Raw genomic sequence first — 144,179 nt, 5'->3', positions numbered from 1 at the left:
TATCTTCTAATTGGGAACCTAAAGTCACAACTATAGAAGAAGCTAGAGACACATCTACGCTTACAATGCATGATCTATTAGGCTCACTATTAACTCATGAGATTAAGTTAAATAAAAAAGAATCTAACGAGCTAAAAATGAAATCCTTAGCATTTAAGGCCAAAGAAGAAGGTGAAAGTGAAACAAGTGAAGAAGATGAAGACTTTACTTTACTTTACTCACAAATGCTTTAACAAGCTCATAAGGAAAGGAAAGAAAATTCCCTAAGAGAAAAATATATGACAATAAGAAGTTCTCTAAAGATACTCCTTATGAAATAAAATATTTTGAGTGTAAGAAACCAAGACATATCAAGGTAGATTGCCCATAATACAAAAAGATGAAAACAACAACAAGAAGAAATCATTAGCCACATGGAATGAAGAAGAGTTCCTCTTCTCTGATTCGAGTCAACAAGAAGAAAAAGAGGTACGTTTGTGTTCATCTAGTAGTAATTCTCTTTCATTTAATTCTTTGCAAGATGAATACAATTTACTATTAGAAACATATAACAAGATTCTAGCTAAAAATAAAGTTCTTAAAAATCTCTTAACAATCAAAGAAAAAGAATGCAATGATTTTAAGATTGCCTATGATGACTTAGAGAAAATCATTGAATAAAAGGATAAAGAAAGTGAAAATCTGATGATCAGATTTTCAGAATTAAAAAAGAAAAACAGTGACTTATTAGACTCATTTGAAAAACTATTAGAAGGAAAGAAAAAGCCAGAAATGATTTTGGGAAATCAAAAACCATTTGGAGATAAAAGAAGGCTAGGATATACAAACGATGCACCATCTACCTTAACGACAAAGTTTGTTAAGGGAAAGATTTTGAACAAGCCACCATCATTTAAAAAACATATTGTCCAGCATAATCAAAGTTTCTATAGAAAAACAAGTTTAACTTGTCATTATTGTAACAAGAAGGGATACCATATCAAGTAGTGTTTTTATAGAAAAAATGCTCATAGATTAAATTTGACTTGGATTCCAAAAGCTAAAGATGATTTGATTTTAATATTGTTGGACCCAAGAAGGTTTGGGTACCAAAAGTGCCAATGTGATGTATTTTTTGTAGGTAAGCTTGGCATCCAAGGAAGGAAAGAAGAAGTGGTATCTTGATAGTGGATGCACCAAGCATATGACGGGAGACAAGGATCAATTTGTCTCTCTCACCTATAAAGAAGGAGGTAATGTTGTCTATGGAGACAACTCAAAAGGTAAAATCCTTGGCTATGGCACAGTTGGTTTAAGTAGAACAAAAGTTGAAAATGTATGCCTTGTTGAAGGTCTAAAACACAACTTGCTAAGCATAAGTCAATTATGTGATAAAGGATATAAAGTCATTTTTAAATCAAACAAATATAAAGTCTATGATTTGAAATCAAATGAAGTTATCTTTTTTTGAAATAGACATGTAAATGTATATGTTATTTGGCTTGATAATGTTGTGCTTAAACATGAAAATTGCCTAATTGCATCAAATTCAAATTTATCTTGGTTATGGCAAAAGAAACTAGGTCATGCAAGCATGAGCTTAATTGAAAAATTGGCTAGAAAACATCTAGTTAGAGGCTTGCCAAATATAAACTTTAAAAAGGATCATGTGTTGTGATATTTGTATGAAAGGAAAACAAACTAGATTTTCATTTAAACCCATAAATTCAGTTAGCACAGCTAGACCTCTAGAACTACTTCATCTAGATTTGTTTGGTCCTATGAAAACTCAAAGTTTAGGAGGAAAATCCTACACCTTAGTCATAGTAGATGATTTTTCAAGGTTTATGTAACATCCCGCCTCGCACGGGCGCGTCACTATAAGGCAATCTTCACATGCATAAAACATGCCCGACACATACGATGGCTGGCATCTGCGGTGATTTCAAGAACAATCGTCACATGCAGATAAGATCCCAAAAATTCCAATCTTGCTCAATTAACTACAAGATCAATAATCTTAAAACTAAACGAGGCATAGTACAACGCAGCGGATACATTAATATCAAAACACCGTGGTTCTTATATAGTATTTCCACAACAAGATAATAATACAGACTATCAAGTGATAACAACATTATCATACAACCGTTTATACATATATCAAAATATTACTGTCGCCTCAAAATGATACAACGACTATCATACTAAACACCATTGGCCCTAAACTGGCCATGTCCTCGCCCTCGCAATAGTCCCTGACTAGAACGTTGAATGTTCCAGGGACATAACTCAGATTAGATGATAAAACATCTAAGTGTTAGCATGAAACAGTTTACTGAATATATAAAAAACATACGAGCATGACATATACAGACAATGACAACATGCAAGAGGAACTTCAGTCTTATTAGAACGTACCGTACACCAATGTGACCTACAAAGAAGAAATAGAATATCACAATGGTTAAAAACTTGATTTTTTTTTATTATTATTTTTTTTTAGCACTCAAAAATGCAAATAAAAATGCAGTAAAGAAGAACACAAAGATGAAAACAAACAACTAAAAACAATTAATGTCAAAACTAATACTCAAGTTAATTAGTATTACTATTAATACCAATCCCCGGCAATGGCTCCAAAAACTTGTTAGGCTAATTCGCAAACGTACGAATCGCGCAAGTAATATAATGAATGAGTAGAGTGTCGATCCCACAAGAATTGGATTAAGTATCAAAATTAGATTAACTTTAATATTATTTAGACTATAAAAAGAGATGAATTCGAATAAATTAAACTAATGAGAACTGAAATTAAACGCAGATTTAAAAACAACTTAACTTGGATAAAATGAAGACAACTAGGGTGTTTCGAATCCATTTATTAATTCGTCTTAATTTTCAATCAATTGGGTTTATATCAATTCAATGGGGTGAATATCTAAATTGGTTAGCTTCTTTCCCAAGATTTACTAACCTAATTAAATCTCAATTTATTAACAATCAACATATTTCCCAATAGTTATAACAAATCGAAATTATCATTAAGTTCCAATTCATTATCTCTCATAAGATTTAAGTATTAAATCCCTTATCAACTATCTATCTTATGAAATTTATTACTTCAACATGTTATGAAAATCACCTCTTGGTCTCAAATCATAATACAAAATTAATTAAATGATGATTAAATCACTTAATCACATTAAGAACAAATAATAAATAACTGAAATCACGGGAACAAACTTAATTAATAAAAATCAAAAAGTCATAACAATCTCCATCTCAAACCCTAGTTAAATAAAATTAGTTCATGATGGAATTAATGAAAACCCAAAATTACAGTGCTTGAAAAGAAAATAAGAACTTCCTGTGCGCTGCTTTAATACAAAATGTGTATATGTTATGTGTGCATCGACTTTCTCCGATTTTCAAACCCCTATATGCGCCTCCAATTTCTTTCAATTCCCTCCGTTGTGCGTCGCTTCCCTTAATCTCGAATTTCTTGTGCGCCGCCCAGCCTCCTCTTCCAATTCCATCAATTAATCTCATTTCATATTATAATATATATACACGCATGGACTTACCCTTCCCTGCACATTCACGCCAATTCACTAATTAATATATATATATATATATATATATATCAATTCCACACAAAGCCCTCATACTCCATCTTCACGCCCTTTCATTTAATAAGATAATATATAATATATACATAATACAATATATAAAACATAATATATAATACATACATATATATAATATTACAATTTAATATATAATAATTAATATTCTATTAATTATAATAATTTTAATTATATTATAATATTAATTATTTATAATATTTATTTTATTATTTTTTAACCCAAATACAAAGTAATATTTCTGTAAAATAAAAAAAAATACTAAACATTAAATATATGTAAAATGAATTTAAAACACCAGACAATTTTAAGTAAAACACATATAAAATACTAAAAACACTACTCAATTATGACTAATAAATGTGAATAAATTTTCACATCACATGGCTATGCTTGAAGATGAGGTAATTTCTCAACCTTCAAATTCAAGTTTAGATTTTGCTCTTGATGAGCTCTATGATGCTTTTAATGATTTGTTAAGTGAATGTGAACAAATAAATTTGAAAAACAATGAATTAAGAAATAAAGCTAGTTTATTAGAAAATGAAATTAAGATGTTAAAATCTGAAAAAGAAGAATTGATGAATAAAAAGAATGCTTTGAATATAGAAAAAGAGAACTTGCTTAAAGAAAAAGAAGATATGATAAACTTCCAAGAAAAATTAGTTGAAGGGAAGAAGAAATTAAAAATGATCTTAGGAGCACAAAGAAATTAAAAATAATCTTAGGAGCACAAAGAAATTTTGTTGACAAAGAAGGAATAGGTTTTGATCCATGTCAAGCTAGTTCAAGTAAAATTGTTTTTATAAGAGCTTCTCATCAAAAATTTCATTCAAAAGAAATCATTTCAAAAACCAATTTTTTTAAGAAGAAAAGTCCCATGTCATTATTGTGGAAGGACTCAGCACTCAATTAATAAATGCTTCATAAGAAACAATTCTCACAAATTCAAACAAATTTGAGTTCCTAAAAATGAAGCATATGCTAACTTGAATGAACCCAAAAAGGTTTGGGTCCCAAAGGGAACAACTTGAGTCGGTTTTGTTGTAGGTAGCATTGGCTTCTCTTGGATCAAGAACCAAGTGGTTCCTTGATAGCGGGTGCTCAAAGCACATAACTAGAGATCAGGAGCTTCTCACCAATGTGGTCTTCAAGGAAGGAGGCAATGTGCACTATGGAGACAACTCCCAAGGTAAGATCATAGGTAAGGGTTTAATTCAATTTGAGAATATTACATTAGAAAATGTATTCCTAGTTGATGGTCTTAAGCATAATTTAATTAGTATTAGTTAACTTTGTGATATGAACTACGAAGTATGTTTTGATGCTAATTCTTGTGAAGTTGTTTGCTTAAAAACAAAAGATGTTAAACTAATAGGTAATGTATATCTTACATTTCAAGAATCATCCTTAAGTCAAGAAGATTGTTTAGTTACAAATATTTCCCAAAACTCTTGGATATGGCATAATAGGTTGGCACATGCTAGTATGTCAGGGCCCGCTTCCGGATATGCCCGCTAGCATAGGAACATCCGAAAGAAGGTCTTTCCAAATGGGATACAGAAACAAACATAACAAAAACTTCATATAACAAATGGGCTCACTTCTAATAGGAGCGATAATCATTCTTACATCATTTCTTAAAGCTTTAAAAGCCATACACTTCTCAAAATAAACAAAAGGCGCCAATAACATACAAAAAGAAATACCCTTTGACACCAGCCTTCCACACAAATCCCAAAATCTTTATGTTAGGGGAGATCTCTGTACACGCCTAAACTCAACTTCGAGCCCCACTAGACTCCCCTTCTGCTACAAATTTTCCCTTACCTAGAATGGCAAAAAGCAACAAGTGAGCCACAAGGCTCAACAAACATATGAATAACAAGATAAAATAATGATACGATCGCTATATGAAGGCATGGATAATATAAGAGTCAAGAGAAGAACCACTACCCGACATATAGAGTCACTTTAGATCATGCCTTTTTCATTAAACAATGCTTCAATATATCATGATTTCCTTACTTATTAACAATTCACATACTTCACCATGGAAGATAACATTCACACACTTGATACCATAGTGCAATGCACTTTATTAACATAACTTATAGCATAAGAAACTACATAATACACATGTTGTTGCCAAAATACAACAATTAAAATTTAATGATGTGGGGTCTACTCGAGCTCGGTGTCGGGTGAAGTTAGGTTGCCGTAAGAGATGTTGCTTCAAGGGAGATTGCCGTTAGGATGCTCGCCGCAAGGATTTGCCGCTAGTTCTCGCTACTAGCTTTCGCCACTAACTCTCGCCACTAGCTTTCGCCACTAACTCTCGCCACTAGCTCTCACCGCTAGCTTTTGCCACTAGCTCTCGCCGCTAGCTCCGCTACAAGGTTCGCCACAAGCTTCGCCACGAGCTTTGCAACAAGCTTCGCCGCTAGGTTCGCCACGAGCTTTGCCACAAGCTCTCGCCGCTAGCTCTTGCCACTCTCGCCGCTAGCTTTTACCACTAGCTTCGCCGCTAGCTTTTCCTTCGCCGCTAAGCTCGCCGCAAGGATCCGACCCTGTTAATGCTGAGAAAATAGGTTAGAAGGCTCGCGGGAATCTTCCCCGCGAAGGCCCTCCGATGCCAAAGTCAGTCCCGAATCCCGATGAATATTCACGAAAAAATAGTCAAAGTGTATTCAAAGTGATCAGACTTTTACCGAAGTTGGAGAGATCCCATTAATGTCCTGTAGTTGGGTATTTATAGGGCACGATTCTTAAGGGTGTCCGGTGTCGACACGTGGCGTTTTCTCAATGGGGACAACTTCAAGGAATAAGGGCGATCACCACGAACCTGTCACAAGTTGCACTTGCCGCAAGGCAACTTGCGGCAGGGTGCCACGAGGCTGGCCCTCGCGGCCAGCCAACAAATGGCCGCAAGGCTCAGCCTTGCGGCCAGCCATCGAGCGTTGCAAGGCTGGCAGCCTTGCAGCCAGCTTTTGGGCCGCAAGGCTGGCAGCCTTACGACCAGCTAATAAGCGGCCGCAAGGCTGGCAGCCTTGCGGCCATCCATTAAGCAGCTGCAAGGCTCAGCCTTGCGGCTAGCTTTTGTGGGGTAGCAAGGCTAAGCCTTACGGCCTGCTATAAAGCGGCTGCAAGGCATCAGCCTTGTGGCCAGCCCTCCGTGGGGCCACAAGGCTTCAGAGCTGAGCCTTGCGGCCAGCATTTATGGGGCTGCAAGGCTGATGCCTTGCAGCCATCCTTCTTCCTCTATTTTAATTCATTTGCAGAAAAAATCTCTCATTTTTTTCTACCAATTTTTCTTGGCACAACAATTTCCCCCTACTCTTTTGTTTTGTCTTTTAGACAAAATTGAAGAGTAAAAATATTTAGCCAAGGAGTCGGGTCTAGCACCTTGACTCAACCAAGGATTCTATGATGCCTAAAGATCTAACGCTAGCCAAGGGCTTTAGGTACTAGATTATCTCTAGGCAGCCATACCCTTGATAGGTATATTTCACTGCGAAATTCTTGCCGGGTGTCCGAGCTTGCTGAGAGTCTAGGCGTCGGATCAGCTAAGGAGTCGGGTCTAGCTCGGGAGCATAGCACTGGACTCAGTCAATGGATCTCGACGAGCTTACAGGCACAGTCTCTGGAGCATCCGGTGATCCCATGATGGACCGTAGCGCTTTGGCTATTGTGTTCTCCATGTCCGCCTTTTGGGGTTAGCCTATCTCAGGGAATCTGGGTTTGGCCAGTGATTCGTCACGGGATTTCTACCAGACATCTGAGTTTTCTGGGAGACTTAGGCACCGGATCAACAAAGGAGTCAGGTCTAACCAAAAAGGCATAGCACCAAACTCAAACGATGGATCCGGGTGAGTCTGCGGGCATAGCCATCGGATGTTCTGGTAATCCCGGGCCGACTCGTGGTCATAGGCACCAGATTGCGACTGGATGACTCGTGGTCAAAGTGATCAAACTTTTACCGAAGTTGGAGAGATCCCATTAATGTCCTGTAGCTGGGTATTTATAGGGCACGATTCTCAAGGGTGTCTGGCTGTCGACACGTGGCGTTTTCTCAATGGGGACAACTTCAAGGAAGAAGGGGGATCACCACGAACTTGCCGCAAGGCAACTTGCGGTAGGGTGCCGTGAGGCTAGCCCTCGTGGCCAGCCAACAAATGGCCGCAAGGCTCAGCCTTGCGGCCAACTTTTGGGCCGCAAGGCTGGTAGCCTTGCGACAAGCTAATAAGCGGCTACAAGGCTGGCAGCCTTGTGACCATCCATTAAGCGACCTGCTTTTGTGGGGCCTGCCATAAAGCGGTCGCAAGGCATCAGCCTTGCGGCTAGCCCTCCGTGGGGCCGCAAGGCTTCAGCCTTGCAGCCATCCAATAAGCGGCTGCAAGGCTGAGCCTTGCGGCCAGCATTTATGGGGCCGCAAGGCTGATGCCTTGTGGCCATCCTCATTCCTCTATTTTAATTCATTTGTAGAAAAAATCTCTCATTTTTTTCTACCAATTTTTCTTGGCACAACAACACGTACAACAAAAAAAAAAAATGTGGACGAGCTGCCTTGGTAAGATATTCTCCTTTCTTTCTTGCGGACGAACTGCCATTTTTGCATGGCATGCCTTGGGGATATCCACTTATTTTCTTCCACGCAAAATAATAGGTGCGTTAAGGCAATATATATATTCTAGCATATACTCGTGCGTAAAGGCACGATATAAATAATATTAAAATTAAAATACAATTATAATTTATATATATTATGTTAAAATTTGTGAAGAATTTATAACAATTTTGCTTGTATTAAATGCTCTTCAAAACTCAAATAACAAACAAACATATAAGATTTATAATGTTCACCAATATTACAAATCAAAATATAAGAGCAAGTAAAAAAAAGAAAATTGTAAACACTAAATAAAAAATAAAAATTAAATTTATTTTATACTTGTTAACTTTTTATAATAAAAAGAAAAAAATTACTAAATGTATATAATAAAGCACATCAATAAATGCTCTACAATCTGAACAAATTAAATTAAAAATTAAATATTAAATAATACATACTAGCCTGTATTCTATAATTCTAAACAAATCAAATAAAAAAAATTAAATATCAAATAATGCACAACAACTAGTACTTTACAATCTAAAAGAAATTAAAATTAAATTGCACACTAGTTAATGTTACTGACATTTGTAGTGGCAAAAAAAAAAAATTACTACAATAGAATTTGTAGAGAGGGAAAGCTGGATTCGAGGCAGAGCGAGGTTGACAGCTGGCAGGAGTCTATTGATGGAGATAGGCATTGGGTAGCTTTGGTCCTTGATGTACTGACCAAGGTCTTAGACAAACCTTTGAGGGTACCTTCGGTATTGCTCGAGATTGGCCTCTTGTGTGCTCGGGGCATATTTGAGCTCACAGACACAAGTTAGAAGGCACGTGGGGATTCCTCACCCTCGTATGGCCTTCGATGCTTAAGTTAGTACTGATAGGAAAGCAGTACAATAGACAAGTAAAGCATGATATAGAGCTTTTATACCTTTCCCGGCAAGGGAGGGTTGATCTTGGTACTGTTACACGGAACAGGGATGGACATGTACGTTAGTAGCATTCAGACGAGCTTAAGAGGAATCCCTCTTGGAGGGTCAGACTGCCTAGGGCGTTCTTCGGGAGAAGGTAGGCCTCATGGCGGGCTGCTGAAGCAGGGTCTTGATCCCTAAGAGACTCACTCGACAACGTCCGGGTTAATATAATGCTCACGAGTATGATTCCTCATGTAGTGTGCATGTGGCTGAGATACATGTCATGGTAATGCTTGTATAAGCTCTATGTACATCCATACATAATAAGGGAAAATATCCATTTAGCATACATATGTTTATATACACATTACTTTGCACACAAAGTGCCCCCGTGAATATACAGGCGATACATATACGCATTGTATATCGAAGCATCCCCCTGGCTAAAGACGCATGCCCCATATGCACACACACACACACACATATATATATACATATTGGTACACACACGCAGAGAAACAAGGAGAGAGAGAGAAAGCCTCTCGGGAAGAAGCCTTCCCGAGAGTAGCATGCCACCTCCGAGAGGCGACTTCCCCAAAGCTGGACCTGCCGAGAGAGGAAACATGGCCGATGGGGACTACGGAGAGGAGAAAAGTGGCCATAGACGAGAGGCTCGCGGAGGGGCTTGAAAGTTGCTGAGAGAGAAGGAGATCTCTCGGAGAGGCTGAAAGCAAAGCTTCTCTGAGAGAGACCACCGGGAGAAGGAGAGCTTTTTGCTGAAAGCTACTGCCGCGAGATTACCATGGCTGGGAGATCATACCAAGAGGAGAACGCTGAGGAGGAAGACTCTCCGAGGGGCACAGGTCCTCTCCGAGAGAACCACTTTGCTTCCGAGAGAGAGAGATCCTCTCCGAGAGAGAAAAATCTCTCTCGGAGAGAGATTGACACAGAGAAAACGAGAGAGCGAGTGCGGGAGAGAGAGAGGGAGCTGATGAACAGTCCCCTTCTCCCTTGTCTTCTTCCCCATTTATACTCCTTGGACTTCTCTCTTATTACATTTTCACCCTTCCCCTAAGTTTGGCCTTGTTACACTTGGGCCCTCATATTCTATATTATCCATTTGGTTTCCAATTTAAATAATTTCTTCGCCGTTCAACCATGATTTTCTAGGGATTGAAAGCTCGAACTTGGGACTACTTTTGGGATTCACTCGCCTAGGACAAATGACTAAAATACCCCTAGGCGCCCAATGACCAAAATACCCATAGGCGTCAAAATGACCGAAACACCCTTAGGTGGGCGTATAGGTGTCAAAAGGGTCGGCCCGGTCCGGCCCGAGTCGGCCCACGGGCTTTTTAAACGGGCCGGGCCGGCCCTTTTATTAAAAGGGCCGGGCCGGGCCCGAGCCCTTTTATCATTGATAGGGCCCGGCCTGGCCCACGGCCCCCCTACAAAGGGGTCGGGCCGGGCCAGCCCGTGGGCTAGAGGGCCGAGCTGGGCCCTTAGCCCACAGGGCCTAACGGGCCGGGGCCGGCCCTTTTTTTTTCTTTTTTTTTTAAATAATTTTTTTTAAAATAATACATATAATATATACATATATAAAAATTAATTTGTTTCTTTTTAAAATATTTTCTATCTTAATTCTTAAGTTTTAAATATTATTTCATTATTTTATATGCCTTATAATTTTTTTTGTGAATTGATATGAAAAGTAATGTACATATAAAAAGGAGAATGTTTATTTATAATTGAAATATATAAAAAATTTAACTTAAAAATTTTAAATAAATTAATTGATGGTTATTATTTATATATATTGTGAAATTAATTTTTTTAATATCCAATATCAATAATTACTAAATAATAACAAAATTAAAAAAAAAATGAGTAAGGGCCTTACTGTCCCATAAGGGCCTCATGGGCCGGGCCCATAAGGGCCCAACGAGCCACGGGCCGGGCCGGGCCGGGCCGTGGGCCCAATTTCTTTGGCCCAGCCCGTATGAACAGTAACGGGCCGGGCCAAAGCCCGGCCCTTTTGACACCTCTAGGTGGGCGTTCGAGAATTCTATGGCACAACAACATTAAAGAGGGAACCCCGGTTTGGGGTCAGAGAACCTTAGGTTCCCAACCGTGAGTGGTCGGGAACCCTTTGATTTTTATATTACTTTAATTAAAAAAGATTTTATTATAATAAAATAAAAAATAAAATTAATAAAATAAAAATAGATTTAAAAAAAATACGAATAAATGAATTATTTTTGAATATCTGTATCTTTAAGTCACTCAATTTCACAATTCTTTAACCAATTTCACGTTTCTTTAAGTATCAAAGATTCAACACCTAAAGATAAAAATATTAAATTTTGAATTAAACTTTCTACTTTGATATTATTATTAATATTAAATGCTATAGTGCCACATCCGAATGTTAGACACAAAGGGTGAGAAACCCATGTGAGTGACATCCGAATGTGTGACCTCTCCGTTCAAATGCTTCCCCAAACCATTTGAATGCATCATGCCTCATCCAAATGTGGCCAAGCTTCCAACACATCCGAATGGCTCAAGCCTCATTCAGATGTCTTAGTTTAAACACTACATTTTTATTCTTTATACACTCGATCACATCCACATCACTTACACATAACACTCAAACAAGTTACACCTAACATCAACATTCCAATTCATTAAATCCCATAACATTACATTTGCCTTATTTTTACAATCAGATTAACATCAAGGCATGCAAAATCATTTTCGAGTCCCAACATTTGCCTTATTTTAAAAAAATATATATTATTATGTAAAAAAATTTTGGATTGGGGAAATTTATCTATATTTTCTATATAATTTTTTTTTTTGATCTTGTGTTGTTGGAGATTTGAGCAGCCAAAGATGACTCATTGTCGGAGACTCGTGGGGAGGTAGTGACTTCATGAATGGTGGCCATGTCTCAAAAAAGATGACTAATTTAATCAATTATTTAAATAAAGTTTTACACTAAAAATAACAAATTATAAATGTCAATTTTTTAAAAATTAAAAAATAAAAAATTACACTATTGGTATTTTTTTATTTAAAAATTTTAAATAAAATGAAGTCTTGATATTTAGAAATTAAAAAATTGTATATTAATTTTTTTAAAAATTAAATTTTTAAAAAATAAAAATTTTAATTTTTTTTGAGATAAACGTTAAGTTGAATATAAAAATTTAAAAATTTCACATTAGGTTGAATATAAACGTTGTAATGAAATCTGATGAATGGAACTACACTATATTTGATTATTTACTTGATTTGGTATGAATTTTGAACCAAAAATATTTGTTGGAATATGGTTTGGGGAAGGGATATGTAATGAAATGGTTGAGGAATGATGGATGAAGCACAGGTGGAGTATGCGCTTCAAGTGCCATGGTATGCTAGCTTGCCTCATATAGAGACATGGTTCTATTTGGAGCAATACGGCGACGAAAATGATGTCTGGGAAAACCTTGTACAGGTAATTACCTTTTACTTTTGTTTTATATAGGATAATGATAATAATGTTACATAAATTCACTGATTAGTCAGCCGGTGGCTTAAATGAATGTTAAATATTAAAAATTTAAATAAAATCTTGGAATGAATTAGCTAATTCTCCATTCATGGCAGGATGTCGTACGTTAACAACGACGCCTATCTGGAGCTTGCGAAATTGGATTACGATAATTGACAGGGAATATACATACAATAAAAGGAAAGTTGAAACAAAAAATGCAGGAAATATATATAAATATATATATATACATGATATCGGACGGCGACATCAGTGTCAGCTTGCCCCATGTGACCGCTAAACCCGACCCAAGTAAAAGCACAAGAGGAGAGAGAGACACACGGTGGCACCCAAGGGGAAACACCCTTCTTTCCTTTCATGGCCTCTTTTTGGAGATGTAACTTTGTGATTTCAAAAGCAAAATATAACATTACTATATATATAATCACCATTACCTCCAGTTGAGTGATTGATAAAGAAGGAAGAGAGAACATGAAGATCATAATGCTTCCATGGCTAGCCCATAGCCATGTAAACCCTTGCCTAGAATTAGCCAAGAAACTCGTAGACAGAAGCTTCCACGTCTATTTCTGCTCAACAATCGTCAATCTAAGCTCCATCAATGGCAGAATGTTTGGCACCTACTCCAAATCCATCCAGCTAGTGGAGCTCGCCCTCCCATCATCGTCGGAGCTGCCGCCGCACTGCCACACCACCAACGGCCTCCTATCCCACCTCATGTCCACCCTCAAAACCGCCTTTGAGCAGGCCAAGCCTTCTCTTCCATCCTCTTGTCACTATTTCCTCCACACTCTATAACACCCGGTGTTACCCGTGTTAAAAGAATGAGAAAGGAAGTCAGAAACTTTCAAAAATGCCTTTGAGAAAGTAATGGATCCTTGAGAAGAAGGGTGCCCCGAGAGAGGGGCATTTTGGGTAATTTGGATAATGAAGTCCAATAAATGGGTAATTTGGTAAATTGAAAATAATTCGTAGGAGGAATTAAATTGTGAAGAATGGGAAAATAGTGGATATTAAATTATTTGAGAAAATAATTAATTTTTCCTAAAAATTGGTGAATAAATGTGGGGATGCCACATGGATGGTTGAGATGGAATCTTGGAAGCCAAGTATGGTGTCTTAGAGTGACACATGGCATTATGTGGTCCAAGATAAATGGAGAGATTTAAATAAATACAAAAGAAATTATATTAATCTTTCAAGCATTTAATGAGGGGCATGATGGTGGTGAATTAAAGAAAACCCCAAAAGAAAATGGGAAATTAGTCACCCATTAATGTTTGAAAAATATGGGATTTTTTTAAAGGGGAAAGGAAATGAATTATGTCATTCATTCTTTGAAAATTATCTCCATTTATTAAATGTTGAGAAATTAACAAATCCAATGGATGGGACTAATCCTTGAGTGGGATTTGTGATCCAATGGTGATTATTTATTCTTGGATCATGGCATGGATGGTCAATGTGTATATTTATGTAATTGTGGGAAGGCACATATCAATATATGTGTGTGTGCATATGTGTAGATATTTTGGAATAAATGAGAGATTAAAATGATTTAAAAATGAAATTATAATTGTCTCTCAAAGCATTTATGAAGGCCATTATGATGTTGGGGAAAAAGATAAATGGAAAAGAAAGAAAAATGGTCACCATTAATGCTTGAAAATATGGTGATTTATATAAATGAAAAAGGAGGGATTTATGTCTCTCAAAAGTGATGGGTGTGTTGTATCATATTTTTTGGTATATAAGAAAATGTGTGTGATGCAAACCTATCCTTGTGAAAATCATATTTTGAAATAAGCTTTCATATTTCGAAAACATGCATGAATATTTTTAGCGCAAATGCTTAAATGATAAAAAATCTAATCTCATGCAAGATGTTTCGAAACCAAGGTTTTATGTTTCGAAACATTGTTCTGTTATGTTTCTATACATATTCGAAATGCTCTTTGATATGTTTGAATAAATTTAATTTTTTATGCATCATGTTTCGAAACATTAGTCTGTCAGGTTTCTAAACATGTTTTGAAATGTATATTGATAAGGTCTCAAGTTTTGCTAAATCTATATGTTGTATTTCGAAACCTATATAGTATGTTTCGAAACCTCTGTCAATAGTGTATCCCTGTTCAACATGTTTTGAAACATGTTTCTGATGTATGTTTCGAAACCTTCTTTACATATTTCAAAACATCTGACTCTGTCAGAAGAATTTAAAAAAATTATGTCATGATTTTGCACTTTATTTCAAAAGCTATTTTTAAAAGCCTATTTTTAAAATTATCCCCATTCCCTGATGATTTAATTTCAAATATGCTTTAAGAGGAGAATAAAATAAAATCATTTTGTTTTTAAAGAGATGTTTTTCACTCATTTTGTCTCTTGGTGCATATCCAGCTGTAAAGGCTGTATGTTTCGAAACCTCTGTGTAAAAATGTGTTGTTTCGAAACCTAATAAGTATGTTTCAAAACCTACTTCTTTTATCTTGTCTCTAAAGGTTATAATTAGCCAAAAGTCTATCTTTTTGTTATATATATCAACTCTTTGAAGACAAGAAAACTCTCTCATAAGCATACACAAGTTTACACATCTATAATAGATTTTTGCCACGAGCATAAGCGAACGAAGCTCTTCTAACGAACTCTCAAGGAAGATCTTTTCAATCATTTCTTGGTGTGCATTGTGGTGCAAAAGGAGAAGCAAGCTAAAACTAAAGCTCTCATTCCTTTAATCTCTCCTTACTCCATACCAATAAGTTTATTATAACTATTTGGTAAGGTATTTTTAATTATATTCAAATTGTTAGGTTGTAAAAGATAAGTGTTATTTATCTTGTGGTAAGATTTGAGTTGAGCCCATAAAAACGCATTGTGTAAGGTTTTAGGGTGAACCGTAGTAAAATCCTTGGTGTCATTGATCGCTAGTGAAAGTGATTGTGGTTTGCAAATCCTTCAATTGAGTAAAAGCTTGAAGGTAGTGGAGTAGGCAAGTTGCCGAACCACTATAAATCTTGTGTGTACTTAATTTCTCATTCATACTTGTTGTTATCCTTGTTCATGTTTTTTTAAAAAATCATTTTTGAAAACCTAAAGGAGTTTCAAAATTCACAAATCAGTGAGTAAGGTTTTGAAACATACTTATCTATATTTCGAAACATACTTAGTAGAAAAGTTAATTTCGAAACATACTCTCTCAAGTTTCGAAACATAGTGTCCTGCAAGCCAAAGTTTTTTAACTTGATAAAAATTTACCCAAATCCCAATTCACCCCTTCTTGGGATATACTTGCCATTATATAGAACTAACAATTGGTATCAGAGCGAGGTCTCTAAGTGTTTTATAGGTTTAACCACCAAAGAGAAAATATTCAAATGGCATTCAACACCAACTTCAAGTTGGAAGGACAAAACACCTCAAGGCTACCCTATTTCGACGGTTCAAACTATACCTACTGGAAAACAAGAATGAGGTATTTCTTGATGCAAAATACTGAACTATATACATGTATATCTAGTACAGTTACACTTTCGGAACCTCCTACGGAAACTTGGAATGAACAACAAAAACAAACCAATGAGTTAAATGCTAGAGCTGTCAATATATTAAATTGTGCATTAAGTCCAGCTGAATTTAATAGAATAATTTCATGTACTACGGCAAAAGAAATTTGGGATCACTTAGAAGTAATACATGAAGGAACCAAGAAAGTGAAAAGCACTAAAATTGCGATTCTTACTAGTGAATATCAAAATTTCGTAATGAATACTAGTGAATCCATTAAGGAGATGTTCACAAGGTTTAATAACATTGTAACAAACTTGCAAACTTTAGGAAAAACAATAACAACAGAAGAAAAGGTTCATAAGATCTTAGAAAGCTTACCATCTAGTCGGGAGCCTAAAGTCACGGCCATAGAAGAAGCTAGAGACACATCTACACTTACAATGGATGATTTACCAGGCTCACTATTGACTCATGAGATTAAGCTAAATAGAAAAGAATCAAATGAGCTCAAAATGAAATCCATAGCATTCAAGGCCAAAGAAGAAGACGAAAGTGAAACAAGTGATGAAGATGAAGAACTTACTCTACTCACAAAACGTTTTAATAAGTTTATGAGAAAAGAAAAATTTCCCAAGAGAAAACCATATGAAAACAAGAAATTCTCTAAGGATACTCCTTATGAATTAAAATGTTTTGAGTGTAAGAAACCAAGACATATCAAGGCAGATTGTCCTCAATACAAAAAGCTGAAAAGGAACAGGAAGAAGAAGTCACTAGCTACATTAAATGAAGAAGATTCCCTCTCCTCCAATTCAAGTCAGCAAGAAGAAGCTGCAAATTTTTGTCTTATGGCATAAGAAGAAAATGAGGTAACTTCATGTTCATCTAGTAGCAACTCTCTTTCATTTAATTCCTCACAAGATGAATACAACTTACTTTTAGAAACATATAACAAAGTGTTGGCTAAAAACAAAGTTCTGAAAAATGTCTCAATAATCAAAGAAAAAGAATGTAATGATCTTAGGATTGCATATGATGACTTAGAGCAAATTATTGCACAAAAGAATAATGAAAATGAAAACTTAAAGATCAAACTTTCAAAATTAGAAAAGAAGAACAATGATCTATTAGACTCATTTGAAAAATTATTAGAAGGGAAGAAAAAGCCAGAAATAATTTTGGGAAATCAACAACCATTTGGGGATAAAAGAGGTATTGGATATATAGATGATATGCCATCTACCTCAACAACTAAGTTTGTTAAAGAAAAATCTTTGAACAAACTCCATTCATTTAGAAAACATGTTGTCCAACATAATCAAGATCTCTATAGAAGAACAAGTTTAACTTGTCATTATTGTAACAAGAAAGGACACCGTATCAAGTAATGTTTTTATAGAAAAAATGCTCATAGATTAAATTTGAAGTGGATTCCAAAAGTTAACAATGATGTGTTTACTAACATTGATGGACCCAAAAAGACTTGGGTACCAAAAGTACCAATATGATATGTTTCTTATAGGTAAGCTTGGCATCCAAAGAAGGAAAGAAGAAGTGGTATCTTGATAGTGGATGCACCAAGCACATAACGGGAGACAAGGATCAATTCGTCTCTCTTACCTATAAAGAAGGGGGTAATGTTGTCTATGGGGACAACTCTAAAGGTAAAATTCTTGGCTATGGCACAGTTAGTTTATGTAAAACAAAGATTGAAAATGTATGCCTAGTTGAAGGTTTAAAACACAACTTGCTAAATATAAGCCAATTATGTGATAAAAGACATAGTCACTTTTAAATCAAGCAAATACAAAGTCTATGATTTGAAATCAAATGAACTTATTTTTTCTAGAAATAGACATGGTAATGTATATGTTATTTGGCTTGATGATGTTGTGCTAAAACCTGAAAATTGCCTTATTGCATCAAATTAAAACTTGTCTTGGTTATGGCATAAGAAATTAGGACATGCAATTATGAGCTTAATTGACAAATTGGCTAGAAAACAACTAGTTAGAGGCTTACCCAACATCAACTTTAAAAAGGATCATGTATGTGATATGTGTATGAAAGGAAAACAAACTAGAGCTTCATTTAAACCTATAAATTCAGTTAGCGCAGCTAGACCTTTAGAATTGCTTCACCTAGATTTATTTGGTCCTATGAGAACTCAAAGTTTAGGAGGAAAATCCTATACCCTAGTTATAGTAGATGATTTCTCAAGGTTTACATTGGTGTTTTTTTTAGGAAATAAAAGTGATGCTTTTAAAGCATTCTCTAGATTGTGCAAAAGACTTCAAAATGAACAAGAAATAAAAATAAAACAAATAAGGAGTGTTCATGGTGGAGAATTTGAAAATCAAGAATTTCAATACTTTTGTGAAGAAAACAGAATTCATCATAACTTCTCAGTCTCTAGAACCCCTCAACAAAATGGTGTCGTTGAAAGAAAGAATATAACTCTTATAGAAATGTCTAGAACCATGTTGCTAGAAGGTAGCTTGCGAAAATATTTTTGGGCTGAAGCTGTAAATACAACATGCTATGTTCTAAATAAAGTATCAATAAGGCCTATCATTAAAAGAACCCCATATGAATTATTTAAGCACAATAAACCCAATATTTCATATTTTCATCCTTTTGGGTGCAAGTGTTTCATTCTAAACAACAGAAAAGATCAACTAGGAAAGTTTGATGCTAAAAGTGACGAACGCGTATTCATAGGTTATTCATCTCAAAGAAAAACCTATCGAGTCTTTAACAAAAGAACACTAGTTGTGGAAGAATCAATTCATATAGTGTTTGATGAAAATCTAAGAATAAACAATAATAATGATGATGATCTAGAAGTCATTTCAAATAAGGTAAATCAGATTCGAATCAATGAAAAAGGAGATCAATCTATTATCCAAAATCCTGAAAAACAAAAAGAAGTTTCATTTCCAAGAGAAAGAAACTATGTTAAAGAAAATGAAATTCTAGGAGATCCTAGTAAAGGAGTATCAACTAGATCTTCCCTTAGATTAAACATAGACCTAGTTCTAATCTCTCAAATAGAAACGAAAAATGTTCAAGAAGCTTTAAATGATGATGAATGGGTTAAAGCTATGCAAGATAAGCTAAATCAATTCAAAAAGAATGAACTTTGGTGTCTTGTACCTGAACCTTCAGATCATCCTATCTTGGAACAAAATGGGTCGTTAGAAACAAGCTTGATGAAAGTGGCAATATCATTAGAAATAAAGCTAGATTAGTTGCTCAAGGTTATAGTCAAGAAGAAGGCATAGATTATGATAAAACCTATGTTCTGGTAGCAAGATTGTAAGCTATAAGAATCCTATTATCTTTCTCATGCTACAAGAACTTCACTTTATATCAAATCGATGTTAAAAGTGCATTCTTAAATGGTTTCATTTCGGAGCAAGTGTTTGTAAAACAACCACCCGGCTTTGAAGATCCAAAATATCCAAATCATGTATATAAGCTTACTAAAGCCCTATATGTTAGTGTAGGTGCTCTAGACCTAATCAGATTGGGCATGTTGTACACTGACAATTGTAATCATGTTTATTATTTGAATAAGGAGTTATTCAAATTCACAAGAAGTCATTCTATTAGTTTCTTATTATTATTATGATAACCAAATGAAACTAGATAGAAGTCCATATGATGTATACTGTGATTAATCTATAAAGATGTGAGATGATGCATCACAGTTTCTAGACATCATTAAACGTCCCAAGTCGTGGCAATGTCAAGAATGGACATTGACAATTGCAGTAAGACTTGTATGTGCTATGTTTTTGCTATGTGATAGCAATGGAGGTCTCACACCCACAAGCATGGGGATGCCTAGACAAGTACATAGGTGACCAATGTTGGAGAACGTGTCATTGGACATGACTCGCCATGAGAATCCATTTTGGCTATATGTTGATGGAATTCTCATATGAGATGGGTGTAACTAATCCTTGGACCTGAGGTTGTCACGGTCATCTCATAAGAAGACCGGTATGCTTTGACATCATTTCAATGGGCTTAGACAAAGGCTGCATGTGGGCGATCGTTGGGTATATCGTGAGGCTTATAGAGATGGGTGCATAGCCAAGATGAGACTCGTCTATCCCTTGATAGAGGATGATGTATCTAAGGCACCTTCGGTGGATATTCACTTTAAATCCATGGGCATGGTGAAAGAAATCAATAAGGAGTTATTGATTCGCTTTCTATTAAGTGAAGATATCTGAAAGACCGAAGAAAACTCATGTGATCGTTATCAAGCAACACATCGCCATACTTGAGATCACATAAGATACATTGATGAGAGAATCGTATTACACGGTAACCATGCTCGTGAAAGGTTATTTGTGGATTATGAATCCTTCTGAATAATTGGGTAGGCATGACGCCTTGCTAGAGGCCAATCTTGTCTTATGTGTTCGTACCGACACATTGCCAACATATTCGAAAGCCTAATGAGTCATACGCAATAGGCACGGTCCCTGGCTTAAACTAGGAGAGTGGACGTATGGTTAAGTGAGACACTTCGGCAAGAAGTTGTGCCGTCGTAGGTTCTCACGAAAAAAGAACAAATAGACGTAAAGACGTCGATATGACGAGGAGTCGTCATAATGGAAAGAGTTTCCTAAAATGACAATTGATTAAATTAGGAAGGAGTTTCTAATTTAATAATTTTTTATTTGTTGGAGTGGCAAATGGAAAATAAAATATATTTGGGCTTAAGTTAATATTTGGACTAAATTTGATTTGGGCCAAATATTAAATTAAATATTATATTTGGACTAAATTGGATTTGGGCCAAATATTAAAATAAATATTATATTTGGACTAAATTAGATTTGGGCCAAATATTAAATATTATGTTTGGACTTGAATTAGATTTGGGCCAAAATATTATATAAAAGGATTGGGCCATTTAATTATAATCCTAGTTGGACTAGAATAAACCCATTTAATTTAAGTTCCTAATTGGACTAAATTAAATGGGCCGGCCCATATCCATTAGGGTTTAAGAAACCCTAGACCTCCTTATAAATACCCATTTATGGGTTGCTCAAACCACGAGAGTTTTTGGTGTCATTTTTCAAGAATTGAAAAAACGTATTGCTGTTTACTCTTCCCTGTTTCTTTTGGCATCACTACGAAATGAGGGCATTCTTTTTCCGTCCATACACAAGCCATGCAAAGGAGAAGGAGCTAGCACTCCTATTCCGCTCTCCTTGCCAACGGACGCATGCCGCGTATCACGAGTTAGAGGCCGGACGCTTGGACGTCTCGAATCAGTGAACGACTCGATAATCTAAAGGTTGGATTTATTTATTTTTTTGTGAATGATTTGATTTTGACGTTGATCCAATTGCTAGGATTGGGGTAAGATTCAAAATTTTTGAACTACGCTGCTTGCCCCGTAGAGATCTTGCTTTACTTTCACTATATGGTTTAAAACAAGCTCCTAAAGCTTGGTATGAAAGGCTAAGTAAGTTTCTTATTGAAAATGGATTTGAAAGAGGTAAGGTTGACACAACACTTTTCATTAAAAAGAAAAGAAATGATATGTTGCTTGCCCAAATTTATGTAGATGATATTATTTTTGGATCCTCAAATCTTAAGTTATGTGAAGAGTTTGCCTCAATAATGCAAAACGAGTTTGAAATGAGCATGATGGGAGAATTAACATACTTCCTAGGTCTTCAAATTAGGCAAACGCCTCAATGAACTTATTTAAGCCAAGCTAAGTATGTAAAAGAAATCCTAGCAAAATTTGGTATGAAAGATTGTAAACCTATATCAACCCCTATGAGTGCATCTAGTGTCATTGATAAAGATGAGAAAGGAAAAGCAATGGATCAAAAGCTATATAGAGGGATCATTGGCTCTTTACTATATTTAATGGCCTTTAGGCTTGATATTGTAGTTAGTGTTGGTATATATGCTAGATACTAAGCTGATCCAAAAGAGTCTCACTTGAAAGCCACTAAAAGAATTTTAAGATATATTAAAGGCTCTGAAAACCTAGGTCTATTCTATGCAAAATCAAAAGATTTCAAGCTAAAGGCTTATATCGATGCTGATTATGGTGGATGTAAGATTGATAGAAAGAGTACAAGTGGAATATGCCACTTTCTAGGAAACTCTTTAGTGTCTTGGGGTAGCAAGAAACAAAATACCGTTGCCCTATCCTCAACCAAAGCTGAATATGTAGCAACTAGCTTATGTTGCACACAAGTCCTTTGGATTAAGCATCAACTAGAAGATTATGACATCCACTTGGAAAAAATGCCAATCAAGTGTGATAACACAAGTGCAATAGCTTTATCAAAAAATCCAGTATTCCATGCAGGAACCAAGCATATTGAAATCAAACATCATTTATTAAGGGATCATGTTCAAAAAGAAGATATCACATTGGAATTCGTAGATACAAATAATCAAGTCGCCGATATCTTTACCAAACCATTGGATAACAAAAAGTTTGAACACTTTAGATCATCCCTCAATTTATTGGAAATCAAATTCTAGATTTGCTTTTATTAAAATTTAAATCTAAGTGTTTCTGCTTAAGGAAGTTTCAAAACATCTCTTTCATGTTTCGAAATATGTGCTGTATCGAGAATATAGTGTTTCGAAACATCATATCATCTTATTTTGAAACACAATTTCCAGAGAGTTGTATTTTGAAACATACTTGTTTCATGTTTCGAAACCTATTTTCCAGAGAGGTATGTTTTGAAACATGTTAATCATGTTTCGAAATCTAATGTCGGGATTATAAATACCCGAGCGATTTTAAAACTTCAACTCTTCTGAAACCTCCTCCTTATTGTGAAACCCTACCCTCTGAAACCTCTCTCCTTCTCTCACCCACTCGAAATCTCTCTCAATCTTTCTCTCCATTCTATCAAATCAATCATGGTAAGGTCAAAGAGATCCACCGGTAAGCGTTAACGAACTCAATTTTCGCCATCTCCGCCTCCTCAAGAATATCACTACGATTTTCCTACCATTCAATCCTTTCAAATCTTCAAATCCTTATTCAAGAAACGCGAGGTAAACCTCGGTTGCCTCTTTGATCTTGATGTCTTAGGAAAAGCTAATTTCTCGTTTCTCACTTCTCTTCGTAATCGAATCTGGTTACAACTTCTTGAACTATGAGTTCCGGTTCTTCAAGACTATGTTTGTATTTTCTACTCAAATGCTTAAACCTCATTTGATGGGCATGACTATACTGATCGTTTTAAAATCTTTCTCCAAAACACCGAAATTGAATTTAAGCCTACAAACCTCGTTATTTTTTTAGACGTTCCAGCCACTAGTGATATCTGTGTTCCCTATACTTTCAAATCTTTAGATGCTTGCAAGAAAATCTCATGAAATCCTAATCTTACAAAGCCTTTTAAAAACATTAACGCTTTATCTATTGACTGCCGTATCTTGCATCTTATCATTTTCCAAGTCTTGCATCCTAGGAAGGGAAATTTTGCTCAACTCTGTCTAGAAGACTTGTGGTTCATGGAAAAGTTTATCGATAATAAGCCAATAAATCTTCCCTCCATTACATGCAACAAAATGGTAAATGCATGTGCTCATTGTAAGCAATCACTTCCATACGGTTGCTTGCTTTCAGCGTTTATCAAATCCAAATTTCCTAACATTCAATCCTCATCCATTCTCCTTGTATCAAAACTCACTATTTTTAACCATTTATCGCTTACCAAAATGGGAGATCGATATGATGATGTAAATGAAAGATACACCAAAATGATACATCATCACCAAAGATTTAGTTTTGAGATGGATGCGTAAGATGAGGAAGAAGATGAGGAAGTAGAAGATGCACCAGTCGCCTTCGATGCTGGACCATTGACTCAAGTCACGCCTGATATGCTAGCATAACTTCAGTCCACTATAGCTGAAGGTTTTGCATCCATGACTCGGAAATTCGATGACGTTTTGGCTATCCAAGCTTTTTTAGGACTCAACTGCAATCCTTAAATGACAAGGTCAACGACAATCATTTCCAAACCAAAGAGTACCTTGATAGTCTTAGGGATCAGATAGGAAATTTAGAAGAGCTAGTAGTTAGCCATCCGAGGGATAGTTCTCCTCATTCCCCGTCCCCCTAGGTTTTAGATGTTTTTACATTGATGTATTTTTATTTTGGATATTTTGGCATGTATTACCTGTTGGATGTTTTGGTATTGAATTTCCATGATTTAGATGTTTTTAACTTGCCTACCATATTTTTTGCTTATGATAAAAAGGGGGAGAAAAATAGAAAAATGTAAAAATGTATGAAAATGTATGATGCATGTATTGTATGCCTAGTAAAAATTTGTATCAAAAACGTTTTCATATCCAAGTTAACAATTGGCATCCTATTTTGAAACACTAACTCTGGGTATCAAGAAAACTTTTGTGTTATGTAGTTTCAAACAAATACAAAAGTGAATGTGCCACTTCAAAGGTTTGTATTTCTATCTCCGATGTAAGTTTATGGGGGAGTTATGTGCATATTGTTTTTTCAAAAGGTTTTCATCATTTCCAAAAAATTAGGGGGAGAATTGTTGTATCATATTTTTTGGTATATGAGAAAATGTGTGTGATGCAAACCTATCCTTGTGAAAATCATATTTCAAAATAAGCTTTCATATTTCGAAAACATGCATGAATATTTTTGGCGCGAATGCTTAAATGATAAAAATTCCAATCTCATGCAAGATGTTTCGAAACCAAGGTTTTATGTTTCGAAACACTGTTCCATTATGTTTCTATACATATCCAAAATGCTCTTTGATATGTTTGAATAAATTCAATTTTTTATGCATCATATTTCAAAACAAAGTTTCCATGTTTTGAAACATCAGTTTTCCATGTTTCTAAACATGTTTCGAAATGTATATTGATAGGGTCTCAAGTTTTGGTAAATCTATATGTTGTATTTCGAAACCTATTTGAAAACTAAGCTTATGTTTCGAAACCTATATAGTATGTTTCGAAACCTCTGTCAGCAGTGTATCCTTGTTCAACATGTTTTGAAACATGTTTCTGATGTATGTTTCGAAACCTTCTTTTCATATTCCGAAACATTTGACTCTGTAAGAAGAATTTTAAAAAATTTTGTCATGCTTTTGCACTTTATTTCAAAAGCTATTTTTAAAAGCCTATTTTTAAAATTATCCCCATACCCTAATGATTTAATTTCAAATATGCTTTAAGTGGAGAATAAAACCAAATCATTTTGTTTTTAAAGAGATGCTTTCCACTCATTTTGTCTCTTGGTGTATATCCAACTGTAAAGGTTGTATGTTTCGAAACATGTTATGTATGTTTCGAAACCTCTGTGTAAAAATGTGTTGTTTTGAAACCTACTTCTTTTATCATGTCTCTAACGGTTATAATTAGCCAAAAGTGTATCTTTTTTTTATATATATCAACTCTTTGAAGATAAGAAAACTCTCTCTCATAAGCATACACAAGTTTACACATCTACAAGAGATTTTTGTCACAAGCACAAGCGAACGAAGCTCTTCTAATGAACTCTCAAGGAAGGTCCTTTCAATCATTCCTTGATGTGCATTGTGGTGAAAAAAGGAGAAGCAAGTCAAAACCAAAGCTCTCATTCCTTCAAGCTCTCCTTACTCCATACCAATAGGTTTGTTATAACTATTTGGTAAGGTGTTTTTAATTACATTCAAATTGTTGGGTTGTAAAAGATAAGTATTATTTATCTTGTTGTAAGGTTAGAGTTGAGCCCGTAAAAAGTCATTGTGTAAGGTTTTAGGGTGAAACCCTTGGTGTCATTGATCGCTAGTGAAAGTGATTGTGGTTTGCAAATCCTTCAAGTGAGTAAAAGCTTGAAGGTAGTGGAGTAGGCAAGTTGCCAAACCACTATACATTTTGTGTGTACTTAATTTCTCAATCCTACTTGTTGTATCCTTGTTCATGTTTTTTAAAAGAATCATTTTTGAAAATTTAAAGGAGTTTCAAAATTCGTAAATCAGTGAGTAAGGTTTCGAAAGATACCTGCCAGTAAGTGTGATTTCGAAACATACTTATCTATATTTCGAAATATACTTAGCAGAAAGGTTAATTTCGAAACATACTCCCTCAAGTTTCAAAACATAGTGTCCTGCAAGCTAAAGTTTTTTAAGTTGACAAAAATTTACCCAAATCCCAATTCACCCCCCTTCTTGGGATATACTTGCCATTATATAGAACTAACAGGGTGAAATTAGTCCAATTTAAATAATTGGAAATTGGAAAAAGAATTTAAGGTATGAGATTGGCTCTTAAAATTTGAAGAATGATCCAATGGTGGTGGATGGAAGCTTGTGGTTGGTATGGATTGCCACATGTATGTATATATATATGGTTGTAGCCAAGATGTGTTTCTAGCCAATGGTGGATATTAGATCTCCTCAAAATCAATGGTTGAGATTGAGATTCTCAAGAGCACATGGATTGTGCTTTATTTGTATGGCTAGGATTTCCTCTCCAAAAGAGAAAAGATTGGAGGGTTGAGATGAAGTCTTGCATTTAAAATATTAAGACTAGAAAATTAATCCAAAAATAAAGGAAAGGAAAAGGAAGGAAGAAGGAAGAAGTCTTCCATTGTTGAGAGAAAAAGAAAGAAAGAAAGAGAGTTAGGAAGAAGTCTCTCATGGAGGAAAGGATGAAGAAGAAGAAGATGAAGGGGTCAAGGTAAGTCCCATTTTTCTTCTCTTTATTTTTTATATGCTTTGTGTACAAAGTACGTTACTTGTTTGAAATGCCATCTTAGATGGGAGAAAATGATGATGGAAGCCCTCTTGAGATGAAGATTTGAAGATTTAAAGAATGAGGTAAGGGATAGCCCCATGGGATGGTGGCTTGCAAATTGTAAGTATGTGTTTAAACCTTTAAATGTGTGCATTGGCATGTTTTCTTTGTGTTCAAGGACCTATGGCCATGAGGTTGTGTGGGGTAGGGTAGTTTAAAGCCTCAAACCTAGGTGGTTGTGAGGATGTGGAAGCCTTAACCATGTTGCATACATGCATTTGGCATCACATGATATGTTTTTGTTCATACTTATTGTCATTGCGCCCTTATTGAGCTTTGTAGCTCATGAGGTTTTAACCCTCAACTTGTAGGTTGTTCATGTGCCAAGAGAAAAAGGGAGTGTTGCAAGTTTGAAGTTGGGAAGCTCATGGTGGGTTTGTTAATTTATGGCTTATAGAAGCCTTAGCATGTGTTTTATTTAATTTATGGGTTTATGGCTTAGGGAAGCCTATTTGTTGTATGTGCTACATGTGATGTAATTTAATGGTTGGTAATGGCTTGCGAAGGCCTAAGACCATGGATGTAATTTTATTTTGGAATAAAACATGGGTGTTGGAGAAAATGATTTTTGTTGGAAAAGTGAATATTTTAGTGTATATGTGAGGTGTGAGAAATCTGGAAAAATTTGGGAAAAAGGGGTTCAAGAAAAATGTTGAGACATGTAGGCATGTCTCGAGCAACAGGCGGGCGACAGGGGTGCAGCAGGTAGGCACGCGTGGGGGCTCGTTGGGGCGTGAGGGCACGCAGATGCGTGCTAGGGCTTGCGCAGGCGTGCAGCCGTGCATGGCCTGCATGACCAGCGCACCGTGGGGCCTCGCGCGGGCTAGTAACCCCCGCCAGCCAATTTTTTTTTGGAAATTTGGAAATTTGGGGATTTTGGGGCATTTCTTAATTGATTTTGGGCCCCAGAGGAATTTTCAAAATAAAAGGATTTTTCAGGCATTTTTTTGAGATAAATGCCAAATTTTTGAAAAATGAAAATTTTGAATTTTCCTTCGAAAATTGGTAAAAATCAATGGGTTGATGAAAATGGTGATTTTTATGGAGCCTGGTGGAATTCTTGAAAAGAAGAAGAATTAAAATAAATAAAAATGGCTATTGGGGTACTCTTGATGGAAATTGATCAAGCCAGGTGTGGTATGGTTAAAGTCCAAGTCTGCTAGTGGATCCTGGGGTTGATGGAAGGGAAGGACGAAGCTTAGTTCCTACCTAGGGTGTTTCGTGTTGAAACATAGTCCGCCCTTCACATATGGCTGGGCATGTGAGTAGTTCGGATGATTGTTCAAGAGTGGCACCCATAAGTGGGAACGGGGCGTCACACGCTCTCTCTCTATCAAACCCACCACTCTCTCTCTCTCTCTCTCAAACCCACCACTCTCTCTCTCAAACTGTGGCCCCACCTCGCCCCACCACCATCGTCGATGGCGCGGGTGGGTGGGTCTGTATGTATATGCATATGTGTGTGTGGGTACGTGAGAGAGAATGAGAGAGAGAGACAGAGGCAATGAGTGTTGAGCAGTAGGAGGATGGGATGGTTTTGTGGGAGAAAAATATGTAGATATTTGATCTCAGCCATTGATATACACTAAAAACTCATCTCAGCCATAGGATCAAAATGTATCTTTAGACATTTTCAAAAACCGTTATGTTTTATTATATATATATATATACATAAACATATGCATACACATTTAACCATCTTCACAACTTCAGAATAACATGCCTACACTCACCCAGTAGGATTCTAGGCCACATCACATCATGATCATGCGTATGACTTCATTCACATCTATATATGGCTTATTCAAGAATTTAACATCCTATTACAATAACCGAGACTTGTTGACAAGACACTAACAGGGTCAAAGCTTATCAAAATTTTTTCCATAACAAAAAAAAAATGTATCTCAATTTGGACTTCTATATCAAAAGTTATGGCTAAAACAGTGCCAAGTCGACTTGAGGAGAATCTAAGTCAACTTAGGTCAAGTCGACTTGCCAGAAACCAAGTTGACTTGACCTCATGGACAAGTTGACTCGGCTGAGAATAGAGAGAAATGACCAAAAAACTAGATTTGGCTGAGTCGACTTAACCCACAACAAGTCGACTCGATGCAACCAAAATGCACGAAATGGACACAAATCGCCCAAAATCACCCATAGCTAAACCCTAACCCCCAAGTTGTCATTCCTTGAAGAAAAGATGGGGAAAACAAGCCCTATAGAAACCAAAAAACAAGACTCAATGAAGCTATTGAAGGAGACCCACAATTTAAGGAAAACATGAAGAATAACTCATCTAACTCAAGCTTTCAAAAACACCATTGAAGGTATAGAAAATATGAATTTTGATTAAACATAAGGATATAACTTGTATTAAAAGATAGGAGAAATGAAGATGGATGCTTTCCTTTAAATGGAGAGACCAAGAAGATGAAGAACTTACCCAAGGTTGAAGATCCACCACTTGAAGCTTGATTCTTCACCAAGAGAAGAGGATAATGGATGAAGAAGAAGAAGATGACAGAAAAGAAGGAGAAGAAGGAAGAGGGCTGCCGAGAGAACCAAGGGAAACAGAGAGGAGAGAAGAATGAAAATTGGAGAAGGAGCAAAAGGGCATGCTCTGCCCCTCTCACCAGCCACCTAACCCGCCAACCTTACCCCCTTTTTTCACATTTGCCCCTTACACTCACACACACAACACTTACTTTTAATAAGCCCATTTTGGTCTTTTGGCTTCATTTTCATTTTCTTATCCTTTTTCTTTAATCAATAATTATGCACACAATATACATATATAATTCATTTTCCAAGACCCACTTTTACTTATGGCCCAAGCCCCTTTCATATTGGACCCATGGAATTATTTAACACACCACTTTCATTGGGCTTTAAACACTTGGCCTAAGCCTACTTTATAACACCATTTATGCCTTAAATATTACACACATACATTAATTTACTTTCAAGCAAATTTTCCCCAAAAGTATTATTTTTAATTAATTGCCTCTTAACCACAAGGAAATATTTTTCACCATTTAAACTCTTAATCACCCATAAATTATTCTTGGCATCTAACAATTAAAGCCCACATGAAATGCACTGCACCAAAAATATAATTATCATCTAAGACCCATTAAACGGGTTGTTACATAGTATGTCACTAATTCACAAACTTGTTAAGCATGATCTAGTAAATGGATTGCCTAAGCTAAAATATGAAAATGATAAAATATGTAGTGCTTGCATGAAAGAAAAACAAATTAGTGTATCATTTAAGCCTACAAATGAAATCTATACATCCAAGCCATTAATGCTCATTCATTTAGATTTATTTGGGCCTATGAGAACTCTAAGTTTAGGGGGGAAACAATATGTGTTAGTTATAGTAGATGACTATTCTGGGTTTACTTGGATGACTTTTCTAGCAACCAAAGATGAAAGATTTAGATCTTTAAAGTGTTTAGTAAAAAGGTTCAAAAGGAAAAAGGATTTTGTATTACAAAGATTAGGAGTAACCATGGTGGAGAATTTGAAAATGAGTTATTCAAAAGATTTTGTGAAGAAAATGGAATAGATCATACATTCTCATGTGCTAGGACTCCTCAATAAAATGGGGTAGTAGAAAGAAAGAATAGATCATTACAAGAAATGGCTAGAACAATGTTGTGTGACAAAAATTTACCTAAATATTTTTGGGCTGAAGTTGTTCACACCACATGCTATGTTTTAAATAGGGTTTCCATAAGACCTATTCTAAAGAAAACTCCTTATGAACTCTATAAAGGTAGGAAACCAAACATAGGATATTTTCATGTTTTTGGAAGTCCTTGTTACATTTTAAACAATAGCAAAAATTCCTTAGGAAAATTTGATGCCAAAAGTGATGAAGGTATATTCTTAGGAAACTCATCTCAAAGCAAAGGTTATAGGGTATTTAACAAAAGAACTTTAGTAGTAGAAGAAACAATTCAAGTTATAGTTGATGACATTGGATTAGAGATTCCTAGACCTAGAGAAGACTGTGAAAATGAGGTAAATCAAAACATGGAAAGGCTATCATTAGATCAAAAGAAATCAAATGAAATGGATCTATTGAATGAGGATAATGCTTTTCAACAAGAAAAATAACCATAATTCCCTAGAGAAAGAAAGTATGTAAAAGAAAATGAAATTATTAGAGATTCATCTAAAGGTATTAGAACTAGGTCATCTATTAGAAATGAATGTTAGTATGTAGCATTTTTGTCTCAAATTGAACCTAAAAATATAAAAGAAGCTCTCATGGATGAAAATTGGATTATTGCTATGCAAGAAGAGCTAAATCAATTCAAAAGAAATGGTCTTTGGGAATTGGTTCCAAGATCCATGAATAATCTAACCATTGAAACTAAGTGGGTATTTAGAAATAAGATGGATGAAAATGGTATTGTCACTAGAAACAAGGCTAGGCTAGTAGCTCAAGGATACATTCAAGAAGAATGAATAGACTATGATGAGACATATGCTCTAGTAGCTAGATTGGAAGTAATTAGGATACTATTAGCATTTGCATGCTATAAAAATTTCAAACTCTATCAAGTGGATGTCAAAAGTGCTTTTCTAAATGGATTTATAAATGGGGAAGTATATGTGAAGCAACCACCCGGCTTTGAGGATCTTAAATATCCAAATCATGTATATAAGTTCACTAAAGCCCTATATGGTTTAAAACAAGCTCCTAGAGCTTGGTATAAGAGGCTAAGTAAGTTTCTTACAGAAAATGGATTTCAAAGAGATAAGGTTGACACAACACTCTTCATAAAGAGAAAAAGGAATGATATGTTGATTGTTCAAATCTATGTTCATGACATCATATTTGGATCGTCAAATTCAATTTTATGTGAGGAGTTTGCATCAATCATGCAAAATGAATTTGAAATGAGCATGATGGATGAATTAACATACTTCTTAGGACTTCAAATTAAACAAACATCTCAGGGAATCTATTTAAGTCAAGTTAAGTATATAAAATAAATTTTGGCAAAATTTGGTATGAAAGAGTGTAAACCTAAATCAACTCCTATGTGTACATCAAGTGCTCTTGATAAAGATGAAAATGGAAAATCAATAGATCAAAAATTATATAGAGGAATGATCAGCTTGTTATTATATTTAACAGCATCATGACCCGACATTGTGTTTAGTATTGGTATGTGTGCTAGATATCAAGCCGACCCAAAAGAGTCTCACTTGAAAGCAATCAAGAGAATTTTGAGATATGTTAAAGGTTTTGAAAACTTAGGTTTATTCTATCCAAAATCAAAAGAATTCAATCTTACAGCCTATACCATGCTGATTACGGAGGCTACAAAATTGATCAAAAAAGCACAAGTGGGATATGTCATTTTCTAGGTAATTCTTTAGTAAGTTGGGGAAGTAAAAAGAAAAATACAATTGCATTATTGTCTACGGAAGATAAATATGTGGCAGCTAGTTTATATTGCACACAAGTGCTTTGGATCAAGCACTAACTAGAAGATTATGGCATTCATTTAGATAGAATTCCCATCAAGTGTGACAACACTAGTACAATAGCCCTATCTAAAAATCTTGTATTTCATGCAAGAACTAAGCATATAGAAATTAAATATCATTTCTTGAGAGACCATGTTCAAAAAGGAGAAATTATTTTGGAATTTTTGGACACAAATAATCAAGTAGTTGATATTTTCACTAAGCCCTTGGATAGTACAAAATTTGAGTACTTTAGATCGTGTTTAAATTTGTTGGAAATCAAGTTCTAGGTAAATCCAATGCACAATGTTGAGTTTGAATGCTTTTGCCTAGGATATTTCGAAACATCAGTCTCATCTTTTGAAACTTTCAATCCTAGAATAGTTTATTTCGAAACATGGAACTTTCCATTTTGAAACTTAAGTTATTTCATTTCGAAACAAGGGTTCCAGAAAGTTATGTTTCGAAACCTACTCATAGGTATTTCGAAACATGAGTTCCAAAATATTTCATTTTGAAACATCTTATTATATGTTTCAAAACCTTCAATTCCAAAGAGTTATATTTCAAAATATAAGGTTATTGTTTCGAAACATCATGTCAGGATTATAAATACCTGCGAGGGTCCGACCATCTAGTTTCTTCAAGTTCTTCTCCTTGTTTCGAAACCCTAGCCTGCGAATCTTCTCATCTCTTTGTTCCAATCCAAAATCTCTACAAAATCACCATGGTTAGCACCAAGAAATCAGTCGAAAAGCATCAACACACTGATCTCTCTCATTCTCCTCCTCGTGCCAATTTTCATGAAGATTTTCCATCCATTTATGCCTTCAATCTCTTCCAATCTGATTACTCCGAATGCAGGTACTTCCCGATTATCTTTTTTATTTAGAACTGCTAGGTGAAGCAAATTTTTCATTTCTTGCCACTCTACATAGAAAAAATTGGTTGCTCCTTCTAAAACTCAAAACATTTGATTGTCTGTCACTCCTAAAACCCTAGCTCAGTTTTTAGAAATTCTGGACAAGGGTGCCATTTATGTTCCTCATAAGTTTGACTTGTTAGAAGCTTGTAAAACTATATCCAAAAATCTCAATCTTGCAAAGCCCTTCACTGATTTGAATAACCTTTCAGTTGATCTTCGTATTCTACATTTGATTGTCTGTCAAGTGCTAAGTCCTCGAAAAGGAAATTTTGCTAAACTCTACCCTGAAGATCTTTGGTTTTTGGAAAAACTTGTCAAGAACGAGGATATCAATCTTCCTTCAATTATGTGCAACAAAATAGTGAGTGCACGTCATCGTCGGAACCAATCATTACCTTATGGATGTATCCTCTCATGTTTCATTCAAACCCATTTTCCTCACCTAAAATCCTTAGTTGCCTCATCCAACAAATCCTCATCCGTTTTTCCCGTCTCTTGACTTCATGTTTTCAATCACACATCTCTTCTGAAAATGGGGTGTGTCTTCGACCAAACCCATTCCAAATATATTAAAGTAGTCCATCATCAAAAACATTTCCATCATGACGTAGACTCTAAGGATGAAGATGAAGACAATGCCGAAGCCCCCAAGCATGCTGCCCCCACACCTCACGAAGCAGCTGGATCCTCCTCTCAAGTTACCTCAAATATGTTTGCATCCCTCAGTCCTCCATAACTGAAGGCCTTGCCAGCATGTCTAAAAGGTTTGAAGAGGCCATAGCGCTTCAACAGGCTTCTTTTTCATTTCAGTTGCAAGCCCTGAATGAGAAACTGGATGCCAAAACTGGATCCCAACCATCGCCACATGAAGGATCATTTGGATAGTCTGGGTGATCAAATAGGAAACCTAGAAAAGTTAGTCAACAACCTTCATAGGGATGACTCTTCTAGCTCTCTGTCTCATTAGACTTGTTTGTTGGTTTCCATGTATTTTTTTGTGTCTTGTTAAACTCAAGTGTAGTTATTTCAACTCTGTCATACATTCATTAGCTATGTTTATTCCATTGCTTGTTAATGATCTTTTGCTTATCTACGGTTCATATTTTCTGATCATGATAAAAGGGGGAGAAAAATATGGATCACGTGTTTTTTGGTATCACATGCCAAGAAAGGAAGACTCTACTCGTCAGGTTCATTTTATCACCCCGTGTGAGTTTAAGGGGGAGTCATTGTGTTTTTCAAAAGGTTTATCATTAAAAAATAAGGGGAGAATTGTTATGACATATTTTTTGATATATAAGAAAAAGTATTAATGAAAAACCAAATTAGAGCCTTCAATTTCAATGTGTTAAATTCATATTTCGAATCAACCATTTCTTGTTTCGAAATTTTCATGTATAGTTTTGGCTCAAAATTTCAAAAGTTTGAAAATTCTAAAGTTTGTGCATAATGTTTTGAAACATTGTTGCTCTTATTTCAAAATATATGTTTTTGTTAGTAATGTTTCAAAACTTGGTGAGTATATTTCGAAACCTTTGGAAAACATGTTTTTATGCTATGTTTTGAAACATCTTATAATGCATTTTTGTCTAAGTGTTCATGTTTCAAATCTTACATTACATGTTTTGAAACTTTTGTCATTTTTGATAGCAGATTAAAGAAAACTTGAAATGCATTTTTATAGAAATATTTCTTCTTGCATCTAAAAGCTTTTCAAGTTGTTAGAACCAGTTTTGTGAAAGTTATTTCAAATTTAGAAAAGGTAATCATAGCAAATCTTGGTAGGTAAGAGTTTTTGCTTTGCATTAAATGCTATCCTAGTTTGCAGGACTAGTTGTAAGGTCAGAGATTTCAAAACATGGGGTACATGTTTCGAAACCTTAGTGCAAATTGGGATGTTTCAAAACCTCATATGTCATGTTTCGAAACATGTCTTCAAACTTCGGGAAAACTTGTCTCTAACGGCTAGAAACAGCGAAAATTTTATGTCTTGATATAAATTGTAGGTGTTTGAAGATAGAGACAATATAGTAACAAGAACAAGAACATTTATTGAAGCATCAAGCTATATTCCTCAATCAATCTTGTGCATTGAATGTAAAAAGGGAGAGCAAGTGAATTCAAGTGGTGTATTTACTCTTAGGCTCTCCTTGTCTAAAAATTTGGTAAGCGGTTGGTACAGCCATTAGTAAGAAGTTATTATTATAAATTTCTTGGGCTATAAAATTTAAATTCATTATCTTTTATCAATTGTTGTTTGGTTTGAGTTTAGCCTTAAAAACTCAATGTATGTAAAGGTTTTATGGTGAACCTTGGTAAAATCCTTGTTTATCTTGATTGATAGTGTTAGGATTGAAAATCCTTCAAGTGGGAAAATTTGAAGGTAGTGGACTAGGACTCGGTGCCGAACCACTCTAAATTTCTTGTGTTCTCATTTCTATTTTCTTTATTTTCTCAATCATTTATTTTGACATTTGTTAAATGTTAAAAAGATTTTTTCTTTACCAAAGTAAGCTAGTAAAATTGATTATAAACATCGTCATCTATTATTTTTCAAGAAAGTCATTACTTTGATAAAATTGGGTTTTTGAATTATAAGCTTAAGATTTCAAAATATCCAAAATCAAAAAGCCTTATTTCGAAACATTGCATCTTCATTTCAAAACCTGCTCTAACAGAGACTTTTATTTCTAAACATTGATTCGTTATTTTGAAACCTGTCAAACAGAAAGTTTAGTTTTGAAACATATATTGTGTATTTCGAAACCTTCTCCCTTCTCTCTTCTTCCTCCATATAGCGTTGTTAAACTTTAAAATTTATAGATATCCCAATTCACCTTCCCTCTTGGGTTATTTTCACCATTGATCGAACTATCATATTGACCCAACATAGGGAAAATCTCAAATAACTTAAATCTTTTCGGATGGGTGGGGTCCATTAGGTCATTTGACATGTGAAATTTGGTCTTTCTCAACCCTATTTGTAATAAGATATACTATATCGGACTTGGTCTATGGTCCCACCCATGGACTGGACCAATGGGAAGGTGTCACATATTAATGTGGATGAAGATACCATTATCTCAAAATGTGGTAGAAGATACATTAATACCATTAATAAATACATACAACTGTATATGAGTCTCCTAGCACCCTCTTTCTTTGGTACTCTACGTCTCCCTCTCTCCCTTCTAATACATCTTTAATGCATCTCATCTATTTGTATGTTTCTTTATCCTCAACTCTGGCATCTCCTCAACTCCCTTTCTCTCTGATCATGTCTCTTTAACTTCATTCTCTCTTCAATTCCCCTCATCTCTCTCTCCAACTACATCTTCTCAACTTTAGTTACATTTCTTCAACTCTAGTCCTCTCTCTAGCTACATCTCCTCATCTCTGACTTCGTATTCTTAGCTCCATTTCTCTCTGGGCTACATCTTCCTATCTCCATTTCTCTCTTTGACTGTCTTTCACCATTCATCGATGGTTTTTCTCTCTTCGGCTATTTCTTACTATTAACTGGTGGTTTCACTCTCTCTAGCTATCTTCTTAATGCCTTCTCTCTCACTCCATTCTCAACCGCGTCCTTCCTTTCACTCAGTTCATCATTCTTTTACTCTCTCTACCAACTTTGTTGTCTATTACAAGGAAAACAGAATTTTAGATTAAGAGGTAATTTTCTTCACTGTTTATTACCTATATTAATATTCATTTTTAATAGGGATGCTGAGTTTAGAGTATCAAACTTCAAGTTGTGGAGATGCTATTTGAGTGACTCTCAAAGAGGTCACTTCGTTATAACTGAGTGACTTCTTGGTTAAGTTGTGGCCACATGTTTCTCACAGCACACTCGACCCTTGATTCTTTATAACCTCTTATACAACAAAGACCATTTGGTTATCTCACATACCCACTCGGTTATTACACACACCTACTCGGTTACTCGTGCCTTGTCTAACTTGATTTGGCTTTGTATCTTCGTAGGTTTACACAACCCCTTTGGCCGAGTGACCTCCAAAAATTGAGCAAGTCATAGTTCATCAAGTGAGCCTTATTTTGGCAATCTCATGTCATTTTTGCCTTGGCCATTTGTCCCACTTTTTCCTTCTTTAATTTTTAGACTATCTCTTACCTTCTTACATCGGTTTATGATCATAATTAGCAAAGGGATTACAAGCTTCAAGCCTTGAATTTCCATTCCTACTTGTCTTTGAATCTTTGTAATACCTGATATTACATGGTGATGGAAAAGATATAATTTTCAGTGATTTTCAAGGATCTTGGGTGGTCTAGAGAGCCCAAGAAGTGAATTTTGAGAAATTAATTAATAAAAATTATCGAATCGATGGCAGGGAATGCCCCGGGATTTGGATGTCCAGGGAGGAAGGCATGAGATTGGTGAGCGTCTTGAGGTGAAGCTAATGATGCTGGAGGCTATAAGCCCGAATGGGTGTTGGTACCGAATGGTAGTAGGGGACCTCCAAAAAATTGAGAGGACCCTAAGGGTGGTCCGATTTTACGAGTGAAGCAACCCTGAAGTATTTTCGGGTGGAATAAAGGTCTCATGTAGGCACAGATGAAATTAACATTTTCGAGTAAATGTCGGTTATTAATTTTTAGAAAATCAAGATTTGATGTGGTTTAATGATAATAATTTAAGCCTTGGAGGGTCCAAGTGCAATTATAAAAATCCCCAAGTGCCATTAATAAGTTCCTTAAGTGGAAATAAGGATTAATGGGGGATTAATATGTAATTATATATATATGGTTGTGCGTGAGCTTGGAGGCCAAGCTATCTAAAATGCCAAAATCAAATATTTTCTCTCATTAGAGAACTTAGTCAAGTGAAACAAAGAGAAAGAGGGAGAGGGAGAGAGAGAGAGAAAGCTCGGGAGAGCCATGGTCGAGAGAGCTTGAGAGAGGCAGAGAGCTTGGCTCGGGTTGAGATTGAAGGACAGATCGAGAGAGAGGATCGGTGTTAGCCGGATTTGCAACAGCTGGTGGTGGAGCAAGGAAGATTGGCCATGGCTACGGTGGCAGTGGCCTGAAGCACTGGTAATGGAGGCTGATGGAGCAAGAGTAGTGGCCGACGATGGGGCCTGGTGGAGCAGCTTGCGGTGTCAGCGGCTGGAAGTGGTTTCGGTGGGGCTGTAGCTAAGGGGCCTTGGTGACTGGCGATGGTGGCATGAAGCAATGGTAGCGGTCGCGACACTGTGTGCATGGCTGGTGGCAAGGGCAGTCCTGGTTGCAGCGGAGGCGACCAGCGGCGGTGGTGGCGCAGCTGTCGATGGCGGCTGTTGGAGGTGAGCTGTGGCATGGGAAGCGGCGGTGGCCAGCTGCTGTGCGTGCGCGGGAATGGTTACGAGAGGAAGGAAGAAGATGCAGAGGAGAAGAAGAAGAAGAAGAAGAAGAAGAAGAAGAAGAAGAAGCAGAAGGAGGAGGAGGAGGAGGAGGAGGAAAATAAAAAAGGAAAAAAATAAAGGAAATCTAGAAAATGGAGAAAAATATGGGAAAAATAGCCAAAAATTCTAGAAAAATTGAGGAAAATTATGGAAATTAAATTGGTGCTCGAGGAGTATGCTAGAGGCTCGAAAATGGGGTTTTGAGTGTAAGATGGCATCCCAGGAGGCGACACTAATGTGGGCGTTTGGCCAGATTTCTCCTCCAGATTGGTTGAGGTAAATTAATATTTTATTTTCAAGTTATTTGCATTAAACGAGTTAATGTAGAATAATTGTTTGTTGGATTAGACCCTCGGTTGGGGTCGGTTGGAAGTTGTTGATGGGTGATTTTTGTGGTGTGTGGCAAAAATATAAGCCCTGGTTTAATTTCTAAATTGGTTGGGTTTTTTGTGTGGTTGCATCTAGGTCCTATCGAGGAGGCGGTGGTCCTAGAAGAGTTCAAAGTTCAAACTGGAGTTCGTACTCATGGCAAGAGAAGATTGAGCCAGGTAAGGGACGACCCCAAGGGTGGCTGCCTTGCAATGTTTGGTAAACTTAATGAATATATGTTGTGTGTAGTTACGGGTTGTGCATGTTCTATAGGTGGTCTAGTGGAGTCTTATGGCCATGCGAGAGACTAGATGCATGCTAGGGGTAATTTGGGAGGTTATGCCTCGAACAGGTGGGTTCGGAGGGCCATGATGCCTCGTCATTCATGCATGCATACTTGTCATTGCATCGCATATATTATATTGTTTACATTCATTTACACCCTTACCGAGTCTTTATAACTCATGAGGTTTTACCTCGTGTTGTAGATGATGCATGTCCAGATGGAAGAAAGGATGATGCCGGGAGGATGACGTGGCGACTAGCGTTGTCGCTCGAGTTAGTATGTGGTATATATTCATATATGTATTTATGTGAATGAATGTAAATGTTGTTGAACACTAGATGTATCTAGTTGTTGCAATCATCATAGTGTGATAGGTGATTGTGAGATTACTTGATGTATATGGCTTTAGTTGGTGGAGCTGAGTTTCAGATTAGGTAAGGATAGAAAAGATATGTTCCCATAAATCCCCAGTACTTAGTAGATGTTTGATGTGCTAGTTTTGTGCCTGGGTCACCTTTGGCTTGTTGTGTGGCGAGTTGAAGAAAGGTGAAGCTCACTCGGGTTTCGTCTCCCATTCTACTGTGCTTCCTTGTTTGTTTGGGAAACCTATTCCTCGAGTGGAGCAAAGGGAAAGATGAAGCCTAGTGCCTACCTAGGGTGTTTCTTATGGAAACATAGTCTAACCCTTCAGTTATTAGCCTGGCGTGTGAGTAATCCGATCGATTATTCATTGGTAGCGCCCGTAGGTGGGAGCGGGTCGTCAAAATTTTCTTCACCCTTGAATCTCCAATGCTATCAGGTTTTTGATATAATTCTATTGGTGGTAGATTCACAAACTATAGTAGCTCACACATTTTAAATTTCCACAAACAACAATCTTTTGATCCTTCCCATTCAAAGTTGTAAAATATGAGTATAGTTAATTAGACATCATAAAAACAAAATAGACCACCTAAAATTGAGAAAATTTTGATGGTTCTCATTCTTACTAGTATGTCTTTAACTTGAACTTGAGTTGAAATATGCCTTTTTCCAGCTTGGATAATCCAAAATTTGCAACTTTTGCTGTTAGATTTTCATTGAACAAAATATTGGTGTACTTGACATCTCTACAAATGATTGGGAGATTTGAGAAGAGAAGATGAATGGAGAAAGAGGGAGCAATGATGAACAAGAGAGAGATCAATGATGAACAGAGAGGGAATTGAGGAGAAGTGATGAATGGGGAGGGATATAAGGAAATGGTGGCTAGAGAGAGAAGGAGAGGTGGTGAATGGAGAGGGAGACTAAGAGACACTCATCATCTAAGAGAGGGGGCGAGGAGAGAGAGAAGGAGTTGAGGAGACAGGAATAGGCTGTGAACAACTCAAGTGAATAGTGAGAGAAAGAGAGCTAAGGAGATGCGATGAACAGTGAGAGAGAATGAGCTAATGAGATGTAGGTGAATGGTGATAGATAGCTAGAGAGAGAGAGAGAGAGAGATGGAGCTAAGGAGATAGATCTGGAGAGAGAAAGGGAGCTAACGAGATGTAGTTGGAGAGAGAAGATGTAGACAGTTGAAGAGAGAGAGAGAGAGTGAGAGAGGGGGTCGAGGAGAGAGGGAGAGAGAGAGAAGTCACCGACGATATAAAGACAAAACAAAAGAGATATAGTAGAGGCGCAGTCGGAGGGAGAGAGGGAGATGTAAAGCATCGGAGAAAATGAGAGCTTAGGAGATGTATATACAGTCGTATATATTAATTAATGGTATTCATGTATCTTCTACTACATTAATACATGGCACCTTCCCATTGGCGTGGTCCACAGGTTGGCATAGAATTTCCCATTTGTAATGGGCACTTTATTCTTCCTTACATCGCTGCTATTCGAGTCCAAAATCAAAGGCAAAAATGAAAGCTGATTGACAATGGCCATCCACCCTCGACCTTATGGGGGGATGGGTGGTCAGAAAGATGTCTAGAAAAACATATTGTATAGCAAAAAAGAGCAAATGAAAGAAGAAAGCTACCTCCATTGCCATCGTCCATACACCCCCATCTCCTTCCATTTTTCTTCTTTTCTTTGCCTTCATGGTTGCAACCATTTCTCTCCCTCAATCTCAACTTTTTGCCTTTTTCACAATCTTGGTCTTAGATTACTGGCCACTCCTTCGATGCTCCAAAAAGGCCCTATTTCAACCCCTATTTATAGGCCTACATTAATGATTTCTTTTTTACATCTTGCTCGAGTTATCTCTTCTTCTTCCATAACTCTTTCAACTTGACACCCTCGTTCAATTTTTAGTTTTAATTTCCAAGTCTTGAATGCCTGACTATTGATATTTTTATTTTATTTATTTTTATTTTTGTTTCTCTAGTGTTAAAAGCTCTATACAAAAAGCTAAGGTTTGTGGTCAGTCATGTAGGGATCATTGAATTCGACCATTTAGTTATACCTATTGGATTTGCAGGGCAAAGATAGAGACGAAACACATACGAATTGAATTGTTCAGTCATGGTATTTGGGCCCTCAATTCAAAAGATAGAAACCTATGGCATACTAATGAATGCCAAAAGAAAGATGGATTGAAGGGATTGTCAAGGAGCTTCATAGGAAATTAATTATAGGATTCCTAGCTCGAAATACTATTGCTAACCAGGAAAAAATGGGGGCGTCTCCACTGTAACACCCCACTCCCACTTACAGGTGTTACGAGTGAATAATCAACCGGATTGTTCACACATCAACCAGATTCGGAAGGGTTGAACTATGTTTCAACAAGAAACGCCCTAGGTGGGCACTAGGGTTTGTCCTTCCCTTCGCTCCACTCGATGAGTCAATTATGAGATTTCGAAAAACATTGCAGCGGAAGAAACCCGAAACATCAAATGAGTGCCATCCTTCTTCCACTTGACTGACTTGAGCCAAGGATGACTACCCCAGGCTTGGGTGATATCTTAGGTTGTATTGCTTAGTTCGACTTTTACTCGTGAGCGAAATTTAATTTTTATTTTATTTGCTTAAAATTCCTCAGCTTGCACGCTTTTTGAGAAAACACATTTATTCATTTTCTCTTCAAAAAATATCCAAGATCTCCCCAATTTCCAAAATATTGGGCTATTTTCCCATGCCTAAGGGAAATTCCTCTCATATCTATATTTTTTCAACAAATCAAATCTTTTGCCAAAATTGCCCAAAAATTCCTTCAAGGCCAAAATATTAATTTAAAATGGCCCAAAAACCTCAAATTTCAGAATTTTTGAAAAAAATTGGCCGGTGGGGCTCGCTAGAACACTAGGGGCTTGGACTGCGATGTGCTGGCTGCAAGCCGTGAGCGCCGGCCATGCGGCCGCTCCAGTGCACCGAACCGCACCTATCGGAACCACCCGCGCGCTTGCTGCAGCCCCTCGCTAGCCCCGGTTACTGCTTGCTACCTTTCTTCACTTTTTTCCCCATTTTTTTTCCTTGGGCTTTTTAGCCCAATTTTTCCAGAATTAATGCAAAATAAATATACACAAAAAATCTCATTTTTTTTCACAAAATAAAGCTTACACAATCGTCTTGATGCTTATACAACATACATCAAAAATAAAAATACAAGTCCATACAAATGCTTCCCAAAACTTCAAGCTTCCACATCCCCTTTCTCTTTGCACATGAGTGACCTACAAGGTGAGGTAAAAAACTCATGAGATACAATGTTTAGTAAGGGTGCAATGCAAATGTAAACATTCCATAGATTAAAGATGTAATGTCAAGTACATGCAAGTGTGGCTAGGTTTCCTTACTCTCACAACCTTCCCTTGGTTTGAGGCATCAACTTACCTTTCCCTACCATGCCCCTAGCTACCCATATGATCATTGGTCTCATGTACATAATGGAGCATGTAATCTTGCAACACAATGAATAAATCTATCCTACATACTTAGAAAGCTTGCAAGGCCATCTCCCATGGGGTCATCCCTTACCTTTTAGAGCTCCTTGAACTTGAAGCGGTCCTTCTAGCCTCAAATCCCCTTACTTCCAACTTTCTTACTCAAAAAAAGCCTTAAGAAAAACAAAGTGGCTAAGCCACCAATCAAAGAGAAATCAAAGGAAAGAGAAACCATAACATGGAAGAATGCTTACCTTTTCTTGCTCCCTCTTTCTTCTTCTCTTTTCTTTCCTTCTTGAGATTATTTCATTTGTCTTAATATCTCAAAACTCAAGATCAAATCCTAGCCCTTTATTTTTTTCTTTGGGAGAGAAAATCCCAACCATTAAAACTAGCAGAATTCATGCCATTTGATCTTCTTAAATCACAACTCTTGGATCACTTTTTCCTTTTCCAGGACTCAATCTCCACCACATAGAGAAAACACAATCTATGTGCTTAAAGAAGATTCAATCCCATCCATGGATTTCTTTGGAGATTAAATCTCCACCATTCACCTCATTCTTTCTTTGGATTACTAAATCCATTTGGCAATCCATGCCTAATTGGAGACTCAAATCTCCACCATTGGATCAAGTCTCACTTTCCCATAAAATATCCAATTTCTCAATTAATTAATTCTCGAGTAATTTCAAGAATAACATTTGAAAGACCATTTTCAACATTTTCCAATTTAAATAAATCTCCACCTTTTCAAGAGACTAATTTTCATTTTCAATTGGATTTTCTTTAATCACCATAATCATTTGTTCAATAAATGCTAGAATGACTATTTCTTTTTTTTATTTAAATAAATCATTCCATTCTCTTGGACAAGAGCTTGCCAAGTGTCACTCTTAGACAAAAACTTGGCCTCCAAGCTTCAATCCAAGTCATCCATGTGTCACCACCACACTTATTAACCATTTTAGGAAAAAATAAATTACTTTCTCACATAAATGAATTATAATTATTTTTTTCCCTTCACTAATTTAATTCCCTCATGGAATTATACTCTAAATTTACCAAAATGCCCTTAGTGAATCCTTAATCCCATTTATCTCCACAAAAATGCACAAATGAGAATGATTCACAACTATACCCAATTCGGAGAGAAATTATTTTCCAAGCCACCCAATTACCCTTTATTGGGTCTCACTATCCAAATTTATCAAAATGCCCCTCTCCTAAAGCACCACTATTCCCATATATTCACTTCTTCCTCAAAGACACTTTTGAAAATTTTAAACATTATTCCTTATTTTATAACACCAATAACACAGGGTGTTACATCCCACCACCCTTAAAAAGAATTTCGTCCTCGAAATTCATTTTTCATTATTCTTCTTCTTGAGACTTTCTCATTCTCAAGTCCATTCCTAATTTTGACACTAAGGAATTTCACAGCCTAGCCATTGCTCATCATTTTCTCGAGTTACCATTACTCGAGCCTCTTCTTAGGCTATCTATCCTCTCACTCTCGAGGACACTCATTCCCTAGAACACTTTAGCATTCTGCCAAATTCCACAACTGTTAGCTAGTCATAACACCTGACTACCACATCAAGAGGCTCCCATGGTTTCAATTTAAACCTATGTTGCCCTTCCTCTTGATAGGTTTCCATCTACTTCTCAACATCATTCCATAGATAACCTTTTGTTATCCACATCAAACCAAACCAATCCTGAAACACGGCAATGCCGATCCATCTACACAACGACATTGCAACATTGATCAGTCGACAACGATTTTACACCGTTCACACACAACAACGTTTCTCCTACTAATCACATCCCTTGAGGAATGCTTTGCAAATTTGGATGTGGAAGAGGATGTCCAAGTATACACCATGGTTGTAATTATAATACTGGGAAGAGATAAGAGCTACCGTATGAATTCATGCGCACGTGTAGACTATGGTTGTGGTATTGGCTTGTGATTATGGCGCGTAAGACTGTGGGTTTGAGTCCCACAACAGCCATATCTTATGACACGTAAGACTGTGTGTTTGAGTCTCATAGAAGCCATATCTTTTTATGTGTAACCACAACAACTTTATTTTGTGAGACTGTGGGTTCAAGTTCCACAACAATTTATGACCCTTGATGTGTGATATCATACGAGTGTGTTAGTGCCGCAAAGTTGAGAGCAGACAGAGGGTGGGGCAATTGCATACTTGATGTGTGGTATCATAAACGTGTGTTAGTTTCGCAGAGTTAAGAGCGAACTGAGGGCATTGTTCTGATGGGACCACTACATACTTGGTGTGTGGTATCACAAGCGGGTGCTAGTGCCGCAAAGTGGAATGGATTTATTGGCCTAGAGTGGATTGCCTTGTGAATGTATGATATCACAAGATAATGAGTGTTGTGCTTAGAGCACTAGATGGATTCCAGAGACTATATAGCAGCAAGGCTATTGCAGTTTGCCTTATCCATGATATGGTAGGAGTTTGTTACTTGCGTAGATTGTACTGATCTCGATTATGATTCTGTCCATGATGTTTCATGTTACAATTCTACTTGTGTTACTCTATGCTACAATCCTACCATATATTGCTTGTTATTTCTTATTGAGTCTCTATTATAATATATCTCATGCTCTATTTCATTATATTATGTTTGCTGGGTCTTACGACTCATTCTATCCCTTTAGATCATTCCAGGTGCAGGTAAAGCGAAGGAATAGAGGGTCCTAATAGAGCGTGATTTGTTGGGTTAGATGCGTACAAAACTCACCCGAATAAAAGGTTCTGAGAGTGTTTGTTAATTGTTGTTTTGTGCCATACTAATGGTTGTATTTTATTATTTGGGGTTTGTTGTATTTCTTTTTTTGGATAGCCTAATGGAATATAAATGATGATAATTATTTGATTTTATATAAAAAAATGATAAAATCATTGCTAATTGTTGTTGACGGTATGTTTTACTCTGTTTCCATTTTGAGAGGACTTTCCCTTGGAATTCCTAAGCTAGTGAGACTTTTGAAGGCGGGCCCTCACAATTTAGTAACAAAGCCTTTGTATTGGACTGTCAGGTCATTACAAGAGAAATTATTTTGTATCTCCTAGCCACCACATTTACTAATAAAATTGGTACCCCAACCAAACACACACAGTCGCTTGGGATAATGTTAAACCCGTGACGATATGTAATTTGTTTAGAATACCAATTTTATTTGCTGATACGGTGACTCGAAAACACTGTAATTTCTCCCAAGAATAGGGAGACTTTACAACAGGCAGAGGGCATCTTCACCATGGCCAAGGAAAACTGTATACAACCATTTTCATGAACATTCTGTTTCAATATCAAAATCCCATTATTGCTCGTCACTGATGTATGTTTCAAGGTGATAGCTCTAACAGTGTTCCAACAGTTTGCCAAAACCGAGTGTTGTGTGTGTAATCACTCTAACAATCATTCAGTAGTAGGTTATGCACGCATAGACCAACATGAAAGCCCAAAGAAACCAATATAAAGGAGCTAAGAGAATCCAAATATTTCTGCTTCAGTTTTGTGTTGCCTGAAAGATAAATTATAGACTTCCAAGTGCAGCCAAATTAACATATTTCTTCTCCTTACTCCACCAGCTACAGTTGCGAAGATCCATGCACATTGAAGCAAAGTACTGGTGCTAATATTCTTGCTTCAAGTATTTTCCTTGTTATGATCATTTCGCCGTTCCACCAAATTCTTCCAAGAGCCTCTCAATGGCCTTCCTTGATGAAACCTTATCGATCTCGAATGCTCTCATCTGGTCTCTTAGGCCTGCATCACCACCAAACAAATGGAAATTGTATTTTCACTCTAATTTACCTGAAGAAATACCGCAAAGACGCTGATAGAATCTGCGAGTCAACAGATGTGCCTTCTTTTATGTATATTTAACTAACTCAAGAGAATGTAACAATAAATATTGTACAACATTCCCAGAAAATGTATCTCCATGTTAAACCATAACCCAAGAAAAATAAAGGTTGGTTAGCTCGTGGTCAAGAAAATAGAAGAGAATGATCAACTACGTGGCAGGCCTCATTTACTGAAAACCAAACAATGTACGTAGCATGACATGTGATTCAACAGTGGCTTAATCAAGGAAATGATTCCTTTAGTTCTTGAATAACTTAACTTTGATTAATTTTGCATGTGCATTAGAAAGAAAGTATGGGTAACAAATCTGGCATATCTTACAACGGATTTGTTGAATGCATCTGGATTATAAAGCGAAACAGAAAACTGACCTGGTATGTTTTGAGCCTTAAGCGGCAATTGTGAAGAATTTGAATTGAAGAAGCTTAGCAGATTTTTCAGAAGCTCAGCAGATTCAGTAGAAACTAAGAGCTCTCTCTAAATCACAATAGAAAATGAAAGTGATCAGAATTTGATCCAAGATATAATAGGAAAAATATGCACAAAATCTTTGAATGAATAGCATTCTTTGCTGGTAATAAAGTAGATGGGAGCCAAGACATAGTGACATAGACAATCAAACTATAGTACAAATGAATTATCTTGAAAATCTTATTAGTGGGGTGAGTTAAGGCCACCTAGAATTGAATTTTTATTTTTTCATTTCTCCTCCAAGTGGGAGAATGGAATAGGAGATTTGCTCGTATTTCTCACCCTTCTAGTAGTAGAAATCACAATAATTCTTACTGTGAAATTTGTGAACATGGGTGAAAGAATCAATAATAATAGACCATTTTGGCCATGACACTATCTTCACATATGAAAGATCTGCAACTCATTAAAGTTCAGGTGGACAAGCTCTTAGGAAAAAAAAGATTCAGATATTGAATTTCCTCATGTAGACAGTAATGAACAAGGAAATATTAATTGGCCAGTCATTATTTAGTACATTTGATATTGTTTTTCCTACTGTAAAACAATTCCATGAGTAGATGTTGGCTAAAACCAAATGCTAATGCTGCAGAATAGGTAATGCGAAGAGACCAAATCAACTATTCATACTCAAACAAGAGTCTCTCCAAACCTTGAAGTTCTTCTGAAGATCGTAATAACCAGCAACAACCATAAGCAGCCGGAGTTTCTCAAGTTCTGGATTTCCAAAAGAAAAAGCATCAAGGAAGGAGAACCTCTTCTCTAGAACAATAAACTGAATTCACATTGAATAAGAACACAAGACACAACACCACAAAAGCAGAGGCTCAAATATTTTAACCGCAACTCTTGACACAGTTAAAATCATATTAAAATTCTAAATGGCGCAACACATTATTGATGATCAAGATTCGTTGACCAGTGTATGATTATGATAACTAAAAGGGCTAAATAGTGAAGAACAAGGATAGTGTACGTGGGAGCATGGAAAGAAGCAAAGAACACATTTGGAGGTCTCCCTTGACAATAAAGATTGGAAGAAAGCGCAAACATAAAGTTGCCCATTTGTTTTCTGCATACCAGTTGGGGAATTTTTGATATTGCCAATGAGAATGTACCATGGATGAGGTGGAACAGCAGAAAGTATTAGATAATGGTTTTGAAGGAAAATGAATGTAACCCAACACCACAAAAGCACTAAGAAAGGAGAACGTCATCTCTAGAACAATAAACTGAATTTGCATTGAATAAGAACAGAAGACACAACACCAAAAAAGCAGAGGCTCAAATATTTTAACCCCAACTATTGATACTGTTAAAATCATATTAAAAATCTGAATGGCATGACACATTATTAATGATCAAGATTCGTTTAACAGTGTATGATGATGATAACTAAAAGGGCTAAATAGTGAAGAACAAGAATAGTGTACGTCAGTACATGGAAAGCAGCAAAGAACACACTTGGAGGCCTCAATTGACAATACAGATTGGAAGAAAATGCAAACATAAAGTTGCCCATTTGTTTTCTGCGTACCAATTGGGAATTTTTGATTGTTCCAATGAGAATGTACCATGGATAAGGTGGAACATGATAAAGGAGAATCTGAATGTGGCGTGTGCATAACAGCCAGGCTACAGAGGCCAAAAAAGTGTTATTGGAAGGTGTAACTGAATTGTCTATTGGAAGAAAAAGGATAAGGAAGGGATTCATACAGAACCATATTATTTAGGACAAGGCTTTGACAATGGTAAACCACATCGATATTAAAATAACATTAAAGTAAAATCCATCTTTCATTGACTATAGGTCATATCTCAAATCTAGCAGAGAACATGATCAGAATTCACTCACGCTGGAAATGGATGATTTCCCGTACTGAGGTATCTTCATGAGCCAAAAGTTGTGAAATTGAAATGCCAATAGAACTCATTCCCATATGTGCCACCATCAATCTTGAACCACTACCATCTGCTTTACCTAAATTGACAAATCTTTATATCAATGGGATGCATAAAAGTGCAAGCTGCTGATAAGGTATGTATATCCAGCCAGACTGGCATGTGACCAGAAATGCATGATATAAGTGGCAACAAGAAGTAATCATTACCCATGATGAGTATTTTTATTTAAAATTTGAAAAAACCAAGTCATGAGCCCCACAGAGGATAGTGGCTTATAAACCTTGATATCAGGATTCTAGCTAAATTGTGCTAGCGAAAATAAAACAAGCAAGAAAAGGGTTAATTAAAGAAAAGGAAGTCATATATATGCTGCAATTAATGTGCAATGGTGTGGTGAAGTATTTACTGGTTACCATTTTGACTAAAGAACAGCTTATATGAAAGCCAGTTGGACCAAAATGATAATCTTGTTTTATTGGAGGCAGGCCATTTCAACCAAAACACTTTGGCGTAGGCAATTCTCTATTTCTTGAAAACAAAGTTATTTTCATCTGTGTTCCTAAAGTAACATGAACTTACTGTAAATCTAACAAAATCAAGCACAAATATGGGTATCCAACCTCTTAAATGGAAAACAGGTTTTATATGATCCATTTTCAAATAAAGCTTGGTTTTTTATTAAATACTTTGTTTTACCATGTAGTACTCAATCATTTCTATGTAAACAAAAGAGAAAGGAACAAGAGCATGAAACAAAGATGTGATACAAGGCACATTTATCGAGGACTTAGGGGAGGAAATGACTGTGGATGAAATATAACAGCAAAACACATTAATGCAGTTGACCTGGGATATGAATTGAGGGTTGTTAAGAGCCAAACTCATAAGAAAAGACAAGAGGGTTTTTACTAACTTTATTTAAATAATAAATGAAAGATAAAATTTACATGTAGATATAATGGGTTTGAAATGAACAAATTTGATATAATTTATTCATCAGAATGGGTCAATTTTAGAGTTTGCTAGTTTAGATATGTTCCACTGATCTACAACAAAAAATGTAGAAGTAGCTATTTGAAATCCTTTTTGGTAAAGATTCTATTATTACAAGGATGCAAACAAAAGAATAAATTTCAATTTATTTTGGCCTTCTCCTTTGAATTTTAAATCTATTTGGCAGGTCGGCTGCATATAAATAAACACCCCCCCCCCCCCCCCCCCCCAAACACGCACAAACAAACTAAAAGTGCATTCCTTGATGAAGACCACAAAGAACAAATTTGTATGCAACTTTTTCTGGGTGTGCTAAGCTCTTCTTATAACGTGTTTCATGGGAAAAGTCACTGTATAGGTTGAAAGAAGCACATGGGGCATGGTTTGAAAAGTTTAGACATGCTTCCCCAGTTGAGCTTTGAGAAAAGTTAGCATGATTCTTCTTCATTAATTACCAAGACATCTAAGAGTGCACTTCTCCTTGTTTATGTGGATGATATCATTATAACTGGCTCTGATGTTGCTTTGATTTGCCACAGAGGTCTCTCCATGTTTCTTTTCATCTGAACAATTTGAGTCCTCATGAGACATGATTTTCAGTCAAAAACTGTGTACTTAAAATAATGAACTAAAGAACACAATATTGATTGATACCTCTGTTATTCCAAGTTTTTATATTGCCCAATTAGTTGTGAAGACACTTCAGGTTCATGTATCTAGCTGTATGACATTAACTTTATAGGCTCACTGTGGAATGTTGGGGTATTATTTACTGTCAAAATGATGGGAAATCCAATCTCAATTTCATTGAAAGGTTACAAGAAATATATATACAACCTATTCTCCCATATAGGCAGTTTTCTAATTAGACAGTTTCCTAATCCAAATTAGGAAATATTTACAATCTAGGATACAATAAAAAATACAGTAAAAAATATAATCTCCTAGAAAGAAATATAGAAAGAGAAATCAACTGAAATGAAATCCTCATATCAATCAAATATGGACTGTAATCTCTTGGGTATTTCTAACACTCCCCCTCAGATGGTGAGTATATGTCATGCATTCCCATCTTGCTCAATAACCTTTAACGCACATGGCCGGGCAAACCTTTTGCCTATAGGTACAAAGGGAGTGCATATCAATCCACTATCAAATTTCTCTTTGATGAAATGCTTATCCATTTCAACATGTTTTGTCCTATCATGCTGAACTGGATTATAGGCTATGCTAATGACTGACTTCTTCTCACAATAGAGTCTCATAGGAGCTGTCCACTTGATCCTTAAGTCATCCAATAGAATCTTAAGCCACAGTAATTCACATATTACTAGGGCCATTGACCTAAATTCCGCTTCAACACTAGACCGAGCCACAACATTTTACTTTTTACTTCTCCAAGTCACGATATTTCCTCCTAGGAATGTGCAATAACCTAAAGTAGACCTTCTATCAACAAGTGACCCTGCATAATTTGCATCGATATATGCTTCAAGAAACAACTCTTCCCTTTTTCTGAATAATATACCTGTTATAAATGTTTCCTGCACCACTCCTTATGGGCTAGACTTAGTCCAATAGGCTGGCCCAATCAACTAAAGCCCAATAGGCCTAGCCGAGCTTGTCAGGGCAAGCTCGATGACAATGATATCATCCACATACACTACTAATGCAATTACTCCTCCTGTGGCTGAATGATGTACAAACAAAGTATGATCACCTTGACTTTTTTTGTACCCCATACCAAGCATAACTTTTGTGAAACGCCCAAACTAGGCTCTTGGTGACTATTTTAATCCATAGAGAGCCTTTTTCAATCTGCATACCACATTCTCCTTTGTTTTTAAACCAAACCCAAGTGGCACTTCCATATAAATCTCCTCCTCTAAATCCCAGTGTAGAAAAACATTTTTTACATCAAATTGTTGTAGTTGCCAGCCAAGATTAGTAGCTAAGGACAGTAACACCCTGACTGTATTCATCTTTGCTACGGGAGGAGCAAAAGTCTCTAGACAATCAACCCTATATGTTTGGGTATCTGTTTTAGCAACCAGCCTCGCTTTGTATCTCTTTAAAGATCCATCAGATCTATATTTCACCGTGAACACCCACTTACACCGTACTAGTTGCTTTCACTTTGGCAATCTAACCAATTCCCAGGTTTAGTTCTTCTCCAATGTTGCCATCTCTACCTCCATGGCACTCTTCTAGTTTTCATTACATAATGCTTCAAAAAAAGTCTTTGGGAATGGAATGGTGTTTAGGTTGGTAAGGAAAGCTTTTTGTCTAGGAGACAAATTTGAGTAGGATATGAACAAGTGGAGAGGATGTTTAGTACATGTCCTTGTCCTCTTTTTGATGGAAATAGGGAGATCAAGATCACTGAAATCAGGTGTAGGTGTAGGTGTAGGTGTAGGTTTGATGGAGGATGGATTAGGTTCAGAAATTGGAATGCAAGATTCAGGGCACAATTCAAATAATGTAGCCTGCATAAGTGGAGGAGCTAGTACCTTTCTCCTTGAATACACCTGTAGTGGACCAGAAAAAGGCTATAGATTTCCCCTTTGTATCATGCTTTGTGAATCCAGTGAGGTAGAGACTAGAGGAGACAAGGAAGAAGAAGGAAAATCAGGGAGGAACAAGTCTCTGTCTCTATCTTCCAAGAATGTAGTCTCCCCTGAGAGTAAGGATGATTAAAATAGGAACTCTTCTCCACAGAACTTACATTAGCTGAAACAAAAAACTAGAGGATGGAAGCATTTATACCCTTTTTGAGTGGAGGAATATCCAAGAAAGATACATTTGAAAGCCCTAAGGTCAAGTTTGCCTCTATTAGGGGTGTGGATATGAACAAAACTTAGACAGCCAAAGACCTTGGGAGAGAGACCATTAGAAGTATTGAACCCGATAAAGGCCTTGGTGAGGAGATGAATTGGACTATGAGAATCAAGACTTCTAGAAGGTAGGCGGTTAATAAGATATGTGGCTATTAAGGCTGCTTCTCCCTAATATTGTTTAGGAACTATTAGAATTATTAGTATAATTAGATATATTGCATATTGTTGTATGTGTTTTTATTTATTTATTTGTTATAACTATGTGTAATTAGGCTAAGCCCATAAACTAAGCCCGTAAGTTATTAGGCCCGTTGTGCCTATTATAAATAACACACTAAGAGACTAATCTTTTAGCTTTTTCTCTCATAATTGTTTTCTCACATGGTATCACAGCCACCGGTGAGAAAAACCCTAGCCACCGCTGTATATCTTTTTCCAGCGGCCTAAAAACCCTAATTTTCTTTCTTCACCATCACTGTTCACGGCCGAAAAACCCTAGTTTTATTTCTATTCGTCACTGTTCACGCCGGAACATCACTGTCTGACCGTCTTTTGCTAGAACCAACCCCACCCTAGGGTTGCCGCTGGAAAATCGCAGCCACAGGAGCTCCCACGTGCCGCCACGCACAGCCGTCCGCCCCCACACACAGGCGCGTGAAGGCGTGTTTGCCCGCCGTTTTCTCCCGGCTTCTCCAGATCAGCTCGCCTCCCTGCCCTAGGCCTATTCCCGATGTCAAATCCTCGCTATGTCTAATCTCAGTGATGCAATTTCTGTTGGTGCTACTCCCGCAACCGCACCTGTTGCCCCTGCTACCTCTCAGTCCTTTACTATCTCCAATCTACCGGAGCTCCCACGTGCCGCCACGCACAGCCATCCGGCCCCACACACAAGCACGTGAAGGCGCGTCCGCCAGCCGTTTTCTCCCGGCTTCTCCAGATCAGCTCGCCTCCCTGCCCTAGGCCTATTCTCGATGTCAAATCCTCGCTATGTCTAATCTCAGTGATGCAATTTCTGTTGGTGCTACTCCCGCAACCGCACCTGTTGCCCCTGCTACCTCTCAGTCCTTTACTATCACCAATCTACCGAAGCTCCCACGTACCGCCACGCACAGCCATCCGGCCCCACACACAAGCACGTGAAGGCGCGTCCGCCCGCCGTTTTCTCCCGGCTTCTCCAGATCAGCTCGCCTCCCTGCCTTAGGCCTATTCTCGATGTCAAATCCTCGCTATGTCTAATCTCAGTGATGCAATTTCTGTTGGTGCTACTCCCGCAACCACACTTGTTGCCCCTGCTGCCTCTCAGTCCTTTATTGTCTCCAATCTCAGAACAACCAATATCACCATTGTCAAGTTGATAGGGTTTGCCAATTATCTCTCATGGGCAGCCTCTGTCAAAATGTGGTTCAAAGGGCAAGGTCAAGCTGATCATCTTACCACAAAGGCTGAAAGTGTGCCGGAAGCCAATCGAGCTAGATGGGAACAAGTTGATGCCTAATTATGCAATCTCCTATGGCTAATGCAACTTGTGAGCTCATTTGGCTTAAGCAACTCTTGGAGGAACTCAAGTTTTGTGAAGTGTCCCCTATGAAGCTTGTTTGTGATAATCAAGCTGCCTTGCACATTGCTTCCAATCCAATGTTCCATGAGCAAACTAAGCATATTGAAATTAACTGTCACTTTATTAGAGAAAAACTGGTTGAAGGTGTTATTGTTACAGAATTTGTTAACTCCAGTGATCAACTTGCCGATGTCTTCACCAAGTCTCTAAACGGTCCTCGGATAGAATATATCTGTAACAAGCTTGGTGCATATGATATCTATGCTCCAGCTTGAGGGGGAGTATTAGAATTATTAGTATAATTAAATATATTGCATATTGTTGTATGTGTTTTTATTTATTTATTTGTTATAACTATGTGTAATTAGGCTAAGCCCATAAACTAAGGCTGTAGGTTATTAGGCCCATTATGCTTATTATAAATAACACACTGAGAGACTAATCTCTTAGTTTTTCTCTCATAATTGTTTTCTCACAGGAACATTATTGTGGAAGAGAAGAGCTCTTGTAACAGCTAATAGGTGACCATTTTTCCTCTCAACCACTCCATTTTACTGAGGAGTATAAACACAAGAAGACTCATGAATTATACCCCTTTTTTGGAAGAAAACAAACAAAGACTGGTTAAAATAGTCCCTAGCATTGTCTGACCAAACTTTCTTTATTTCAACCCCAAACTGAGTTTTAATCATGTTATAGAAAATTGTGCACACTTCGGATTTAGCCTTTAATAAGTATAACCAAACCACCCGTGTGCAATCATCCACGAATGAGACAAACCATAGAGCCCTTGAGATAATAGGAATAAGAGAAGGGCCCCATATATCACTATGAATCAGTATAAATGGGAGAGAACTTCTGTTATTATTAAGAGGAAATGAGACTCTTCTATGTTTAGCAAGCTCACACACATCACAATGAAATTCCCTAACATCTAATCCCTTGAATAATGAAGGAAACAACAATTTGAGAACCCTAAATGATAGAGCCTCAACTAAGAATAATATAGGGGAAACTCTCCTTTTATCAGTCTGTCCACTAAGGTCTCGAAGGTAGTAAAGTCCATTTTCCCTAGCATGCCCAATCATCCTCCTTGGGTCCTATGCTTGAAATTCACAAAATGAGGGATAAAAGATGACACAGCAGTTAGCATTAGTGGTTAGTTTTTGAATGGAAACAAGATTGGTGAAAAGTTTAGGGAAATTGAGAACATTCTTTAGGACTAGGTTGTTGTTTATAAAGACGTCTCCTTGGCTAGCTACAGTTGTAAAAGATCCATCAGCCATAGTTATTTTCCTTGAGCTAGAACATGGTGTATAGGATAGAAACCGGTGTGAAGAAAAAGTCATATGGTCTATGGACAGGTACTTGCACTCTAGCCAAAATATAGTCCTAAAGAATGTATTGCACAGAGGTATCTTAGAAAGATAAAATACAGTCCTAAAGAAAAGTTTAGGGACGTATTTTTTATTGTATCTTAGATTATAAATATTTCCTAAAACAGTCCTAAAGAATGTATTTCAGTTGAGCTAGAACATGATGTATTTTTTATTGTATCTTAGATTATAAATATTCTTAAGAGTGCAAGTACTTGTCCGGGGTTTCTTTTCTAGCGTCCCCAACAAATTCCTTGGCTTCTCAATCTCCTCCCGGTTTAGCTCCATTGTATCTGCTTGATCTGGAGCTTTTCCTTCAGGAGACTGCTGGCAACTGGCCACATATACTTGCCCTTGTCCTTTTTGTTTCCCACCCTTTGGTTGGCTTACCATAAAGTTTCCAACACTTCTCTATGATATGCCTAGGCTTCTTGCAATATGTGCACCACATGTTGTCCCTATTCACTATTTTGGATGAATCAGAAACCTTCTTGTCATAAGTCCTCTCTTTTTCAACAAATCTTTTCTGTATAGCAGCATCTTCACTACACTTCATCTGGATGCATTAGTAGTGGTCCAATTCTTGCCACAAAGTTTGCAAGAGATTTGCATACTCGGTGATAGACCGAGATCCTTGCTTGGTGGCTTGCTCAGTGATTTCATAGATTTGAGCAACATGTACCTTAGAGTAAGTGAGTTTCACAACCTCCCAAATCTCCTTAGCAGTCTTTAGGAACATGATAGTGTCACTGATCTCTGGCAGCATAGAGTTTCAGAGCCAGGACATAACCAAGGAGTCCTCTTCATCCTAGGTTGCAAACATAAGATCGTCCTCCTTAGGCCCGATTCCAAGTAAGTGCCTCATCTTCCCTTTTCCCTTTAGGAATGTCCTAATTAATTGGGACCACTTCAAGTAGTTTTTTCCATTCAACCTATAGGCTATATAACCTATTCTTCCATATAGGCAGTTTTCTAATTAGACAGTTTCCTAATCTAGATTGGGAAATATTTACAATCTAAGATACAATAAAAAATATAGTAAAAAATATAATCTCCTAGGAAGAATTATAGAAAGATAAATCAACTGAAATCAAATCCTCATATCAATCAAATATGAACAATAATCTCTTGAGTATTTCTAACATTTACTTGAGGTACACTATAAAACAGCTGAAAGTTCCTCCTGGCACATGCACAGTACAGTAGAGAAAACTAAATTTGTACGATTATCTATCTTATGGTGTAGACTCTTCTTCATATATAGTCTCTAATTAAAGACTCACAAAAACTTCGTATTTGAGTCCATCTAGACCACATTAGAGTCCAATCATGCTAATATATTAGCTATAGTAATAGGAGCAAGATTTACCCAATCAATTGTGTAATCTAATGAAGTTGGATCATCCATGTACCACACATATCATAATCCTACTAAAGACATTCTCCTCAAGACAATCATTCTGCAGCTACCTATTAGATTCCTTATCTGACAAGAGAATTCTCAATTGCTTGAGAATGGTTGATGGAGGTAATTGGGGAATTTAGGGGGAGAATAGAGAAGTATATATATAAAGAAAATGAGAATTGAGAGGGAAATTAATTTCCAATTTATCCAGCTAGGTGTGGATCAATAGTATTTATACTGATCTAGAGCTGAGTTTAGGTGCCAAAACAGTTGCCCACTTGCGCTTACAACAATTCCCACGGCATGCTGGAACATTCCTCTAATTATGCCAAACACAATTTTATTTTACAAGGTATAGCAGGCTCACTACAATGACTACTTAGCTAGCTAACATGACAATCCCCGCCCCTTAAAGCATTTCTTGTCCTCACGAAATGTGTAGCAAGCTTGCTGCGTTAGGAGATTGTTGGAGAAGGCCTGGCAAATACTCCCATGTGTTGTTGTTTGAGTGGAGGGATAACCACTAGACTAGTACCTAGATGAGATGAGCCCTATTTCAGTGAATCACCCTTTTGTCCACTACAGCTGTAGGTATTGCCTCTGTTGGGGTGTCTCCCACCATAGGCGGTAGTGTCGGAGTGGACCTCTATGTTCCAATAGCTTTCTTGAGAAGAGAAACGTGGAAGATGGGGTGAATACATGCATCTTCCGATAGTTGTAACTTGTAAGCCACGGTACCTATCTTCTCTATAATGGAAAATGGCCCATAATACTTGGGGCTCAGCTTGGAGATGGATTGCCGGGTTAGTGTCTTGAGGTGCTGCTGGCTAAGCTTCAAATAAACTTCTTCTCCCACTGAGAACTCCCTCTCACTCCTCTTTTTGTCAGCCAATTGCTTCATTCTGTTCTTGGCCTTAGTCAATTCTGCTTTAAATAGCCTCATAATGTCTTATATTTGCTGCAAGTAAGCCCCAACTGTCGCCACTGTAGTGTGTCCTATAGTTGGAAGTAAGTCCGGTTTGTAGCCATAAAGAGCTTTAAAGGGGGTCATTTTGATTGACCTATGGTAGCTCAAGTTATACCACCACTGAGCTACTGCTAGCAACTTATGCCACCCATTGGATTGTAAGAAGCTCAGGCACCTTAAATATGCTTCCATACATTGATTTACTCGTTCTGTTTGACCATCCGTTTTAGGATGGCATGCAGTAGACATTAAGAGCTTAGTGCCCAAAGACCTCATGAGTTCTTTTCAAAAGAGGCTAGTAAATACTTTGTCCCGGTCTGATACGATGGACTGAGGAATCCCATGTAGCTTCACCACATTCTCCATGAATGCTCTAGCCACTTCTTGTGCTGTGAATGGGTGGGATAACCCATTGAAGAGGCTAAACTTAGTAAACTTGTCCAGGGGCTGTAGTTGTCCGGGGTGAGCCACTGTCTCATGTTTGCATCGTCTACACACATCACATCTTAAAACATAATCCCACACGTATTTCTTTAATTGGGGACAAAAGAATACTTGTTTAACCTTGCGGTAGGTATTTTGTATGCCCAAGTGACCACCAATTGGAGACCCATGCAGTGTATTAACTATCCTATCCTTCAACTCCTCATAGTCCCCTATAATCATCCGGCCTTTGTACCTTATCACTCCATTGATCAATGTGTAGTCTGGCCTACCGTACGCATTAATGCTTAGTTGCTCCAGTAGCTCCTTTGTCCATTCCCCCTTTTGATAGCTATCCATGACCTCTTGGACCTAATCTGGCACCACTGTGGTGATAGCTGTAGACATCCATTCCTCATGGCAATGAGATAGAGCATTTGCTACCACATTTTCCTTCCCTTTCCTAAAGTGAATCACATAATCTAATCCCATGAGTTTGGTCATGCCTTTCTTCTGCAACTGAGTATGCAGTCTCTGCTACAACAAGAATTTCAAACTTACGTAATCTGTTTTAATCACGAACCTTCCTCCTTCAAAATAGTGCCACCACTTCTCTATTGCCATTAGCACAATCATCAGCTCCATTTCATAAATGTTGAGGCCTTGGTGCCTAGGTGCTAGGGCTTGACTGAGGAATGCCCAAGGGCCTACCATCTTGATATAGGACTGCACCAATCCCATAATTGCTAGCATCCGTTTCCAATGTGAATGGCTTGCTAAAGTCAGGCAAGCCTAGTATGGGGACCTCACTTAAAGCCCTTTTCAGCTGCTCAAAAGCTTTTTCCGCCTTGGGGTTCCATTTAAATCCTTCATCCTTCAATAGCTCAGTCAATGGTTTGCTGAGCATACCATAAATTTTCACAAATCTCTTGTAGTAGCCGATGAGCCCTAGGAATCCCCTCAAGGTCCTGATATTGGTGGGTTTAGGCCAAGTCACAATAGCCTCTATTTTCTTGGGATTTGTACCCACTCCAACTCTTGAAATAATGTGCCCAAGATATTCCACATGTTTTTGTGCAAAAGCACACTTTGACGACTTGATCCACAACCAATTAAATCTTAAAATCTCAAATGTAGCCCTATTGTGGTTTAGGTGTTGACCAAAGGAAGGGCTATAGACTAGGATGTCATCAAAGAAGACCAATACGGATTTTTTGAGGTATGGCTCAAAAATTTGGTTCTTAAGGGCTTGAAATGTGGCAGGGGCATTTGTGAGGCCAAAAGGCATCATTGTGAATTCAAAATGCCTATGGTGTGTCTTGAATGTTGTTTTAGGTATATCATTAGGATCCATCCTAATCTGATGGTATCCTGAACGTAGGTTTAGTTTAGAGAATATTGAGGCATGCTTAAACTCACCTAGTAGGTCTTAAATGATTGCGATAGGAAATTTGTCCTTAATGGTGATGGCATTGAGCTATCTGTAATCAACACAGAAGCGCCAAGTGCTATCTTTTTCTATACCAATAGGACAAGGGAAGCAAAAGGGTTGTGGCTATAATAGATTGGCTTAGCATTTCTTTAACCAGTTTCTCAATTTCGAATTTGAGTTTGGTGGGCATCGGTAAGACCTAATGTTTACTGGTTCCACATTGAGTTAAGAGGGGTATGGTGTGGTCTAATGATCGTTTGGGTGGTAATGACTTAGGTTCTACAAAAAGATCTTGATATTCAGCCAGTAATGAATCAAGGAGGGCCAATTCATGTACCTGCTAGGTGGGTTTAGAGCCTCCTTCCACATCTGTCTCTTGTTGCTCAATGGCTTCAATTGAGAACAATTATCCCACTTGTGCTATTTTCTTCTTGAATAGTTGTTGCAGCTTTTTTCCTTAAATCAGTTTGCATATTCCCACCTCCATATTTCCCAGCAACACCACCCTTCGCCCCTCCTTCTCTAGGGTTACCTCCATGTTGTTAAAATCAAAGTTGATTGGACTCAAACCTCCCGTATCCAATCAACCCCAAGCACAATAAGACACCCCCTAATTTGAGTAACCTTAAATCAGCATGGAAATCTTGCCCTTGCATTTCCAGCAGAATCCTAAGCATGCAGATTTGTTGATCACTTTATCCTCGTTAGCCACTGTGACAGACAGGGGTTGAGTGCTAGCCAATTGGCATATCATCTTCTTGGTTGTTCCCTCATCAATAAAATTGTGGGTGCTCCCACTATCTATTAGGACCATGAGGGTACTGTCCTGCACTTTTCCCTCAACCTTAATGATCTTGCTATTGGCTACTCCCTTGATTGCATGCAAGGAAATAGCCCCACTGCCTTCCTTCTCCTCATCTCCCATCACAGCCAATTCTTCCTCTTCTTTTTCCTCTCCTTCTAGCAGGAGCAATTGCTTCTTACATAGATGTCCTAGGGTGTACCTATCCCCACACCAAAGAGATAACCCTACTGCTCTCCTCTGTTGTAAATTCGTGCTAGGGGGTATAGATGTCAACTACTTCACCCCAGTACCCCCTCTTGTGGTTTCTTTTCCTTGCATCCTTTCTCCAGACAGCACCATCCCTTGACCAACCCCTCTGTTCTTATTCCTTTGTTTTCTCATTAAAGCCTCCACTATCAACTCCTGCAATGAGGCTCCTTTATTTGCTCCACGTAAGTTCGTGCACAACCTTCCCGCCATCATCTCCAATTTTTAGTCTACCACCATCTCCATCCTTCCTTCCATTGAGTCCACTCGGCTCTGCATCCCCGTCATTGACATAAGTTCGTGCACAACCTTCCCGCCATCATCTCCAATTTTTAGTCTACCACCATCTCCATCCTTCCTTCCATTGAGTCCACTCGGCTCTGCATCCCCGTCATTGACATGGACAACTACTATAGCTGAGTCTCCATGTGCTTCATTCAGGTACCGTCGGCCATGTCCAATCGCTCTTCCAATTCAATGGCCAGAACCTTGCTTTGATACCAATTTGTCAAATTCCTGATTTGACAAGAGAATTCTCAATTGCTAGAGAATGGTTGATGCGAGGGAATTGGGGAATTTAGGGGGAGAATAGAGAAGTATAGAGAGAGAATGAGAATTGAGAGGGAAACTAATTTCTAATTTCATTCATCATATCCAGCTAGGTGCGGATTAGTAGTATTTATACTGATTTGGGGCTGAGTTTAGGCGCCAAAACGGTTTCCCAACTTGCCCACTTGCGCTTATAACAATTCCCACGGCATGCTGGAACATTCCTCCAATTATGCCAAACAGGGTTTTATTTTACAAGGTATAGCAGCCTTACTACAATGACTACTTAGCTAGCTAACGTGACACTACCAAATAGAAAAATCAATAGGTAAATACATTATCATGGCCAGCCAGCCCCAATACTGAAAGAATCCCGTGTTTATGTGTCATGTCAGGATTATTTTCATCATAGTCAAATTACATACAATAAAACAGCAAATAATTCTGGTGGTCTTTCAATAATAATAAAAAGGAAAAAGAAAAACAAAGAAGTGTCAATGTCTGCCACAAGTCTGGCATGGTATTCACTCAGAAAATCAATTCAACATAGGAAGAACTAAGACTAGTCATCTGATGCACACAAAGAGAGGGGAAAATTCCTAGCTGATCAAGTGAGAGTTTTTCCAGTAGGGTCATAAGAAATCTTCGGAACTGAGACATCAAGAGACCTTGGGGATTTATAACAAAGATGAAAATGGAAAATGTCCATACCTACTCTTGTCCACTTCTTGAAATCCTTCCGCAAAATATCTCCAACTTTAAGGTGGGATACATCATACATTTTGTGCCGCACTGTGAACATGATATTTATAACTGAGCCTTATACTCTGAAGCAGAATCAATATTTGGAATTAAGAGCAATAAGTAACTTTCAAACACGTACGAATCTGGTATAGACCATTCAATCCAAATCGACCAGCCCCATTAATCAGCAATGTAGCCATGTACTTATCTTTGGAGGTACACTGAGTGCTAGTTAAATTTCCAGTATCCAACAGGATGCCAGCTAACTACATGTCATGGAAAGAGAAGTAAACAATCAAATTGCCAAAATAATTCAGTATATAAAGAAAAAAGTTGACAAGGAAAAAGTTTCAAAATATATATTACAGGACAAAAAGTATGAACTGATTCTGGAGGAGCATTATGCTAGGAGAATATTAGCCACACAACATAACTAATCATGAACGTAGAGATGTAGGACAAGGCACAGAATACTCATAGCAGTGTGGCCAAACGGAATATAAGGGAGCATAAAAAAGGCTGTTCAGAGAAAAAGACATCTAGTTTTGTAGCAAAAGCTTGGTTAAGTTCTAGAATCATATGATCTGTTTGAAGTTCCTGTAGGCGCAGAAGACTTGTGAAATTTTTTTTTTTTTTATTTCAGTTTTTGTTCCAACCAAATTATTAGGAGGCTGACACAAAACACTAGAGGAAAACCAAAATTCAAATGTTCTGTTAAAATAGAATGCAATTAACCAAAACACTAGTAATTCTTTTCTTTTTGAATTCCTAGCTATTACTTGAACCTGTAACTTTAAGCTAAACTTGTATGGGCATATTATTCAACACTGTAGTTATTGTGCACCCATATATTTCACTTGTGTTCCAAAATGAACAGGAAGCATTTTCTTCTCCTAGCTAACCAAAACAATGCATAGAAAAGTAATTCTAATCCTTGAGTTGAAGAGGAACTTGGACTGCTTCAAAAGTGGGTGCTACTCAACAAAAGGTTTTACCCTAGAAGAATGAAGCATAATCATTGGAAATGTACTGAATTACATCTGGTTCTGTGGTTTGAAAGCCTGCTGATTGCAGAAGCTCCAAAAAAGAAGTGAACTAGACATGGAATCTAAGTTCTCAAAATCATCATTACAAAGATAAAGATTCATATATTTCTTGAAAACATGTTTTCATTAGATATTATATGAGATTTACAGAAGATAAGTCATAGATGGAAATGAATGGAAAGCTAGAATTCATGTGGTTAACACCAAATAGTGGGATAAAGGATTAGTATGTTGTTGTATGTTTTCATCATATAAGAAGCACTACATGACCTTGCATAGCACTACGAGGACCCTGGATCTGTAACGGGATCAAGACGTAACAAAGAAGCAAAGGAATTTTGAAACCTCTAACTATACTCCATCCTACTAAAATCATAGATTAAGATCCCTAAGATGATATGTGCCACGAGTGGGCAGTACAAGCTGAGCTTTGTGTTCATTGATGGACCGAGAAGAATATATACATATTAACATACCCTTGAGATAAATTTGATACATATAAAAAGGCGAACTAAACCATATTAACCACAAGCATTACACAATGTGCATTTTAAGCATGTTGGATAATTACACAATGTTTCCAAGATGCATGGGGGCAACCTTGCCATCTCCATTGGCATGGCTCGTTTTGTGGAATTTTTGTCTCGTTCATCCCTTGGAATAACAAACATTTTGGGATGGATTGTATATATCGTAAGCTTGATAGGATCCTCGTCAATGATGGTTGGTTGGCTCACTTTGGTGATAGTCGTGCTCTCTTTTTCCCTCGTGGTATTTCTGTCCATAGCCCTATGGTTGTTGATCTTCAAGGAAACCATAATAGGTCTGGTGGTTGTTTTCATTTTAATAATCACCTCGGTAAGCATCCTCTTTTCCTCCATACTGCCAAGTCCTGTTGGGAGTAGGATTGTCATGGTTGGCCTATGTATAGTCTCGTTCAGAAGCTTAAGAGTGTTAAGAGAGGTCTAAAATCTATGAATAATAGCTATGGCCATGTCACCTCTAAGGTTATTCTCTTTTGTGATCAGCTTCAGGAAGTGCAACGCCTCCTTTAGGACTCCCCTGATGATGTCTCTCTGAGATAGAGGGAAATGTCTTTAACCCATCTCTATTCTGATGCTTTTAGTCCACAAGAGAGAGTTCTTTAGGCTTCGTGCTCATATTAGATGGGTTGGGCAGGGAGACCGCTACTCTCGGTTCTTCTTCCAACAAATATTATCTAATCGAAACTATCACCATATTCATAGTATTACTCGTGAGGATGGCTCTCACACTTCATTAGATGACAAAGTGTCTCAGGTGCTTCTCTCCCATTTCCATGCTCTCTTAGGCCCACGCTCTCATGCTTCTTCCTTATCTTTGGAGGAGGTCTATAGGTATGTGGAGCATTCTCTTTCGCTTGATTGTTAGCCTGAGCTTATTAAGGATGTCACTTCTGAGGAAGTTCGCCTTGCTCTGTTCTCTATGGGTGATGATAAAACCCATAGCCCTAATGGTTTCGCTGTTAAATTTTTTCATCAGGCCTAGGAAGTGGTCAGTCCTGACTTTACAGCGGGCATTTGTAATTTCTTCCAATAAGGTCAATTGCTTGGCGAAGAAAATGCTACTATTATTAGTCTTATCCCTAAGGTCCCTCATCCTAAATATCCTAGTCAATTCAGGCCCATATCTTGCTCTAATGTGATCTCTAAGGTCATTTCTAAGATTCTTGCTAACCCTGGCTCAAACCCTTTCTGTCTCATCTAGTGGATGGCTCTTAGACAGTGTCCGTGCTTGGTTGCTTCATTGGGGATAATATTTTGTTAGCCCAGGAGCTCCTCTATTGTTACCATCTCTTGTGTGGTTCCCCCCGTTGTGCCTTGAAAGTTAACTTAAGCAAGGCCTATGACTCTATGAATTGGGAGTTCTTGTTTTTGATTCTTCGGCTTATGAATTTTCCCCTGTGTTTCTGTTCTTGGATTAGAGCTTGTGTCACCTCCCCTAAGTATTCGGTCAAGATTTACGGGTATCTTCATAGTTTTTTTCATGGAGGGCGTGGTCTTCGCCAAGGGGACCCCTTATCACCTTATTTGTTTGTTCTTGTCACGCAAATCCTCCATGGTATCCTGAAGTATCACTCCCATGTGGATGACTTTCCAATATTATTGGAAGTGTGATCCGTTAGGCTTGGCCATGCTCAAGTTTGCCGATGATCTCTCACTCTTCTCTCATGGGGATAGAGAGTTTGTCAAAGTTCTGAAACGTTGCTTAGACTGCTTCGTTGACTTCTTTGGTTTGCATGTTAACCCTTCAAAAAGCAATTGTTTTGTTTGTTGTTCCTCCTCGGATCTACGTGCGAAACTAGTTATGGAATTCAGCTTTTGTCTGGGTTCCTTGCCTATTTGCTAGTTAGGCGTCCCTCTGATTTCTACAAAGCTCTCATATAGTGATTGCCGTTCGATTCTTGATTGAGTGCGCTCCAAGGTGGGTTCTTGGTGTGGTCACCTTTTATCCTTTGCTAGTAGACTCCAACTTGTTCAATCAATGCTCTCCACTATTCAAGTCTATTGGGCCTCTATCTTCATTCTCCCAAAAAAGGTCCTTAAAGAGCTTGAGCAGATGGTCTGTGCTTTCCTATGGAGTGGCTCGAACTTATCCCCTCGAGTTGCATGGAACTATCTCCCAAATGTCTTTAATCGTAGGTAAAAACATGTAATTTTTACTCAACTCGAGTTGCATGGAACTCCATAGCCATGACATCAACATAGAATCCTCTATGTCCCAAGCAACAAACATGGGATCCAAGGCCTTAGGGATTGGTCTAGTGAGATGAAAAATCTTCCCCCTTTCCTTCAAAAACGTCCTCACCAGTTGACACCATTAGAGGTAGTTACCACCATCCAATCGGTATGAATGGTGCATACCAAGGAAATCACTCGAAGAAGCACCTCTGGTTGATGGCTCAGTCGATATTGCTTCCCTCGTTGACATGGGAGAAATTGTTTCTGAAACCACGGACATTATATGGGATGACTACTAGAAGAGAAGGACTGGGAACTATCAGGCAATGAAGGTCGGGAAAAAGAACGAGTCTTCCTTAGGTAGGCTTTGATACCATGCAAATATTGGTATAGAATGAACAAGAAGAACAAAGGAATTGTTCTATTATGTTACAGACACTGAATACATTCCCTATTAATAGGGAAGAAGATTACACTAGGAAAGTTATAGAAAAGGATAACAAATCTGCTGTACACTATACAAGGAAACAAAAAGATACAATTACAGAATTAGGAAACATCTTAAATCAGGATCACATTCCTAATCTTGGAGAGGATATCTGTCTTGATTTTAGGAAAGTTAGCTCACGATCCTTTCTTCTAATCTCCTCCAATCTTTGTGAATCATTCAACAATGATATATATAATCAGATCCAAATCTAGGATTGGGTAATTGGATCCATGTTTAATACCAAATCCAAGTAAATGGATTGGATTTAGGGAAAAGGGGCTAATTTGGTACCCACCGTAGTCAATTTTTAGTTTGGCTAAAGACAAATAATAGTTGATTGACAATAGGTAGGAAGTTGACGTGATTTTGAATGTTCAAGTACTCAACTAAAAAAAAAAAGAAAAAAAGGAATCAATACTAAACTGGACATTAGCATATAGTACAAGAACAAAAAAGACTAATAGAAGCACCTAAACTGGACATTAGCATATAGTACAAGAACAAAAAAGACTAATAGAAGCACCTAAGAGGAAAGTAGATGGAGTACAAGATATTTGCAGCAAAAAAGTAAAAAAAAGAAAAAGAAAAAGGATTATAAAAAAAACTTGATGAGAAACTCTTAGACAGGACATGGGATTTAATAGCCTTACAAATGATGGTCATGAATAGAGAGGATGGGCAAGATATAATTTAGATAGACCCCATCTAATGAGACTAAAGTTGTTCGAATTGCGTTGTATGTTGAAGTTCATGTTCAACAAAGGATTTAGATGCTTTCGATGTAATTCACATTGGAATAAGTATAAATAATAGACCAAACCCATGTATGAATAGGCATAAATGGATGTATATATATCCATAGGGAGAAGGAGGGGAACAAAGAGAGAGAGCGGAGAAGGGGGAAGGAATCATTGGCGACTATTGATTCAACCAAGTTTTTGAGAAGCTCATAATCCTAGTTTAGTGTGAATATGTAAGGTTAGGCACATGCAGTGTGAGCAAACAATTTATATTGTGACATTGTTTTTATATTATTTCTATTGATCCTTGCAGATTAATAAAAGTAAATCTTTTTTTATACAATTACATAGGTTGGAATTTTCATCACTTGTGAAAAAATAAATATACTTTTCAAATCTTTTTAACTCTTCATACTCATAATTGGTTATGTCCTTGAACTGAAACAAGAGCTTAGGAAATTAGGCAAGCCCTTTGCCATTCATTTTGCTATATTTTTTTAACTCTTAATTTTTTTTTTTTTTTTTTATGACCCAAGTGTTCGAGTTTCGCCAGACTAATCTTGGGGAGAGTGGCCTTCTCCCCTAGTTCTCCCCCCAAGTAAATCCAAATGCAGTCACAGCCTATACACACTCGGAGTGAACTTTCAAGAAACAGTTACCCTCCCCATGGACTCCACCTTTACGTCGTGCGGACAGGACCCCCAAAGGGGCGACAGGGCGCACCACGTGGGCGACTTGCCTTCCAGCTTTACTACTATCTTCCAGCTAATGTTGCCTTCTAACAATAATTTTGTCTTCCAAGATACCACAAGGATTCAAACATTCGATGCTCTTGTTATCCTCCTTGTGCTTTACTGCTACACCATGCTTGTGGGGGCTAATATTCTTATGTGTTGACTGCATGGTACATGGTATTTATTGGTCTTAATCGGATTATTAGTGTTATGGATCAATAATTGGATTTTGCATTAGATGAATGTTTTGCGAGAACCTTTTTCACATTGCTACCAGCAGCAGACGCTAGCCTTGGTGAACCTTGATTTGATCCCAGTTAGCAGGGATGTTTCTAAACCCAATTTCACATTGGCGAGGAAGTTCACAACTCCCCTTTAGTATGCAAACTTCTTGGCTGAATACTCTTAGAGAATTCTATCATTCTATTTATTTTAGATGATCTAGATGGAAAGAATGCAAACTGATAGTTGCATTCAAAATGGACTTGGAATATTCTTTAAATTTAGGTCTTATCTTGACTCAATAAAATCTTTTACCAACAACTTGGATTGGCTAAGCAAATCATTTTTCCCATCTTACTAGATGAGACAAAAAATAATAAACTGCTGAACAGAAAAGATTACATGCATAGGTAGGCAAAGGGGAAAATTCATTTTTGTGGTTTAGAGGGACTAAGTACCAGAAGTCGGCTAAATCCTTTCCCTGCCAATATCTCTGGTGAAGTCAGAGCAAACTTTTCAGCAATAGGTGTACAGCATGAGCAGTCCTGTAATTCAAAAAGTAAAACAAAAAATACATTTGTTTGACTGAATCTAGACACAAAAATTATGGTAGGAGTATACATAAATAAATTGAGTCAGATGCTGGCAATTATGCATTTAAATGTTTAAAAGAGATGCTCTGTGAAAGAAACATTTGATTAAAAGAATACTAAAGTCTTTTTAATTTTCACCTCATCCTGTGGCAGGAGTTGAGTTTTAATCATTGTAGATATGGATTTTGAAATGAAAATTTCATCTCAGTTTTTACCAACCACTGCTACTTTCTTAAAAAAAATAAAAAAATAAAAACACTGAGCTACAAGATCAAAAGGACAAGTCAGGCCAGAGACTACTTCAACTATCAAAATATACAGATATTCACAGGGAAGCATGTTGAGTTCGTGAGGCATTGGCAAAATTTTCAATAGTCCTTGCATGATTGCTCCCTAACATCAATCTAACATCTCTACATTTTAAAAAATTTCACCATTTAAACAGATAGTAAGTACCCTAAAGAGAAGCATATTTCAATATCCAACATAGTTGTCAAAGGCTCAAGGCACATTGAGGCACGAGGTTTGAGGCATAGGCATGAGCCTTTTGGATGCAAGGTGCACATTTATTTGATAGCTAATCAAGTGTTTGAATTGTTTTCTCAAATTTCTTTTAATTTGTTTCCTAGTTATTATTAGTTAGATTTTAACGAGTCCATAAAAAATTAAAAACAAAAAAATAATGACATAGGCATGAAAGAAGTGCACCTTGGTGCTCAAGGAAAGGTGTGCGCCTCATTAGAGTGAGGCACACCCTCAGCTAAGCCTTGAGCCTAGGCACACCTAGGTCTGCCTCAGGCAACCTTTTGACAACAATGATATTATATGTTATTTTCACTTTCGATAAATCCTATCTGTGCATTTTATTTTTTCTTTATTTACTATTCCTATTAGAGGTTTTTTGAAAAGATAATGTTGGGTTGTTTTTTAATTAAATGTTGTGGTATCTGTTAGATAGAGTTACAAGCCTGGCCTCTTGTCTACTACTTTCTTCCATTCTAGTTGAAATTAATAGAGCTTACATTTTACCTTGGTTTAATCAGCTTACTTGATTACAACTTAGTACAGATCTGTGAGTTACTACTCATAAGATTGTAACTTGATTCTATTTATATCGGCTATTGAATTGCAAATTAAAAATAGCCTCATGGGATATTAATTCAGTGATTTGAGCCCTGAATGTGTTTTAATACATTATTATGCTTGGGCATTTTTTTTTAGCCTTATCTAAATGCTTCACTCTTGTAATATCTCTAGCTCGGAATTCAACTTGTTTATGATACAAAAAAGACCCTTTATTTCAGTTTAAATGGTAGATATGAACCTTGTTCATTATCAAATATTTGTGCTCTTATGGATTTTCTCCATAGTACTACAGGATAGGTTTCAACATCAATGATTTATTTGAAGCCTTGCTCTACTACTTATTTATCTGGAAACCATTGCTGAACTCAAAATGTGTATTTCAAAGAGTTTATCAATTGTTAGATTTGATTTGCTATAATCTAAAAGCTGCCCTTCAATTTGAATACTCTAGGTATTGTGGAATGTCACTTTTGATGAAGAAGATACACAAAGCATCCTGATTCTAGCCACTAATGAGCTAATATTTTGCGCCCGTCACTAAAACCTGACAAGAGTCTGTTAACCTCTATTCTAGTAGCTGTATACCACTTGCTAAGATTACTTCTTTAGAGCGATCAGTTATGTGATCCTTGGCAATTAGTGGGTGCCCTCACTCCTAGCCAAAGAGTTCTCATTACAAGTACTAAAGGATTTATTTATTGTGTCTCTGGCCCACCAGGACTCCATATAGTAGTTTGCAATTGTTGTAAACTCCAGACATGATAAAATGTGATATTTATCTGAAACTGTTTTCTCTCATGCCAGCTTTTCTATGAAATACTTTACTACTGAAGTCATATTTATTTGTTATATTTTTTTTATCATTAACTTAACATGAAATGTTTCCTTTTGTTCCTTCAAAACTTGTGTATGTCATATCATTAAGATTATGTCCAATGTTACATTGGGTGTTGAAATATTCAAAGATAATCTGTGATTAAGATAAAGCTCCATCTTTCCTAAATTCTAGGAGGAGATAGAACCTTATCTACTCCTCTAAAAATTAGGAGATTAGTTATATCTATGTTGTTGTATTTTTAAATAGTTTTTGTTTGTATTTAAATTCCTAGATTTTAGGATCTCTAGTTTATTTAAACTCCTCATGAAGTATTCAATAGATAATTGAGGAAGTGCGGTTTCTTCCGACTTTTCCAATCTAAAGTTTATTCTCGCTGCTCTTTTGCTGTTTTCAACATGGTATCAGAGCCTTCATTCTGCTCTTAGACCTTTGCCAAGCCTTTATTGCACTCGATTTTTCCTTCCAGTCATTGTTTCTCAGCCTTTGTGTTCATCCCTAGGCCTTTATTGCCCTCTCTTGATTCCTTAATCACCAAGGATGTCAGCAATCTCGGATGTTAATCTTGGTCTTGTTACTGGAGAATCAGAATCGGATTCGATTACCGGTATACCTGGAAGTGCGGGCAACTTCTCTGGAACCAGCAGTGGAGAATTGCCTGGAATGCATGTTTCCTATAGATTGGACGGTAGAAATTACCTCCAATGGGCGCAGCTTGTTTGAACCTTCCTCAAAGGGAGAGGAAAGCTAGGACACCTCACTGCCTCACCCCCGAAGACCACTGATCCAGCTTTTCCGGCTTGGGATATCGAGGATTCTCTTATCATGTCATGGCTGTGGAATGCTATGCAACCCGAGATTAGTAAGAATTATATGTTCCTAAATTCGGCTAAGGCTATTTGGGACACCATTAGGCAAACTTATTCCAAGGTACAAGATGTATCGGTAATCTTTGATATCAAAACAAAGATTAATAGTACTCGACAAGCATCTCTAACAGTTACAGAGTATTTTAACAAGATGAATGGGCATTGGTTAGAGCTAGATCAATATCAGGAGATAAAGATGATATGCAGCAGTGATGCAGCCACTCTTAGCCGGATTATTGAGAGAGATAGGATTGTTGAATTCCTTGCTGGGTTAAATGCTAAGTTTGATCAAGTAAGGATTCAAATCCTTGGTAGAGAGAAGCTACCCTCCCTGAATGAAGTTTTCGCTGTGGTAAGAAGTGAAGAAAACCGAAGGGGAGTTATGCTCAGTGACGGAGGAACAAAAGGATCAGCCATGACTGCCACAAAGAAGGATGGAACACGTTTTAAGATGGGAAAAATAGAGGCAAACAAAAATCGTGAAGGGCTTTGGTGTAGTTTTTGCAACAAGCCTAGGCATACTCGAGATTATTGCTTCAAACTTCATGGTAAGGAGGCCGTGTTGAAAAAGATGGGCGGTTTTAAAAATATGACAGCACCAAAACAGGCCTACATATCATCCAAAGAAAAGGAAGAAGGAGGAACAGTGAGTAAGGAAGAATCAGCCCTAGGTACTGAGATTGCACAACTTGATGGTGAGGAAATTAACAAACTTAAGGCTCTTCTTAAGACTATCAATGATGGAAACTGCACTTTCGCCCAGCAAGGTAATTATGTACATTTGGTATCTCTTAATGCCTTTAAAACTGATAAGAATGACATTTGGATCCTAGATTCAGGAGCCACTGATCACATGACCCCTAATCCATTGTTTTTTGACACTTATGAACCTATTGTTACCTCCAAACGGATTACCATTGCTAATGGAACTTCGGTTTCCATTAGAGGTCAAGGAACAGTCACCCTCACCCCTAGTATTACCCTTAAACAGGTCCTACATGTGCCCAATTTATCTACCAATTTTGTGTCCATTCATAAACTTACTGATGATTTAAACTGCCGTGCCAATTTCTCTCCTAATGTGTGTGAATTTCAGGCCTTGAAGACAGGGAAGATGATTGGTGCAGCTAGGGAACAACATGGGCTGTACTATCTGGAGAAAAAGGGAGGCTATCCTTTGATTGAAAACCGATCCTTTAAGGCTGCTGGATTCTCTCAGTCCACTTCTACTTCTACTGCTCATGCTTGGCTGCAACATTACCGACTTGGTCACCATCCGTTTCCTCTTCTAAAAACCATGTTTCCTTCCTTATTTCAGTCCCTAGATCTTAGTAAATTTTAGTGTGAGGTATGTGCTATTTCCAAGCATCATCGAGTGTCCTATCCATCTAGCAATAAGAAGTCATCTAAACCTTTCTTTTTGGTTCATTCCGATCTATGGGGATCCTCTAAAATACCAAATTGTTCGGGGGCCCGATGGTTTATTTCATTCATTGATGATTGTACTCGAATGACTTGGATTTTCTTATTAAAAGATAAGGCTGCAGTGAGCACCATTTTGCCATATTTTTGCAAGCTAATCTCCACTCAATTCAATTGCACAATTCAGAAATTCCGAACTGATAATGCAAAGGATTATGTTAATAATCACTTGCACCAATTCTTTCAACAAGAAGGGATAATTCATGAATCTTCGTGTGTCTATACTGCACAACAAAATGGAGTTGCGGAACGGAAGATGCGACACCTTCTTAATGTTGCTCGAAGTCTCCTCCATCATCATAAAGTGCCTAAAAATTTCTGGGGGAAAACTACTCTTACAGCAGCCTATTTAATAAATCGAGTACCCTCAAAAACCTTAGACAATCAATCTCCATTCCAGCTCCTATCTACTTATTTTCCAGACCTCAATCTACATTCTCCTCTTCCACTAAAGGTCTTTGGGTGTGTTTCTTTTGTTCATATTCCCAAACAAAACAGAGACAAACTTGATCCTAGGGCCTTAAAGTGTGTTTTCCTAGGATATTCTCCTACCCAAAAAGGATACAAATGTTATCATCCCACTACAAAGAAATTTTACATTTCCAAGGATGTTACATTTGTTGAAACCCAACCTTTCTTTCCTTCACATCAAACTGGTTGCCAGGGGGAGTGTTTAGATGGTGACCAGACTGTTGGGGAAGATGTCTTTCAAGCTCTATCTCGGCTGCCTATCTCTCCGATCCCTTCTTCTCAATCTCAGCCAAATAATAACAGTGCGAATATGATTCCCCCTCCTTCTCACGCTGTTCAGTCCAGCCATCAGCCCTCAGGTTCCAGCCAACAGCCTTCAGGTCGGTTCAAGGGATCTCCCTATGTTTTCAAAAGAAGAAGACAGCCTGCTCTGGACTCCCAGCAAGCACCATTATCTGATCCTAGTCAAGGTAAGGAATTTATACAACCTTCTATTGTAGAAAATGACTCTCAGCTCTCAATTTCAGACTGCTCTAATCCTCCTAATCCAAGTTATGATGATTTAGATCTGCCTATTGCTGTTAGGAAGGGTGTAAGAAGCTGTACCCAACATCCTTTAACTAATTTCTTATCCTACCATCGGCTGTCTCACAAACACAAAGGGTTCCTAGCATCTTTGGATTCAATTGTCATTCCTAATTCAGTAGAAGAGGCCCTAAGAGATCAGAATTGGAAGCAAGCCATGATGGAAGAAATGAGAGCCTTAAAGAAAAATCAGACTTGGGAGATAGTAACAAGACCAAGAGGAGTTGTGTCAGTAGGTTGCAAATGAGTATTCAATGTAAAATACAAAGCTGATGGAACTTTGGACAGGTTCAAGGCAAGATTAGTAGCCAAAGGATATACCCAATCCTATGGCATAGACTATTTTGAAACATTTGCACCAGTGGCTAAAATGGCAACAGTAAGAATTCTAATCTCTTTGGCAGCATTTTTTGGATGGACACTACAACAATTTGATGTTAAGAACGCCTTTTTACATGGAGACCTAGAAGAGAAAGTTTTCATGGAGTTGCCTCCGGGATTTCAAGAAACAGGAAAAGGAAAAGTATGAGGCTCAAGAAAGCTCTCTATGGACTCAAACAGTCCCCTAGGGCTTGGTTTGGAAGGTTCTCTAAAGCCATGAAGACAATGGGATATAATCAAAACCGAGGTGATCATACACTCTTCATGAAACATTCAAGGGAAAGAAAGATTACAACTTTGTTAGTATATGTGGATGACATAATTGTGACCGGAGATGATGAGGAAGAACAAGTGCTGCTAAAAAGAAACCTAGCCCACGAATTTGAAATCAAGGATCTTGGTATTCTCAGATATTTCCTGGGCATTGAAGTGGCCTACTCTAAGGATGGTATCTTTCTATCTCAACGTAAATATGTTTTAGATTTACTTACTGAAACAGGGCTTACAGGAGGCAAGGGATCCAGTGTCCCAGTAGAACCTAATGGAAAACTATGGCAGAATCCTGACAGCCAACCAATTGACAAAGGAAGATATCAAAGGCTAGTGGGCCGGTTGATATATCTCTCACATACTAGACCTGATATTACATTTGCTGTTAGTCTTGTGAGCCAATTCATGCATAACCCAACTGAAGAGCATATGCAAGCTGTAAGGAAGATACTTGGATATCTCAAAACTAATCCAGGTAGGGGTCTATTGTTCAAAAAAGGAAAGGAATTAGATGTTAAAGGCTTTACAGATGCTGATTATGCAGGATCTATCAATAATAGAAGATCAACCACAGGATATTGTGTATTCCTAGGTGGGAATCTAGTGTCCTGGCGGAGTAAGAAACAGAGCATTGTGGCTAAATCAAATGCAGAATCAAAATTTAGGGCTATGGCCCTTGGGATATGTGAATTGTTGTGGCTAAAAATTATCCTAGAAGACTTGAAGATAAAAACTCAAGGAGCAATTGAGTTGTCTTGTGATAACAAATCTGCTATAAGTATTGCTCATAATCCAGTTCAGCATGACAGGACAAAGCACATTGAAATAGATCGACACTTTATCAAAGAAAAATTGGATGCAGGTATAATCAATATTCCTCATGTTTCATCTGAGGAACAGGTAGCTGATATATTCACAAAAGGTTTGGCAGCAAAGAGGTTTGAGAATCTGATATGCAAGCTTGGAATAATAAATATCCATTCCCCAGCTTGAGAGGGAGTGTTGAAATATTCAAAGATAATCTGTGATTAAGATAAAGCTCCATCTTTCCTAAATTCTAGGAGGAGATAGAACCTTATCTACTCCTCTAAAAATTAGGAGATTAGTTACATCTATGTTGTTGTATTTTTAAATAGTTTTTGTTTGTATTTAAATTCCTAGATTTTAGGATCTCTAGTTTATTTAAACTCCTCATGAAGTATTCAATAGATAATTGAGGAAGTGCGGTTTCTTCCGACTTTTCCAATCTAAAGTTTATTCTCGCTGCTCTTTTGCTGTTTTCAATAGGTTCCATTTTCTATCAGTGCTCTTGTTTATTTGTTTATAGAACTCCACTTGCTTGCAATTGTTATCTTTAACGTATCAGACTGACAGGAGTAGGTTGAAGGTCCTATGAGGGGGGCCTTTTCTGAGGAAGACTACCTGAGTAGAGGAAATTGTTTGTCTTCCAGTCAGCACTTTATTGTATAACTAGATCTAGCATGTGATTTATTATATTTTAAGGAGGTATATTATCATGCCTGATAGGCAATGTTTTGAACTTCTACAAATATGTCAAGATCCAAGGATTAAAGCAGTAAATATAGCTTACTTGTATTTGTCTTCTTGTATTGTTTGTTGCTGATACAACTTGTACCTTTCAGTTACAATTACAACTGAAGGTTAGATAGCCTATAAAAAGGCAATCTATTGGAGGATGAGGATTCATCATGAGAAATAACAGAATCTTTTCCCTCTAAAATTCTCTCTCTGTCCTTTCTCTCTCTCCCTCTTGATTCTTTCTGCTTTCTCTCCCTCAACTTCTCTCATTATTAATTTCTTCCTACATACCTAAAGAAACTCTATATTAGGTCTAGGAACATAACATTTGGTATCAAAGCAAGACGATTCTTGGAGGCTGTTCTCAGAGGTGAAATTCCAAAGAAGTGATCTGTGGAGATGGCGGAAGGCACTCGGATGAAACAATTGGAGGCAAGGCATGACACTATGGAGTTCGGTTTGCACCAAACTCAGGAGGAGGTGAGTCAAGGCAGGGCCAAGAATGCTGCAACCAGGGAGATCGTGTAAATGCCAGAGAAAGGAGTCAAGGAAGAGTTCTGGTTTCAACCAAAGGCTGGCTGGATTCTAGAACATGTTTTCAAAGATGCCTCAGGGCAGCCTACCAGTAGATTTTCCCCCAAGATCCACTGCAGATTTGGTTCTAGCAAGAGCTGGATTCCTTCCTCATACTTCTGACTTGCAGGAAGCTGAGGAACGACCTGAATTGGATTAGGTAATTTAGGTTAGAGGATCCTATCAAGCTCACCACCACATACCAATGCCAAGGTTAGAAATTCCGATTTTTGAAGGTGTTAAACTGAGGTGGTAGATTAGGAGATGTGAGCGATTCTTCCAGTATTATAATGTGGCTAAGTGCCTGAAAGTTAACCTAGCAACAGCTTATCTCAATGATATGGCTGATGCTTGGTATCCAGGATGGAGTAGAATGAGAGCTGAACTTAACTGGATTGAATTTGTGGAGGACTTTAGTGATAGATTTGTGTAGAAATATATGGAGGAACAAGAAGAGGAGAAGAAACACACCATACTTCTTTCCTCCATTCTAACTAAAATAATGTTACAGAGCCCACATAAATAGAAAGAGAAGAACAAAAAGTCAAATCCTATAATTACATAAAATCAGGGATTGATTTATTCTCCCTTTGGGATTACCGCCTTTGTGTGGTCCCCCGCCGCTCGTGCTCTTAATTTCGATAGAGGAAGTAAATCGTAAGTGGAGGTTTTGCCTCACTACGTACGGAAAGGAATCGAACCCACGACCCATTAGTGCGAATCCCAGCTTATCATGGCCCAACCACTTGACCTGTGCCCTGGGGGCTGATTTATTCTCCCCTTAATCCTAGCAAATCTGACTTCCTAAATTATTCAGAATTCTAACACCCCCCTGATTTATCGACACTCCCCCTCAAGTTGGTGCAAAGATATCTATCATGCCCAACTTGCTAACTTGAAGTTCAAATGGCTGTCTCAATAGCCCCTTAGTTAAAACATCTGCCACTTGCTATGTAGTTGGTACAAACGGAGTGCAAATGATTCCCTCTTCAAGTTTTTCCTTTATGAAATGTTTGTCAATCTCAACATGTTTCATCTTGTGATGTAGAACCGCATTATGAGCAATGCTGATAACTGCCTTGTTATTGCAGTACAACTTCATAGGAAAACTCACTAGCCTCTTAAGCTCTTCTAGAACTCTTTTTAGCCAAAGAACTTCGCAAACTCCTCGAGCCATTGATCTGAATTCAACCTTAGCACTACTTCTAGCAACAACACTTTGCTTCTTGCTCCTCCAAGTGACCAAATTACACCATAGATGAAAGCAAAGCAAGATCACTACAGGGCAAATATCGTAGTTCAAAAATGTTTTGAACTTACCCCGATCCCGGCGATTGGATCAACGTCAAAATTAAATCATTCACATATAAATAAATAAATCTAACCTTTAGATTATCGAGTTGTTCGCAGATTCGAGCCGTCCAAGCGTCCGGCCTCTAACTCGTAATACGCGGCACGCGTCCGTTGGCAAGGAGAGCGGAATAGGAGTGCTAGTTCCTTCTCCTTTTCGCGGCTTGTGTATGGACGGAAAAGAACGCTCACATTTCAAATCAATGCCAAAAAGAAATGGGGAATAGTGAACGGTAATACGTTTTTCAACTCTTGAAAAACTACACCAAAAACTCTCTTAAATTTTGGGCAACCCATAAAGGGATATTTATAGAGAAATATCCTAGGGTTTCTCAAACCCTAATGGATTGGGCTAGCCCATTAATTCTAATTCAATTAGAATGTTAAGTGGGTCTATCCTAGTCCAACTAGAAATATAATTAAATGGCTCAAATCCTTTTATAGGTTTAAATAAAATATTTTGCCCCAAATCTAATTCAAGCCCAAATATAATATTTAATATTTGGCCCAAATCCAATTTAGTCCAAATATTAACTTAAGCCCAAATATATTTTATTTCTTATTTGCCACTCTAACAAATAAAAAATTATTAAATTAGAAACTCCTTCCTAATTTAATCAATTGCCATTTTAGGAAACTCTTTCCATTATGACGACTCCTCGTCATATCGACGTCATTACGTCTATTTGTTCTTTTTCCGTGAGAACCTACGACGACACAACTTCTTGCCGAAGTATCCCACTTAACCATACATCAACTCTCCTGATTTGAGCCAAGGACCATGCCTATTGCGTATGACTCATTAGGCTCCCGAATATGTTGGCAATGTGTCGGTATGAACACATAAGACAAGATTGGCCTCTAGCAAGGCGTTATGCCTACCCAATTATTCAGAAAGATTTATAATCCGCAAATAACCTTTCACGAGCATGGTTACTGTGTAATACAATCCTCTCTTCAATGTATCCTATGTGATCTCAAGTTGGCAATGTGTTGTTTAATTATGATCACATAATTTTTTCTTCGGTCATCCGGATATCTTCACTTAATAGAAAATGAATCAATAACTCCTTATTGATCTCTTTCACTATGGCCATGGATTTAAAGTGAATATCCACCGAATGCGCCTTGAATACATCATCCTCTATCAAGGGATAGACGAGTCCCATCTTGGTTATACACCCATCTCCATAAGCCTCACGATATACCCAACGATCGCCCACGTGCTACCTTTGTCTAGGCCCATCGAAACGATGTCAAAGCATACCGGTCTTCTTATGAGATGACCGTGACAACCTCAGATCCAAGAATTAGTGACACCCATCTCGTTTGAGAATTCCATCAATATATAATCAAAATGGATTCTCATGGAGAGTCATGTCCAGTGACACGTTCTCCAACATTGGTCACCTATGTACTTGTCTAGACATCCCCATGCCTATGGGTGTGAGACCCTCATTGCTATCACATAGCAAAAACATAGCACATACAAGTCTTACCGCAATTGTCAATGTTCATTCTTGACATTACTACGACTTGGGACGTTTAATGATGTCTAGAAACTGTGATGCATCATCTTACATTTTTATAGATTAATCACAGTATACATCATATGGACTTCTATCTAGTTTCATTCGATTATTACAATAATAACAAGAAACTAATAGAATGACTTCTTGTGAATTTGAACAACTCCTTATTCAAATAATAAACATGATTACAATTGTCAGTGTACAACATGCTCAATCTGATTGGATCTAGAGCACCTACACTAACAATAGAAACGTGCAATACTCGGAAGTTAACCTTCTATCGGTAACTGATCCTGCCCAATCAGCGTCGGTATACACCTCAACCCCTCTCTTCTTGTTTTTCTTGAAGAAGAGTCCCTTTCCTGGTATGCCTTTTAGATACCGAAGAATTCGATACATAGCTTCAAGATGTACTTCATACAGGGAATGCATAAATTGACTCACCATGCTCACAACGAAAGCAATGTCAGGAGGAGTGTGTGAGGTAAATCAATCTCCCAACCAGACTTTGGTATCTACCCATGTCAACCGGCACACCATCTTTGACTTCTCTAAGCTTAGTATTGACTTCTATTGGAGTATCTGAAGGTTTGAAACCACCCATCCCAGTTTCTTTCAAAAGATCAAGAATGTACTTCCGTTGTGACACCACGATGCCCTTTTTTGATCTTGCCACTTCCATTTCGAGGAAGTACCTTAGTTGGACTAAGTCTGTAATCTCAAATTCCTCGGCTAGGCTTTGCTTCAATCTGCTCATCTCTTCTATATCATCCCCAATCAAGATTATATCATCCACATAGACAATAAAAACCGAAACTTTGTCCTTGGTGGATCTCTTCGTGAAAAGAGTATGATGAGCTTGTCCTTGACTATATCCTTGGCCTTTAACAAATCTTGCGAATCTTTCAAACCATACTCTAGGAGATTGTTTAAGACCGTATAGAGATCTTTTTAGCTTGCATACCTTAGCTCCAAACTTCTCGAAGAAACCAGGTGGAGGCTCCATATATACTTCTTCCTCCAAGTCTCCATTCAAAAAAGCATTCTTCACATCTAACTGATTCAAAGGCTAATCAAGACTAGCTGCAACTAATAAGAGCACTCAAACTGTATTTATCTTTGTCACCGGGAAAAACGTCTCAGAGTAGTCCACTCCATATGTCTGAATAAAGCCTTTAGCTACTAGGCGAGCCTTGTATATTTCCAAGGATCCATCTAAGTTGTACATTACGATGAATACCCATTTACAACCAACAGTTGTCTTCCCAATTGGTAGATTCGCTTTCTCCCAAGTAGCATTCTTCTCCAGAGCTCTCATTTCCTCAAAAACAACTTCTCTCCACTCAAAAATATTTAGAGCCTCCTGGATACACTAGACACTTGTGAGATAAAGGCACAATATGAAAATGAAAGATTATTGTAAGATATAAAATTTGACAAAGGATGTTTTGTACAAGACCTAACACCTTTCCTAAGAGAGATGAGAAAATCAATTTGACTTGAAGAACTTGACTCAGAAATACCTGGAGCATTATTTTCAGGAGTCTTTGAAGAATTATCATGAATTTCATGATCCAACCTCTGATTAGATTCTTGGTGATGTTGTAGAATGGTGCCTCTCCTTTTCTGTGCTTGACACTCCCTTGAATAAACAAGACCTTTATACCGTTTCACACACATCTCTGTAGTTTCAGCATTTCCATTTTGAGATGGCATTTGTTTATTGGAAGATTCATCATTTCCAACATTTAATTCATTTGTTTCCATTAATTCCGATGACCCTTTGTGAGAAACATCATTATAAAACTTGAAAGTTAAATCAGAACCATCTAGAAAACCATCTTCACTAGTCCTACTCTCCCCCTGAAGATGGGAGTTGTTGTAGCATGAGGTTCCTTCAAAGAAAGTGACATCCATAGAGACAAACATCTTTTTCAAAATTGGATCAAAGCATTTGTAACCTCTCTGATTAGTAGGATAACCTACAAAAATACATTTATGTGCCTTTGGATCAAGTTTTGAGCGTTTTGGGTCATGATTATGAGCAAAGGCCACACTGCCAAAAACTTTTAAGGGAATATCTTTGATTAGCCGAGTGTTTGGAAAACAGTTAGTGAAAACCTATAAAGGGGTTTTAAAGCCCAAAATGCGTGTAGGAAGTCCATTAATCAAGTAAGTGGCTGTTAAAATAGCTTCTCCCCATAGATACTTATCCTGTCAACTACTACCAGGATAACATCTTTGCCTTCTAACTTTGGCAATCCCTCCACAAAATCCATATTAATTCGTTCCCAAGCCTGCTCTGGAATGTCTAATGGCTGCAATAAACTAGGATAGACAACCTATTCATGCTTGCAGCATTGACAAATTGCACAAGCTAACACAAAAGTAGTCACATCCTTCTTAAACCTGGGTGTCCCCCCAAAGGAGAGCTATGTAAGGACTGTAAGATCCTGTACTTAAGTTGTCTATCTTCCCCAACCACTAGTCTTCCTTTAAACTTGATTAAACCAGCAGATAAAGTGTAACCGGGTTTACTAGTCAGTTGAATTGCTGAGTTAAGAGATCCTTAGCCCAATCACTATTTTCATAACTTATAGAAATGTTTTTCACCCAATCCGGAATGACTGCAGATATGGCCTGATAATTTCCTTCCTCTTCTTTTCTAGAAAGTGCATCAGCCACCACATTTTCTTTGCCCTTTCGATACTGAATTTTGTAATCCAAACCCAATAATTTGGACATTCCCGTCTTCTATAATTGAGTACGTAACCTCTGTTTCAGCATAAACTTAAGGCTTTCATGATCAGTTTTAATGATAAACTGATTTCTCTCCTAAAAATGCCTCCATTTATCTACAGCTACCAATACTGCAATTAACCAGTAATTTTTGGCAAGAGTTGTTTAGAAGTTTGGGAGTTGGTTTACACATGTCCACAGCCTGGCATCTAGGGATAGATGAACAGACCGAAAGGGTGAACCAATGTTTGGAAACTTATCCAAGATGTATATGTTTTTCAAAACCTAAGAGTTGGAACAAATGGTTATCTTTGGCTCAGTGGTGGTACAATTTCATCTTTCATAGTTCACTAAAAATGACCCCTTTGAGGCTTTATTTGGGTACAAACCCCCTTTCTTGCCTGCTGTGATGCAGTATTCTAATTCTGAAGTAATGGTAGATCAATATTTACAGCAACGACAGGAGATGTTGCAGTTGATTAAGAAGGAATTGAGTATAGCTCAAAATCGAATAAAACAGTTTGCTGATAAAAGGAGTGAAAGAGTATTTGAAGTTGGAGATATGGTTTACTTACAGGTGAAACGTTTTCAGCAGCATTCCTTTTTTTAATTCTCCTGTCTCTAAATTGAGCCCTAGTACTATGGCCCTTTCCTAGTAGTGGCTAAGGTGGGAAAGGTAGCTTACCGTTTGCAGCTGCCAGATGATGTGCAAATTCATCCTGTTTTTCATGTTTCTCTGCTTAAAAAATCAGTGGGACCTACTGAAATTACTAGTACGGATCATACTTCAACAGATGAAGATCTAACAACGGACATTGAGCCTTTAGTTGTCTTGAAGAAGTGGGTCATCTATCAGAACACACTACCCATTACTCAAGTTTTGGTGCAGTGGTCACATCTACACCTGAATCACACCACTTGGAAATATTTGCTGGATTTACTTAAGCAATTTCCACAAGTGGCTCAGTTATTGTGATTTCTTGGGGACAAGAAATATCTTGAGGGGGAAGTGCCAAGATGCAAGGGTTAAAGCAGTAAATATAGCTTACTTGTATTTGTCTTCTTGTATTTTTTGCTGCTGATACAACTTGTACCTTTCAGTTACAATTACAACTGAAGTTAGACAGCCTACAAAAAGGCAATCTATTGGAGGATGGGGATTCACTATGAGAAATAACAGAATTTTTTACCTCTCTCTCTCTCTCTCGGTCCTTTCTGTTTTCCCCCCCTCAACTTCTCTCATTCATAATTTCTTCCTACATAGAAACCCTAGATCAAGTCTAGGAACCTGACAAAATAGCATACAATTGAAGATTTCTAGTTATAAGTAGGTTAGATATGCTTTGTGATGAGGGTATAAAAATAATATAGAAGCTAAAAGTTACCCCTTGTTTTAACAGTTTAATCATTCAAATCAAATAGTGGTCGTTAATTTAATGTGGTACCAAATGAGGCAAAGATCTATATTCAACCACTCAAAGGGGGAAAAACAAAAAAGGAATTCCAAACTTTCTAACTGAGCCAACCCAAACCCTTTCCTCACCTATGAACGAACTAAAGAACCTTGCATCCATAATCAAAAAATTCAAAATCCTATGCAAGACAAACAATGAGTTGATAGTGTTCACAGCATATACCATAACAAATAATCAAAACTATACTGGGTCAAAGCCACAAATATCCAAAACTTCCATGATGTCAGCCATTAGAACAAGTACAACAGCTACAATTAGAAGTCTCTTACTGATTTGCCTTTGACATTTAATTACAAAAGAGGAGATTAGAAGAACTTTACATGATTATTTTACCTGTCCCACAGTAGTAGCTTGAACCCAAGCATATGCAGGATTACCCTGAAAAAATGGAGAGGAAAAGCTAGATTATGTATTTCCCATTTTGAAGCTGTCCTGATCAGGAAAAGATTTATTAGGGTTCAATTGTGCACCTTTCTGCAATTGAAGATTTCAACCAATGCTTCATTTAATGCCTGTTCCAAGAAGATGGTTGCAAATACTCAACAACCACAATGGCTAAAATAAAAGTCAAGCAAGTTGTATTGTAAGCAAGCTACTACCTCTTGTTTGGCCGGAAGCCTATCACCATTTAGCAAGACTAGCTTAAGACTCCCAAACAGATCATAATATGACAAGTCAATCTGCTCAACATTTTCACCACTTAGAAAAAGAATTTCAGCTTCAAACAAAAGTAAAATCTAGGTCAAAAGTTTCAGGTCTTAGTAGACAGAAAAATAAGAAAAATTTCAGATTTGGATTTTTACAACCACAGAGGAGATCTCTACAATTTTAAATGTCAGTTATCTTATTAGATAGAGAAATAGGAAGGATCTCAGATTTAGAATTTCAAACCACATATAAGATCTCTAGAAACACGAATGTCACCAGAAACAAGGATCGTCTAGTGCATGAAATGGGAAGGATGATGATAGGCCCCCGGTCCATTGGACCTACCAAAGGCGTCCCAAGGGGCAGGGGCAAGGAGGTAAAGTGGGTGGAGGGTAGTAGGGGAAATAGCTGGTTTGTTTGTAACAAACCAGCATGTGCTGCCAGAGGCAGTTATGCTGAGTAGGATGGGGTATAAATAAGAGAAAGAGAGTGAGAGAGAGGTATGGAATTTTGTAGAAGGTTGTTGGAGAGTTGGGGCCTCTCGAATGCCCTATTGTTCTTTCTTTTTAGCAAGCTGTGTAAAAACTCCAATTGGAATTGAGGAATTGAGTAGAAATTTGGAGCATTTGTTTGGAATCCCAACAGTAAACTGTGTTCTCAGGGTTTCAGTAGGATGTAGCAATTTAATTTGTATATTAGCTGTAGCATATTAATTCTGTAGAGAGCAGTTACAACTTGTAACTGAATTGCAACAGTTGATTGATTAGCTATATATCAAGCTAATCAATCTGTTTGGAGACTCATTAAAGGAATTTACTGAGTTTCGATTTCTCAATTCTCTCTCCCAATCTTTCTCTCTCAGAATTCTCTCTCTCTCTCTCAATTCTCCTCTTAAATTCTCCCTATTTTCTGCCTTATCTCACGCCATTTTCTGCCCTAATTCTTGCCATTAGCTGAGAATTTACAATGTCTGATCCAGGATCGTGACAAATTGGTACTAGAGCTCATCCTAGGCTACCAAAATCTGTTTCTTGTGCAATTTCTGCCATGGCTGATGGTACAAGCATGAAGCAATTTGAATCTCAGCTGCAGCACGTGAATGTGACAATCTTAGATCTGCAGTCTCAAGATTATTCTCTGGAATCTGGATCCAGCAGAAACCATGAGGCAATCCTTACATTGGATTGGAAGATTGATTGGAAGTTTGAGACATCTATGGATGGATTAGCAAGGAGGTTTGATGGATTTATGCTGAAGGGCTTGAAATTGCCTCAAGTAAGTCTTCTTTTGATTTTCCTCCTAAAGAAAGATCAGATCCACTCCTACCAGGGAATGGAGTGATCCATAGAACAGCTGGATCTTTTGAATTTGATGTAGAACTAGCTGTAGTTGGAGAGAATGTGATTTAGAGAAGGTAGGAGGTACAAGCTGCCACAAATCAGCCTTACTTTCCAATGCCTAATTTTGAAATTCCCTTGCTTAACTGCCAAAACCCTATGTGGTGGGTGAGGTGATGTCAAAAAATGTCTACTCTCTATAACATACCGGATCAACAGAGAGTCATCTTTGGCTTTTGCTTATCTTAATGATGTTGCTGATGCTTGGTTCCAAGGTTGGATCCAGTTAAGAGAGAATTGTCAATGGACAGAATTTGTGGAGGATTTATGTGAGAGATTTGGTGATAGAACATGATGAATGTAATGGAGGAATTTAATAAGTTAAGGGAAGAAAATTCTGTTCAGGTCTACTAGATTAAGTTTGAGGAGTTAAAATCCCTGATGCTTAATCTTAACCCCTACCTAACTAAGGCCTACTTTGTCTCAAGCTTCCTTAGTGGCTTAAGTGAGGAATTGAGGCCTAAGGTGAAGATGTTACAACCAAAGACAAGTGAAACGGCAGCAGTGTTGAAGAGAATGTTGTATTCAGATAACATTCTCTTTATGTTTGTTTCATTCATTATGTTTTGTGTTGCTGTTATATTTTAGTTTATGTTTGTGGCGGTAGTTTCTCTGTCGATTATAAGGTTGTATATATACAGCTTATATATAGTATTTTGGAAGGAGATCATTATTCATTCTGAGAATAAATTCTTCAGTACATTTTTCTCTTTCTCTCTCTCTCGAGTCTTGATTTCTAATCTGCTATACCCTAGGGTTTATCTTTCACATGGTATCAAAGCCAACAACCTGCTAATGGCATCTATTCATGAGAATCATTCTTCCTCTACCTCTCCTCCTATTCGATCTACTTCGAGTGTTTCGTCCATGTCTCAATTCGATTTCACAGCAGTATCAAAAGCTCTTAGTTTCAATCCTCTGAAACTCGATTCAAAGAACTATACCTTTTGGAAGGCTCAGATCTTAGCCACCGTCCGAGCCTTAGATCTAGTGTCGTTCCTGAATAAAGCTTCTCCTCCTTCGAAATACATAACTGACTCCACAAGCGATAATGCAGCAACGAACTCGGAGGTGAATCCAGAATATGTGAACTGGCTTAGATCTGATCAGTTGTTTCTCAGATGGCTTTTCTCTACAATTACCGAGGAAGTATTAGCGCAGGTGATTCAATGCGAATAATCTGCCGAGGTATGGCTCTATCTTGAGAAGTTATATGCTAGACGAACCATTGCCAAATCCTTTCAGTTAAAACAGCAGCTGAGGTCTGTTAAAAAGGAAAGTTTATCAATTAATGACTATGTCTTGAAAATTAAGACTATAAGTCATTCTCTAGTAGTCATAGGAGAGCCACCCACTGATAATGAAGTGCTTCTTGCTATTCTAAACAGTCTAGATCAAGATTATGATACAGTGGTGAGTTTAATAACATATCAAATGGACAAGATAGATCTGGAAAAGGTTCAATATTTGTTGCTTATGCATGAACAAAGATTGGCTGCTAAAAATGTGCCTCAACCGTCTCTACAATTTGAGCCAATGTCTTCTAATATGAATGTTAATGTGGCAACACATCAAAGTAATGGAAATTTCGGTTTTAGTCGAGGCGGAAATACACAACGAGGAGGAGGTTCAGGATTTAGAGGAGGTAGAGGTCGAGGCAGGTCTTCAAATAGAAAATTCTATTGTCAGCTATGTGGTAAACCAGGACATTATGTGGATAAGTGCTATTACCGGTTTGATCGTAACTTTACTTGAGTGAATAATCAGCCTACTGGAAATTTTACTAGTTGTAGACTTACTGGAAATTTTAATCTTGAAAATCAGTTTGATTCAGGTGCTTACATGGCAACCTTTAGTGATCCTAATGGAGCCTACATTGATGATACTGGCTCAATGATAGGCTCACAGCTTCATGGATCTTCGGATCAATTTCTTCCATACCAATCTTCTCAGTTTAATTCTCCTCAATCATCTCTTTCTGATCCAGCTTGGTTTGTGGACTCAGGAGCCACAAATCATATTACTTCAAGCCTAAATAATTTGTCTATTCACTCACCTTATCATGGTGGAGAAAAAGTTACTATAGGCAATGGTAAGTAGTTGCCAATTACTCATGTTGGTTCAGGAGTATTAAATACTACTCCAAATTCATTTCTTTGTATTCCCAATGTTCTTCATGTTCCTAGTATACATAAAAATCTTCTTAGTGTTTCTCAACTAACTAGAGATCATAATGTGGTAGCTGAATTTCATTCTAATGTCTGTTTTATTAAGGACAAAGGATCCGAGGCAATTCTTCTACAGGGCCAACTTAAGGATGGGTTATATCAGCTAATTCTAGCATCTTGTTTCGCTGCAACCAGCACTCCATCCCATTCTCTAGAGCACATTTCAGTTCCTTCAGCTAATATTTCATCTAATTCATGTAATGTTTTCAGAACATGTAAAGGACGAGATTCATTTGTTCATGAAATGTCCAAAGATGTTTGTGTAGCTCAAAACACTAGTAGTTGCCAAGATTAGCATAATCGATTGGGTCATCCTTCTTTGAATGTATTACAACAAGTGTCGAATAAAATTGGAATTTCTTGTTCATCTTCCAGTTTGTCCTTTTTGTGATTCTTGCAAAATAGGTAAGTTGCATCAACTTCCTTTTGTTTCTCACAAAATTACTGTTGTTCGTCCCTTACAGCTTGTTTATTCAGACCTCTGGGGACTAGCACCCATGTTGTCTAGGGAAGGTTTTCGCTATTACATCATTTTTGTAGATGTTTATACTCAATACACTTGGTTATACCCTTTAAAGCTCAAATCAAATGTTTTATCAGTTTTCCGTACCTTTCATAAACTGGCTGAGAATCAATTTCAAACCAAACTTCAGGCCTTGCAAACAGATAATGGAGGGGAATATCGTGCTTGTTTACCCTATCTTCATAACAATGGCATTCAGCCTAGGTTTTCATGCCCTCACACTCATCAATAAAATGGAATTGCTGAAAGAAAGCATAAGCATATAGCTGAAATGGGATTGACTCTATTAGCTCATGCTAAAATGCCTCTAAAGTTTTGGGTAGAAGCTTTCCTCACTGTTGTTCATGTGATTAATCTTCTACCTTCCACATCTATTCAATCTCAGGTTCCTTTTGAGTTGTTGTATCAAAAACCTCCTAATTATCATTTGCTCAAGCCATTTGGCTGTGCATGTTTTCCCTTGCTTCGACCTTACAACAAACATAAGTTTGAGTTTCATTCAACCAAGTGTATCTTTATTGGATATAGTTCTATTCAAGCTGGTTACAGATGTCTTCATCAATCAGGTCGCATTTACACTACTCGTCATGTTCAATTTAATGAACAAGACTTTCCTTATCTGGCTACATTTTCTTCCTCTCCTCACACTGATGAATCATCTGCAAAGTTCAAATCTCACAATCCTACTACAGAGTTTCTTCATCCTATTATTTCTCCTATTGTTTCTCCTTCTGTTTCTGATCAATGTCCCGTAGTTGCTCCTTCTCCGGATCCAGTTCTGCATATATCAAACAGTTTGCCTGCTGCCACCACATCATCTTCTTTGTCTTCTGCTCCTCCTACACCTTCTGCTCCACCTATATTACAGGTTACTAAAACTAAAGCTCCTCCAACTCTATCAATTCACCCTATGCTTACTTGGTTTAAGTCCAGACAACTTGTTCACAACTCTCCTCATGTTTTAGTGAGTTGTCTTGAGCCAACATCTGTTAGTGAGACTCTCTTAGACTCACGATGGGTTAAAGCCATGGAAGAAGAGTGCAATGCTCTACAAAAGAATCACACTTGGGAATTGGTTCCTTATACAACTAATATGAATTTGGTTGGAAACAAATGGATTTTCCGGGTTAAGTTTAAACCTGATGGGTCTGTTTTAAAGTATAAAGCTAGACTTGTTGCTAAAGGTTTCTTACAAAATCTAGGCATTAACTATGTTGAAACATTTAGTCCAGTAGTTAAGGCACCCACAATTCAGGTTTTGTTTTCTCTAGCTGTGTCTTTTGGTTGGGAAATTCAGCAAATAGATGTGAATAATGCATTTTTAAATGGTGACTTGGCAGAAACAGTATATATGGCACAACCGAAAGGGTTTGTGAATGTTTCAAAGCCCACTCATGTTTTCCGGTTGATAAAATCCCTATATGGGTTGAAACAAGCTCCTCGAGCTTGGTATAATAAGCTAAAAGAAGCGTTAATTAGCTAGGGTTTTGTTCGTTCAATTGCAAATGCCTCTTTGTTCATAAAACGCACAGCTGATTATGTGTTGTTTGTGGTTGTATATGTTGATGATATACTTCTCACTGGCTCTAGTCCTGCTGCCCTTCAGGATTGTATTCATGATCTTGATTATCAATTTGCCTTGAAAACTCTAGGAGTTGTCAACTATTTCCTAGGGTTTGAAGCCTATAGAAACGCAAGTGGTCTTTTTCTTACTCAAACTAAATATGTTAGGGATTTATTGAAGAAGGCTGGTATGGAAGACTGTAAGCCTTGTGACACACCTATGAATGCTGGAATTTTCTTAACCAAGGAAGGTGAAGATCTTCATAATCCATCCCTATATCGAACTATTATAGGCTCTCTCCAATACTTGACATATACAAGACCTGACCTTGCATTTGCTGTTAATAAGTTGAGTCAGTTTTCTTCCAAACCTAAGAGTCAACACTGGTTGGCTTGCAAAAGATTGCTTCGGTATATCAAGGGGACAGCTGGTCTTGGTTTATTTTTCTCATCCACACCTAGAAATTTGAGTCTAACAATTTTTACTGATGCTGATCATGCTAGATGTAAAGTCACTAGAAGGAGTACTAGTGAATTTTGTGTGTATCTTGGTCAAAATCTTATTGTTTGGGGCTTTAAAAAGCAGTCGGTTGTTGCTTGATCTGTAGGGGAAGCTGAGTATAGGTTTGTTGCTTTGGGTGTAATGGAAATTTTATGGCTTAAGTCTTTGTTTGCTGAGTTGGGTTATCCGATTATTTCTACTCCAGTTCTATGGTGTGACAACTTAGCAGCCAAAAGCATGGCTGAAAATCTTGTTTTCCACTCGAGAACAAAGCATGTTGGTGTTGATGTGCATTTTGTTAGGGAAAAGGTTGAAAGAGGTGAAGTAGAAATTCGTTATGTTCCTACATCTGACCAGGTGGCGGATATTTTAACCAAGAGTTTACCAAGGGATAGATTTAAGGTGTTATGTAGTAAACTTAAACTTGCCTAGTCCCCTGTCAGTACTGGTACTCAACGGTTTACAACAATGACAGCATTTCACAAAAAGTTTTCTCCTGAAGAGCAAGTGAAGGAGCATGGTTTGAAGGGGAGTGTTGAAGAGAATGTTGTATTCAGATAGCATTCTCTTTATGTTTGTTTCATTCATTCTGTTTTGTGTTGTTGTTATATTTTAGTTTATGTTTGTGGCGGTAGTTTCTCTGTCGATTATAAGGCTATATATATACAGCTTATATATAGTATTTTGGAAGGCGGTCATTATTCATTCTAAGAATAAATTCTTCAGTACATTTTTCTCTTTCTCTCTCTCTCGAGTCTTGATTTCTAATCTGTTATACCCTAGGGTTTATCTTTCACAAGCAGAAAGTACCAGATTGTAGGAGCTTATAGTAGAAGCTCTTATGAAGAAGCACATAATTCCACATAAAGGAATTGGGTTAGGTGAACCACAAATTTCATCGGTTACCAAGAACCTCAATTCTGGAACCAATAAGGGGAACTTCTTGCAAAAACCTCCCCAAGATCCATCTTCTTCCTCTCAATCTAATATGACAAAAGTTGCTAGTTCAGAACAAAGGAGGCAATTGGGACACTGTTATAAATGTGGAGAAAAATATTCTCCTAAACATTACTGTAAATGACAATTATTGCAATTGGAAGGTAAAAATGAAGAAAAAGAATTAACCGAGGAAATAAAAGCCACTTATGAGAATGAAGGGTGGGGAGGGGGGGGGGGGGGGAATTCATTACATGCTTTAAAGGGCCATTCCTCTAATAAAATCATAAAGGTGGAGGGTATAGAAAAAGGTAAGAAGTCAATGACATTGACTGATAGTGACAGTACACAGTATCTTGATGAAAACACTGCCAAAGACTTGTGTTGTAAGTTGAAGAATACTTTTCCTTTATCGGTCACTATGGCAAATGGAAGTAAAATGTACACTAAATCCAAGTGTGTCGACTTTTGTTGGGAAATGCAATGGCAAAAATTTATCACTAACTGTCATGTCCTTAGGAGGATTAGAAGGATAATATTGGATAGGGATATAATAAAAGGGGTAATATTGTAATAGGTTCATATTAGTTTGTTAGGAGATATTTGGTTGTTTGTTAGGAGCACATGGGTGCTGTTAGAAATTAGTTAAGGAGCTACCTATGCCTATAAAAAGGCCCATTGTAGGAGGAGATGGATATACTTGAATTAAATTAATGAAATCTGATTCTCTCTCTACAATCTCCCTCTCATTTTCTCTACTTCCCTCCCTCATTTCTCTCTACATTCTTTCCCCCATTTCTATCCATTTCTTCCTCTCAAATATTCTGTTCTTGATTCTATTCATCAGCTCCTTCAAATTGTCATTCCAACCCTAGGTTCATGACACTAACTTGCGATTATTAAAATTAAGAGGATGTGATATTGTATAAGAAGTGGTTTGGATGAGAACATTCAGTCCAATCATATTTGACTTCAATAAATTGGAAGTTACTTTCGAGAAGGAAGAAAAGAAGGTAACTCTCAATAGCAACTTAGAGATGGGAGCCTGTAAACTGATTTCTGGAAAGAAATTACAGAAGTTCTTCAAGATTTCTCCATACAAGATGTGGAAGAGAAGAAACAAAAAAGGCTAAGATTTGAAAGCTATGAAATCTAAAAGCTATTTACCACAATGATACTTAATCTTTAACAAAGGCTTTTATAGGAAATCTTTGTTTTTTCTCGAGGACAAGAAATTTTTCGAGGGCAGGAAATTGTCAGGTTCTTAGGGTTTCAGTAGAATGTAGCAATTTAATTTGTATATCAATTATAGCATATTAATTTTGTAGAGAGCAGTTATGACTTGTAACTGAATTGTAACAGTTGATTGATTAACTATACATAAAGCTAATCAATTTGTTTGGAGACTCATTAAAGGAAGTTACTGAATTTCAATTTCTCAATTCTCTCTCCCGATCTTTCTCTCTCAAAATTCTCTGTTTCTCTCTCAATTTCTCTCTCTCTCATCTTTCTATTCTTCTCTCTCTCAATTCTCCTCTTAAATTTTCCCTATTTTTTGCTTTATCTCTCGTTAACTTCTGCCCTAATTCTCGCCATTGGCTGAGAATTTACAATGCCAGATCTAGGATCATGACAAATCGCACTAAACTTGCTAAATTTACTATTAAGGAAAAACATGCATTGTTTTATATGAAAATTAAGCATTTGCATAATACATTCATAAAGCAATAAAGCATTAAAATCTTGTATTTAAACTGATTTCAGGAAAAACATTAGAAAAGAAGCAATGCAATTATATTTAGAACATAAAAGAGAATTTACACCATTGTCTTCTTTCCAATCAAGAATTTCTCCCATTACATAAGGCTAGGTAATACTAATTGAATTTTAAAATAATAATAATAATAATTTTTTGTTTTAAGTCTTTAACTGGAGCGCATCCCAGCGTAGTTATTCCATGATGTATATTAATCATGAATATAATATTCATGATAAAGTTATGGCTATCTCATTTTGTAACACTAGTAATAATGTACCTGCAATTGAAATTTTAAAGCAAAATTCACCTTTAATTTTGGATGATAAATGATTTCATAATAAATGAGCATTGCAGGTTTTAAATTTATGAGTGCAAAATGGGCTTAATTTTATGCATGCTTCTCTGGGTAGAGAAAGAGAACTTAAAAATTTAGTAAACCTTATAAAATATGTCTGTTATATAATAAAACTAGATGAAATTCTACTTACAGATTATTAAGCAGCTATTACAAGTATAAACAATATATTACTCTATTTAGGAACAAAAAAATCCCTGATGAATATAAAACTTATAATTGCTTGATCTTTATCCTTTTTGTGGTGGTCTCATGACAGGTTGAAGAAATTTATAAAGAAAGGCCACAACCACCAAGGTGTGAGAACAGTGATGGAACTTATGATCCATAAATTTTTTAACATGGTATCACAAGATAAGTTGAAAACAAAAGCTTTTAGTCTTCATTTCTGAGAGATTAGCAGCTTGATGAATGTGGAAAGTTGTTTTACACGGGGATTTGAATGCAAGATCAGAGTTGGGAGGATTAATTTTGTGGACATGGCAGGAGGTAGCTTATATAAATATGGAGTAGTGGCAATTCTGCCATTAAGTTCATGCAACACATTGATCAATAGTTGAAAGGTGAAGACAGATCTTATCACAAGTTTGGCAGTGGTGTACGAGGGTGGTGTTGATGACATTATGATGAGAAATTAAAAGTAAAAAATTTTAATGTTTGACTAGAAATTAGGTTTTATTTGAATTTTTAGATTTTAGATTCAGATTTTTAGGCTTTATCTTTTATTTATTTTTTGGGATAATTACAACCAGGATAAATATGTTTTAGTTGAGATTTCAGCCTATATTATGATGGAATCAGAGATTAACTTTTGATTATTTGAATGAAGACTGAAGATTTCTGCCTGTTCCATGTCTCTCATTTTATAGTAGCTAGGAGGTGTAGAGCTCCAATGTAGGTAAATGGTCAAGATTTTTGAAAAATGATACTTGAATGGTAGCAAGGATGCATGCTTCAATTAGTAGAGGCCAAGAAGAGGTGCTGGTGATGTCATTTTCAGATTATAGGGGATGTTCATAGGAATGATGGATATTGGTGGGATTAGAACGAATAACATGTGATCATCTGGGCTGTAATAAAGACTATCCCTGGAGAAGAAGTTTCTCATATTTTTACCCATGCTTGAGCATGTCTTTTTAGTTAAGCTACCAATATAATGCTCATAGATGATACCAATTAGGATAATTGAAAGAGATATAAGACCATTTATAAAGCATCTTACTCTTTAGAAAACAAGGGGGAGGTTGTATGACTTTTTGCAGAACCTCAGGGAGGTGATTTAAAACACCATTCAACAGAATGTACAAAGTCCTTTTATTTTTCGAGGAGACAAATTAATTGGTTTTCAAAACATTCAAATATACAACAGTACCACTTACATTCCAATTTTCAAGAAGTAAAATAAAACATACCTCATCAACAAAAACCAATGATGACTGATCAATATCACAAGAATCCAATAACCATTTGAGTTCAACATGAGAGCTCAGATCAGCCCTCTTCATGTTAATGACAGGAATAGTGCAAAACTGGCTGCTTCTTAATGTTTCATTCAAATAGAAGGCATACATAATGGTTGAAGCAACAGATCCAATATCTGCAAACAGCCATGGCAGATTAAATGAGATGTTACACAATTGGTTCACAGCAGCATTCAGAGAACAAGAACTTGAAGAAGAGAAGAAAAAGAAAAAATTACAAAATAAATTGTCTTCATTTTTCATTTGGTGTGATTTTTTTATGTCTATTAGACTAGCTTGAGTTGGCTGACATTCTAGGCTGGTTTTTTATGCTACTCATAATATCTTGGTTAGTAAACTGTAACATAGACAAGATCTCACATACATGTGGTAAGAACTCTATCTGTACATGTCAAGGGAGACAATTTTCAGTATAAGGACAGGTTTGAAAAAATATTTGCCTAACCATAAATCAAAAGTTAGTGCTTCACAAGAAATTACTACATGCAACAAGAGAGTCAGGTTCCAATTAATATAGTGATAGGAAAGAATTAATGTTTCAGGATAATCCACTTCCTAGTACACTGAAGACAATGAAACTTTGAGCAAACTTGAAAATAATAAATAATGTGAGTTTGAGTATTATAAAGAAATGAAAGGACAAATGAATAGTAATATGCCCTGCAAACAACAAGCATAAACCAACTAAAGACTTCCCATCAATTCTCCAAATGAAGCATGAAAGTACATGTTGAGCAAGTGCATAATTGAACAAGGCAACAGCTGAGGGGCCACCACTCGGTCATGAAAATCAAGTCATGAAGATGGTCCATTTGTGAGCAAAAAACAAAGCTAAAAGCAGCCCAATCAAAGACAAAGAACCAAGTGGCAACCGATTGGCTACCACTTGGTTCCAACCCAAAGGCCTCTCGGTTATGCCCGAGAGGCCACTCGGTTATTGAAGCAAGGCACGGGAGGCTTGTGGAAACAACTTCAACGAACTCTTCAAAGCATCAAGTGGTCAAAGCATTGAAGCAAATGACTACACGACCACTCGGCACAACCAAGTGGCCCAGGAAAACTGAGTGGCCACTCAATTGTGGCTGAGTGGCCTCACTAAACCAATTGCCCAAAGGAGAAATTGAAAGCAACCTTGCAAGAGAGAGCTTGGAATGCAAGTGTTGGAAGAATGAGCATCAAGTGGTGGTCGAGAAGCCACTCAGCTGCAACTAAGAGGCCTCTCGGTCCAAAATTACCCACTCGGCCAGCAACAATTCACGTGCAATTCATAAACAATTCAAGCTTTGGAAATCAATATGAAGCTTGGCAATTGGAAGATTAAATCAATTAAACAATTGGTGGAGCATGAAGCTTAGCAATTGAAGTTGAAAACAATTAAATAATGAGTGGAGCTTGAAGCAGCAACTGAAGAATTGAAGATTGAATTGGAATTTGAGGAAGCAGGAGACGCACAAGTAAAGGAATCAAGAGGTGGTCGAGAGGCCACCACTCAGTTCCAAACTGAGAGGCCTCTCGGTCCTAAGTGGCCTCGCGGCCATAAATGTTCTTCAATGCCGAGAGCCTCCCTCGAAGCCAACAGACCCCTGGGGCATTTCTCGATCCGAATATTCCAAGAAAATAGTCGATTTTTCGTAAAGAATTCTAATTCTGAAAGGACTTTGGAATAATTGAGATAAACACCCTCCATGAGAAATTTCACGATAAGCGTCATCCATAAGAGATAAACGTCATCCATAACAATTCTAGTCCCAGCCAGACTAGGAATAATCAAGATAAGTATTATCTACAAAGAATCATAATTCCGAATTAATTAGGATTACTCCATATTATTCTATAAATAGGAGGCCCGCCTCCTCATTCAAGGATACTCTCTGATACTCAAACCCTATTTTTGCGTTCAAGCACTCGAAGACTGACTTCAGCATTGGAAGGTTTGCGCGGGAACAGTCTCCTACGCCTCTCACCGTTTGTTTGTTTCAACAGATCTCTCGATTTTGCAAGGTCACCCAATTCTTGAAGATCACACGGTTCTTTGAGACCTCTCAGTTCTTTAAGGCCTCTCGGTTATTTTAGGCCTCCAGTTCATCAGCAAGCAAACACTCACCAGCATTAGCAATCTATCATCTCTCAAGGCCTCCTAATTATTTCGGGTCTCCTAATTATCCTTGCACGCGAACATCAAAATCACATTTCCCATGCTACAAATTTATTGTTGTATTTTGACGACAACAAATTGAATAACTCCGATTCCTACCATAGGATTATGTCAAGGACAACAAATTTAAAGTCAAAAGAATGTAATTTATGTACTCCAAAGATTGAGGCAATCTGATCAGTACTCTTCAACCTTCCAATCAAAGGTTTTGCATTAAGAAAGAAAGGGTCCATTTGTTTGGGCTTCCATTTTCAATTGTCAGAATTTGTTTTCAGAGTCTAAGAAACAAAAAAGGAAATGGAAACTGGTCACTTGTTTTAGTTTTCGAGAAAAGTCTGCAATTCTTAAAACTTTTGAAACAAAAGAGACACCACTTTAGTGTTTCTGCAATTTCCATTTCCGTCCTCTCCACTTCCCCTTCTCTCCCTCTTTTCTACAACCAGCTTTGTTCACTGTAGACAGAAGTCACTAGAGAAACCCTAGAAGAGAGAAATCCTAGATGAGCTCCAGAAGTAGCTAGTGACTCCCACCAGCGATGGAGGGGAGAAGGGGGGAAGGAAAAGAAAGAAGGAGAAGTAAAAAGAACAAAAATCAAAACCAAAACAAAGTTATTAAACATATTTTCAGTTTTTTAAATTTAAAACAAAAACTGAAGAACAAATCATAAGCCTTAATTCTGCTAATACACGAATTCTAGCTCTCCAACCATCTCTATCCATGGCCAATATCCTCTATAAGGCCATTATATCTTATATCATATTTAAGAATTTTCTACCAAATTTTCTTTGGTCATTCTATACCTTTAATACAACAAACTTCCTCTATTTCATTCACTAGTCTCATAGGTTTGTGTCTAGCAGTCTTCTCCTCACATGTTTAAACCATTTAAATTGCATCGAGTACATATTATCTACAATAGGTATCACTCTAACCTTATTAAGTAGACTCATTTTTTAATTTGGAAATAACTTGTGAAACAGCCCCTAAGCAAATAACTTGTTCCATATTCTTCAAGATGACATTTTAAAATAATTTCCATAGTCTCACCAGAAACCAAATAAGATGTTAAAAATACACGAGATATCTTGTCCATATTCTTGGACATGACATGCTTGCTTGATTGATCTTACTTTCTATGGTTGTGTGATATATCTTCTAGAAGATTATGTTTTTGTTTTTGGTTGTATCCTAAATTGTATAGATTTCCAAATCTAGATTTGGAAGCTACCTATTGTGATAGACTATCTTGTATATATTTTCATTGAACCCTTCAAGGGGAATAAGATTGAATATTTTTCAGCCATGTTTTACATGGTATTAGATCCTTGGGATGTCGATCACCGACTTTTGTGACTCCTAACTGTCATGGCCTTCACCAATATTCAATCTTTTTACATAGATGTCAAAATCCCAAAATACCATGCTGGATTCAGTTAATTCCAGTAGTACAACGGAAGTCCCGTTTGCTAGAAGTAATGGTGTAATCTCAGTAGGAGAGCTACAAAACATTCAAGAGGCTTACAAGTTGAATGGAATGAATTACTTGAAGTGGTCTCAATTGATCCGGACTTTTTGATGGGTAAAGGGAAGCTAAGTCACCTACTTGGAACTGGGCCAAAGAAGAGTGACCCTATGTATGCGCCCTAGGGTGAAGAGGATTCTCTAGTCATGTCCTGGCTTTGAAATTCCATGATACCACATATTAGTGACACAATCATGTTCCTAAAGACTGCCAAGGAGATTTGGGATGTTGTGAAGCTCGCCTACTCCAAAATGCATGATGCTGCTCAGATCTATGAGATCGAACTAAAGTAGCAGCCACCAAACAAGGTTCCCGATCCATTATTAAGTATGCAAATCTATTGCAGACTCTATGGCGGGACTTAGATCACTATCAATGCATTCAGATGAAGTGCAGTGAAGAAGCGGCTATACAAAAGAGGTTTGTTGAAAAAGAAAGAACTTATGATTTTCTTGCAAGCCTAAACATGGAGTTTGATGCAGTAAGAGTTCAAATCCTCTGCAAGAAGGATCTGCCCTCTCTAAATGAGGCTCCATTGTGCGTGCAGAGGAAGGACGATGAGGAGTAATGACGGATGGTTCTCCTACATATAGTTCTGCCCTTGTAACCTTGAAAGATTCTACTCAGGGTAAGGGATCTAGAAAGGAAAAGAAAGTGTTAGATTCATACAGGATGACAAACAAAGACTCACTGTGGTGCACCTACTGCAAAAAGCCTCGGCACACCATAGAAAGTGCTTGAGACGCCATGGCAAGCCACCCAAGGGAGGAAAACCAAAGGGTTAAGGACAAGTCTGTGTGGCCAATAGCCATCAGCAAACTAAACAAAAAGTTCCAGATTAGATAGATGCAATGGAACTTAACAAGGAAGAGATTGAAAAGCTAAGTTTATTAGAATCACTAGAAAAGAAAACTAAGACAGGTACCTACTCTCTCGCCCTCACAGGTATCTCTTCTTCTTTTCTTACCTTCCATGCTTCAGATAAATCTCATCCTAATCCTCAACTCTAGAGCCATAGACCACATAACATGTCCCTCACATCAATTCATCTCTTATACACCATGTTCAAGTTCCAAGGAAAATAACAATGGATGATGGCTCATTAACCATTGTGGTTGGCCAAGGGGATGTTCTTATAGACAGACATCTCACCCTCAAGAATGTTCTTCATGTTCCTAAACTCTTTACTAACATTATCTCTATTCAAAAACTCATCTCATATGCTAATTGTCGTGTCATTTTCTACCCAACTTTCTATAAATTTCAGGAACAAGACACGAAGAAGATGATTGGGCGTGCTAGGGTAAGGGTTGGACTCTACTACCTTGAAGAACCAAGTGAGCAGGCTAATAAAAGGAGAGTGTCATGATCCAAAGGGCAGTAGTTATAATTGTACTAGAGTTTGTTAGTTTGTAGTTACTTGAGTTTGTTAGTGTGTTAGTTGATTAGTTTGGTAATAACCGCAATGATGTAAATAGCCTATAAATAAGTTGATGAACAAAGAATAAGCTATTGATTGATTGATTGATTGAATCCATCCTATTTCTCTCTCTCTCTCCCCCTCTCTCTCTCTCTGTCACACACACTCTCTCTTCGTCCAAGCCATTTCTTTATGTTCTCAATTTCTCCCTCTTTTTGTTCTGTTTTCTCCCTCCATTATGTTCTTCTTCTTCAAATTCCCCCCAAAATTCCATTCTAAACCCTGGAAAACCTAGGGTCGTGACAAGTGGTATCAAAGCCAACGGTTCTTAGTTGTGGGTCTAACTAATTCCAATTGTGATTCCGATGGGAATTCCGATGATTTCTGGCAGCAAAATCTAGTAGCAAATCCAACGAAACGAGCCAGGTTGTCTTCAGAAGCTGATCAAGGGCGATTTCGAGAAGCCACAACGAACGTGATAGTCACTTGCGAATTGGAAGCCACCCATCCTCGGAAATGGATAGAAGCTTGGCCAGAGTAGCGACTTCTGGGCGTTTAATAAGCCAACAAATTGGACTCGACTGAGCCAGGATTTCAGGCAACTCCGACGAACTCAAGCGAATTCCAACAATCTTGGTTCAGAATTGAACGCGAAATGGGGTGTGGGTCGGGGCCTTTGTCAGTCTTGATTGGCAGTGAGTGCGATGAATCTTGCCTGTGAATTTGGCACTTCTTGTTCGAATTTGAAGGAGAATTAGAGTAAAGCAACTCTCGGGTCGAATCTTGGAGGTAGTCTCGCGATTGTGAATTTCACTAATTCTCAATTTAGATTTGAGGGCATGTGAAGGCAAAGCAAACCCTAGGATCATGTCACTCTCGAATCAAATTTTGCAAGTGAAATAGGAGGTGAATCTCGATTGTGTTTTATGACGATCCTTGAAGGTTAATTTCCGATCATTCATAAGTTGTTACTTCCTGATGATTCTCGGCTGTGAGTTGGAAATTTCAATAGCTGATTTCGGCCATGGGACGGTGATTGGGTGAGACAAACAGAACAAAGCTGGTGAACTTAAGCGAGCTATCAGGAAGGAAGCTACCACAATTTTGGTTGCGACAGAGGCAGGCTAAGTTTACCAAATTTAGGTTTCAGTGAATTTAGGTTGCTCACGTTAGGAGGTGGTTTCAGTGAAGTTAGTTTCGCAAGCGAAGTAGAATCAAATTGATTATCAAGAGGCTATTTTGGAGGCGAATTTTCAAAGGAACAAGTCTGTGGACATGGAGTATAGGTTCGAGACGAAATTCGCTAAATTCAATCAAAGGATGGACGACTTACTGGATCGGATGTCGCAGGTCTTTCAAGTTAGAATACCAACGAATCTTTATTCAAGATCCCCTACAAAGCAAATCCCAGCAAGAGTTGGAATCTGTCATAAGACCTTCGGTCTGCAAGATGTGGAAGAACTACATGCAAAGAATCGGATTGGAATTGAGAGTTGCAACAAAGATTTCAATAACCTAACACAAGGAGGCTCTGTAATAGATTATACAATCAAATTTGAGGAATTGAAAGCACTGATGCTCAATTCCCATCCGACCTTGAATGAGTCTTATTTTGTATTGAGATTCATTAATGGTCTTAACAATACATTGAGGCCTATGGTGAAAAATGACATGTCCTACCACGGTACAACAAATAGCTGAGAGGGCTAGGATGCAAGAGTGGGCACTATAAGCCATTTACAGAAAACATGGGTTGCCGCCTAAAAGTTATCTTAAGAGCAACCAACAAAACGAATGTATTTCTAAGGCTACCCCTACTTTGCAGCAAGAAGTTAATGAATTTCTCACAATGGATTAAGAAATTAAAGAAGTAAAAGATAATCCGATTGAGGAGATCTCTATGGAAGATGAGGAAGTAAAAGATGTTGTGAAATCAAGAAGGGCTATGATCACAACAACTATGGATTTTGAAGACTTCAAGTCTATTTCTCATGAAGAAATAGGTACTCCTCCAATACTTGATGACAATACAAAGCTAATTTTTAAGGATCTATAGAATAGAGCTAAAGAGGAGGAGGAAAAGGCAATTCAAAAATGTCAACGTGTGGCAAAAGATTTTGTTGATCTTTTAGGCACTACCAAGGAAATCATAGTAGATGATATTGTTGGAGATGTAGTAGCCACTGAAGATATAAAGGAGGTACTTTAAGAGAGCTTGAAATACCTGCTGAACAAAGAGTTGTTGTTTCCTTTTTCATCCATAAAATAAAACCAAGAAGGAGAAAGAAAAATAGGCCAAAGCAATTAAGAGAAAAGAACAAGAAAAGGTGAAGAATAAACTAGATCATCAAAACGGGAATTGGATGAAGAAACGACGGCTCAGTTTTAATAAGATTCTTAGGGACAAAGAAACCTCTCAATAAGGGGGGAATTGTCATGACCCAAAGGGCAATAGTTGTAATTGAACTAGAGTTTGTTAGTTTGTAGTTACGTGAGTTTGTTAGTGTGTTAGTTGATTAGTTTGGTAATAGCCACAAGGATGTAAACAGCCTATAAATAAGTTGTTGAATAAAGAATAGGGCTATTGATTGATTGATTGAAAAATTCCATCTATTGCTCTCTTTCTCTCTTCATCCAAACCATTTCCTTCTCTTCTCAATTTCTCCCTCTTTATGTTCTGTTTTCTCCCTCCATTTTGTTCTTTCTTCTTCAAATTCCTCCCAAAATTCCATTCTAAACCCCAGGAAAACCTAGGGTTGTGACAGAGAGATTCCCCTGTATCATTCCTTGCTCGGTCCAATAAAGATAAGTTGTGGTTTCATCACTTCCGTCTTGGTCATCCCTTCTTATGGTTCTTAAAATGTTGTTTCCTTCCTTATTCAAAGGTCTAGATGTTAGAGAATTTCATTGTGATGTGTGTGAATTTGCAAAACACAAGAGAGTATCATTTTCTCTTTCTAATAAAAGAAATAGTCTTCCATTTACACTAATTGAAAGAATTAGGTAGAAAAATTATAAAACATTCCACCATGAATGATTCATTGATCTAGGATGACTTATATACAAAAAACTCCTAAAAATTCTCCTAAATACTCTCCTAAAATCTTTCTTTTTTTACAGGAATAGATTACAACACTTTTTGCTATCTATTCACAAATTTTGACTAGTAAGAACTTGGATATTCTGAGGCTGCTTTATCCTTATTCTCTCTTATCTCTTAGTTTGGTTTTTTCTGTGACCTTGATCTTTATTCATTTATCCATTTGTTCTTCCTTATCTCTATCTTTTTCCAACACCCCTCCTCAAGTTAGTGAATAGATAACAATCATTCCTAGCTTGCCTCTAAGTAAGTCAAACCCTTGTTTCTGCATTACCTTAGTCAAGATATTTGCTTCCTGATCTTCAGTAGAAACATAAGTAAGGCTTATATCTCCTTTTTCCATCTCTTGCTTGACAAAGTGCCTATCAATTCTGACATGCTTCATCCGGTCATGTTGTACCGGATTGTTTACAATGTTGATAGCTGATTTGTTGTTACTATAGAGCCATTTAGGAGAGGATACAGGCATAGATAGATCCTTCATCAATCTTTCTATCCTAATTACCTCACAAATCCCTTGAGCAATGGCTCTATACTCAGCTTTTGCACTGCTACGAGCAACAACTTGTTGTTTCTTGCTTCTTCATATCACTAGGTTTCCCCACAACTTGGTACAATACCCTAATGTAGATCTATTATCCTCAATAGAACCAGCCCAATCTAAATCCGCATACCCATTAATTCCTCTATCTTGAATTTTCTTGAACATTAACCCCTTTCTCGAGTGTGCCTTTGAGATACTTGAGGATATGGTGAGCTGCTTCAAGATGTCTTTTAGTTGGTGAGTGCATAGATTGGCAAATAATTGATATTTCACTCTTAGTAATAAAATAGTTTTGATAATGACTATATGAAAATCAATTTCTACTATGTGGATTATATGAATGAGAAAATGCATTTTTTAGTATATAAGTCTTAAAACAAGATATGAAATATTGAGTATGGATGTAAGAATGATTTGTTTCAAATTATACTTTTGATAATCTCAACTTGCTTGTTAAGAATAATTTGTTTCAAATCATACTTTTGATAATCTCAACTTGCTTGTTAAGAATAATTTGTTTCAAATCATACTTTTGATAATCTCAACTTGCTTTCAAGATAATCAAAATGAGTCTTTAAAGAATCAAATAAGGATGTATTGAAAATTCAAGATTTTCAAAAGGATAGTCGACTATCAGGTTCATTCTGTTGACTATGCTTTGAAATAGTCGACTATTTTGATTGTTCTGTCGACTATTCAAGCATCTGTCGACTATTTTAACATCTGTCGACTATCGAGTAAGGATAGTCGACTATGCCTTCATATCTGTCGACTATTTTTGTTCATGAAATTCAAAAATTTCTTCACATTTCAGCATCTGTCGACTATTCAAGTATGTCTGTCGACTATTGGATTTTTGTATTAGAAATAGTCGACTATCAATATATGTCTGTCGACTATTCTTAATTTTACTTGTAAAAATAGTCGACTAATCCTTTTCTCTGTCGACTATTGTGTTTCACAGATTTTATAACGGCTAGTTTTTGGTGCATTAAATGCTCGCCAACCACCCACAACGGTCCAAAATTCAAACATACCCACCATCAACTATAAATAGGTGGTTGAAGATGCATTAAAGGTTGCTGGAAAAACATTGAATATCTTGAACGATCGTGCCTTCACTGTTACATTGAATTTTATCTTTCTTTCTCTCTATACTCTCATTTAAGAGGCTTTGATATATAATGTTCTATTACTTTTAAGCCTCGTTTATTTATTTAAAGAGAGAAATTGTAACTAAGAGTTGTACCCTTAGATTCTCTACTTCATTGTTTGTATTTCTTCCTAGCAGTAGCTAGAGGGCCCATTAAATTGGGAGGTTGTACATTGCCTAGTCAAGGACTAGAGGACCTACTCATATTGAGTAGGGGGTTGATAGTGATATTGGTTTTAAAATCCTTAGTGGATAACTAAGGTAGTTGATTAAGCTTGGAAGGCTGAATCACTATAAATCTGTGTCTTCACTGCTCTTTATACTTTCTCTTTTAAGCTTGCATCGTTGCACTTTTGACTTTGTGAAATCATCAATAAGACCTCATAATTATTCCTCTTTACACAAAAATATTTTCACTTTCCAAAAGAAATTTTTTTTATATACCAATTCACCCCCCCTCTTGGTGGATACCACATCAGCTCAATTCTATCAATTGGTATTAGAGCGTGGTTCCCATTGTTTTCAATTAGGTCTAACAACCTAGGGTCAAGATCCACATAATGGCATACTTTTCTAGCTCCTCTCATCATGAAGGACAGAGTACTTCTCGTCCACCTTATTTTGATGGTACTAACTACAATTACTGGAAAACTAGAATGAATATCTATCTTATGCAGGACTCAAGTCTTATGCAAGCTATTATGAAAGGAGTCACCTTGGCTGACATGGAAAAGATGGACAAATGGACAGCTGAAAAGAGAATGAGTATGGAGACAAATGCAAAAGCAATGAACACATTGATTTGTGCACTATGCCCAGAGGAATTCAACCGAATATCAACATGCAAAACAGCAAAGGAAATTTGGGATAAACTGGAGGTAACTCATGAGGGTACAAACCAGGTAAAAGAAACAAAAATAAATATTCTGGTTCATAACTATGAATTATTTACTATGAAAGAAGATGAATCTATTAAAGACATGTACACCAGATTTAATGATATTGTTTCAACTTTAGAGTCTCTAGGAAAAACTTTTACAAATGGTGAAAAAGTTAGGAAGATTCTAAGAAGCTTACCTAGATCATGGGATCCTAAAGTCACTGTTATTACTGAGGCAAAAGATTTAGACAAACTTGAATTTGATAATCTACTAGGATCACTAATGACTTATGAAATCATGATGAAAGGAAGTGATAATACTGAACCAAAGAAAGATAAGAATGTAGCCTTTAAAGTTGAAAAAGAAGAAAAAGACTCTCAGGACAGTGAAGATGATGATTTTGCTCTGTTAGCTAGGAAATTTAAGAAATTTATGAAGAAAGGTAGGTTTAATCAAAGGAAGACATTTCGGAAAGAAAAAGATCAAAAAGAGTCTAATCCATCTAATGAGCTTCGATGTTTTGAATGTAAGAAGCTAGGTCACATTAGAAGTGACTGCCCCCAACTGAAAAAGATGGATCGCAAGGAAAGGAAAATGAAGAAAAAGGCTCTAGCTGCATGGGGTGAAGAAGATCTCTCATCAAGTGATGAGTCTCAAGATGATGAAGTTGCCAACATTTGCTTGATGGCCAATATTGAGGATGAGGTAAATTCTCAGCATCCTAATCTATCCTCTGACTTTACTTTTGAAGAACTTCATGATGCATTTAATGACTTGCTATGTGAATGTGAGCATATGAATGAGAAAAATATTGATTTAAAAAGAGAATTAAATTCCTTAGAAAATGAGGTAAATAATCTGAATGTTAAAATAGAACTGTTAGAAAATGAAAGAAACAGTTTAAGTGCTGAAAAGGAAAATCTTTTGAAAGAAAACAAAGACATGAAGGAATCGTTAGAAAAGTTGGTTGAAGGTAAAAATAAACTAGAAATGATACTTGGAGCTCAAAGAAACTTTGGAAATAAACAAGGAATTGGATTTGATCCATTCCAAGTAAGCTCTAGTAAAACAGTGTTTGTTAAAGCAGCAAACCAAAAATTTATTCAAAGAAAACCATTTTTCAAACCAAAGTTTTCAAAAAGAGGTATTACCTGTCACTACTGTGAAAAAGATGGTCACTCGATTAACAAATGTTTCATACGAAATTTTCCTCAAAAATTCAAATAAGTTTGGGTTCCTAAAGATGTAGTATCTTCTAATAAGAATGGACCCAAGAAGATGTGGGTACCAAAGGGAACAACGTGAATGATTTCTTGTGTAGGCTGCATTGGTTTCAAATGATCCAAGGAGCAAGTGGTTCCTTGATAGTGGCTGCTCAAGGCACATGACAGGAGATCAAGATCTTCTCAGCAACATTGTTCTCAAGGAAGGAGGTAAGGTTTTCTATGGTGACAATTCTCAAGGTAAGATTATAGGTATGGGTTCTATTTCTTTTGAAAATATTACTTTAGAGAATGTGTTTCTTGTTGATGGTCTTAAACATAATTTGATTAGTATTAGTCAACTGTGTGATTTAAACTATGAAGTTTGTTTTGATGTTAACTCTTGTAAAGTTGTGTGCTCTAAGTCAAAAGAAATAAAATTAAAAGGAAATAGAGTAGGAAACATCTATCTCACATTCCTAGAATCTCCCAAAATGGAAAACTGTTTAGTTGCAAATTCATCTCAATATTCTTGGCTGTGGCATAATAGGTTAGGGCATGCTAGTATGAACCTAATAAACAAGTTAGTGAAACATGATCTTGTTATTGGATTGCCTAAGCTTAAATTTGAAAGAGATCACATTTGTGGCACTTGCATGAAAGGCAAACAAATCAGTATATCATTCAAACCAATAAATGAAGTATCAACATCTAGACCTCTAACACTACTTCACTTAGACTTATTTGGTCCAATGAGGACTCTAAGCTTAGGAGGTAAACAATATGTTTTAGTTATAGTAGATGATTATTCTAGATTCACATGGGTAATTTTTCTTGCATCTAAAAATGAAACATTTAAGTCATTTGAAATATTTAGTAAAAGAATTCAAAGAGAAAAAGGCTTTTGTATTTCAAAAATTAAAAGTGATCATAGAGGAGAATTTGAAAATGAATCATTCAAACTGTTTTGTAAAGAAAATGGAATAGATCATAACTTTTCTTGTGCTAGGACTCCTCAACAAAATGGTGTAGTAGAAAGAAAGAATAGATCTTTACAAGAAATGGCTAAAACAATACTTTGTGATAAAAACCTTCCTAAGTACTTTTGGGCAGAAGCTGTGCATACTGCCTGCCATATTTTAAATAGAGTTTCAATGAGGCCTTTATTGAAAAAGACTCCATATGAATTATTTAAAGGAAGAAAACCCAACATAAGTCATTTTCATGTGTTTGGTAGTACTTGTTATATTCTCAACAATGGAAAAGAATCTCTAGGTAAATTTGATGCTAAAAGTGATGAAGGTATATTCTTAAGTTATTCATCTCAAAGTAAATGTTATAGGGTATTCAACAAAAGAACCCTATTGGTAGAGGAAACAATCCAAGTTATAGTTGATGATATAAGCCTTGAGGTTCCAAAACCTAGAGAAGATGGTGAAAATAATGTAACTCAAAATTTTGAAAAACTTTCTATAAGACAAAATGAGTCTAATGCTCAAGAAAACGTTTCATTTGAAGAAGATCAAGAACATCAATTTGAAAAAGAACCAACATTTCCAAGAGAAAGGAAATATGTCAAAATGAATGAAATCTTAGGAGATCCATCCAAAGGCATTAGAACTAGATCTTCCATTAGGAATGAATGCCAATGTGCTGCCTTCCTATCTCAAGTTGAACCCAAAAATATCAAAGAAGCTTTAGAAGATGAAAATTGGATTATTGCCATGTAAGAAGAACTAAATCAATTTGAAAGAAGTAAAGTTTGGAAACTAGTGCCAAGACCAAAGGATTATCCTATTATAGGCACAAAATGGGTATTTAGAAATAAGATGGATGAAAATGGAGTTGTAACTAGAAACAAAGCAAGGTTAGTGGCTCAAGGTTATAGTCGAGAAGAAGGTATAGATTATGATGAAACTTATGCCCCTGTTGCTAGGTTGGAAGCCATAAGAATGTTGTTAGCATTTGCTTGTTTCAAAAACTTCAAATTATATCAAATGGATGTTAAGAGTGCTTTCTTAAATGGGTATATTAATGAAGAAGTTTATGTAGAACAACCCCCGAGATTTGAAAATCACAAATATGAAGACCATGTGTTCAAATTATCTAAAACTTTATATGGTCTAAAACAAGCCCCTAGAGCTTGGTATGAGAGACTTAGTAAGTTTCTCTTAGAAAAAGGATTTAAAAGAGGCCAAATAGTTACAACATTATTTATAAGAAGTCATGATAAGGACATCTTATTAGTTCAAATATATGTGGATGACATCATTTTTGGATCTACAAATAAATCTCTATGTGATCAATTTGCAATTCTTATGCAAGAAGAATTTAAGATGAGTATGATGGGTGAACTTAAGTACTTTCTAGGATTGCAAATAAAACAAGAAGAAGAAGGTATATATATTTCTCAACAAAAATACATAAGAGATCTTCTCAAAAGGTTTGATGTTCAAGATTGTAAACCTATGGCTACACCTATGAGTAGTTCTCAAAGCCTAGATAAAGATGAATTAGGGAAAGTTGTAGATAACAAGCTGTATAGAAGTATGATTGGCTCTCTGCTTTATTTAACAGCTAGTAGACCTGATATTATGTTTAGTGTGTGCTTATGTGCTAGGTTCCAATCTAATCCCAAAGAATCTCACTTGAAAGCAGTTAAAAGAATTTTGAGATACCTAAAAGGATCTACAAATCTAGAACTATTTTATGCAAAATCAAATATTTTTAAACTAGTAGCATACACTAATGCAGATTATGATGGATGTAAAATAGATAGAAAAAGTACAAGTGGTTCATGTCAATTCTTAGGAAATTGTTTGGTATCGTGGTCAAGTAGAAAACAAAATACAGTGGCTCTATCATCTACTGAGGCTAAGTAAGTAGCAGCTGGAAATTGTTGTGCTCAAATATTATGGATGAAATACCAAGTAGAAGACTATGGCATAAGGCTTCAAAACATCCCAATAAAATGTGACAATACTAGTGCTATAGCTTTGACAAAAAATCCAGTGTTTCATGCAAGAACTAAACATATAGAAGTAAAACATCATTTTATTAGAGACCATGTTCAAAAAGGAGACATAAGTCTTGAATTCATAGATACAAATCATCAAGTAGCAGATATCTTTACAAAACCTCTTGATAGAGAAAAGTTTGAATATTTTAGAAGTGAACTGGGATTAATCATAACATGAGTAAGTGTGTTGTGCTCCTTTCTAATGTTTGTTTTATACATATATATTATTGATAAGGCCAAGATTCAATTCTGTCAAATCAATATATATAATTGACAGAATGTTGACGAGCCAAAATTCATTTGTGATGTTTGGGGCATCTCTGCAAGTTTATCAGTCTTATTCTCAAATATAGTCGACAACAGTTGTGCTAGTGTTGACTAAGTCATTGAGAGATAGTCGACAGCAGGTTCAGCCTAGTCAACTATTCGCCTTGTGTAAGCCAAATTAGTCGACAGCTATTTTGCATCTGTCGACTATTTCCTTGTTCCTTTAATAAAATAGTCGACAATCCTTATCATCTGTCGACTATCCCATCGCGCCTATTTAAAGACCAGGCGACTATCGGCCCCTATTTTTTTTTAAAACCCTAACCGTCCGTGTTGTCGCTTCCCTCCTCTTGAAGTACCGAATTTTCTTTAACCTAGTGCATTCGGTTGTTTTGCTTTCTCGTGCTCCATCAAAGTGCCAAAGCACTTCATTTCATCCGGTATCCCTCGGCTCTAGCTGTCGCCCGATCTTTCGGTCATTTCGCACGGTTACTCTTGCTCTGTCTATCCCTTTTGCTCTGCTTCGTGTTTCAATCATTCCATATGGCAAGGACTAAGAACACAGACAAGGGCAAAGGCAAAGGAAAAGGAAAGGAAAAAGAATCGGGTTCTTCAAGCCGTCCTTCGTCCCATCCGAGACCTCAAATCCAACTTTTCATTTCTGAAGAGCAACAAGAAAGGTATTCCATGTACTTTGAGTCTCGTGAGGTCCTTGAAGGTCGTTATTTGGACTTATCATTTCTAGAATCCATTGGTTTTCCCTACATTCAGACATTTAAGGATTTCGGTTGGTGGGATTTCTTAACAATTCATCGATGCATATATGAAGATGTGGTTAGGGCTTTTTATTCCAATGCCAACAATATCTATCATAAGAGAAAATCGGATAAAAAGTTTAAGACTAACATTGGGGATGTTCATATGGAAATCACCATGATGCTAATCCACGAACAGTTTAAAATCCCTTTAGATGGAGAGGACTATGCTTCCTGGACTCAAGATTTTCTTCAAGCCAGTAAAGAAGTCATAGGAGATGACTCACTTACATCTAAGATTTCTGACACATCAAAAATGGACTTGAATACTAGGATTCTTCATCTTATTTGTTGTCAGATGATTAACCCTAGAAATGGAAGTTTCTCTCTTGTTACAAGACTTGACTTGTGGCTACTCCAATGTATTAAGGCCCGGAGAAGGCCAAATCTGTGTTATCTGATGATCAACTTGATGGTAGGTGCTCTTTCCACAAAAACTAGGTCCCTTCCTTATGGTATGGCAGTCAGTCTTTTACTAGATCGTCTGGTTGGAGACATGGACAGTGCTAGAAAAGTGTATCTCAACCAATCTCAACACATTAATGACAAGACACCTATTAGAACTGGCTATGCAAACAGGGATGGGGAATGGGTTAAAGCAGACAAACTTGAAAGGCCTAGCAAGAAAAGAAGATCAGAAGGACCATCGTCATCTCATGAAGACTTAGTGGTTCAAGGAATGGCAGATCTTAAATTAGACCTATCAAAAGTTGAAGCCAGTCTACAAGAATTTAGAGAAGAAGTCAGACTAGATCTACAGAGTCTTCATCAGCAGCAAGAAGATCTATCTTCTCAAATGGGGTACCTTATTCAGATGTTCTCCTCTCAGTTTCCTCCACCTGCTGCATCTCCATCCATTCCACCAGTTGACTCTCCTTCATCTGCCCAGTCTTCTCCTTCATCCATCTCTCCAGATGTTTAGATGATGCCCTCATCATACATTTCACTTTATTTTTACCTTATGTATGCTTGTTTTGGCAGATTTACCAGTAGCTTTTGTTATATGTTTTGTTGAACTCAACTATCACTCTATGAATGAATGTTTTAGTATTGACATTTCACTCTTGTTAATGAATGTTTAAATAGGGCTGAATGATCTGGTTGAATTATCTATGTGCAGCTTGGTTCAAGGGAGAGCCTCACACAAAAATATTTTCACTTTCCAAAAGAAATTTTTTTTATATACCAATTCACCCCCCCTCTTGGTGGATACCACATCAACTCAATTCTATCAATAATGCTTATAGCATATGCAATATCCAATCGTGTGTGAGATAGGTAGATTAGCTTCCCTACTAGGCACTGGTCTCTTCCTTTGGCAACCTGATATTCTTCTTTGTTTTTTTCTCTATTCTTCCAATTGGGCTCTAAAGGAGTTCTTGTTGGCTTACACCCAAATTTGCCTGATTCCCTTAGCAAATCTAAGGTGTATTTTCTTTGAGATATGAAAATACCTTCCTTACTTTTAGCCTCTTCCAATCCTAAAAGTATCTTAATTCTCCCAACTCTTTTACCTCAAATGCATCCCTCAGTTGATGCTTCAATTTTTCAATCTCTTGGCAGTTGTTTCCAATGATGATCAAATCATCTACATAGACTATTAGAATTGTCCTTCTTCCATCAATTTCAATCTTTGTAAAGAGAGTGTGATTTGTCTGCCCTTGCTCGTATCCGAGCTGGTGTAGAGTATCACTAAACCTCTTAAACCATGTTATGGAGATTGTTTACGACTATACAATGATTTCTTTAGCCTATATACCTTCCCTCTTATGTCATTTCCCTCAAAACTAGGTGGTATTCTCACATAGATTTCTTCTTCCAACTCACCATTCAAGAAAGCATTTTTTATGTCCAATTGATGTAGTCTCCAATCTAGATTTATTACTAAGGATAATAATACCCAAATGGAATTTAGCTTAGCTATTGGAGCAAATGTTTTCTCGCAGTCAAGGTCTTGAGTTTGAGTAAATTTTGGGGCAACAAGTCTAGCCTTGTACTAGTCAATACTCCCATCAGATTTGTACTTCACAGTGAACACCCACTTGTTGCCTACTACCTTCTTTCTATCTGGTAGACTCACAACTTCCCAAGTATCATTATTTTCTAAGGCTTGCATTTCTTCCATGACTGTTGCCTTTCACTTTTCATCCTATAGAGCATGATAAATGTCTCTAGGAATAACCATACTATTAATGTTGATAGTAAATGATCTTAATTGAGGAGAAAGTATTGAGTATCCTAAATAATTTGAAATAGGGTGTTTTGTGCAGGATCTTACCCCTTTCCTTAAGGCAATTGGGATACCTAAATCATCCTCATTATTACCTCCTTTATCTTCCAACCTATTCAGTGCCTCAGCATCTCTTGTAGCCCTCTTTTCTGGACTTATCTTTGGATTAGACAATATGGTTGGCTGAGGATCACAAGGCCTTCTAGAATAAACCATCAATGGTGGTTTATTTTGGACTTGATCATCTTCCTAAATTTAAGTGTTCTCTCTCTTTCCCCCTTGATGGTTTTGGACTGGAGTAATAGAATTTGAACTGAATTCAGGCATTGCATGTGATGGTTCAGGATTAAGGACAGGTGTAGGTAAAGAAGTAGGAGGTGAAATAGGTATAGGCATAATTGGATCCCAATAATCCTCTGTATTAGAGGTGTTTCCCTATAGAGAATTATCTTGAAAAAATGGTTGATACTCAACAAAAGAGACATCGCAAGACACAATAAATTTATGGGTAGTAGGATTATAGCACTTATATCCTTGCTGAGTAGGAGAGTATCCAACAAAGATACACTTGAGTGCTTTAGGGTCCAATTTAGATTGTGTAAGTTGGTTTTTGTGTACTTAGGAGAAACAGAGTTTAAGGCTCGGGTATGATAAGGGTAAGATTCAAGGAAGACATTCAAGGGAGTTTTAAACTACAGAATTTTTTAGGGAAGTCTGTTGATGAGATAGGTTGTTACAAGGACAACTTCTCCCTAGTAGGCATTTGAAACTGAATGAGTAAACATTAAGGCCCTTGCAGTCTCAAGAAGGTGACGGTTCTTTCTTTTAACTACCCCATTTTGTTGGGAGTTATAAGAACATGAGTTTTGGTGAATAATACCATGCTCAATTAGGAACTGATTGAATTCATTTGAAAAGTATTCTCATTCATTATCAGATCTCAATACATGAATTGATGATTAAAAGACATTTTGAACCATTTGATGAAACCTTTTGAAAACAAGATAGGCTTCAAATTTGTCTTTCATTAGGAATACCCAGCTAGCTAACTCTTGTATGATCATCTATGAATGTGATGAACCATTGAGTGTTAGTTAGATTGGGAGTTCTGGCCAGTCCCCAAATATCACTATGAATCAAATGCAATGATTTTGAAGGTTTATAGATATGATTAGGATGAAAGCTTTTGGTTTGTTTTCCAAGGATATAATGTTCACAATGGAAATTCTGAATTTTATTGCTAGAAAGAGAAGGATACAAGACCCTAAGATACTCAAAGCTAGGATGTTCTAATCGTTGATGCCATAGCATTATTTTAGATTCTAAAACAGTAGACAAAGAGGATTGAATAGATGACCTAAATTCAGTAGAATGGTCAAATTTTGAAGTCTGATAAAGTCCTCATTTCTCCTCAGCACTGTCAATTATCTTCTTGTCATGAACCTAGGGTTCATAATAGGTTTAAGAAGTAATTGGGGAGGAATTGAGAGAGTTAGATTTAAAGAAAGGAAGGGAGATTAAGGAAGAACAAGGATCCGATAGAGAAATCCAAGAACAAAGGGAATTAAGGGAAGATTGGACAGAAATGTGGAAGAATTTAAAGAGAAATGAGGGAGAGTAGTAGAGAGAAACAAGAGGGAGATTGGGAGAGAATTCTAGAGAGAGAAATGAGATCTTTGTTTATCAATTCAAGCATAATCCCCTCCTCTTACAGTAGCCCTTTTATAGGCAAATTTGACTACTAACTGAATCATACTAGCACCCATGTGCTGTTAACAAATTGCAAATATCTCCTAACAAACTATTATGAGCCTATTATAATATTGCCCTTCTATTGCTCCTAAGGTTATGACAATTCCCCTCGCCTTAAAAGGTTTCTTGTCCCCAAGAAACTTATTACCGTTGAGCTGTTGCTTCTTCAACCAATTCTCATTCTCACTGTCTGTTTAATCTCTTTTTCCCTCTTTCTCCTTCTAGGCACATTCCTCTTTTCCTTTGTGTTCCTTCTTTTCTGCTTTTCCTGCACTTATAACATGTTGTCTTCACAGATCTCCATAGCTGTTCCAAATGGTTGCCACACCTCCAAGAAGACAGCCTTTAAGCTGTGCATGTCAGCCTCTTCATCGATCCTTGGCCACCCCTTCTCAATTTCTGATGCAATGTAAAAATAGGTACCAACTTGGCTAGTACGATCTAAAGAAACTCCAACCATTTTGGTAGGGTCAGGATCCTCATCCAAATTTTCAACTTCCTGCTCTTGCAAAATGTGGTCTACACGGATATTTTTATCCAATTTCCTTTCTTCTTCAAGACCTTGCGCTACCCTTGACAAGTTTATTTTAGTTCCAGCACTCTCTTCCTTAACATTGACTGGATTTTCAATCGGAACCTCCTAATTCCATGCAAACAATTTAGCAACTCCTTCCTTGTGTTTGCTCGAATTTCCCTCTACATGAACTTCTCTTTCAACAATTTTAGATTGTTCCTTTTCCTTTGCTGCCCTATCCATCTATTCATCACAAATTCCCTTTGGATAATGCCATTCACCACCAATATCATCACTGATGTTGCACTACTCCTTGTTGATAATTCTGCTGAAACCAGTATACCTCTTCCACTCCACATTGGAAATAGGAAATGAATCTGTTTCCTGCCATCCCGACTTCTCTTTCAGCTGCTCCATTTTAAGGAATTCCTCTTTGTTGAAATTTCCATGATAATCCTCGAAGAATTCTGCAAAAAAGTTGTAATGATACTTCTTAGTTAGTATCATCACAAACTCCTGTAACTGCTCGTGTATCATACAGCCAAATTCCTTGCTCATATCATGTACCACACTTCTTGTTTCCTTGTCCACGTGGCTGATTTCATTCTCAAACTCATTTTCCCATGCATGAGGCTTCTGGCCAAACTCCCCATGATGTCTTACCTCCAACTGAAAATGCAGTATTGTTGCCATGGCGACCTCATCTATGTCATGTATGCACATGCCGTGTATGCATTGCTCCCATGGTCGACATCTCTTGAACAGTACACTTTGAAGACCAAGGGGTAGAAGTCCTATACATTGAATCCCTCATCTCCCTTCGATTTCTGCTTCCTAGCAAGCACCTAGGATAAACAATTGCCTCTCAACACTCCACATCCTTCAATTTCTCAACCTGTATTTCAGCCGACACTCCCCTCCTCGTGTCAGAATTAATTATGAGATTCAACTAAAAATCACCTAGTCCTTCTCTGTCTCAAACGCCAAACTTCATCGGAATAGTCAGAATTGCACACTGGAATCGCCTTCCGTTTCTACTACTCATGCAACGACCAGATCTAGTAACCCAATTGAAATCACAGGTCATGTTTCACCTTCGAAATCACGACAACAAAGATTGATTTGCTGCCTTGTTCACATGCACGCCTTCCTTCTCGCTATCTCCTCTCACTCAAAGTGAATTCAAGATCGTCGGTGTAGCCGCTACCCAATCACCAACCACTAGACCAATGGAGTCGCCTCAAGCCTCACTGCCTCAATCGCATGCTTCCTTTAAACTCTCCTGCCTGAGTCACCTAAGTCCAAAACAATTGCAGCTTATATTGTCGGACTGCTACACCCTCCGACGGACTCACACCCCTTCGAAATGTCTACTATGATCGGAATTTTACACTGGAATCACCTGGGTTGCTCGACTTCCTTGAGTGACTGTGTTGCAACTAATGAGATTCTCTGGAATTGAGGATCGATCACTATGGAAGGAGGCAGAGGACCATTGCTAAGATACAACGATCAAGATCGCCTGGGTTTGCTTGCCTTTATCTCATGCAACAACTTGGATTCAGCCACTAAGATAGAAGGAATTCGCACAAGCTGTAGAAATCGAGGCCTTGTTATTGATTGCGGAATTCACCACGTCAGAAGTATCAACGTGTTGAGAGTCTGATGGGCTCTCGTTGCAACTCCTGTGAATCGCCTCCCAAGTTTGAACTGAGAATTACCGAAATCGCATCTGTGGTTAATCTCTGGCTTCTCCTTCAGAATTCAATCTAAGAGACGCTCACCCACTTCAAAATTGCCACTAGATTGACTTTGCCTAACAACCAACGTATACTTACTAGAGCTACTAGATCGTGACTTGCTCTGTAGTCGCCTCCCTGAGCCGCGACTGCAGCAGCCAAAGTCTGTGGATTCTGTCACAGTTAAGAAAGTTTGTCGGAACCCACGAATCACTACTCAATCAATTCCGACGAGAGTTGTCGAAACCTATTTATCGAAATTACATAAACCATAGCCGAAAAACGACTGCTCTGATACCATTTGTCATGAACCTAGGGTTCATAACAAGTTTAAGAAGTAATTGGGGAGTGTTGGAAATCCGAGATGATGAGATAACAAGCTATCTTATGATAAAGATAGCTTATGGAAGAGACACGGCCACATGGAGCTAGTTGAAGATAAGGATAAGGAAGATTGAAGAAGAGCTCCTAGATAATAGGAGAAATTATAGGAGCTGATATTATAAGAGATAATATGCAACAAATAATAAAGATAATGTACTCTAGTTAACTTATCTTTAAGTAGTTGTATATCTGTAACATAATTAAGTTTAGTTAGGATTCTATCTCTTGTAAAATAGGGTTAGCAACATAGAGTAAATTTGTATAAATAGGCAGTCTAGCATGAATACAATTTAACGAGTCTGGCTGTTTCTTCCAACTCGGTTCTTCTAGAAGTTGCAGTCCAGGGTTGATTAGGGTTTGTTCATGGTATTAGAGCTTGATTGATCCAAGACTAAAACTTCCGAAATCATGAATGACTCAAACAAGGAAAGTGCAGTCCACACAACTACCGAGTCTTCCAACCCGCGAACAGCAATCCTTCCAGGCACTTCCTTATCCACCGAGAGCCACACCTTGCAAATTACCCAACACCGACTAAATGGCAGGAACTTCCGGGAGTGGTTCCAATCGGTTGCTTTGGTAATCAAGGGCAAAGGTAAGTATGGATATCTGCCAAGGGAAGTTATTGCACCATCCAAAGATGTTGTCGATTATCAAAGATGGCAAGTTGAGGACTCCATCATCATGGCGTGGCTAATCAATTCAATGGAGCAAAAGATCGGTCGAACTTACCTCTTCTACAAGATTGCCAAGGAAGTGTGGGATGCAGTCCAAGAAATATATTCGAATCTCAAAAACACAACTCAGTGTTTTGAGATTAGATCGGCTATTCGAAACACTAAACAAGGTAATTCTAGTGTGACCGAATACTATAATACATTGCTTGAACTATGGCAAGAGATGGATCTATTTTATGATCCAAATTGGGAGTGCAAAGCAGACAGCTTGAAATATAGCAAAATGTTGGAAAAAGATAGGGTTTTCGACTTTCTTCAAGGTCTCAATTCAGACCTTGATGAAGTTCGTGGTCAGCTTCTTGTCACCAAACCCCTTCCTTCACTCCGAGACGTCTTTGCGGAAGTAAGAAAAGAAGAAAGTAGAAAAAGGGTAATGCTCACAACCACCGATTCTCATACAAGCTCAGCCCTCGCAGCAACAAAAAGGGAAGATTTTTCTAGGAGCCTAGCAACAACAAAAAGGGAGAATTTTCAAGGGATAAACCATGGAGTGAGCATTGCAAAAGGCCCTTTCACACCAAAGATAGCTGCTAAAAGCTACATGGGAAACCAGCAAATTGGAAGGCAAGGAGTAAGAGAGAAAAAGAAAGGCCAGCCTACATAACTTCAATTGCAGCAACACCTCCATTCGGGAAGGTTATGCAGGTGAACCTATCTACTGAACAGGTGTTGTTCCTGCAAAGATTATTGCAAGATACTCACCTTGGGAAAGAAACCGACAATACAGCCACTACTACTACAACATCCTCGGTCCAAAGAGGTAATCTAATATACTCCCTAACCTCTAGAAAACCTAGTAGAAAGTGTTGGATTATAGATACGGGTGCCTCTATCATAGACTGAGGGTGTGATTGTAATTAGAGTCAAATAGTGGCATTGATATAATAAATCAGTAAAGGAATAATTCAAATTCCTGAAGCGCCAGGCACGTGCATGGGCAGTATCTAACTGTCGCGCCAGCATGTATCTCCCCTATAAATACCAAAAGGTGGAGGATGGGGAATTATGTGAGGATTATACCACAAATTCCTTTCCCTCTCATTTCTCAATTCACTCTTCTCCTGTTCTATTTCTTAATTTCTCTCTATCTCTCCCTCTCAATCTTTCCCGCCTATATCAATTCCTTCCAAATTTACAGAAGGAAACCTATCCCCAGATCCAAGCCTAACATTTGGTATCAGAGCTAGCGACCTGGAATTCGTAATGGCTGACGAAACTCGCGCAAAGCAATTGGAGAACAGATTGGATGCGATTAAAGTGGGATTGCGACAACATCAGGAGCAGGTGGACGAGAGATTGGAGACGATGGAGTTAGGAATGAGGAACACTCAGGAGGAGATCCACTGGAGTAGATCGAAGTACACGGACTCGTTGGATCACGCAGTGAACGGCATTCGGGAAGAATTTGCTGGACTCAGCCAGCAATTGACGACAGCTTTGAGCATGTTTGCGAGGTAGCCGAACGTCAGTTTGCCAACTGATTTTCCCCCAAGGACATCCTCCGCACCCATCCTAACTTCACCGATAAACAGACCGCGACCTCTAGAGCCAAGAGGTGGCGGAGATCCAGCTAAATTCAGAGAAGGCATGAATTACAGGTACTATGGAGGGACCAATCCACCCCATTCCGGTCCGCGAATGGAGATTCTGGCCTTTGATCGGGATAAGCCGAGGTGGCGGATATGCCGGTGTGAAACGGTGTTCTATCAACGTTGTTGAAGGGGATAAGGTATGTATGGCTGCTTCCTATTTAGATGATGTGGCGGATGCTTGGTTCCAAACTTAGAGCCATGGTAGGGTGGATTTGAGTTGCCTAGAGTTTGTTAGCCAACTGTGCCGTAGGTTTGGAAAGAAGAACCGATCTGATGTCATTGAGGAGTTTAACAAATTGAAACAAAATGTCACAGTGGAGGAATACCAAAATAGATTTGAGGAGTTAAGGGCCTTACTTTCATTGTCTCATCCCTACCTAGATGAGGTATATTTTGTTTCAAGCTTTATCAATGGGCTAGAAGAGTTAATTAGGCCAACAGTTAAGATGTTGTTCCCCACAACGGTGCCCCAAGCAGCTGAACAAGCTCGTCTGCATGAGCTATTGATGGAAACCTTTGCTCGGAGGCATAGGCTATCATCCAAAAACAATCGAGAGGAGCACAACAGTGGGGGGTATCACCAGGGTAATAATTCACAATGGTAGAAAGAAGGACCCGTGGGTAAGACCATCCAGCCTATTGTACAGCCCAAGAACCTATTAGTGGACCAAAAGAGACAGTTAGGGCTATGTTTTCGTCAATGTTCTAAATATCAAGCTAGGCGCTCGCCTAGGCGCTGCCTAGCTGCTGGCCGCCCCGAAATTGCCCTAGTCGAGCCTCCTAGGTGCCGACCCGAGTAATCGGCCGACTTGGGCGCCCAGGCGGCGCCTAGTTGGCTAGCGCGCCTAGGGCTTTTTTTGCTAAATCATAAATCGAACTTATTAGCGTCTCCCCCTCTTCACTCTCTTCTCACCTCAACGCTGTTGCCTCAGCGCCGCCAAGCTTCATCGGCCCGCCAGTAGCTCACCGCAAAATTGAAGCTAGGAAGAGCTGGCCACGGCCAAAGACATTGAAGGAGCTGAGGGGTTTCCTAGGCCTTACCGAGTACTATAGACGGTTTATAAAAGGCTATGGGATGATTAGCAAGGCGCTGACTAATCTACTAAAGAAGAATAGTTTCGTTTGGGGTCCAGAAGCAGAGGAAGCATTTGAATCTCTTAAAGCAGCCATGACTCAGGCCCCAACATTAGCCCTACCAGATTTCTCCAAGGAGTTTATTTTAGAAAAGGATGCATGTGATACGGGTATAGGGGTTATGCTTAGCCAAGAAGGACGCCCTGTGGCTTATCTAAGCCAATCATTAGCCCCAAGGCACATGGGGCTAAGCATATATGACAATGAGCTGCTGGTAATATTAATGGCTGTGAAAAAATGGAGGTACTACTTAGAAAGCAAGAAATTCACCATTAAGACAGACCATGAGAGTCTAAAATTCTTATCCCACCAAAGAGTGCATAATCAGTTACAGAGAAAGGGGATCACCAAACTCATGGGCTTTAACTTCATTATTCTCTACCGTCAAGGAAAAGAGAATAGAGCGATCGATGCTCTTTCAAGGAGAGATGGCTCAGCCTCCTACCAAGCCATCTCAGCTCTAATTTCGGATTGGGTGCAAGATATAACCCACAGCTATGATCAGACTCCTTGGGTCTGAGATTTACTCACTAAAGTCGCAGTAAAGACAACTTCTGACCCGAACTATTAGTTAAAAGGGGGACTATTGAGGTTCCAAAACAGAGTGGTTATTGGGGATGACAACCAGTTGAAATAGAAGATTCTCCAGAGCCTGCATGACTCCCCCATTGGTGGCCACTCCGGACTCAATGTAACCTACCAACAGGTCAGACAACTCTTCTACTGGAAAGGATTAAAAAAAGACGTGACCCGATTTGTCATGGCATGCACTACATGTCAAAGGTGCAAACATGAGCAAATACCATATCCGAGCCTCCTACAACCGTTGGAAATACCGTCCCAAGCTTGGGAATTGATCTCAATGGATTTTGTCGAGGGATTACCAAAATCTGAAGGGGCGGACACTCTACTGGTGGTGGTGGACAAACTGACCAAATTCAGCCATTTCCTCACATTGGCTCATCCGTTCACAGCTACTGAAGTAGCTAGAAAGCTGATGGATACAGTCTTTAAAATTCATGGCTTACCTAAGGCGGTAGTGTCTGATCGTGACAAGATCTTTACCAGCCAATTCTGGAAGACCTTATTCTAAGAAGTGGGAGTCAAGCTGCACCTCTCTTCAGCATATCATCCGGAGACTGACGGGCAGACGGAGAGGGTCAATCAATGTCTCGAGACATATCTTAGATGCCTGTGTATCTCCAAACCCAGAAGATGGAGTAGGTGGGTAGCACTGGCCCAATGGTGGTATAACACCAACTATCATACAGCACAAAAAAGAACCCCTTTCGAGGCTCTGTTTGGTTATCTGGCCCCCATCATTCCGATTGTGATGCACTACTCTCCCACAGAAACGTCAGGTGACTTATATCTAAAGGACCGACAGGAAGCTCTACTAACCATCAAGCAGGAATTGGCCCTAGCCAGTCAAAGAATGAAACAGCTGGCGGATAAACATCGAACAGAAAGGCAATTTGAAGAAGGAGAGGAGGTTTATCTGAAGGTTAGAAGATTCCAACAGCACATGTTCTGTAAAGGCCCAATATCTAAGCTCGGCCCTAAGTTCTATGGGCCATTCAAAATTCTAGCTAAGGTGGGACCTGTGGCTTACCATCTACAGCTGCCTGAGGGAGTGGGACTTCACCTAGTCTTCCACGTTTCTCTTCTGAAGAAGTCTATTGGACCGACAGAGGTAGCCAGTAGAACACTGCTAGTACCACTTGAAGCCATAGAAGAGAGGGTGAACCCTTGGCAGTGCTTGACAAACGAGTGATCTACAACAACACTGTTCCGTTGACTCAAGTACTTGTGCAATGGTCTCGTCTACATCTAGACAACACCACGTGGGAGTATCTCCCTGACCTCCTGCAACAGTTTCCCAAAGTGACCAGCCTCCTATAATTTCTTAGGGACAATAAATGTTTTAAGGGGGGAAATTGTCATGGACCGAGGGTGTGATTGTAATTAGAGTCAAATAGTGGCATTGATATAATAAATCAGTAAAGGAATAATTCAAATTCCTGAAGTGCCAGGCGCACGCATGGGCAATATCTAACTATTGCGCTAACATGTATCTTCCCTATAAATACTAGAAGGTGGAGGATGGGGAATTATGTGAGGATTATACCACAAATTCCTTTCCCTCTCATTTCTTAATTCACTCTTCTCCCGTTCTATTTCTTAATTTCTCTCTATCTCTCCCTCTCAATCCTTCCCGCCTATATCACTTCCTTCCAAATTTACGGAAGGAAACCTATCCCCAGATTCGAGCCTGACAGCCTCTAACCATATGACAAGATCAGCCGAAATTTTTCAGCAATTTCAATCTCATTGGCAACCAAGGGACAAGGAGTTAACAGTGTTGTTGGCTGATGGTAACACCTCTGTTGTTATGGGGGAAGAAAATATAAGTATTGGTGGTTTAAAACTGAAAACAGGTTTTATATGTTCCAAATTTAAAGTGCAACATGTTATATGCTAGCAAGCTTACTCAAGATATGGATTGCATTGTAACCTTTCTACCCTCTCATTGTATTTTTCAGGACCAGTCCTAAAGGAAGATGATTGGCAGTACTGAGGAAAAGGATGTGCTCTATTGGCTTTCAGAAAATAAGGCTTCCCTTGATCAGTTCACTCATAGTCTCTCTCTTTCGGTTACTTCTAATTCTAATAACTTGTTATGGCATAGAAGGCTTGGCCACCCCAATTTTTCATATCTGAAACGTTTGTACCCAGATTTATTTTTCAATAAAGAGAGTTTAGTTCTTCAATGTGATAAATGCATCCTTGCCAAGCAAACACACAGCACTTCTCAATCTCATCCATATACTCCTTCTAAACCATTTTACCTAATTCATAGTGACATAGTGATATTTGGGGCCCAACAAGAATTTCAAACTTGACTAGTGCCCGATGGTTTGTCACTTTCATCAACAATCATACAAGGGTGTGCTAGGTGTATCTGATGAAAGAAAAATTTGAAGTCAATACCATTTTTCAAAGTTTCCATAAATTGATTCAGAACATGTTTCAATCCTCCATTTGCATTCTTAGGACTGATAATGGCCGGGAATATTTTTCTCACCCCTTAACCCAATACCTTACCACTCATGGGATTTTTCATCAAAACACTTGCTCCTATACACCTCAACAAAATGGGATAGCTAAGAAGAAAAATCCCCATCTACCTGAAGTGGCTAGATCTCTAATGTTTACTAGTTCTACTCCAAATGGGTATTGGGGAGAAGCAGTCCTCACAGCCTCTTATTTAATCAATAGGCTGCCATCCAAGGTCCTAAACTACCAAACTCCCTTGAATCATCTAGTATCCTTCTACCCTCATGTCCGCATCAGAAACTTTCTTCCACCCAAAGTTTTTGGTTGCACCGTGTATGTCCATCAAAACACCCCTCGTCATCACAAACTTGACCCAAAAGCCCTTAAATGCATATTTGTTGGCTATTCCCCTACCCAAAAAGGCTACAAATGTTATTGTCCCCTATCACAAAAATTCTTTGTTTCTTGTGATGTGACATTTGTTGAGAATGAGTTCCACTATTCCAATGACTTGGTACAAAGAGAAGAAACTCATTGGGATCCCACAATCTCACATCTCTTCCCTCCTTTGTGTCAAAATCCTAACCTTCATGTCGCTCATCACGCACAATTTGTTCCTATTGAATCAGCCAACATTGACTCTTCTAGTTTGCCTGCCCATCAACAAGCTGAGCCAATGGTGACTGATTCTGGAGGGGAAGTCTGCCTAGAAAAGGCCATAGAAGAAAAAGGCATAAAAGTTTATTCAAGAAGACCCAAAAATCCTAATCCTCAACTCGGCCAATCGTTAGAACTAGAGAAAGGTCCAACAATTGAGGGGAATACCACAAGTCACAATGATCTAGACATTCCCATTACTATCCGGAAAGGGATAAGGTCATGCGTAAAGTACCCCATCTCAAATTACATGTCATACTCCAAATTATCCTCACAATTCAAGGCATTCACCACGACTGTTGATGAGGTGACGGTACCTCGAAATATTTACGAGGCCCTAAAAGACCCAAAGTGGAAGGAAGCTGTTAAAGAAGAAATGAAAGCCCTGGTTGAAAATCACACATGGGATATGGTTGAAATTCCCAAAGATAAGAAGATTGTAGGCTGCAAATGGGTGTTCGCTATCAAATACAAATTAGATGGAAGCATGGACAGGTATAAGGCAAGGTTAGTGGCCCAAGGATACTCTTAAACCTATGGGATAGATTACGAAGAAACATTTGCCCCTATAGCTAAATTAAATTCCATAAGAGTATTACTATCTATTTCTGTAAATCTTGATTGGGAATTGTTTCAGCTTGATATAAAAAATGCTTTTCTCAATGGGGAATTAGAAGAAGAGATATACATGAGGATTCCACTTGGATTTGAAAAAAGGAAAGTTGGCAAGGTATGTAAGTTACAAAAATCTCTCTATGGGCTAAAGCAATCTCCAAGGGCATGGTTCAAGAAATTCAGCACTACACTCACTAAGTTTGGGTATACACAGGGAGAAGCAGATCATACTCCCTTTACTAAGTGTTCAAATGGAAAGAGGTGCATCCTCATTGTGTATGTAGATGATATTATCATCACAGGTGACAACACTCAGGAAATTGCAGCACTCAAACAGAGGTTAAAGGAAGAATTTGAAGTTAAAGATCTTGGAACTATGAAATATTTCTTGGGAATGGAAGTGGCCAGAAGCAAGGAAGGTATCCTGATTTCGCAAGAAAGTACACCTTGGATCTCCTTAAGGATACAGGTATGCTAGGTTGCAAACCAAGGTACGCACCTTTAGAAAGAAATTGGAAGTATCTTGTAAAAGATGATAATCCTGCAGTTGATAAAGAAAGGTATCAAAGGCTAGTTGAAAGACTGATTTATCTCTCTCTCACTCATCCTGATATTACCTATGCAGTGAGCATCGTGAGCCAGTTTATGCACTCACCAACTCAACAACATTTAGAGGAAGCATATCATATTTTGAGATACCTAAAGGGGACACCAGGAAAAGGGTTATTGTTCAAGAAGAATAATGAACGAGGGGCTGAATGCTTTGCTGATGCAGATTGGGCAGGGTCTGTGATTGATAGCCGATCAACCTCAAGTTTTTGCACCAAACTATAGGGAAATTTGGTAACATGGAGGAGTAAGAAACAGACAGTGGTAGCACGAAGCAGTGCAGAGGCAGAGTTTAGGGCAATTACCCAGGGTATTTGTGAGCTTATTTGGCTAGTGAGACTGATGGAAGACATGAGAATGCCCCTAAAATTTCCAACATACCTTTACAGTGATAGCAAATCAGACATAAGTATCATCAATAATCCTATACAGCATAACAGGATGAAACATGTTTGGATCAATAGGAGCTTCATACAAAGGGAAATTGAAGAAGGAGGAATTAAATTGACCTACATTCCTACAGAAACTCAAGAAGCAGATATCCTTACGAAGGCAATGTCAAGACCAGAGTTTGAGACGCTGATTAGCAAGCTGGAAATGAGAGATATCTATTCACTAGCTTGAGGGGGGGTGTTGGAAATCCGAGATAATGAGATAACAAGCTATCTTATGATAAAGATAGCTTATGGAAGAGACATGGCCACATGGAGCTAGCTGAAGATAAGGATAAGGAAGATTGAAGAAGAGCTCTTAGATAATAGGAGAAATTATAGGAGCTGATATTATAAGAGATAATATGCAACAAATAATAAAGATAATGTACTCTAGTTAACCTATCTTTAGGTAGTTGTATATCTTTAACATAATTAAGTTTAGTTAGGATTCTATCTCTTGTAAAATAGGGTTAGCAACATACAATAAATCTGTATAAATAGGTTGTCTAGCATGAATACAATTTAATGAGTTTGGTTGTTTTTTCCAACTCGGTTCTTCTAGAAGCTATAGTCCAGGGTTGATTAGGGTTTGTTCAGAGAGGAATTGAGAGAGTTAGATCTGAAGAAATGAAGGGAGATTAAGGAAGAACGAGGATCTGATAGAGAAATCCAAGAACAGAGGGAATTAGGGGAAGATTAAATAGAAATGGGGAAGAATTTAGATAGAAATAAGGGAGACTAGTAGAGAGAAACGAGAGGGAGATTGGGAGAGAATTCTAGAAAGAGAAATGAGATCTTTGTTTATCAATTCAAGCATAATCCCCTCCTCTTACAGTAAACCTTTTTATAGGCAAATTTGACTGCTAACTAAATCATAACAGCACCCATGTGCTGTTAACAAATTGCAAATATCTCACAACAAACTATTATAAGCCTATTACAATATTGCCCTTCTATTGCTCCAAAGGTTATGACACTTCCCTAATGATAGGTCCTGAAAAACACAATGAGATTTGAAAAATGTTACCAAACAACCCCTCTCTTTGGTTAATTTACTTACTGATAGCAGGTTACATTTCAAATCAAGTACATATAGTACTGATTTTAAGGTTAAGCCTTCCTTAAGCTAAGGAAGTTGTATCATCGACCATAAAAATGGTAAGGAAGTTGTATCATAGAGTTCATAATTAGACAAAATCTGAAGAGAACTTGTCATGTGATCTGATGTTCCCGTGTCTATGATCCAATAGCTTGTAGAAAACTTTTGAGAGAGTAGAGAGTATTTTGTATTACCTTGTTTTGCCAAGGATACCATCGGATTAGTGTTGTCTACACTCTCGGCCTTATTCACCTTAGTTTGACTTAGTAGTTGTTGCAAAAGCTCCAATCGATCAGCTATTAAGGTGACATTAGTTGGATTTCCTTTTTCAGCTTCTACCATATATGTAGATTGACCTCCCTTCCGTTGATTCCTTGGCTTCCAATTTGCTGATTTTCCATGGATCTTCCAGCAAGTTTCCCTAGTATGATAGGGCTTATTTCAGTGGTCACACCACTGTTTATCCTTTTAGTCCTTCCCTTTAACTGTGGTAGGTAATTTCATACATGAAATATTCAGGGCTGAAGTTTGAGGGTATACCTCATTGTTTGAATGCCCTGATGCAGGAAACATCACTTTCTTCCTACTCTCTTCTCGTCTTACTTCAGCAAAAGCTTCTCTCATAGATGGAAGTCCCAAGTAATCTGCCTCTTACCTCATCGAGATCTGAGTTTAGGCCATGTAAAAAGTCAAATACTCTTTCTTTCTCTACCATCTTATCATATTTTCTTCCATCTTCAGAACACCCCCATCTCATCTCATAAAATAGGTCCATCTACCGCCACAATTCAGTTGAAGTATTGTAGTATTCAATGACTGAATTAGTACCTTACCTTGTGGTTCGAATGATTGACCAAATTTGCGAACATTGGGTTGTGTTTTCAAGGTCTGAGTAGATCTCTTAGACTCCTTTCCAGATTTCACTGGTTATCTTGTAGAATAGATAGGTCTTTCCAATCTTAGGTTCCATGGAATTGACCAACCAGGCCATAACAATGGCATTCTCTGCCTCTCATACACCATAGGCTACTAACTCAGGGCTAGGTTTTGAAATTGCTCCTGCTAGATAGCCTATCTTTCCCTTTCCTCGAACTACTAGTAGAACTAATTGGGACCATTCTCTAAAGTTGGTTCCATTCAGCTTGTGTAGAGTGATCTGGAGAGAATGGCTATCAAGGGTTGTTGGAGCAATTGGAACTTGAGTAGTCTCCATTGGAAGAGAATTAGTGGTGGAAGTCTCACTAGCTAATTGATTTTCAGCCATATCGAGAACTTAGGAGTCCTATATGAAGTACAAAACAAGTAATCGGATGCCACAAAAATGTGGCTCTGATACCATGAAAGAATTAGGTAGAAAAATTATAAAGCATTCCACCGTGAATGATTCATTGATCTAGGATGACTTATATACAAAAAACTCCTAAATATTCTCCTAAAATCTTTCCTATTTTACAGGAATAGATTAGAACACTTTTAGCTATCTATTCACAAATTTTGATTAGCAAGAACTTGGATATTCCAAAGTTGCTTTATCCTTATTCTTTCTTATCTCTTAGTTTGGTTTTTTCTGTGACCTAGATCTTTATTCATTCGGCCATTTGTTCTTCCTTATCTTTATCTTCTTCTGACACTAATTCACAGTGATGTATGGGGTCCTTCTATTGTTCCTAACATCTTAGGGGCATGTTGGTTCATTTCTTTTGTTGATGACTGTACTCGAGTGATCTGGTTGTATTTACTAAAAACTAAATCTGAAGTGGGCATTGTTTTCTCATGTTTTACAACATGATTAAAACACAGTTTGGGATTGAAATAAAAAGGTTCAGGTCTAATAATGCTAAAGATTACTTCAATCAATCCTTATCTGTTTTCTTTCAACAAAAAGGCATAATCCATGAATCTTCCTGCATTCATACTCCTCAGCAAAATAGAGTGGTTTAGAGAAATAATGGCCATCTCTTAGCTGTTACTAGGGCTCTTCTCTTCCACCATAATGTTCCCAAACATTACTGGGGAGAAGCAACCTTAACAGACACATTCCTCATTAATAGGCTACCCTCTCGAAGTCTTGATTCCCAAAGTCCAATTCAACTCCTCACCAAGACCTTCCTTGAATTTCATGCCTCTGGCTGTTTGACACCCAAAGTGTTCAGTTGTATCACTTTTGTTCATGTCCATACTCCTAATAAAGGCAAACTTGATCCTCGTGCCCTCAAGTGTGTATTTATTGGGTATTCTTCCACTCAAAAAGGTTATAAATGCTATCACCCTCCTACCAAGAAATTTTTTATTTCAGCCGGTGTTACCTTTGTTGAGGATACACCTTTGCTCAGACTTATCCTCAAGAGGAGACTATAGTACCAGAGGATAAGGATAGGGATTTGTTCCTTCCTGACCTGCCCTCTTCTTCTCACCCTTCTGTCACCTCAAAGGACTCATCAAGCATGATACTAGGGAAGCCTCAACCACTTACTTCTTGTCCACTGTAGGTTTACTCGAGGAGAAAAGCACTGGTTCCTCCACCTATGCAAGTTACAACATCTAATTCAAGTCTTCTTATTGATTTTTCTCTTCCTATTGACATTTCACCAGGTATTTCTCCTACTAAACCTAAAACATCAATTATGATACCTGATGTTGACCCTAATTCGAGTAAGCATGAGCTACCTCCTAATTGTGGTCTTGATCTTCCTATTGCCCTTAGAAAGGGAACAAGGACCTACTCAAAACATCCCCTACATTTATTCATGACCTATTCCAAACTGTCACCTAGAGCTTTTCTCACTAGCTTGGACACCATTCCTATTCCCAAAACCTTTTTTGAAGCCATAGGTAGTCAAAATTGGAAGAATGCCATGGAGGCAAAGATGGAAACCCTGGAGAAGAATCAAACCTGGGAATTGGTTTGTTTGCCTAAAGGGAAACATCTGGTGGGATGTAAGTGGCTATACACTATAAAGTACAAATCAGATGGGTCCTTAGATAGGTACAAAGCAAGGTTGGTGACTAAAGAATATACACGGATTTATGGGGTAGACTATCTAGGTACTTTTGGTCCAGTTGCAAAACTAAATACGGTAAGGGTGCTATTATCCTTAGCTGCTAATTTAGGCTAGCCACTGCAACAGTTTGACATCAAAAATGCATTTTTGCATGGTGACCTAGAGAAGGAGATTTACATGGAGTTGCCACCTGGTTTTGGGCCACAAACTAAGGAAAAAGTGGTGTGCAGATTAAAGAAGGCTCTTTATGGACTGAAATAGTCGCTAGGAGCCTGGTCTGGCCACTTTACAAAGGTTATGCTTGGTATGGGATACAAACAAAGTCAAGGAGATCATACTTTGTTTGTACATCACTTAGCTACAGGGGGAGTGATAGCATTATTGGTTTATGTGAATGACATTATAGTCATTGGTGATGATATAAAAGGCATGGAAATGGTGAGAGAATGTCTGATCAAAGAGTTTGAAATTAAAGAGTTGGGCAGATTAAAGTATTTCTTGGGAATAGAAGTGACTCATTCTAAGGAGGGGATTTTTATCTCACGACAGAAATACATACTTGATTTGCTCACTAAAACAGGAATGCTGGAAGCAAGGCAGTTGACACCCCAATTGAACCTAATCACCAGTTAGGAGAGGTCCCAGAGGATGGTGTGGTAGACAAAGGATCCTATCAAAGACTAGTAGGGAGGCTCATTTACCTAGCACACACTTGGCCGGACATTGCTTATGCAGTGAGTGTGGTCAGCCAATTCATGCACAATCCAAAGGAAACTCACCTAAAAGTAGTATATAGGATCTTGCACTACTTAAAGGGAACCCCCGGAAAAGGTATTCTATTAAAAACGGGAGAAACCATGTCACCTGAAACATACACAAATGTTGATTATGTAGCATCCATGCTGGATAGAAGGTCTATATCAGGATATTGCACATTCCTAGGGGGTAATCTAGTAACTTGGAGAAGTAAAAAGTAAAAGGTTGTGGCTCGGTCAACTGCTGAAGCAGAGTTCAGGTCAATGGCTCTAGAGATCTGCGAATTATTGTGGCTTAAGATACTATTGGATGACCTTAAGACCAATTGGACAGCCCCTATGAGACTCTACTATAACAATAAATCGGCTATAAGCATCGCCCATAATCCAATTCAACATGATCGAACAAAGCATGTTGAAGTAGATAGGCATTTTACAACAACAACAACATATCCAGCCTTTATCCCACTATGTGGGGAAGTGGATAGGCATTTTATTAAAGAAAAATTGGAAAGTGGCCTAATTTGCACCCCATTTGCATCCTCAAGTGATCAATTGGCAAATGTTTTGACAAAAGGTCTACCTGCAACTGTATGTCAAAGACTACTAAGCAAAATTGGAATGCATGACATTAACTCACAATCTTGAGGGGGAGTGTTGAAAATACATGAGATATATGTTCCATATTCTTGGACATGACATGCTTGCTTGATTGATCTTACTTTCTATGGTTGTGTGATATATCTTCTAGAAGATTATGTTTTTGTTTTTGGTTGTATCCTAAATTGTATAGATTTTCAAATCTAGATTTGGAAGCTTCCTATTGTGATAGACTATCTTGTATATATTTTCATTGAACCCTTCAAGGGGAATAAGATTGAATATTTTTTTCCTGCCATTTTTTACATAAGATCTACAGGTTGCATTGCATTTTGACAAGCGCAATGCTGAAAGATAACATTCAAACAAAAGAACTGGAGAAGAAAGGGAGTTAAACATAAGGGATCTCTTTCAACTTGAGTAAATGCAAGAGTTCAGATATGTAAGTTACCAGTGAGATCCTGCCCCATAACAGCGTGCAGGAATTTTCCTGGAACCCCTGCATTAACATCATCCCTTCTTTCTTTAAGATATAGATTTAGCCGGCTGATGCTTTCGCATGTTTCCACAATTTCTATCTGGGGAGAGTGCCCATTATAGAATGAAGCAGCAGATGGAGGAAGAGGAACTCTGGAAAGATTTGTTGGTCTCTTGTTCATGCTATATGTTCTTTCAATCACTGGCCTTGTCAGAACAGTTAAAATTTGGCATTCTTCAGTTGTTTGACTAGTTGTAGAACTGGACCTTTGTATTAACCCTTTCCCTTCCCCAGAGTCAGTGCTCAAATCTAACAGAAAACTTGGGGATGGAAATGATGCATTTTCGTATATGTTTGTCCATCTCTCAGATAGAGATCGAAGATGGGGTTCTGCAACAATGTCAGCAGGTGAATATTTCTCAGATATATCTGTAACAATAACATCTGATGCTGATCGAGAAATATTTCCAGTGGTAAATTTTTCTTCAAATTCAGGTGAAGTGATCCTGTCCATCACAGCTGCATTGCCTCTTCTCATACCATCAAAGAATTTGTTATCTCGTGCCCGGGCATATGATTTCTGCAAGCCCAAAGAAAATGTATTTAAGATGACAGAAGCAAACTGCTGCTATTTCCTATGAAACAATTTAAATCATTTGTTCCCATTACCATTTGTTATATATAAATACTTATAGTTGCCAATAAGAGAGCAGTTATAATAGTCATATATCTGCACGGTAATGCATCAAGAACTCTATTTATTAACACTATTATTATGATGCAAGTGAACAAGGACAACAAAAATTCAATTCCCAATCATCCAAACTTCTCTAGGATGCTGATGGAATTTTGAAATCATCAATTGCCAATTGTTGGTCGGGTTACAAAGGTTTAACGGTGTTGCAAGAAATTGCCTGCACATAAGCCCAACCTCTGCTTTTATTAAACAAAGTGACTACCTAAGTTAGTTGACCCTCTTTTATCATGGTCAGGCATTGTTACTCTTAACTCTTTTTTGAACAATAAATAACTCACATTGTCAAAAAGGACAAAATAAAAAATAAGATCATATATAAAAAGATTGGAATTATGCCTGTTGAAGATAAGATAAGAAAGTCATGAGTGGTCTAGTATGAAGAAGAGGACCAATAGAAACACGTGTGAGTTGAGTGGATGAAATAGAGGAAATTTGTTATAAAAGGGGAACTGGAAGACCAAAGAAAACTTGGTAGGAAACTCTTAGACATGACATAGGATAAAATGGCCTCATGGAGGATATGGCCATTGATAGAGCTAATTGGAGATGTAGAATTCATGTAGCTAACCCCACTTAGCCATGATGGAACAACTGAGGAATCTTGTACACACTAACCTTCAGCCAAACTTTCCCAACTTTTAACATGAAAAAGACTACTAAAGAACTTTCAAGTAGAGAAACAATGGCAAATGATTTGAAAAATATGTTAAATTTCTATTGAAAGAAAGCTGGGTGATGAATCTGAGCAGATTCAAGATAACCATAGGATGTCTGTATGTGCACAAAATACAAAATAAATCAGAAGACTCCAGCATATAAACAAGTCAACTCAATACTTACAGTAGCTGGCTTACAAGAACCTAAAGATATCAGAGATAACCATTGCTAAATTGAGAAGTCTTTAGTACTAACCCAAAATGAGTTCAGTTCAGGCTAAGGCCTTGAAGATCCAAGTAGTCATCTTGCTACAAAAGCCAGAGGGACCCAAAAAAGTTAAAAACAAAAGTATAACTGGCACCCCCATTTTGGCCCCATCCTCTCAAAAAGTTCAAAGCCTAGTCAGAACAGCAGCTCATTCAAGGATGCAGCCCCAACTGTCATCTAGGTTGGCCCAAACATTGGTCTAGGTGACCGATCACTGTTGTCAGATTCATTCATAACCATTAAAAATAACCAAAATGTTATTTTAGACTCATCCCACTCTAAACGTTAAAAATAACCAAAACTTCCCTTGTTGGCAGCACCATCTTAATCCCGTTATCACATCTAAAAAATGCCCTAATACAACAATAACATATCCAGCCTTTATCCCACTATGTGGGGTCAGCTACATGAATTCTAGACTTCCATGTATTTCTGTCTTTTGTCATATCCTCATTTAGATCCATATATTTCATATCAAATTTTAATGTCTCTCCCAAAGTCTTCTTGGGTCTACCTCTACCTCTTTTTGTGACTAATTGTTCCATTTCATCAACTCTCCTCACAGGAGCGTCTCTTAGTCTCCTTCTCACATGACCAAACCATGTTAGTCTAGTCTCTCTCATCTTCTCCTCGATTGGCACTACTCCTACCTTATTACGAATAACTTCATTTCTAATTTTATCCTTTCTTGTATGTCCGCACATCCATCTTAACATCCTCATCTCCGCTACACTCGTCTTTTGCTCATGCTGGTATTTGACTGCCCAACATTCTGAGTCATACAGCAAGACTGGTCTTATAGCTGTCCTATAAAATTTTCCTTTCAATTTTAATGAGATTTTACCATCACATAACACCCCCGATGCATTTCTCCATTTTAGCCAACCTGCCTTAATTCTATGTGCGACATCCTCGTGGATTTCTCCATCTTTTTGAATCACTGATCCCAAATATCGAAAATGGTCTTTTCTTTGTAAGATTTGGTCTTCTAATTTTATTATAACATCATCCACTCTTGCATTTTTACTAAATCTGCATTCCATATATTATGTTTTCTTTCTACTTAATTTAAATCCCTTAGATTCTAAATTGTTTCTCCACAACTCAAGCTTAGTGTTCACTCCTTCTTTTGTTTCATCCACCAACACTATGTCGTCTGCAAATAGCATACACCGTGGCACATCTGTCTAAATATCTTTAGTGAGTTCATCCATTACTAGGGCAAATAATTATGGACTTAGTGCAGAACCTTGATGCAGTCCTATTGTAGTTGTAAATGGTTCAGTATCCCCTCCGCATGTTCTGACCCTTGTCTCTACACCATGATACATGTCCTTAAGGGCTTGTATATAGGCTATTTTGACTCCTTTCTTCTCTAAAACCCTCCATAATAATTCTCTAGGGACCCTATCATAGGCCTTTTCTAGATCTATAAACATCATATGTAGGTCCTTTTGATGATCTCGATACCTTTCCATTAGACGCCTCAGTAAATATATAGCTTCCATTATTGACCTACCAGGTATGAAACCAAATTGATTTTCTGACACCTTTGTTTCCTTTCTGAGCCTCTGCTCTATTACTCTCTCCCAGAGTTTCATGGTATGACTCATTAACTTAATTCCTCTATAATTTACACAGTTTTGAACATCTCCTTTGTTCTTGTATATAGGAACCAAAGTACTCTTCCTTCACTCATCTGGCATCTTTTTTGATTTAAGGATGGCGTTAAATAGTTGTGTTAGCCAGGAGATGCCCTCTTCTCCCATGCATTTCCATACTTCTATTGATATATTATCTGGCTCCACTGCCTTATGATTTTTCATCTGGTCCCATGCCCTAATGTTTAAATCAAATTTGACCATCATTTAGTATTTTATAAAGTTCTTCCATGCTATAGAATGAATCTCAATCAGATTTAATGTGACCAAGTTACAAGCATTTCAAGATTTTGTGATTTAGTCAACTGAACACACATTAAATTGACAAAGATTTCAAGGAAATCCCCATCAGAAATGTATCAAGACCACACTCCCAAAAAGTGTTATAAAAGGCCTCTTTGGGTTAGTTGTAAAAATCATCACAAGAACAAGTATTTTTATACCATTAATACATGGTTTTGCATGTAAACTCTTCTCTAGTTGAGGACTCCTAGACTGTAAGTATTCGGTAACCTTGAAGTGGTCTCTCAAGGTGGTGATTTGGCCAAATTAGTCATAGTAAAGTTATTAACTTGGCCAAGACTGACATCTGTTGAGACGTCCCACATCAGTTGATATCAGAGCTTTAGCCTTGAAATCTTTATTATTATTGTTTGTTTTGTTTATTTATTTTGTGCAAGCAACTTTATTATTATTTTCTTGTCATTTATTTATTTTGCATATTATTATTTGATCTAAGTTACCCTTCTTTTTGTTACTATAATTGGTCTGGCCCAACAGCCTATATTTTTTTTTCATTCAATCTTTCCGCTATGTTGCTTGTATTTTTATTTATTCCTTTAATGGCCAGCAATGCCACCTATGGTCTTAATACTTGCTCTTAGAATTAGATTGGCTAAATTTTTACAGAAAGGCAAAATTATTTTGTCATCTATTGCATCAGTGCCCAATCAACGTCATGCCCTAGCCATTAATTTGGGAGCAGATTTAACTCTAAAACCAAGTTTTCCATCCACTCTATTTAGCTCTAGAACCAAACTGACATTCTTTAACTAACTTTACCAAGTCCTGCATTCATCTTATTAGGTTATAAAACCAAACCAAATCTCATTTCATTTTTCTTTAAAATTTTATTACCGCCTCCATACGCATGGTTCTATTCTTGTTATAGAATTACAGCTATATTTTCCATTATACACTCTAAAATAAGATGCGTACAAAACTTGGATACTCCTTCCCTACATTCTCACATTATAGGTGCACCACAATTTGATCTCATTGTCGTCAGTTCTAGTCCTCATTCCCCTCATGTCACATCCTCATCATGTCATCCTACTGCATCTGTATAGAATAGTCTGGTTACAATTACACATTTTCATGCATCAGGTGGAGCTAACAAAATCAATTTAATCTTGTTTAGAAAATGAATTGAGATCCTAAAATTAACATCAAAATAGTATGGTATGCCTAACACCTTAGCCACTCTTATAATTAATTTTGATTCTAAATTAATATTGACCAAACTAGAGTCTTGCATGTAAAATGGGCCATCTTATTATATGTTCATGAAATCCAAAACAATCAAAAAAACAAGATTTCAGAACCAAAAGTCAATGTCAATGTCACTTAGCATGCCTGAACTGAACACTAAAATCCAACTCCAAATATTTTATGAAAAATTGGCCCTCTCATAGTCTACCTTTTGGTACCTATTGCAATTAGATTTTGAACTACACAATGAGCTGCAAACAGGAAATGCTGCCTGGTCCATATTTGGGCCCAATACACACACATTCATTTACGCATACAAATATATATGTTTGTAGTCAAGGTAGTGAGGTGAAAAACATTAGAGAAGCAAGAGTCATTGACAAGCAAAGAAGAGAAGCTACCTCAAATGTCCAAGAAGAAGATGAACTAACTGTTCTCTCAAACACATGCAAGTAAATTGATCAAAACCAACCATTGATATCTAACCAACAATGGCTTCATATGCTTGAAGTAATTATTAGTAACGATTTGAAAATCATGCAACGGCATGCCATAAATTTAAATCTGCTTGTGTTTGGGGAAAAACGAAAGGACAGGGAAAGAAAAGTTTCTGTCACACCGAACTTTGGCAACTAACCAGTAATCTTACGCTGTTGGTAGGCCTCCCCTTTCTGGAGACACGGAGGCAATCAAGAAAGTGACAGCACTAAACCAGGTTCAAGAAATCCCAGTCAAGTAAAAATTGACTTTGAATATGAAGCTATGAAGTTTGAATAAGAAAACCACCATTTGATTTGAATCAACGGAGGAGGTGGATTCACGGATTCTGGCTTAAAATCTATGCTGGCAAGCAAGATTAAGAGTAAAAACCAAGCTGTGTTTGTACAATATATTCTTGCATAAAAGGAAACTGAATTTTTAAGCATTTTGGATGCTATTTTTTACTAGAACTGAATTGGTATTGCCTAAAAGAAAATCTCGAATACCTGCAGTTTCATCCAAACAAGTGCTGATAAGTGATACAAAGAAGGGGCAGCCCACAGTTAGTAGAAATTGTCAAAAGTGTCGGGCTGAACACTGTCAAACAAACACGTGATTAAACTTATTTTGCGGTGGGCAATAAATAGAATTCGCAATGGGATTCATATTTCAAAGAGAAGTATGCGAATTGATAGAGAAGTAAGAAAGGAAAATGTAGATTGCTTTTATACCTGTTGGTCACTAGAGCTGGAGGGAGGCCCCCTCATGTGCCTGGTCCTGGTGCTACGAGAAAGCAATCAAGAAAGAAGGAATTAGAGACGACGAAACCCACAAACACAAAGTCGCTTTTGATTTGGCTCTGTTTTTCAATTTCAGGGGAGAAGCAGTAGCGCCATGGGAGGAGGCGGCAGCTTCCAAAAGAGTACAAGCACTCGGTCCGCTTCTTCTTCAATTTCATTGGAGGGCTGCTTCTGCTTGTCCGTCTTGGGGAATCCGCCATTGCTATAGTACAGTAGCGATCGCCCTCTCCCTCATTCGAAACCAACTCTCTTTTTGGCCTCTACTGGATGCAGCTTGTGCTGTATTACAGTCCAAACTGGTAGTGCTGTTTGTCAGCATCGGGAGCCACGCTCGGCCGGCCGCACTACATTCGGGAGGGACAGTGACCTAGACATGGCCAAAATTGAACCGGACCGGCGGTTCAAACCGGAACCGGACCGGCCGGAACCGGACCCGGAACCGGCCGAACCGCAACCGGAACCGGAACCGGAACCGGAACCGGACTGAATCGGCGAAATTCGGTCCGGTTCCGGTTCAAGGTTCCGGGGAACCGGAACCGCCGGTTCTGCGGAACCGGAATCGGAACCGCCGGTTCCGGTTCCGCGGTTCCAGTTCCGCGAAACCGGAACAACCCCCCCTCCCCTCCCCCTCCCCCCCAACGGTCCAAAATTGGACCGTTGGCAGCCAACGGTCCAATTCCAATTTTATTAATTTTTTTTTTTAATTTTATAATTCTTATCTATATATACCCCTCCCTCCCCCACTCATTTTTCACACTTTCTCTCTCTCTCTCTCTCTCTCTCTCTCAAGTCTCAAGCTATTATTCTCTCAATTTTGTCTCTCATTTAATATTTCAATTTCAATTTCTTCAATCTTCTCATTTTGTTATTTATCAATTTATTCAATTATATTGTTAATTATTTATTACTTGTTACTATATTATTTTTCACATTTGTAAAAATTAATTACTTATATTACATACTTGTTTAGTTGTTTTAATTATTTTTAATGAAATTATTACTTATATTTCTTCAATTTTTAGTAATGTTTTTTTATTAAAAATATGGTTGAGAATATTTATATTTACAATTACATTTAACAATTAAAAATCGAAACCAAACCGAACCGAACAACGGAACAAGAACCAAAATTGAATACAACAATATTTAAAAAAAATTAAAAAAATTCGGTTTGAACCGGAACCGGAACCGTTGACCGAACCGGCACGAACCGGAACCGGAACCGAACCGTCCCAAACCGCCCTTGGGCGGTTCGGTTCAGGTTCAAAGATTTCTTGAACCGGAACCGACGGTTCATGAACCGGAACCGACGGTTCATGAACCGTGGCCATGTTGTGACCACTATGTTCACACACGAGCATTATTCTATTTTGCCCGAATTAGTTGACGTATGGAATGACTAAAAATATCAAATGTCAAAAATATCTTTACCTCAAAAATATCACACGTACGTTTAAATAAAATCTGGGCGAATTTCATCTATGATGGATGAAATCCGCCAAAGTGAACTGGGCGGACTTCAACTGTGTTGAAGTCTGCCCAGCGGATTTCATCTGTGATGAAATTTGCCCGACAATTTTTCGGTAAATCTGTACGTCAACTTTTTTCGGGCACTGTAACACGGTTCCACACACAATATGTTTGTCGAAATTGTTTTCCCCCTCCCCCGTCCTCGCCTCCACTTGCATGTCCGCGCCAAGTAAATCCAACGCGGAAATGGAACAAATCTCATCTGTCTATTCTATTCTAATACAAAAATTATAATTTTTTATTAAAATAATATTATCTTAATAAAAGAATTATTTCCAAACTAGTAGAAAATTAAATAATTTTACAGATTAAAAATTAATTATCTAATTTAAATATTCAAGATTTAGCTTATTAAATATTGATAAAATAATAACAAAAAGTACTCTAAAACAATAAACATTAGATTTATATTTATATGATATATGTTGTTTTAATTTTAATCATTGAAACAATATATCTTTCTTTTTATATAGTAATATGTGAGTAGCTTTTATGCAATATCAAACAATTATAAATTTATAAATTATTTTAACCTATTTAAAAAAATGGTTTTAAGTTAATATATTCCAACAAAGAAACATATCTTACAAAATAAAAGTTCTTATGTATATAGGAATTAACTTTATTTCTTGTAATGTAGAAACATTGATTTTATATTAAAAATACATATTTTTTATCTTTTAATATTAAATTAATTTTTAATATGAAAAATATTTAGTTAATCCACATGATTCAAAAAGAATAATCTCAAATTCCCCTCCACATTCTATAGTTTTTTTTTATTTTGAATTGTAGAAATTGATTTTTTAGAAAACTTTTTTATATTAAATTAAAAATATATATATTTTAATATTAAATTTGTTCTTGTCAAGATACTATTGAGTTTGTGTAATATAATGGCAACACACATCTAACAAAAAGGTGAATTGGATATTTATAATTTTTAAAATTATGTAAAGATTTACAAGAGAAATATGAAAATAGTAAATTATAGACAAAAAAGTATAAATTAAAGTATGCATATGACACAAAAAATTTATAATAGTTCGGGTCAACATAGTCTAATCCACTACTCTCGCCCCTTACTAGTGATTTCAAAATCCATTAAAAACCTTATACTTAAACCAAGTAAACCCTCTAACAAACCACTAGAAATATACAATCTCCTACTTATAATCAAGTAAATCTTCTAGCAAACTGCTAAGAATTATAACAAAATACACAAATCTCACACCACTCCCTCTAAAATCTATCTTAAAACAAGAATTGAAATCTTTACAATTATGAGAAATAGCCTTAATAGAAAAGTGAGAGCAAAATGTGAAACACAAAAAGCATATTGAAAATTTGATAGCCCCATCTCGATCCATTAGTTTCAAGTTTCAAATCTTTCTCTATATAAGTTTTTCCATCCCTTCTAAAAGATATAACTGTTAGAAAAAAAAATCCCTTTTAAATCAGTCTACTGTTTTTCAAACAACTAAAAGAGTCAGTTGACAATTTTCAAAATTTAGTTGATAGTTTTGAGAACTTTCGACTGAAAATGATACATTATCAATTAACAACAAACAACTGAAAACATGTAAATCGAACAGTCGATTATTTTTATGAATTGGTCAACTGTTTGTAAAATTTAGTCAACAGTTTTTACTCAAAAATGAGTGTTTCTTTTAAGTTTTGCAAAACAAAATATCATCATCAAAATATTATCAAAATTAATACAACAATCTCTCATTTTTTGGTGATGACAAAACTTTAATAAAGATATATATTACAAAATATTTTTAAACACTCTTTTCTCACCCCCGTCTTGTCATTAATAAAAAAGGTAAGCAAGAACTCCCCCTTAAGAGGAAAAAGAAATAACTTTCCCCATTTTTGTCATAAAAATTTGGGAACAATTTTGACAATCCAACTCCCTATTAATTTGAAATAGATAAAAAAAAAAAAATAGAGAACATGCATGCAACTCCCCCCCTTCCCAAGTGATGATAGTCATAGATGATTTTAAAGATGTAGAAATTTGTCAAAATCATTAAATCCTCAATTTTCCAAAATCATCAAAAAAAATCAAAATTATCTACTATTACATAAAGAGTTGAGGGATAGAGATATCATCCAAGGTTGAATTTTAAAGACTTTTTACTCTTGGTTGGAAATCAAGGTACTTCATTTGAGGGATGATTTCTTTTTACATTTTCGTCTTTTCTTCATGCTTGATTCATCCTTTAATATTTTGATCTTCCTTCTCCATTTGGATGTCAAGCATACCTACAAAAATAAACTATCTACAAGTTTCTCTTTGAAACCCATATTTGTTTGAGTTTTATGGAATAGTTTCTTATGAATCATTTGTTGATAAAATAACACCAATAGTTTAGATGTAAGGCAAAGGATTTTTGTTTCATTTTTATGAAATTGTTTAGCTCTTTATCCTTATACACATTCCAATTTAAAGATTACTCAAAAGGGTGTGAATTGGGTGTTTTGGATATTTTTTACAAATAATGAAAATATTTTGAAGATTATGATGCAGTAAAGTTATTTGATGAAAACACTTTTGACATTTGATTTGTATGTAAAGATATTGATATGAGAATGTATGCTTATTAGAAAGATGTTTAAAAAACATATTTGCATGTAGTAAAACTAATGTTTGAAAAGCATTTTATGTAACTAATAAAAACTGGACCAAAAGAAAATGCTGATGGAGTTTTCATGAAAGAGCATAGAAGATATTGAAAGAGATGTTATATGAAAACTAAATGTGAAATAGATTTTATACATATAATTTTTATGAAAAGATGAAGAAGCATATTTAAAATGAGAAGGTTATGAAACAATATTGAAAATGTAAAGAAGTATGATATTTAAGATAATTCCAACCATAAAAACATTTTAATGATGGTTTTGAAAAACAATGTAATTTGC

The 144,179-nt window shown here is 37.4% G+C and overlaps 1 protein-coding gene across 5 annotated transcripts; it reads right to left on the bottom strand.

The window, feature by feature from the left end:
* Positions 1-46,498: 46,498 nt before the first annotated feature.
* Positions 46,499-140,080, bottom strand: LOC127804707 (uncharacterized). Of its 5 annotated transcripts, none has more exons than XM_052341653.1 (15): positions 139,650-140,080; positions 139,425-139,515; positions 139,076-139,276; positions 133,579-134,185; positions 96,071-96,255; positions 85,347-85,427; positions 85,218-85,259; positions 85,081-85,125; positions 69,426-69,512; positions 63,155-63,281; positions 62,983-63,063; positions 49,631-49,756; positions 48,428-48,492; positions 47,676-47,781; positions 46,511-47,202 (listed from the first exon to the last, which is right to left on the bottom strand). In XM_052341653.1, exons 4-15 carry the CDS (start codon positions 134,141-134,143, stop codon positions 47,105-47,107), a joined length of 1,608 nt encoding a protein of 535 aa, XP_052197613.1. In that variant the 5' UTR covers positions 134,144-134,185; positions 139,076-139,276; positions 139,425-139,515; positions 139,650-140,080; the 3' UTR covers positions 46,511-47,104. The 5 variants fall into 5 exon arrangements, with proteins under 5 accessions (XP_052197614.1, XP_052197610.1, XP_052197613.1 ...); XM_052341652.1 differs by having other exon boundaries at positions 139,076-139,281; positions 139,650-139,698; XM_052341651.1 differs by lacking the exon at positions 139,076-139,276.
* Positions 140,081-144,179: the final 4,099 nt, after the last annotated feature.

Source organism: Diospyros lotus, chromosome 6, assembly GCF_014633365.1.
Source record: "Diospyros lotus cultivar Yz01 chromosome 6, ASM1463336v1, whole genome shotgun sequence".
NCBI classification, from domain to species: domain Eukaryota; kingdom Viridiplantae; phylum Streptophyta; class Magnoliopsida; order Ericales; family Ebenaceae; genus Diospyros; species Diospyros lotus.
Note: the sequence above shows the minus strand (reverse complement) of the source record. Positions and strands in the feature narration are given on the sequence as shown.

Bases quoted from the DNA above. Each gene is read 5' to 3' on its own strand.
- LOC127804707 (XM_052341650.1), bottom strand. From the start codon at position 139,685: ATGAGGGGGCCTCCCTCCAGCTCTAGTGACCAACAG. The intron at 96,256-133,578 runs GTAACTTACATA...GGCTGTTTGCAG, and splicing joins TATGGGGCAGGATCTCACTG to ATATTGGATCTGTTGCTTCA. The intron at 85,260-85,346 runs GTAGTAGCTTGC...TTCTTGGAACAG, and splicing joins GGCTTCCGGCCAAACAAGAG to GCATTAAATGAAGCATTGGT.